The 136,257-nt window shown below is 58.4% G+C and overlaps 5 protein-coding genes across 5 annotated transcripts; 4 read left to right on the top strand and 1 right to left on the bottom strand.

The window, feature by feature from the left end:
* Window positions 1-29,138: 29,138 nt before the first annotated feature.
* Window positions 29,139-52,958, top strand: ABLIM3 (actin binding LIM protein family member 3). Its single transcript, XM_009955611.2, has 22 exons — window positions 29,139-29,331; window positions 31,887-32,070; window positions 32,492-32,604; window positions 34,970-35,096; window positions 35,209-35,302; window positions 40,400-40,487; window positions 41,876-41,934; window positions 42,495-42,566; window positions 42,978-43,133; window positions 44,240-44,269; window positions 44,853-44,982; window positions 45,872-45,970; window positions 47,404-47,454; window positions 48,781-48,915; window positions 49,162-49,226; window positions 49,559-49,706; window positions 50,402-50,431; window positions 50,880-50,938; window positions 51,439-51,499; window positions 51,740-51,747; window positions 52,314-52,394; window positions 52,845-52,958. The coding sequence occupies exons 1-22, from the start codon at window positions 29,139-29,141 to the stop codon at window positions 52,956-52,958; spliced, it is 2,097 nt and encodes a 698-aa protein (XP_009953913.1).
* Window positions 52,959-56,323: 3,365 nt separating this feature from the next.
* AFAP1L1 (actin filament associated protein 1 like 1) lies at window positions 56,324-78,903 on the top strand. Its single transcript, XM_086470829.1, has 22 exons — window positions 56,324-56,339; window positions 56,522-56,533; window positions 69,157-69,232; window positions 69,453-69,505; window positions 70,430-70,558; window positions 71,129-71,212; window positions 71,579-71,676; window positions 71,834-71,945; window positions 72,312-72,410; window positions 73,100-73,311; window positions 73,644-73,823; window positions 74,535-74,621; window positions 74,925-75,018; window positions 75,164-75,316; window positions 75,774-75,985; window positions 76,410-76,555; window positions 76,953-77,031; window positions 77,165-77,282; window positions 77,496-77,660; window positions 77,912-78,090; window positions 78,356-78,484; window positions 78,880-78,903. The coding sequence occupies exons 1-22, from the start codon at window positions 56,324-56,326 to the stop codon at window positions 78,901-78,903; spliced, it is 2,457 nt and encodes an 818-aa protein (XP_086326955.1).
* Window positions 78,904-81,298: 2,395 nt separating this feature from the next.
* On the top strand, window positions 81,299-94,157 carry GRPEL2 (GrpE like 2, mitochondrial). The gene is made up of 4 exons (XM_086470810.1): window positions 81,299-81,354; window positions 86,741-86,906; window positions 87,726-87,807; window positions 89,907-94,157. The coding sequence occupies exons 1-4, from the start codon at window positions 81,299-81,301 to the stop codon at window positions 90,260-90,262; spliced, it is 660 nt and encodes a 219-aa protein (XP_086326936.1). The 3' UTR covers window positions 90,263-94,157.
* Window positions 94,158-96,731: 2,574 nt separating this feature from the next.
* Window positions 96,732-99,833, top strand: PCYOX1L (prenylcysteine oxidase 1 like). The gene is made up of 6 exons (XM_086471018.1): window positions 96,732-96,822; window positions 97,151-97,357; window positions 97,860-98,034; window positions 98,123-98,334; window positions 98,431-98,571; window positions 99,173-99,833. The coding sequence occupies exons 1-6, from the start codon at window positions 96,732-96,734 to the stop codon at window positions 99,829-99,831; spliced, it is 1,485 nt and encodes a 494-aa protein (XP_086327144.1). The 3' UTR covers window positions 99,832-99,833.
* A 1,263-nt stretch (window positions 99,834-101,096) lies between these two features.
* IL17B (interleukin 17B) lies at window positions 101,097-102,871 on the bottom strand. Its single transcript, XM_009959670.1, has 3 exons — window positions 102,851-102,871; window positions 101,583-101,869; window positions 101,097-101,355 (listed from the first exon to the last, which is right to left on the bottom strand). The coding sequence occupies exons 1-3, from the start codon at window positions 102,869-102,871 to the stop codon at window positions 101,097-101,099; spliced, it is 567 nt and encodes a 188-aa protein (XP_009957972.1).
* Between the last annotated feature and the right edge of the window lie 33,386 nt (window positions 102,872-136,257).

The following is a 136,257-nucleotide window of genomic DNA, read 5'->3' as shown; positions in this document are numbered from 1 at the left end:
GCAGGGAAGGAAAAAACATTTGGAAATATTGCTTTAAATATAGAGGAAAAGGCCTTTGATCTTGGGTGTGAACTCATATCCTGAGGCTGCAAAGCACACCAGGTGGCCCTGTAGGTGCAAGGGTTGTGCTGGCTGGGAAGGTGGCCTCTCCTCCTGGGCTTTTACCAGGTGTGCAGCAAGCATTTGGAGGGCAGTGTTGATATTTACATTAGCTGTGCTATTTATGCCTCCCACTCTGGTTAGCACTGCTAATTGGTTGCAAATGGATTCATACATTCGTAAATAGGTCTATCAGTGCTGCTCTGCATTTCTGTTGAAGTTGAATCCTGTAGTACAAACCCTTGCCCAAGAGAATATCCCTTAAAATCGCCCCCTGAAATCTCTTCTGTTCTGCACTCAAGCTCTCTTTTGGAAACTGGCCTGGTGCAGGGAGTTTAATGTGACCAATGCTGTGTTTGTGCTCATTAGAAGGCAAAGGGCTGAAGCTGTCAACTGCCCCAGGGGATTTAAGACTCCCTGAAATGAGTGTGAGTAACCTTCTGCTGCTTTGAAGGTAGCCATCAGGTTTGGGTGCTGCAGATCCATGCAGTGAGTACAGTCTGTGAATAGGAGTCACCCTGGTGGGACCCATGGGAGGTGGCATCATATCGTCTCTTTTGGTCCAGCTCTGTTGAGGTGGGAGTGGGGCTGTTGGAAGTCTTGGCACTGGAGCAAGTTGTCCCTTGTTAAAGGCCACCCTGGTCTCAGCAAAGACATGCACAACTCTGTGGGAGGTGAAACCCTGGTGAACTTCTGGGTTGAACCAGGTTTGGCAGGCTCTGGATTAGTGTTGCAATGGGTAATTGAAACTGGTTCACAGATTTTCCAGACTCCCTTCTACCTCCAACAAGCACCCTGAAGAGAGAGACCAGAATCTGTCCCAATGGCAAATTAATTCAGGGTTGGGGGAACTGGCACCATCTATCCCTGTCCTCTTTCCTCTGAGCAGCAGCCAGCCTGTCAGAGTATGGAGAGCTCTTGCAGAGGGTTTGGTATGTGAAGTGGAAAGTTTCCTTAGACCATCCCAACCCCTGGCAACTCTCTAATTCCTGCTTGGAGGCTCCCCTAGTCTCAGAAAGCTGGGGAAGGAGACTCGAGGAAAGACTGGCTGGCTAAGCATTTGGGTGGGAAGGCTTCATGACAGATACTGATGAATGCAGCATGTTTGCTTGGTTATTTTTGTCTTTCCTAAATCATGCTCCCTGTTACATGGTGATCCACTAAGCATAATTACCCAGTAATCTCTAGGCACATGTGGTTACAAGGTGTTTACCAGCAAACTCTATTAAGTCCCTGTGTAATTAAAGGGGAATCACATGGTGTTGCACATCTCCTGGAGCTCCAGCTCTGCTCTGTACAGCTCATCGGGCAGGGTGATTCACCAGGTCTCCCCACCCAGTGGGGTAGGACCTGCTGAAGAGGACATGGTGTTTCTCCTTTGTTCAGAAGTGCAGTGAACCCAGAAGGATCAGCCTGTGAAGTGTGATGAGCATTGCTAGTGTATTTCCTGTGAGGAGGCTCCAGTTTTTTGGGGGGGGTGACACCAGGCCTGGGGGGGGTATGGTACAGATGAGCTTTTTCAGTCATAGCAGTTAAGGTTCCCATTTCATCTTTGCAATGCTGGAGGCTGCCACAGGCATGCAGTGAGCTGGGGACCAACCAGCTCCAGCGAGGAAGGACCCAGCAGAGAGATGCTGACTAGAGCAGTGGTGTTGCTGCATAGTCCCTGGGTGCTTGGTGAGACGGGCTCAGGCTCTGCACAAGCCCTCATGCTCCTCACCTCTTCCCCCCCAAGAGCTGCTGGACTGGCTCTTCACATGCAGTGGGGCAGTGAGGAAAGAGGCAAGTCTCTAAGCAAAGCTCTTCCTTCTCTGGTGGGCTAGTGTAGAGGAGGCTTGTAGAAGGAGAGCTTTCAGAGAGGCTGGAGTAGACTCAGAGTTCAAGGTATGGGTGCAGGTGGGGCAGAGGAGAAAAGTAGGGATATGGATGCAAGACAGTCTTGCAAGAAATGAAAAGCTACCTTTCTGGTATGTGCTTTCCAAACCCAGCCATGAACATTACCTAGTGTCCATGCTTCTCCAAGGAGGGCTCTAGCACTGTGTTTTCCAGAATTTGGGCACCAAGGGGAACTCCAGGCTCTCCACCCACATCTTGGTCCTCTTAATTAGCACCTAAGCCTGACAGCCACAACCAACCAGATACAAATTGTCCCCTCTGTTATCCTGGGCAGCCTAGCAAAGGGACAATCATCCGTTGCATTTATTCTGGTGCCAGAAAATTCAGAGCCCAGGCAGCTTCTCTCTGTCCTCAGGCTGGTGGGTGGACTCTGCTCTCACCAAGCTTCGTTCAGGCTCTCCTGCAAACCCTCTTTCTTGGCAGCTTGCCCTTTGAAGAGCAGAGCCATGGAAAGTGGCCCTGCAGGCCAATGAAGTGCATGCTATAAAGTCAATTGAAGCAATTGAATTATTTCAAGGGCCTACCATGCTATTATAAAATAAATACCAAGTTTTCTAATGACAAAGTGACAATCGGTTTAGATGGATGATTGTATTTGTGATGCCAGCAGGCCGGACTAATGTCAGACTGTCCTGTTACCAGCAGGGAGTCAGTGTGGTGCTGCCTTCGGTCTCTGCAAAACTGTGAAGGAGTGAAGGCAAACCCACCGAGTTTCTGCCAGACCCTGCAGTCCTGTCGTGAAGGTGCCGTAATGAAGTGGTTGGAACATCTAATTAGATATTTTTAGACTAAATACATCAGTGCCTCTCAGTTGTGAGCACTGCAGTATCTCCAGAAAGCATCCTGGGCGTAGATTGGTGATGGCAAGGACTCGGGTGGAGAGTGATGGGGGAAGGAGAGAGATGAAAGGGGACTAGGAGTGACCACAGTAGCCACAGGGAAAGCAGAGCCCAAGTCCAGGTGTTTCGGGCCCAGGAAGTCTGCTTGTGAGCAGTTCAGGGCAAGCGTGGCAGGGTGACTGGCCGCCTGCAGCAGGGAAGGTGGTTCTGGAGGATACCACCAAGGCTGTCCCAAGTCCTCCTGCGCCCAGCATCTCTGCCTCTTGAGGTGTAGGCTCAGTGCATCACTGGTAAAGTGGAAGAGCTTGAGTGCGCTGATGCACAGCCCTGATGAGCATGCCTTGGTTTCTAGAAAAGGGCTGTCTGAAGCTTAACAGGACTGAACTGATCTAGCGTGGCAGCAAACTCAGGTGCACAGTTCCCATTTATTTGATGGTGGCTCAGGTTTTTGTTAGGCCATAGCTTATACATGCATTTTTCAGTTTGGGTAGTCTTCTGAATGCTTTATCAGTATCAAGCCCTGGCCTGGGAATTGATGTGCCTTCTCCACTGCCTGGGGCATAGATCTGAAATAAAAAAGAGCTGGTACTATGGTTTCCTTAATGCAGCCTGTCTGACCTTCCTTTCTTCTTACCCTTTCTACCCTGGCAAGGTCCTCTGAGCCTAAAACTTAACGTTTTTCTGTTCATGGACATTTTACTCCACTTCTACTTTGAATAATCATGTTTCTGAGACTTTTCCTAGACAACTGGGAAGGTCCTTGGGGGAGAAGGTTTCTCTAAGGAACAGGACCACATAAGAGGGGAGCATGTGGTTGAGCGTTTAAAGCCATCCTGTTGGCTTCTGTGTTCTTTCTTGGCAACAAGTGGCACGTTTTGGAGAGCACTACACTGCTGTGGGGCAAGAAAGGCTTTGCTGGTGCAATGCCAGTCCCAGAGCCCTTCCTCAGCCCAACTTGAGTCTGTTGCAATCTGAATTTAAGTTTCAGGGTTTGACCTGGTCTCACAGTAGTGAATTAAATGTCTGTTTCTCCGATATATGCAGCCAGGCTGCAGTCTGCTGCTGGAGGAGACAAGCATAGCGTAGACCAGGACTCCCCCACAAACATGCTTGTAGCATCTGACTGGTGAAAGAAAGCATGTTGCAAGGCCCTCTGTCCTTCCCAGCATTGGTTTTGTACTAGCTGGCTCTTGCTGCTTTTCTCCTGGCGTCCACCCCCCTGCCAGCCCTGGGGACCCCTTTGCACAGAGGCATCCTGGGGAGGACTGCCCAGCCCAGGGGTGCTTGCTGGCAAAGGGAAGCTATTTTTAAAGCAGCTGGGGGACCGGGTGGGTTGTTCCCTGGCTCAGCAGCACTTGCTGGGACATGTCAGGCGCTGTGGTGGGGATCTCCCAGTCGCAGCTGCTCCCCAGCCTGGATTCTCAGTGGAGGCAGGGAGGGTCCCAGTTGAGTGGCTGGCCCAGGGCAGCTGTGCTTCACCCTCTGGTCAAGGACTTTTCCCTGCTAAAAGCTTTAGAAGAGGAGGAGGAGGGAAAGAAGCTGTGAAACCCATTTCTGTTGCCTGTCAGGAGCTGCAGCCCAACCAAGCCCCAGAGCTGTGTGGGAGGGGCAACTGCCTCCCCCCAGCAGTCCCTCTCCAAAAGAAGGGGCTTCCTTGTCTTGGCCGTGAGGCAGGGCTGGATCAGGGCTTGTTTGTCAGCTGCTGCCGCCGTGTCTCCTGCTGCCCTGGATCACTGCATGCTCTTCCCAGGTGAAATAGCCTCTGGTTGGCTTGGCCACAGCAGTGCCTGGCTGGGGTGGCGAGCGGCGCTCTCAGGCTGGCGTGGCTGCAAGGTCTGCGTCAGCCAGGATGCCCGTGTGTGACTACACAAGCAAACAGGTCTCTAGGCTGCCAGGAAGGACCTACAGCAGATCCCCGTGGTTTGTGCTAGCCCTGTGAGCTGGACATCAATGGTCAGGTGCTGAGTACAGCAAAGGCACAGAAAGGCTCTCCTTGCCTGGCCCAAAGAAAGGGGGGCTGGGGCAAGCAGAGGTCCCAGAGCCCCTCTGGAGGTGGTGCAGACCCCGCTTGCCCTCAGCACCCAGCTCAAATGCAGCCCATGTAGGGCAGCTGCCTGTGCTGGGCCAGGCGAGCCAGGTCCAGGCAGCGCTGGGCAGGCAGTGTGCTGTGCAGCTCGGCGCCGGCTTCTCCTGCCATCTGAGCAGGCAGCTCTGCTCCGGATTTTCCCTCTCTCTGCTTGTATGCAGCAGTCCTCAGAGTGTGATAGAGTACAGGCTTCCCCAGCTCTCCTCTGCGCTCAGATCACGGCACAAGGCTGGTCCCTACAAAACCGCTCCCTCCCTCCGCCTTGGCAGCCCTGTGCCGGGGCCGTGGGGTATCCTTCCCCATCGCCCTGCTTCGCCCCCCTCCTTGGCACCTTCTGCATCATCTCCTGGTCCTCAGAGGATGAAGAAGGTGGAGCAAGGTAAGATGAGCTCCCTCTAACTTCCTACATGCTATAAATAGCTGCGTCACCCAAGCATCATCTGAGAGTGATGTGACCAAGTTCGGGCTCCTGGAGACCTTCTGCCTCCCTCGCAGGCACACCCAACACTTGGTCAAAAGGGCTCCCGCGGGTCCTGCCGGTGACACGGAGCGTGTCATCACATTAGCGCGCCGCGGGACACCTCTCAGGTTATGCACAGCTTAATCCCATCTGGCAGCCGCCGAGGCTGGCGTCCTGCGGCTGGGTCAGCATGCCCGCACCTCGCCGGCAGCAGCAGCCAGACAGCTTGCACCGGGGAGCCTTCCCCCTGCAGTAAAGGCTTAGCAAGCTGCCTTCGGCTCTTGCCAGGCTGTGCTGGGGTGCAGGTGGCATGGATGGGCCAGGGCAAGGGGGTGTCTTTTGTATGTGCGTCAGGTCTCTGGCCAGACTTTTGGGAGGGAAGGGGAAGGCAGCTCTTCTGTAGGGAATAAACAGATCAGGGAGAGAAAAGCAGTTTTTGTGGTTCCTGGTGCGGTGTCTATGTGGTCCCTGAATGCTTCTTCACTCCTTCCGTCCAGGCTGGGCTGGAGGTTGGAGTTGATCAGGAAAACCTTGGTCCTCCCTATCCAGGCTGTTGCCAGAGATTCAGTTCTTTGGGCAGGCTGTGCTTTTGGAGGGAGTCTTACTGGCAGCACCAACATACCCCACCACATCTTGACTGTCAACCAGCATGGGAATCAAGCAGTGTAGCAGCTCACATATGCATGGGTATATAGGGAGAAGCACAGCCATTTTCTCAGCCAGGAAGCCCTCCTTCATCTGGTAGCAGATGCTAAGGCATGAAGCTGGATGATCCCCAGCTCAGAACCTTTTATTCAGTGAGCGAAACCATCCCTTCTTACACCTACAGATGCTACTTGAGAGGGCTTGCATTGTTGCCCCACCATCTGGCCCAGCTTCCCTACTGGGAGAGGAGTGGGTTGGACCCAGTCCTTCCCCTCTGGAACAGGAGGTGCCTGGCAGTGCTGCCCTGGGTGATCTGGCCAGGGAGAGCTGAGGGACTGAGCGTGGATGTTCTCCCTTCCCCTGCTTTTGAAAAAAGAATAGTCACTGCCTGCATGGTGAGTTATGTGGTGATGATGGCTCGTGATGGGTTACATATAAAATCCCTCGCATCCCTGAGGGTGCTACCAGTTGAAAGCTTTTATGGCATTTTAAAAATAGCCACAGAGGGGGAGAGAATGAGAAGATGGATAGGTAGGTGGATCCCTAATAAGGAGAGAAGAGGAAACAGCTAGAGAGGGAATGGAAAGACTTTAGTGAACGGCATGTGAGTGATTACTGAGGAAGGGGGTGGTGTGGTCATACTGAGCTGTGGAGCGGTATGCCCAGTGGGAATGGGAAACCCTATAAAAAGCCTGGCTGTGAGATATGTTCCTTGCACGTGCTGGGGAGAGAGATGGGGTGATCATCAACTTGGGCTGTGTCTCCTGTGGGTGCTCAGTGTGTTCTACAAGTAGCCATTAAAAATAATCTGTGACTCTTGGATGCCTGGTCTGGCTGCTGCTGCTGCTCTTTCATGATTCCCAGAACAGCTCCAGGCTCATCTGTGCTCCCTTTCTGCCTCAAGGCTTAGGCTGACAGTCTTGCCTGGGAGCTGATGGATGAGGTTGGCCCTGGCCCTGGCTTTCCCCAAGGTAGCCTTTCCCACCTGGGCTGTGCTCCAAGAAAGAGGCTGAGAGCTGCCTCTCTGCTCTGTCTTCTGGCTTTCTGCTGCCTGACAGCTTGCAGCACCCGGAGGCAAGATCTGGTGGTGGTGGGTCTGTGGCTGTGGCTGCATGAGGGTGCAGTTCCCCAGCACCTGGCTGGAGCAGTGGTCCCAGAGCTGCTGGCAGGAGGTCCCTTCAGTGGGACAGCACTGCTCTGCCTTGTGTCACTGCCAGCACAGCATCTCCTCAGTCCCGGGAAGCAGCTTCAGGCCCTTCCCTGTGCTTGTGGCAGTTCTCCCCATCACTCAGGGAAGATTACACAGGGTGTCTCCAAGAAATGCTAATTGCTTTGGCTTGTGCTTGGTACAGCAGAGCCACTGGGCACTGAGAGCTCTTAGTCAGCTTAGAGATCTGCCAGATCCTTCCTCTCCTTCCCCTCAAGAGCCAGTGGAGGTCTGCTGTGGCTGCTGCTGATCCCCACATCCCTGGGCCCCAGCTGAGCTGCAGGCTTGCACCCGAGCTGGCCCAGGCCCATGGTCCCAAACACCTGGTGGCACAAGGCATGGTGCACTCTCACTGGGACATCGTAGCCTCGGGGTGAAACACCCCAAGCTCAGCCTCTGGCCCGCACAGCATGGGGTCAGATGCATCCCTCATGCTGGAGGAAGGGTGGCTGGAGAGACAACAGGAGTTTCCCATCCTGGGGGATGAGGATGGAGCTCGTGCTGCAGCAGAAGCAGTCGGTACTGCTCTGCCATCTGTCCTTCCGGACCCCTCAGCTGCTGCTGCCCACCCCTGCTCTGCCACTGGCAATTAAAGCTCTGTGAAGCCATGCTCATTTGGTGCAGGCTGCTGAGAAGCATTCCTTGGCTTTGCCCCTGCTCGAACTGCAGGGGAAAAAACGCTGCTAACAAGACTCCTCTGTCAAACTTGCCAGCCTGTCACATCCAGGCCATCTCCCTCTTGCTTGCTTTCTTGTCCTTTTTTTTTTTTTTAATTTCCTCATCAGCTAGGCAAATACCCAGGGAAGCGGAGGCTGGTGATGGGTTAGCCCTGCCTGGCTCCAGCTTGGGGAATGGCGAAGCCAGAGAGTGTGTGCTGCCCAGTCCTTGCCTTGGCCTCTTGCAAAGGGTTGCTCCTCATCTGTGCTCTGATCTCGCTGTGTTTCTCAAGCCCACAGCGTTTTTTTAATGCTGTAACATGGGAGCTGAAGTCCAAGCCCAGCCATCCTCTGTAGGTGCTGAGGTCTCTACCCTACCTCCTTTGCCAAACTCTGGGGCAGCCCCTAGCCTGGGGAGGGTGAAGAGGTACTTACTGCCCTGGCTGGCTCCTGCTGACTGAGGAGCTTCTCACCTGGTCTGAGAACTTCTGGAGGAGCAGCAGGTGGTTTTAAGCCAGCAGCACAGTCCTTGCTGGTGAGTGCCTGTTGCCCTCCCCAAGGCAGGGGGTACTCCCAGTCCCTGCTCCCACCTTGCCTGCCCTTTGCTGGGCTGCTGTGAGAGCGTCCTGCAGGCGTGTGGCAGAGCAAAGGCTTGTCAAGCGAGGTCATCTGTGGCTGCCCCAGCCCTCGCTCCCCGCTTGGCTGCTCAGGTGGCGTAAAGAGTCCAGTTTGGGAAATAATTCTGCCCCTTGGCAGGCAGTTTTTGGCTCATTTAAGCCAAAAGTGTGCACAACAAAGCACATGTTCATTTTCCCCTGTTGAAAAGGGACTTGTTCCCTGGAAAGTTGCCAGCTCTGCTGGGCCTGTTGATTGCCTGTTAATTGTCACTAATGAGGAGCTGGGAGATGTGGCTTCCAGAGGCTGTTGGGGACAGGCTGTCGCTTCAGCTTGGGAGGGACATCTCAGCAGGGAAGGGGGCTGTGACCTAGGCACAGGCAAGTTGAGCTGCATGAATGGGTTTTTTACTGGAGAATGCCCCAATTCCTGTGCCTGTGGCACGGGGTGGCAGTGCTTAGCCCTGACTCTGGAACGGAGAGTGTGGAGGGTTAAGCGGATCTCTGGTGCTTACTGTACACAGATGGATTTATTTACATATATATAGCAGGGAGGTGGGATGGGGAGGGCTAAACCCACCCTGTCCGGGAGGGAGGGTTAAATCTCTGTGGCTGGCCCAAGTCAGGAGCACAGGGCTGCTGGGCAGCAGGACCAGGGCTTGGCAGTTCGCCTCCAGCCTGATGGTTGAAGGCTGGTTTTTTTTCCCCCAGCCCTGATGAAAGACACCAAAGGCTTTTAGCAGGAGACAGCCATGTCTGCCTGCCTGCTGCTTCCCGCGCTGGCAGCCCCCCCTCCTTTTGAAGTCAGATTTCTGGGCGTATGCAGGAGCCAAGGAGAGCACAAGTGTGGGAAGGAGGAGGGGAGAAGATTACGTCTGTGCTGAAACCCCTCGTACACTCATGGGAGTTCATTGTTCTAGATGTGCCTCATCCTGCTGCGTCCGACACTGACCCCAGCCCAGTTTGTCCTTGCCCAGCAGCGAGCCCTGCTTGGTGCCTCTTGGCCCCCTTGCTGGGCTGCCCCATGTCCTACCAGCGGAGGCTCAGGATGTGGCTGGTGGGGATATTAAGCCCTGTTATAGAGTGCTATGTGAGCACTGGTGCAGAGGTGTGTTTTTTACCTGCGGAGACAGCCCCAAGCCACAGTGGGGACGGGTGCTCCTCTCCCACAGCAGCAGCTTTCCAGGTACCCATCAGCTGCTGCCCTGCTCCAACTGCTCTTGTAGCATCTGTGTAGTGACTTCAGTGGTTTCTCTCATCTTCTCTTTGCTAAAATGGCTGAGCTGTTTCACCCAGTGCTTTTTTTTTTTTTTTGCCATGAGTTTTCTGGTTTTCTCCTGTTCCCACCAGGCATTCATGTACAGCTAGCCCCACTGACCAACTCCTGCTCCCCAGGTACCTCTCTTGTCCCCGCAATGGGTGGGCTGAGGCACCACCCCAGCACTCGCTATCTGCCTGCAAGAGGCTGTTTTTGTGTTTACTGTTCAGCTATCGTGAGGGCGGCTCAGCAGAGGGGGAGCTTCCCTTTGGGGTTTGTTATTTCATTAGAATAAACAGCCAAGTTGGATGTTATTTTCCATTCCAACTGAGAGAGGTTGTAGTTGCTGCTTTTTGACCCAAACCCTGATGTCTGTTTTTTAATTCTCTCACTTTAATGAAGTGGGATGCAGAAGCGAGAGAGGAGCATTCTTTGGCAGTGGATGCAGCTCGTGTTCTTGCAGTACAAGGGCTTGTGTGAATGTATTTGTGGTTGTATCTCTGCCTCCTACGCTGCCCTTGGGTTGGGGGTTCAGGTGAGCCCCAAGCCATGTGACAAAACATGCTCTGTCCCCCACTGCTTCCAGGCTCCTTTCGCAGCCAGTCATAGAGATGGCCAGCCATGGGGTGGGATTGGGACTGGCTGTTGCTCTGAAGGGCCCTGTGCTCCATGTGAGGGTCTTGGTACTGTGGCCTCCAAAATGCCTTCTTGGAAGCTCAGGGGCTGCAGGCAGCCCTGCTCTGCTTAGGATGTAGCAGGACAGAGAGCTCGCACAGCTGGGCTGGGGAATAGGCCTGGACCCCAAAACTGGGGTGCCACGGGGAGCGGGAGTGTGGGCAGCCCACGTGCTACATGTGATGTGCTGTGACCCAAAAGCTAGGCCAATCCATCTGTGCTAGTGGAAGGAGGAAGGTGCTGAATAACCTGGCCCCAGACACCTATCTATCCATCACCTTAGGGGTCTCTTCAGTTTGGGGTTTGAGAGCCACCTCAGGGTGTGGGAAGGGCTCCTTGCAGCCTCCTCTCTAGCAGGGTGCTGCCTGCCTGCGCTGCAGTGGGATGTCCTCTGGTGCAGCCTCAGGCTGCCAGCCTGGGAACTGGCAGGGGGAACATGCTGTGTCCTGGAGGGACCCTTTGCTGGGACAGTCGCAGTGGGGCTGACACAGCGTCTCAGTGGTGCACTCGGTGTACACCCTGGGTCGCCTTGCTGAAGGTCGTCCCAAGGTGAGAAGCCTAAAGGTGGCCCTCTTCCTCTTCCACACCACCTGTGCTTTCCCACCCTATTGCTCCCTCGTGCCCCAGCCTTTGCTCCATGACTTTAGACTGTTTCTCTTTCCTTTTTTTTTTTTTTTTTTTTTGCTCACCCACCCACCCTTTCTTCTCTTTCCTTTTTCTCTGTTTCTCTCCTGTCAGCTTTGTTCGCCCAGGCTGTGTACCGGGGTTGCCATGGTGACTGCCAGAGCATCTCTGCATCCTGGAGCAGTGGTCCTGTGCTTGCTCAGGCCCTGGGCAGCGTGGTAGGGCATTGTCCTACCCCTCAGAGGGGCCAGCTGCCACCTCCTCCCAGGGATGGGGCTCCCTGGGGACATCCCTGTGACACGTCCTGGTGTCTGGGGAGAGGACAGGTCAGGCGCGGGGCGGCCATCACCAGCTCAGAATGGGGCTGTGCAGCATCTTGTGCTGGGGGAGGAACTGGCAGGGCTGGCTGCATGGCACAGCTTTATTCACTTACTGCTGCCAGAATTGTTAATCTTCAATAAATATTTTTAATGAGCGAGCACTACTTAAGGAAAATAGAGGAACTGCTGCAGCGCAGGCAATCCCTCTAGGTTTAATGAGGGACCAGCACCTGCCAGCAGAGAGGAGTATAAAACTGTATAAATACGGAGCTGTACCCTATTGCAGGACACGTGTACCTTCCCTAGTGCTCTTGGGAATACCCTTCCTTTTCCCATCCTAGGAGACTTCTCTTGATAGCATCACCTGTTGCCTTGCAAGTGACTGCGGTGATGTGACCTGGCCTTGGCCAGGCTCAGGGCCCTGGGGTGCAAACCTCCCCATGTCTTTGGGCAAAGTGTCATCTGGATCCTAGATCCAGCCTTTGCCTGTGATATGTGGAGGACTAAGGCGGGTGGCAGGGACTTGGATGCATCCCATAGCCATGGTCTGCTGTTGGAGGACACAAGTGGAGCTGTGGTTTGGAGGCAGAGTGTGGTTTGTGGCCTTATGATGCTGATTTGCAGACAACAATATATCTTTCCAGTATTTGTCAGAGCTTCTGTGCCCCTTTCATGAGATAATTAGGATGACATGTTATTAGCTGATTACTGGGGAAACATATATTTACTGAGGATTTATTCTGGAAACAACATTAATCTCCTGTATAATTGCTAAACCCCCATAAATAATCTGATTTTGATAACCAACTTCTATTGCAACCCCCCCATAAATCTCAATTAAATACATATTTAATTCACATAAAGTTGCCAAATTTGCTTGTACATTTCTGTCCTGCTGTTTGCCTCAGGCAGATGTTTTGTGTATGTGCAAGCTCAAGTCTGTTTATCAGGCAGCCTGAAACCAGGCTGTGGTTTGCCAAGGCGGAGCAGTTAGAGTAACAGCAACACTCTCCCGGGGTCCCACATGGAGAACCCAGCCATGTTCCAGCTTCTTACTGCCAGAGCCGCTCAAACACAAGTGCTTCACAAACTACTGTGCGTGGCCCTTCCTCAGCCATTGTCTTTGTGCTGGGGGTTGCAGCGAGGGCAGCGGGAGCAGCCATAGGAGACTGGAGAACCCGGGGCTTGCCCAAGGCGCACGGGCGTGGGTGCGCTCGGGGAGGGGCAGGGAGGAGACACGCAGTTGCCAAAACCCATGTAGAGGCTTTCAACAGCGCTAGCCTGGCATGGAGACTGAGGTCTTGTTGGGCTCGGTTGAGTCCTTGGGCCAGCTGCAGTGGTGTTTCAAGCCTTAGTGCTGGTGGGTGGGTCAGAGGGGGAAATAGCAGAGGTGTGCTGCAGTGAGGAGGTGGCTGGCCCTGGACTAGCAGGATGTGGTGCTGCCAGCTTCCTTTGGAGCTGGAGGGAGATTCCAGACATCAGCTGGGCTCTGTTTCTTGTCAGGGCCATGCAGATTTGTTTTATCTTCTTGTTTTTGCAAATAGTACACAGCTAGCTGCAGTGGTGCGCACCCCAATGAGGGAGGAGAGGGCTGGGCTGCTTGTGGCAGAGCTCCGGAGGTGCTGATGACATGGGTCTGTGCTGGGGAACCTGACAGGAGCGTGGCAAACCTCCCGCTGCCTTTCATGGTGTGGGGTTTTGGCCCTTCACCTGTGCTGCCTGGGTGCTGGCCCCTGCAGCTGCAGTGGCTGATGCATTTTGGAGTGTAGCCTCCCCATCCCTGCTGCCTGTGCCAGGAGTGATAGCTTGGGCTGTGATGATCTTGGTGATGGGGACTGCACTGAGGGAGCCATAAAAGAAACAATGAAGCTGTTCAAATTACTGGGAAGGTGTCTACTAAGATCTCCTCCTGAGTCTGGCTGGAGCCCAGGCTGCTAATTGTGGTGGTAGGGGAAATACACAAACATACAGATGGCAAGAAGAACAAAAACGGCTGTCTTTTTAATATTGAAAGCTCGGGATTTTTGCTGACTGAAACTAACACATGGCAGGAGCTAAATGCTAACAGCTTTGGGTGAGACCGGAGCACCTCGCCATCCTGTGCAGGAGCTCTTGGAGCCCTTGCAGAGCCCAGAGGGGGATCTGCTTCTCCCGGGGCAGCAGCATGGACCCGGGCCTGTAGCAGCTACTGGTGGAGAAGTGGGGAGGCCAGGCTGTGATGGTGGCTGACCACACGCCCCTGTGTGAGTGCACCTCTGTGAGTGCTAGGAGGCGGCCACGGGCAGGGCTTGCAGCTGCAGGCTGCTGCCAAGAGCCCCACACTAGGCTCTGCGCCGGGGTGGCCTGTGACTGCTCCAGCCTCATCTGTCCCGGGGAATCCTTAGTGAATCCTTGGATTGCAGGGAGGGAGTTTCCTCCCCCTGTGAACCTACCTTTCACCTCTGCCAAGTGGGTTGGGGCAGTGGTTGGAAGAGATGCCTCAGACGCTGCCATCAGGCACTTGTCACTGCTGTTGGCCAGTCCCTCATCACCGTGCTCAGGGGTGCTGCTGGTAGGGGAGCCTCCCCTCTGGGGTATCTTTCTGTTGACCCTTGCAGCACCAAGGGGCTGTGCTTTTCATAGCTTGTAAAAGATGCTCTGTCCCACGGGATTTTATCCTAACCACAGGCACGAAGGATGGGACGTCAGGCAGCAAGGGGGTGATGACATGGTGTTTTCTAGTACCATCCTGAGGAGCCTGTGGGTCAGCACGCCTGTGTGATGCCTTGCGCCATCCTGCAGTGCTTGCAGTGCCTGAAACCTGTTGGTGGCCATGGGGCTCTCCCTGGCATGGTGCTGTCCCCCACTGCACCCCACCGCCTGCACAGCCCTGGTGCCTGCTGTGCTCCCCTCTCTGCCACCCATATGTATGGCCAGGTGTCTCAAATAAGCTCCTTGAGGGGTGGGTACAATCTTTTTATGACCACTTAAAGGCTCCATTTGCTACATTTAACAGAATTAGAGAGGGGATCAGAGAAGATTAAGCAAAGCAGTAAACACTCTGTGGGGCATGGCCCTTGGCTGCAAGGACCCTGCTGGGGCCAGGAGGGCTGGAGCTCTCCTGAGCCCTTCTCTGAAAGAAGGTTTGCACAGATTTTGTGGCATGGTCTGTATTAACTTCCTGCAGGTGTATGTTTTGTCTATTCTGACCCCACAGTTTGCAGGCAGCTTGATGGTTCAGCGGTGCTCCATGAGGATGTGGTAGTGCCCTTCACACTGCAGCCCTGGGCTGTGCTGCCCCCCTCCCAGGAGCACAGCTGATGAGATCCCAGTTGTTTTAGAAAGCACCTTCCCAGGATATAAGAGTGGATAGATGAATTTGGAGCCTGCCAGGGAAGCTTCTGATGGTGTTTTGCCACCAGCCCTGAGCCGTAATTCATCCCCTGGAATGGGACTGTCTGGGGGGTGGCTGGTCTTGAACCTCCTGTCCCTCTGAGCACACGCTGATGGCATTGAGATTGCTCTGTAACATATACCCTTTCCATGCATCCTATTTATGGGGAGATTGTCCCCTCTGTGACGCCAGGGCTCGCTTTGCCAGCTGTCACCTCCAGTCCAAATTCCCATTTCATTGCATTAATATCTATACAGTGTCTCTAGATAGAGATTTGATTTCAGTTCCCTCCCTGGAGTAGAAGTAGTTAAAAATAGCAAATCCAACACCCCTCATTCCCTGGCTATGACGCAGTCTCCCAGGTTGGAGTTACAATGCCAGCGTGAATATGGTTTAAAATAAAGCAAGTGAGTCTACTGCACTCTGCAGAATAGAAGAACAAGCTCCAGCCTGGAGAAATGATGTGGAAGAGTCTCTGGTCTTCTAACTTGTGGCTGCAAAAGGCAAGAATTCCTCTTCCTTGCAGTGCTTGTATTGGTCAGATAAATGATGCTGTGCACAGAGCGATTAGTGGAGTAACACAGACGATATTCAGCCCATCAGGGAATCAAACGATCGCAGAAGAAACCAGGAAGAAATCAGCTCAGCGCATTATGGTTTGGGGCTGTCTTTCTAGAGCATCACGTGCAGACCACCTTGCCAAGTATTGGCTGGATGCTAAACTGAATGATCAGGGCAGAGAGGTGCTGGACTCATCAGCACTGTGGTCCCTCTGAAATAGCGGGGTGTGGACGCCCAGGCTAACTGGGTGGATGCTCTCCCAGAAGCGGGTACAAAACCATGTAAGCAACAGTCTGCTGCAAGGTGGCAGGTTGCCAACCTGGCTCTGTCTCATCTAATGGGGCTGTTTCTCTGATCTGGTAGAGAAAATCCTAAATCTTCACATTTTTCACTTTCAGACACTGCCCTAGTTTAAAAATGCTGGCTCCTGGCTTGCTTTGTAATATTTTAAATATAGCATCCTTTATGTTTTTGATGTATGCACCATATGTTTTGAAAACTGCAACAAAATCCATTGGGCTTGTGGGTGGAGGTTAAAGGGAAAAAGCATTTCCATACGGGAAGCCGCAAATACAAAACACAGCAGCAAACAGAAAATCCCTCCATGCATCAGCCAGAAATAAGCTCCTTTCTGTCCTGGCTGTCTCCAGCATGTTTGTGTGCGTGCGAGGAACCAGCCTGAATGTTTCCATTGTGTCAGCTCCTGTCCTGGACACCCTGGCACTGACTCCACAGCCCCCTCCAAGGCCCAGTGGGAGATGCCACCGTGTCGGAGACCATCTGACAGCTCCTTTGCCCTTTCCCTTCCTCAGAAAGCCCCTTTGCTGCTTTGTTTTTTGTTTTGTGGGGTTTTTTTTTGTTTTTCAGCTGGGACAGATCCCTCCTGCTAAAGCTCACCCAGGCTGCTGCATCTCTGGTTGGTGGCGGTGAGTGGGTTTTGGCAGCACAGGGGACAGCCCCCCTGGGCTCCCTGCACTCCCACGCAGCACAGTCTGCCTCCCAGCATTAAACACAGACTCTATTTAGCAGGAAATTTGGCCTCAGCAAAATGATGAGCTAATGGTTTTCATCTTTTGGCCAGGACCTCAAGTTCAGTCTCTTCTACCATCCACATCTAGCACTCTTTGACTCTAGGACCCAAGAATGTCCTCTCACATGGACACACTCAAACCTGTCCAGCCCAGTTAAAGCGGAAAATAGCATCCTGTGGGCTGGAGCTGGGTCCCACCCCCAGCCAAAGCGTGCTCCTCCTGTGTTCTCGCTGTCTGAGGCTGCTGGGTGAGCTGTTGGGCTGGCTGTAGCTCACCCACTTGTCACGCCTCATGAATAAAATCTGGGGGAGGAGATGGGCTCTGGCTGGAACCTGGCTGCCTCCCTTGAGACCACCCTGTCATGTCCCCTCCCCAGCCAGCCTCACCCCAGGTGAGTGGGGAGAGGCTGGGGTGGCCGAGGCAGCAGTGGGGCTGGTGGGACCCATGTGGCCATTGTGTGGCCCAAAACTCCTGCTTTAGGTGGCAGCTCTAGTTTGGCCTTGCACTTGGAGAATGGGTGGGATGCAGTGGCCGTAGGCACTGAGGGAGGGGGATATCACAGGATGGTCACAGTGGAGGAGGGGACAGGAGGAAGGCATTCATGTTTGCTCTTGCTCTGCACCATCCCCTTGCACTGGAGATTCAGAGCTGGGACTGGGTGTCACCCCATGGGGCATGCATGCCCTGGGGACAGCAGGGTCCAGCAGCAGGACAAGGGGAGGCTGCTACCAAGGATTTGGCTGTATGCTGCAGCATGGTTTCCTCCAGAGACTGTGGCCTCAGGTGGTCCTTCTGCACCTGGGATTCACAGAGGGCCACCAAGAGCAGCCATGTGTCTCCGTGACCGCTTGAGTGGGTTTGGGCTCACCCAGATCCCTGTCCCAGGGTATTCCCCAGCCCTGCTTTGGGACCCAGGCAGAGCTCAAGCCATGGATGTGCGATGTGTCTGTGTGCAGGATGCACTCATCTGCCTCACGCCCCCTCGCTCATACACAATTTATTTGTATCTATAGCAGCTTGGGCAAGATTTTATTAAGCTGAACCAGATGTAAGCATGAAATCCCATCTTCAGCCTCTCAGCAGGGATCCCTCCTCGCCTGCCTCAAATAAACCTTTCCCCAGCCCGAAATGCTGATCTCGGAGTGCTGCACATCTGCGGGGCAGGCAGTGGCCGGTGGAAATGGCGGCAAACGCCGGCCGCGGGAGCGGCTGCAGCACCAGCGTGGTGCCCTGACTGTACGGGGCAGGCAGGGGATGGCTCTGGCCGTGTGTCAGGGCTGCGACGCTGCGGAGATGTGTGTGTGGGGGCTAGAGGGCAGGAGCATGTTTGCCGGCTCTTGCTGTGTCCCTGGCCAGTGGTGGTGGTTCGGTTTGTGCGTAAAAGGGTGGGTTTTGTGCAGCACTGTAGGAGCCCGGTCTCGCCTCTCTGGGCAGGTGCTGTGAGGGCTCTGGACCCAGATGGCTGTGACCCTCCGGTACAGGGATGCACAGCACAAGGCTGGGGGCTCGTGGCAGCTTCTTGCTGGCTCCTGCATCTCTGCATCACCCTGGGTTTTGCTCCTGCTGCTTATTGCTTCATCAGACCTCCTAAACTGTGTCTGACCCTCTGAATTGAGAGGCAATCCCTCAAGAGGGACCTGTTCTGGCTTTCTGGGCCCAGATCCAGCGTCTTAGCAGCCTCCCGAGCGAAGAGCTGATGTGTGTGCATGCAGGCATCTGATCAGGGCGTCTGAGTGTGTGTGTCCCCCGCGGTGGTGGAGCACCTCTGTCACTGTCTGCTGGGGCGAGGGGGAGAGAGAAGAGCTCTGGGCAGTGCATGTGCTCTGGATTCGGCCCCTGGGGACGCCTGTTTGCTGTCTGTATCCTCCATCTCTCCTTCAGCTCGAACACACATGCCTCTCACCCCCTCTCCCCCCTGGCTTCACTGCTCCATTTTTCTTGAAAGCAAAGCAAATCAATAGTTGCCTGTGCTCCTGGGTGGCTCCACACAGGTCCCCAGCCCTACACCAGTGTGTGCCATGCTGCCACGGTGCTCTGCCCGGCTGCTGGCTCTGCACCAGCTCAGCGGTGGTCCCTGCACAGCTTGGGAGGCTCCCAGACCATGGGTGGCACTTGGGCTCCTCACCCCAGCTGTGGGAGCTGCAGGGTGCTTTGAGGTGTCTGAATCGAGGTCTTCTCAGCCCTGCGTATCCTGTGAGGAGTGGCTTGTGGCACTAAAGCCACTAGGCACCCAAGCTGGTGGTTAAAGTGCCTTGTGCAAGGACCTCAGCGTGGCTGCAGGGAGCCCAGCAGAACTGGATCTAGTCTGACTGTGCTGCAGTGGTGCCCTGGGGCCCTGGAGGCTTGCTCGTGGGGCCAGAGCAGCTCTGATCTGCTCCCCTCCACGCATGCTGCACCTGATACCTGTGCAAGCCAGGGTGCTTTCCTGGCCAGGCTGCTTCTGCTGGGGGTGGAGACCTGGCAGAACTGACAGCACAACTCAGAGCTGTCGAGGGATAGAAATACATATCCCACATGCTGGGGGAAGCGTCTCACTTCCCAGCATTGCTGGTCCCAAGTTGCTGGTGGAGACTCCATACCACTGCAGTGGATCTGGATAGCAGTTGGATAACCAAATGCTGGGGAGCTGCCTCAACAAGGAGCAGTCCTGCTTACCCCAAAAGCATGCTTGGGACTGCTGCAGTCCTTGCTGGTGCCCTGCTGAACCTGGGCTCTGGCAGCCAAGAGCCTCGGCCACCTCTGGGCACTGCAGCTGAGGCTGGCCGTGTGGATGGCTGCTACTCCCCAGCTTCACCGTTGTGGCGGCTCCCCACCCACTGGGCTATTTTGGGACTCCTTCCTGAGTTTGACCCCGTGTCAAAGCAGGGTGTGAGCTTCAGGGGCTGTGACTGCCTAATGTCCTCGCAAAGATGTTAAGAGGAAGGAAGAGGGTGACAGAGCACTGGAACAGGCTGCCCAGAGAGGTGGTGGAGTCTCCTGCTCTGGAGATATTCAAAACCCGCCTGGACATGACCCTGTGCGACCTGCTATAGGTGAACCAGCTTTAGGAGGGGGATTGGACTGGATGATATCCAGAGGTCCCTTCCAACCCCTACCATTCTGTGATTCTGTGAAAGTAGCTGCCTGGCTTGCAGAAGTGTGGAGCATTCTTGCTCCTGCCTGGGAATGGGGCAGAGGGGGCTGCTCACAGCTATCCTGCCAGAGCCACCCCAGGACAGGACCCAGCACCAGTCCTCTGGTACCTGGGGACCACCATGCCGTCCCCCCCTATTTATCATAGCTCCCCACTCCGGGCTCACCACAGCTCCTGCCCTGGGCAGCCATGCATTTCAGCCATTATTAATTAAAATGCAATCTATCCTTTCTGTTCCTCTCCCCAAGATGCCAAGAACTGCTAAAATATTCTCAGGGATAATAGGGAGAGGAATTAAATAGTTACTGTGAAATTCAAGCTATGCCTTTTGGAGATTTATTGCTATTCCTAGAGCCTGTGATTCCCCACTGAGTACTACGTCTCCAGCTCAGTAGAAATACCATGCCTGCCTGGGAGACTGGGCACGCCATGTAAGATATACAGGCAGCTGTGGCGCGTTCAGCCTGCATGCAGATATGGTACACCAGGTGCTGGGGGATCCTTTTCCATGAGCCGTCAGACGGGCTGAACTCCTCATCTCTGACCTGCATGGTTATCTGCAGCACTCCCTGTCTGTTCTGGGATGCAGCCCAGGGCCCCGATGGGACTGGCACTCTGGGTGTGATACCGCATGTTAGGATGAAAACAATATTGCTTGTGGAGAGCAGTTCCCAGTGCAAGTGCGGTGCTGGGAGCAGAGGTGGGCAGCAGCCAAGAGGGTTTTGCCTGCAGCTCTTGAGTGCTGTGCCCAGGAGGGTGACTGTGGGAGGAGCAGCCCCTGCGCTGCCCTGCCTGCGAGGAGGGGGCTACTGGACACACAGCCTTCCTTCTCCCACGTTGCCCAGTTCTTCCGTTCCTCCTGCAAAATGCTGCAGAGGGCGGCGTGCACAAGGTGGGGAGCAGCTGGCCCAGTGCAGGGGGGCAGAGCATCTCTCAGACCCTTCTTGGAGAGCGTGACATGGGAGGAACTGCCTGGTGCTGTCTGTTAAGTCATTGCAAAAAACCTCTAAATCCTGGTTGCATCCCCATTGGGGGGCAGCTTGGGCCTCGCATGGGGAGGCAAGCTGCTGCCTTCCCTTGGGGGTCTTGCTTGCACCCAGTTTGGAGGGGTCTGTGGAGCCCAGAGCTCTGCTGGAAGGCGCTTCTGTGATGTCTGCAGACAGGCAAATGTGCTAGCACCAGGCGTCCTGCTGCAATCGCAGTTCAAGGAGATCTTGTTGCCATGACAAGCTGTACAAGCATTATTGGGGAAAAAAAGACCCCAGCAGCGCTTGTTGGAGATGGGAGAAAAGCAGCCAGCGTGGAGGGCTCGTATGTACCACGCAAGCCATGCACTGATGTGGCTGCAAGCACGTGTGTTCAGCCACACACATTAAACTCCTTCTAACGTGTTATTTTCCAGTTTTAACCCCAAGACCTCCTGCCTTGCTCCAGCCTCCTCCCGAGCCCTGTGTCCCCCAGGCTCCCGCGCATGGGGGTGCACAGCCACGCTCCCAGCCCCTCGCCCTCCTCCAGCCCTTGCGCAGCCATCCCGGCAGGGCCCTTGTAGGCCAGGGCAGGTGTTAGTGAAGCTCTCGAGAGATGCCAGCCCCATGCTGGAGCATTTGCCAGGCAGTGGAGGCTCACACCCATCAAGCCCGTGGCTTCTTCATTTATACAGTAGCAGGGGCTGGCGAGTGATTAAAGCGTGGGTCTGTGCTGGGACCAGCGCAGGTTTAACAAAACCCCGGTGCCTCTGAGTCGGCATTGCTGCTGGGTGAGAGCATCAGTAGCAAGGGGCTGCAGCCCAGCGCCGAGCACCCACCCCGTGGCACAGATCAGCATGGGGCTGGGCATGCTGTTTAGCCTGTGGCACAATGCTCGTCCTCCTCCTTTGCCTGGTGAGTGGCAAAAGGACCTCTTTCCCTGGACGATAGCTCTCGCCTCAGTGGTGCTCTGGGTGTGACTGTCGCTGCAACCCTGGGAGTGAGGATGCCACGCACAGGCTTGATCCCTGTGATGCTCCCTGGCTGCTGCCAGGCTGGGTGGTTGGTTGTTGGGACGGAATGATCCCTGGCTGGCCAGCTCCAAACAGCCCAGGTAATGGTTCTCAGGCTGGGGAAGCTTGTGAGCAATACACAAGGCTGCCTGTTGTCATGCTGCTCTGCACCGAGGTCTTCAAATTTCCCTGCAGCTGCAAGAACTAGAAGAGCAACTTTTTGCTCTTTTTCTTGAGAATCTGGAAAAAAATCACAATTGCAGCAGTTGGTGCTTTCAGCAAAGCAGGGACACCCTGGGACCACTTGCCCAGCACACCCCGCTGCCCTGCTGGGGCTGGGGGTGGGTGGTGGTAGAGGGAGTCCTCAGGGGTTACAGGTTTCTGCAGGGGAGGAGGTAAAACCTGCTGCACCCTCAGCCAGCAGTGGGGTCTTTGGGTTTCCCCAGCACGTTACAGCCCTGGCTGGGGAAGTAAACATCCTGCAGGCAGGCACAGGCAGCTGCCGACAGCCGGGTCAGCGTGGGGAGACAATCACCGGCTTCCTCAGTGCTGGCGTTTGGAGAATAATTTCCACGAATGCAGCCAGAAACAGTCTGTTGTGCGAGCAGCACCCTCACTATTCACTGCTCCATCTTTTTTTTGTTTTTTCCTTCTACTCTCTTTCTCCTTCTCTCCTTCCCTCTTTCTTTTTACCCTTCTCCTTTGTCTCCTCCGACCGTGTTTTTGATCTCTCTCTTTTCCAAGCAGTAGCAATGTGGCCCCCCCGCAGACCAGCTCCCACCCCAGCACATGGTCCTGCCATGCCCTTGCTGTTAGCACAAGGCTTTGGCACCCATTTGGGAACCTTCCCACGTCACTGCCCAGCTACAGCGGCTGCCACTACTTGAATCTCTGTGACAGTGACAGTTTTCTGCCTCCTCCAAGTTGCAGCTTGACATGAGCTCTGGGGAAACCCCCCAGCACTGGCTGCTTTGCTTCTCAGCGCAGTGCTGGGAGCTTGGGGAGCAGAGCAGGAGGAGAGGCTGGTTCTGCTCACTCCAGCCCTCTGCACAGGCAGCACTGCTCACAGGGTGCTAAGCACCCTGCTGCCGGCTCTCTGGGCTGTGCCCGCACCCCATCCCCTGTCCTCCTCACCTGCCATCCCACCGAGGCAGGGTGTGAGCCTTTGTGCATCCCGAGGTTCAAATCTGCAGGGAGCCCCAGGACTGGAGGTTAGAGCAGAACCAGGGCACGCGTTTGAGCTTCTTAGGGGGTTGTTGCAGTGGTTTCACCCGGCTGCCAGCCCTCCCAGGAGAGGCAGCGGGTGCGGGGAGGCACAGACAGGCCGGGCAGTGGCACATGGGGAGCAGTGAGGGTGCTGCAGGTTGGGAGCATGGGATGGCACCTCTGCCCTGCGTCCTTGACCTACCTCTGCAAAGAGAGGACTTGCATAGAGCTTAGATGCCGTTATCCTCTGTGATATCCAGCCACGCTCATTCAGGTCCTCCCCACAATACTTGGCTGAAGAGGACTCCCTTCCTGGTGTGATGCCAATACTGGTCCAGCGTCCCCATCCCAGCCCCATCCTGCTACCAGCAGCCACATGCCCTCCCCCGTGCAGGCATCTGCCACTCCAACTCTGCTGGCTGCCATCCCCACAGCTCCCACGTCTTGTTTGTGTCCTCTGTCACGCCAAGGAAGGTGACGTGGTGCGGGAGTGACAGTGGTGGGACCAAGGGGACAGCGTGAGGCAGGTGGAAGCAATAATTGGTCATGATCTAATTAGGGAAGCCTAGGGCACGATTAGGAGCTGTGACACAGTGGAGGGTTTTTAGCTGTAAGCTGCAGATGGCTCTGCCTGCGAGTTGGGAGAGGAGAGGCTGGCGTGGACTTGCTGAGGCTTCATAATCCTGCCTGCACGACACTCCGTGCCGACTAACAGGACTGTTTGCTGATGACTTGGAAATACCTCAGTGCCTGGTCTGCGTGAGGCGGGTGGTCCACATTGCTCCCAGCCCACGCCCCCCACACTGCCCGCCCACCCCGCTCGTGCCTGTTGCGGCCCACTCCTGCGCTGCACGTGTGGGGACAGCAATGGATGCAATGCAAACATTGGGAGAAGCAGCTGGAGCCGCTCCAGGCTCAAACTATCCCATAGCAAATCTGTGGTACCTGCCCTTGGCCTGTGCCTCTATCAGGAGCTCCTGCCTTAGTATAAAAACATAAATATTAAGTCAAGAATCATGTTAAACTTCTGGATTCTACTTAAGGGAAAGCTCAGAAGAGAAAATATTTTGACCAAAAGTAAATATATCTTTTTCTCCTTGATCGAAATGACTTTTATCTGCGGAAGCTCGATGGAAAGCAGTGGCCAGCTGCCTGAGTACCGAGATGGCCATGCAGATGTCAAAGCAGGTGTCAGATTTGCCACCAGAGCTGAGCATCCTGACTCTTGGCTGCTTCCTTTATTTCAGGGGCAATTCAGCTGATCTTTCGACTGGGCCACCAGCACGGCAGGGTGCACATGCCCACATTGTGCCCCTTACCCAGCTATCCACTGCTGACAGCCCCCAGTGCCTTTCCCCACCGTTGCCTTATCAGCAGGGAGCTGGATTGGGCTCACTCCCGCATGCCGGGATCGGAGGCAGCCCCACAGGACGGCCAGCTGCGTCTCTCCCCGTGCCCACCCATGGCACCAGCATCATTTGGCTCCAAGCCTGTCTTTCCCTTCCTCCCCGTGGCATTTCTGTGGCTGTGGCCGAGCTCTTTGGCTGCGGCAGGACAGCAGGCAGGAGCCCTCAGCCCCGCTGCTGATGAGAAACCCATATCCCGCAGCCGCTGGAGCTCCCACCCTTCCTCCCTGGCCTCCCTTGGGGTGCAGCACAGCTCCTGCCCGGAGGGGAAACGCTCCCCCTCGCCCTCAGCTCCCACGGGGCTCAGAGCCGACCAGGTCACCCTGCATCCCTGCCGCAGCAAGAGGATTTGGGGTGCAGGCTCTCGGAGCCCACCTCTTTCTTCCCGCATCCTAGCGGAGGTTTTTTTTTGCACCCCCTCGGTCTCCACCCCCAGCCCAGCACACTGTGTCCCATCACCAGTGCTTCACCCCAGCCTCTCCCTCAGCCTCCAGTGCTTCCAGCAAAATTCCTTTCTGGCCAGTCATTGCCGCCTCTCTGCCTTGACGCCTCCAGCGCCAGCGCTGGCTGGGCCGGGCTTCCTCTTCCTGAGCTGCCCTAGCCACGCTCCCAGCCCCCTCCTCACCTTCACCCAGTGCCGTGGTGTCGGCCCTGCGCTGGGGACACGAGGGCGTGGGGTCTTCCAGCCGAGCTCACCTTGGGCTTCGGATGCCCAGCTCCCCTCACCCTCCCTGGGGCAGCTGCATCCCACATGCACCCTGTGCCATGCTGGTCCCACCACCCCCAGTGGGTTTTTGCAAGAGGGTGATTTACAGCCCCGGTTAGCGTAGGGAGCATGCAGAGGATGACTGCGGTGCATCGCTCACTGCATCCACCCCAACTCAGGTCTCACCCAGGCACACCCCCAGCACCCCCTGGAGCTGGACCCCATGCTGACACCCAAAGCACCCAGCGGGGACATCTCCCCTACGCACATCCAGCTCCCGCTTGCTCACACCTCGCTGCACATGCCAGCGCTCAGCACCGGCAGCACCCCCTGGCACCCACCCACCTCAGCTTCCCACGATGGCACCACCTCTCATTATTTATTAATTAAAGGATGGATGCTTTGCTCTTCCACAGTCCCCTTCACCTGTGGCTCTCTGAGCATTGTGCAAATATTAATTACTGGTAATTAATTAAATCATGCCTCCCCATCCCCCTGTGGAGATGCCGTCTCATAAACATGCCGATAGCAAACACACCATCAGGGCAGGCTCTCCCAGCTGGGCGGGAGCTTCCAATTACCTGTTGCTAATGATGCAAACCCCACTTGCAGCAGTTTCTACCTAATTAACCTTCCTGGAGGGCTCATGGGCTGGGAGAGGGAGATAGGTGGGAAACCAGCAGGATCTGGTCTGATTCCAGTGAGGGATGGTGGATGGATCTTTATAAATGCCCCTGGGTGTGCTGTGCTTTGCATCTTGTGCTCCTGGAAACTTGGTCCTGGTTTGCTCCTGCTGCTGCCATGTGTGGGGATGCCTGGGTAGGAGGTGGGGGGCCCAAGCAGCTGGTGGAGCTTGCTTTGTGTCAGGCTTTCAGCCTCGAACCACCCTGGGGGGTTGTGCCCTGTTATTTGCATTGGTGCTGAGCTGCCATCCCTCTGAGGTAGATGGGGATCCTTTCCTATCAGCCCCTCTCCCCTCCTGAAGGGCTCAAAGTGCTTCAGAGGCAATGTAAGGGTTCAGCATTCCGCCATCCTGCTGCTCCTCAGTGGAGGCTGGGATGCTGGGCAGGAAGAGGACAGGAAGGCAAATAAGGTTGTTGACCCTCCTGAAGCAGATGTAGGTGCTCTGGGAACGAAGGAGGGGGATTGCCTAGGGATGCACAGCAGGAACATGCAGATTGCTTACTGCAGCATGGCTTGGGGATCTCTTGGGCAAGGTCCCCCTGCCCTCCTTGGGGACAAAGTTTCTCTGTGCAGCCTTGTGTGTTGTTTGGGGGCACCGGCTCTCCCCACACCCAGGTTGAGAGCTCCCTTGCTTGTGGATGGCTGCTGCTGTCTGTCCCTAGGACTGCGCAGGGCACCGATCCCTGACCGGAGGTGCCACCTTAATCCGGATCAGTGGGAAATCTGTGGGTGCCCACGCAGCCCCGTGCAGCAGCTCACTGCCTGCCTGTGGCCGCTGTGGCTCCTTGGACTCTGCAGATCAAGCGCCAGCCAGAACATAGGAGCAGCCCCACAGGACCCTGGCCCTGGGCAGCCTTTTGCACTGCGTTGTGGAGCACAAATGCATTAATTGCTGAACGAAGTCAGCTTCATTTCCCACTCTACGAGCAAAAGCACGAGCAAACTGGGGTGAGATTAAGGCATTCCTTGGGCAGCTCCCACCCCCTGACCCTGACTGCTGTATCTTGGCCTGCGAGGCCACTAATGCTACTTACATTATTACTGGATTATTTTGGTGTAATGAGCTTTGCCCTGCTCAGCTGTCCCTCTGCTCAGGGGCGTTGTGATGTGTAATACTTCCTGCGTGAGGCCACGAGGCGGGCAGTTGCCTGCTCAAAAACAAGCAGAGCCCCAGCAAAACAATGCATTAATGTTCGCAGAGCAAAATTCCAGCATGGGCCGGAGGTTAATCACAAATCAGGGAGCTTTTGGCTTAGGGCTGAACAAAGCTGGCAGGCGGGAGGGTGATGGTGTCCTAAGCTGGGTCCTGACCCATCACCATGGGTACAAATAGGAGTGACCATATCTGTTTCATCTCTGCCAGCGGTGTAGCACAGCTATAAGCATCTCTTCCAGCCTCAGCTCCTTTTCCTCTGCCTTCCCTCCCATCAGACCTGCCAGTGCAGGGGCTTGGCGATGTGTTGCTATGGACACCAAGAAGTTTCCCCTAGAGACCAGAAGCCCAGAATAGGTGATGCCTGCGTTTTCTGAAACTGTTTTTTTTTTCCCGTCTCCCTTTTTTATTATTAATGTTTGTTTAAGTGTTGATTAATTCCCAGCCTTTAACCCCACCTCCCTCCTGCTTTTCTCTCCGAGCTTTGTGGCTTGCCGTGGCTGTGTCCCAGGGTTTGGCTTCGGTCTCAGTGAGGGTGCGAGCACTGGATGCGTGGGAGGAAGTTTCAGTGCTGTAACTCTTGCTCTGCTGGAGACCCCTACAGAAGAGATCCCCCATTTATTCCAGCCTTGGGAAATCCTGTTGGAGTCAGACCTGGGTCTCCCCAGGCTGCTGCAGAGTTCATGGGTGCCCACCAGCAGCAGCTACCACAGGAGGTCTTGGACCCCTCTTCCCTGGGCTTGTGCCTCCCTGCAAAGCGTGCCTGTAAAAGCATGGGTATCCCCTGCTGCCTTTACAGGTGTCTGTCATCGTATTTGGGACCTCAAAGTGATTTAGATCTAGACTAGTTGGTATCTCTGCTGGTCTGAACTCCAGGCCTGACTCCCATTTTGTAGCTCCTCTGTTGGCACTGCTGTACCAGAGCATGATCAGGAGGGATGTTCCAGCAGCTCTTGGAAGTTGACATCAAGGCTGGAGCCTAAGCTTTGTAGGGGGCTGGGCAGTACTCATAGGAAAGTACCTCTGCTTTCCTTGCAGCCCTCGGGTCAGACTTGGCAAGGCAGCCAGCCCACAGTAGCTCCATAGCCCCACGGCATGGAGCATCGGTCAGGGAAGGTCAGCCCGTTTTCCCAGTGGTGAGCAGTGCTGCGCATCCATAGAGCGTGTCTCTGGGCACTTGGTGTATGGGATGGGATTTTACTGCGAGACAATCTCAATGTCGTTTTGACCTCTCTTTCTTTGCTTTGGAAGCCCATAATGGGCTGTTTCTGTTCCCCGTCACATGATCTGCCCCATGGTGAACGAGGAGCCTCTTTGATGAGTGATCTCTCTGTCCTGTGCCCCTTCCTCCCTGCTCTGGAGGGAGTTTGAATACCAGGTTTCAATAGGCTGCTTCTCTTATTTCTGGGAATGCAGTTCAGCACTGGGTCAGAAAGTCTCTGGTCCATTGAAATCCTGCCCTTCACTGCTCAAGTTGCCCAAATTGCAACGCCCTCTCTGAAATCCTACAGCAAATAAGTTCTTTGCTGCTTGGCCTCTGCCTACAGCAGTCAGCATGGTGTCAGCCAGCCCGGAGCTCCTGCAAGCAGCCCATGCACTTGCAGGTGGTGCAGGGAAAGCAGGAGCTGCTCTTTAAAATGTTTTCTGTGTGTGTTTGGGGATTGTGCTGAGACAGCAGAAAGCCCCCCTGCTCTGTGCTGTTCCTTCCCTGGAGCATGGGGTAAGGCTGCAGAGCATCAGCCCTTCCAGAGCTGCTGGAGAGGTATGAGGAGCGGAGGTGAGTCCCAGGGCTGTCTGCAGCAGGAGAAAGTCAGCTCTCGCAAAGCCCTCACCTTCCCTGCAGCCCCTGGCTCAGCGCAGACCCACGCGTGCTGCGGTGCCGCTCCGGAAGGAGCAGCGGGGCTGGGATGCTGCTCCTCGCTGAGGAGGTGAGAGTCCCACCAGGGCCAAACACTCAATTGCTGTGATGTTTGAAAGCTCGTTGAAAAATGACTTCTTCATCCAGTTCCTAACCAAACAAGTGGAACCTCCAAACAACAGCTCCTTCCCATGCTGCTGCCAAATCAGTGCTCGCTGGCATGTTTCTGAGCAGGTGAGCAGCAAGCCTGAGGGCTGAGCAGAGCGGAGCCAGTGTAGCTCTGGGTAGCTGGTCCCTGTGTTGTCCTTCTGCACCTGCTTAGGAGATAGGAGAGCACCCAGGGAGCTCTGCGTGGCTCTGGGGCGATGGTGCAGGTGACCTGGTTAGCCATGCAGGGACAGGGAGCAGTGCCCGGGCACTTGCACTGCGCAGCACTTGGGACTGCAGACCTGTGAGCCAAACGTGGGTAGTGGCTCTTTCGTGGGGACAGGGAAATCCCAAATCCAGACAGTTGTGCACCCAGCTCAGAGTCACCAGGCACCAGCACGGTCTCAGCTGCCCTTTGCCCTTAGTAATGGCCTGGTGTCCAGCTGCTGTGTCGCAGTCGCTGGAGGGCTCCTCTGCAGCTGCCCAGCTGAGGTCAGTGCCATGATGCCCGGCTGTGTCCCGAATGCTAACAGACCCTTCCCCTCTCTCGCTTTTCCCTTCCTCCCTTCTGCCAGCAGTTCCCTATCAGCAAAACCCCTACACCCCTGGGAGCAGCTCCACCGTCATCCAGTGCTACCGCTGCGGGGACACCTGCAAGGGCGAGGTGGTGCGTGTCCAGAGCAATCACTTCCACATCCGCTGCTTCACCTGCCAAGGTAGGACGGTGCTGCCCGAAGAGCTGGTGGCCAACTTGCCCCACAGCCCTGGGTGCAGTCTGGAAAGCAAAAGGCCGGGGACAGACCTACCTGGCCCACGGAGATGTGGTCACACGGGCAGGGGTGGCAGCTTCCCGCTGGGGACGGAATGGCACTGGGCTGGCACAGTGCAGGCAATGCCCCTGGGTGATGCCAGAGCTGGCAGGCTGGGAACAGGGATGTCTGAGATCTGGGCACCATCACTGCCCTTGAGCTGCCTGAATGCCAACAGCCTGTGCTGTCCTCGTCCCAAACATACCCACAGCCCATCTGTGATCGAGGGATCCACTGCATCCTTCAGCCCTCTGCCTGCCCCTGAACTCGGGGGAGGAGGAGGAGGAGGTGGTGGTGTTGCCAGCCTGTCTGAGAGGCAGCGAGGTAGGGGAGATGCCTGGAGCAGCTCCTGATGGGGCTGGGGGTGGGTGACTGATCACTGCCCCCCGTGTGTGGGATGCGACCAAGTTGCTGTGGGATGGCATGTGCTGCAGCTGGGGCTCGGTGGCCCCCAGGGGCTGGCCGAAATAGAGGAGAGGGGTTGCTTGAATCCTCCCCGAGTAGAAGAGGAGAGCTGTGGAGCTGTAAAAGCTAACAGCTCAGAGCTGATGCTGAAGGGCTCCTTATCACGTTTATTAAAGCAGCCACTCTCAACCAGACCAGTGCCTGCTTCTGTAGGTTGTAAAGCATCCCATTACCAGGGCTTTTTAAAGGTCTTTGGTCTTCCAAGCTCCCAGCACCTTGTGCTAAGCAGGACATAAATCCCCATCCCCTTGGCCATGGTTTGCTGCTCCTCCCTGGGGAACAGAGGGTTTGGCTGGAGGGGACTCTTCCCTGGGCTGTCACCACCCCTACAGCAGCCTTGTCCCCCATGGCGTGGGCAGCCCCGCTTCTCTGGGAGGGGGTGTGGGCCCCAGGTTGCCCTCGGGGCTGACCTACACGTGCGGGGGCACCGTGGTGAGCCCCCTGCCCCTTCCCAGCTCGGATGTGCGGGATGGAGCAGGAGCTGCGCATCCAGACAAAGAGCTCAGACAGCCGCCGGCTTCAAAGGGTCCAGGAGCCGGCGGGGAGAGCTTGGCAGTGCTCGCTGCCTGATTTCCAAGTGAAAGGGAATAAATAATGAGAGGAAATCCTCCTGTCTCACCTCCCCTCACCGCTTTTACCCCCTGCCACCTCCGGCTGGCTGCTGCCGGCACCCATGCCAGCCCCACCGCTTGTCCCTGATGAGTCCCCCGGAGCCTGGCATGGTTGGTGCAGCCCCTGGGCATGTGCTATGGGTTCCACAGCAAACAGGGCCCAGACCTGCCTCGTTTTTTCTTGCTTCTGCTTCATGATGCTGTCCCAGAGCTGGTGGCCTGTCCCTTGTTGCTGACAAGTAAGGTCTGGCAGGCTGTTTGGGAGAGCAGTGGGTGCTGGCCCTGTACCCCCTGGCTGTCTACCCCCAGCTCCAGGGAGCAGCTTTGCCAGGGGATGCTCTGCGGGAGAGGAGCTGCATCTCTGCCCCTGTGGGCCCTGCAGCCAGCAGGTCCAGCTGTGCCCTGGGGAGGGTGGCAGCTGTGCGGGCTGGCCCATGGGTGCAGGTGAGGTGTGCAAGGACAGGACAGGGGGAGGCTTGGGGGTGAAGGGTAAAGCAGAGACCAAGATGGGCTGTGCCAGTGGGTGCTCAGTTGCTCTGTAGTTCCACCCTCCACCCCGTCACCTTGCAGGACAGGTGATGGGCATCATGCAAAGGTCTCAAGACCTGTTCCCTGTGTCCCTCCTGCAGTGCCTTCCACGGTCTGGTGCTCTCAAGGTCTCTCTGTGGATGGACAAGACGTAGGAGGGAAATGTCACTAAGGGCCGGGGGTTGCAACATCTCCCTGGATTATGCTGATGGGCTGTGCACCACCCACGGTTCCCACAACAGGGAAGGAAGCAGGGTTGGGCTGGACACCTATGGAAAAACAAGCAGTGAGAGCACAAACCCCAGTGTGTCCCAGGACCTGTTCCCATTACAGCACAGCTTCATGTCCAGGCCAGGGAGAAGACCATGACCCACGGCATGGAGAAGACCTCTCCTCAGTTGTCCCTAGGGCATGCCCAACTCCTTGCCAGTCCTGTTGTCAGCTTCCTGACATCACAAGAGAGTGAAATGGAGGGTCTGAGCCCCATCCAGGTGCCATGGGTCCAGGACAGGATGCCACGGGCCTTCCTGGGCTGTCTGTGCATGGTGAATGGGGGCTGCAGGGTTCCCTTCCCGATGCTGGGGTTTCCTCTGGGAGTGCCCAGCCTTGGCTGTCTGGGCAGCACCATCCTGCGCCCTGCCACAGCCCAACACTGACACCTTGTGGTGCTGGGCGAAGGCCCCAGCGCCTCTAGGGGGAAGGGAAACCCTCTGAGATACCTGCAGAAAGCTGTGTCTTCAGGGGTGCCCTGGGACCACTGCTGGAGAGGCAGTAGAGGTGGGCTCAGAGATCCTGGCCGAGCCCTGGGGCTGGACCTGCCCGCTGTCCCCATGATGGGTGTGTGTCCTCCCCCTGCAGTGTGCGGCTGCGACCTGGCCCAGTCGGGCTTCTTCTTTAAGAACCAGGAGTACATCTGCACCCATGACTACCAGCAGCTCTACGGGACCCGCTGTGACAGCTGTGGGGACTTCATCACTGGAGAGGTCATCTCTGCCCTGGGGAGGACCTACCACCCCAAGTGCTTCGTCTGCAGCACCTGCAGGTGAGCTGAAGCCATCACCAAGGGTGCGTGAGCCCCCTGCAGAAACCCAGTGCAGCCCTTAGCTGTGCACCAGGGAGAGGGCTGTTTGTTAGCTGGCAGCCCCTTGTCCCCCACTCAGCACCACAGCTGGCACGTCCTCTGGGTTATTTTAGTGGAAACCCTTGGGAGGCAACAAAAATGGCTCCGACCCTTCCCTTTGCAGCCTGGAGACCTGCCTTAATTCCTACCTTGGTCCTCCTGCCCCAGCACATGTGCACACTTGCCGCCTCCCCTTGTAGCCCTTGCCTGGAGCCCCCCTACTCCCTGGCACTGGGGCGTCCCTGGTCCTGCTGGCCCCTGGGCAAGGAGCTCACAGGCAGCCCCAAGCACTGCCTGGAGGGGAGTGAGCATCTCACGCCTCCCCGCCTCTTCTTGGCCACAGGAAGCCGTTCCCCATCGGAGACAAGGTCACGTTCAGTGGGAAGGACTGCGTCTGCCAAAACTGCTCCCACTCTCTCATCAGCACTAAACCCATCAAGATCCACGGGCCCAGCCGTAAGTTGTCTGCTCTCGTGTTACATGGTGGCTGCGAGGAGAAGGACCACAAGCCCCTGGACTGTGCTGGTGTGGGTGGTGACAGGACAGGCTTTGGGGCCAATGTGCCGTGCTGCACGGAGCCACAGACATTCACAGAGGTTTCAGAGGAGGAACAGAGTAGTCCTGCGGCTCCACCCGGGATTGCAGGTCACCACTGGTTTCGGAAACTCCCTTGGCCTGTTTGTGACCTGGGCAGGTGCCACCACCTCAGAGGGTGTTGTCTGGGGCAGCGGGGAGGTTTTGGAGCCAGGTTTGCTCTGAGGCAATGCCCAGATGTTGCTTTGTGTCCAGCTGCACCAAGGTCTGTGTCCAAGTGCCAGCCCTGGGACTGCTCGCCCGGCTTTCCCCACGTTGGCGTTGCTCACTGCCTCTGCAAGCATTGAAAGACCTCTTATACTCATCCCATTCATTGATAAACCCAAGCTAAAACTCGGCAAGAGCAGTGGGCAGGCTCTTTTGGGTGGATTTGGCCTTGCTTTTGACCTCAGGTTGTTCTTTGGGATACTCTCCCCTCATGTCATGCTTTGCCCCTCCCAGTTTTCCGTGGTGCTGGGTCTGCCCCAGGCCACCGTGGAGCATCCTGTGGGTGCTGTGCTTGGGGGCTGGTAGAGCATCCCTGCAGCATGGAGCTGCTGCACACAGGGCTCGCTTCAGCCCGTGTCCGGAGCGAGGGAAACTGCAGCGTTAACATGTGGTCCGTGCTTCGCTGTCTCCCGTGTGCCCCATGTTTGCTGCTGTCAGGTCCCAGGGGAGCTGTCTCAGCGCAGTGCGTGGGCAGGTGGCAGAAGGCAGGGAGCCAAGAGCTGTGCCACACTGTGGTGCCCAAACCCTGCCACGTCAGCAGGATGACCCCTTGATGCTTGTGGCTCAGCAAGCCTTGGAGCATCAGGGCCGTGGTGTCACCCGTGGTCCTTGTCACCTGTTTGGGTTGAGTTACAAATTGATGCTGATGGGTCCCTGGGAGCCTACCCAAGCTGCCTCCCCCCAGCTCTCACCATGACCTCGATAGAGTTTGAGGATGTGGTGGGATTCTGATGAGCCCCAGACACAGGGCAGGGCTTCCCCCCCTCTTCCTCCATCGGCACCCCGAGTGCTGTCTCCTGTAGCAGGGCCAGGGCAGTGGGCAGAGGAAGGGCAGCCGCCCTCTGCCTCTCGCCTGCCTTCCTCTCCCTTCCCGTCCCTTTCCTCCAGCGCTCCTCCCCGGCCTGCAGCGTGGGGTTACCGGAGGGCACCATGCTTTATTCATAAGCAGCTGCAGGCAGCAGCCACATGTAGCCTGCTGCCTGCTTGTGCCCCTTGGCGCCCAAGTGGCCCTGGCAGTGCCGCCCTGAAGGGCTGGCAGGGGAGGTGTGCCTGCTGGAGCCCATGCTGGTGCAGTCCGCAGGGAGGACATCCCTAGAAGAAGGATGCTGAGCCTCTTCCTGCAGCCTCAGCCCTGCGAGCAACTCAAAAACCAGCAGGACCTGTGTGAGAGAGGGAACAGATCCTGGCTTAGCCAAGCTGGCCAGCCTGCTTTTTGCCAGGGGTCAAAAATCCTCCTCCCTTGGCCTTGTCCAGCGGACAGGGACTTGGTGCAGAGCTGCCTGGGGACGGGCTATGAAGAACAGCCTGCCGGCGCCGTGCTGCTGCTGGAGCTGGAGGGGGGCGGCAGGGAGGGGGTTAAGGAGAAACCCCATCCGGGCAAACCTGCCGTCCGGGGGGAGGAGAGGACAAGGAGGGATCAAGGTCGGGGTCCGAAGCCCATGTGCTTCCTGCTCCCAGCCTTGACGGGAGCCAGGGGAAGGAAGGGAGTCTCGTCAGTCCTGCGGCGGGGCCGGACGCGGCTGCCGGAGAACGCGGCCCTTCCTCTGCCGCCCCCACGGCCCGGCTCCTCCCGCCCCGCGGGGGGGACCCCGGGGACCCGGCAGCCCCCGCACTCGCCTCGGCCCGAGGTGGCCGCCCGGCAGGGAGAGCCGAGGTGGCTGGGTGCCAGCGGAGCCTCGGAGGGCCCCGCTCCGGGGGCGTTCCTGCTGGCTGCTTTGCTGGGAGCGAGCAGAGGTGGCACATTGCCGAAGAGAAGTGGTTGCCCGTAAAGAAGTGATCCTCGAGAGGCTGCCCGTGGGGTGGTCTCGGGAGTAAGGTGCTTGTAACAGCAGCATCCCCTAGGAAAGGGGGTTTTCTGGGGTGGGGCTTTCCTCTGGGTGCGAGGGGTGTGCCGGGTTAAACGGCCGGGGTGCCCCGGCATGGGCCAGCAGATGGGGGTGTTCCTGCCGTGCTGCCGAGCCCCCTGCCGGGAGGTGCAGCGGCCCCACACCCCTCCACACACACGCTTCTGTCCCCCCAGACTGCGCAGGCTGCAAGGAGGAGATCAAGCAAGGCCAGTCCCTCCTGGCCCTGGAGAAGCAGTGGCACGTCAGCTGCTTCAAGTGCCAAACGTGCGGGATCATCCTCACCGGCGAGTACATCAGCAAGTGAGTGCCACCGTCCTGACAGCGGGCTTGGCCCCCCAGGCTGGGGCTGCAGCGAGGGGGTGCCCAGTCTGGCTCACCCTCCGCTCACCCCCTTCTCCTCCCTCTCCCAAAGGGATGGCATCCCGTACTGTGAGTCTGACTACCATGCCCAGTTTGGCATCAAGTGCGAGACCTGTGACCGGTACATCAGCGGCAGGGTCCTGGAGGTGAGTCCTGGGGCCATGGCCACCCCATCCCAGTCTGTAATAGGCACCATGTGCATGTAATAGGACCCAGAGGTGCATGCCTTGGGGAGGTGTGGGCGTTTCACCATCCTGTACCCTTGTCATGCTACACTTGGTCTCTCAGGGCCATGGCTCTTCCTGTGGCAGGTGTGTGGACAGTCTGACCACCTTCTCTGAAGGATGGGAGTGGGGAAAGGAGCACCACGATGCTGCAGACCTCTGGAGAGGTAGCTTGGGCACTGGAGTTCCAGAAGCAGCCAGAGGACATGGTGGCCTGGATGTGCTGGGACATGTCCAGACCCCAAGATGTGGGGACACTAGCCTTAACCAGCTGCTACCATGCCCAGCTCTGGAGTGTCCCCACCACGCTCACCCCAGCCTGCCTTCTGAGCACATCCCTGTGCGGGCAGCCTGCCTGTTGCCTTGGAAACATCCAGCACAGCTGCCCGCTGTAGAGCCCCGGACGAGAGGCTGCAGCATCCTGCCCACGGGAAGCTGTCCCCATGGCAGACCCCTTTCCAGGGCAGCAACCAGAGTGGAAAGTCCTCTTCCCTGGGTCAAATCCAGAGAGGGTTTTGCTCATCATGTTGCTGGCCAGCAGGAACTGCTTTGGCAGAGCCACCGAGGGATGCAGGGATCCCAGGGGGATCCCACCGCAAGGCACGGGTGCAGGTGGCTGTGGAGCATATTTTGGGTGATGGTGGAGCTGCACAGCCCGCAAGGGGAGCGGGGGTTGCTGTTGGGAAGGGACAGAGAGGTCCATCAGGGCCCGTCCTTACTGTCAGCCAGGCGGTCACATCTTGCCTGTGGTCCCTGTTCCTGGAGGTGAGGTGTCCTGTCATGCTTTCTGTTTCTACCCCAATGTTTGCAGGAAAAAAAAAAAAAAAAGCAAGCCAGAAAATCCAGTCTGAAGGTAAACTGAAGGCTCAGGAGGCATAGAGAAAGATGTCAGAATAAAGCCTGTTGTGATTTTTAGACCCCGCTGGTGATACTCGGGAGCTGGGCTTTGGTGGTGTAGAGAGACAGCAATGCTGAAAGTGTACTCAGTCACTCCTGCGACCTTCCTTTCGGCATGGCTGAACATGAAGGAAGTGCTCCTGGGGTGGCATTGGCACCCACATCTCTGCCATCCCCAGACAGCAGCAATACGAAGCTGTATCCCAAAATCAGAGGTACTGTGGCTCCACAGGTGCCATGGGCTGGAGTGGCAGTGGCCATGTAGGTCTCCAGCCTGCTGAGAGCTGTTCCAGGACATCTCCAGCCTGTTTCACTCAGCCTGCCGAGAAGAGGTCACCCCCTCTGGTCCTGCTGGCTGGGCTGGCCTGAGAGCACCCAGCCTGGCCAGGAAACCTTTCCTGGAGCTGGAGCCAGGTGCTAGGAGCCCTCCAGCGTCTTCCTCCTCTCCAGAGAGCTGCCTCTGCCTGAAAGGCTTTCTGCTGACCCCAGGCTTCAGTGGCAGCAGTCCCAGCACTGGCTGCTATGCTGAGCACGAGCAGTTGATCAGCAAATGTCTGAACGGAGAAGGGCGAAGCCACAGGCTCCCCTGACATCAAGTCCCTGCTGCTGCTCCCCTGGGCAATCCAGTCCCTCCCTGATAACCCTGTGCCAGGGCAGAGCATCCTCAGCCACCCCAGCAGGGCAAGTAAGCTGGGTGTTGCATGGTATGGGATGTTATTCAGTGTGTGAGGGTGGGTGAGAGGAGCCAGAGGGGACCTGAGACCCCTGCCCTGGGCTCAGAGGCCATACTGCCAGCCTGGCTGGCACCGTCGGGCACTGCTGCCTCTGAGCCACTTGTTGCACTGCTCTCAGCGTTTTCCTTGCGTGATGCCGCCACAGCGGAGTCAGGACGAGCATACGATGTTCCTGCTGCTGCGTGTCAGAGGGGATGGGCAGAGAGCAGCTCTGCAGGGCAGGGTGTGGGAGGGGTAGCGGCAGCCCGCCTGCGAGCTGCAGATGGCCCTGGGCAGTGAGGAGGAGACAGCCCTCCTTGCTCTCCCTCACCTCCGTCTCCCCTGGCTCTTCTGGCAGTAGCTCTAGTTGTCTCCACCTCCCCATGTGCCCTCCATCCTCAACTCCCGGCATTGTCTCTTCCTGGCTGGAGGGCCCAGCCAGCTCTGCCCACCCATGCCGGGCCATGGGAAGAAGCTGGCTGAATCCCACGAGGTGCTCCAGGCAGCAGCCACCTTGCATTAGCACCTTGCCTGCCGCACCCACGCCCGAGCGTGGGACCCCTCCCAGCCCGTGGAGTCCCATTGCACAAGAAGTAACGTGCCTTGGTGCCAGGGTCCTTGCGGGCAGAGCCACCTCCTCGCAGTGCTGTCATGAGCCGAGAGGAGTGTAGGGTTTGGGTGCTGGAGGGCTGTGCCAGGCGAGCACCATGGAACCTGAGGGCACCCCTCGCCTCCCTCCAGCCAGGGCTGAGCGTGTGCTCCCCACTTTCCCTGGGTACATGCCTGCTCGCAGTATTGAATGACCTGTAAAACCAGAGGCTTTAATTGTCTTCTCCAGCAGAGCATGAAATGGAAAGGGCGCCTTTAAATAATTTTAGGCCTTAAGAAGCCTTCTCGTGCTATACCGGCAGCCTCCAGGCTTTCCCAACCACTCCAAGCTGCGCAGCCAGGCTTGGATGATTAATGAGTCTTTAAGGGACCCCAAGTGATAAGGAGCATGTCTCTTCCCTTGCAGCCTCTACCAGCCTTTTATGAGCTGTAATGTTAACCAATATGAAAAGAACAAGGTTTGTGCATGGTTTGGAGAGCTGCTGCCTGAGGAGGAGTGGTGGGTGTTGAGATGTTGGGTGGGTTTTGAAGAAGTTCTGTGTTGAAATCTAAGTTGGGACTGGGCTGGTACATACCACTGGGGTTGCAGCCAGCCTCCCTCCACGTCCACACCCGATTTGCAAAGCATTCCCTTTTGGCACGGTCTGACCTGTGACAGCAGCCCATATGGTCTAGTTAGGAAAAGTTTTATATATATATATGGGGGGTTTTTTTCTTGCTGTCAGTGCACCAAGCCTTTAGAGGTACTAAGAGGGTCCAAACCCATCCCAGATTCAGAGAGGGGCTGGGGAAGGCAGCACATCAGGCACGAGGGCGCCGTGTCCCCTGCGTTAGCTGTCTGTAGCCAGCTGGCAGTACAAGCGATGGGAACCGCAGGCCTGAAGTGCATAGGAGCTGGGCTGGAGCTGGGTTATTTTTCATCTCTTTTCCCTGTGTTTACGGCTGTCTCCTCAAAGCAGTGCAGCTCAGCGTGCCTGCCGGGGGTGCCCAGTGCTGGCTGGTGGGTGCCTGCTGCAGAGGGGTGCTGGCACGGTGCTGAGGCAGGCAGCTGCCCGGGCAGGGCTTTGTGCGCAGGAGCTTGGGCAGAGCAGGAGGAACTGGCCGTGCTTAGGGAGCCTCTGCCTTGGCGGGGCGATGGGTCGCCTCCCTGGAGCAATGAGCATGAGACACTCAAATGAGCCCGTTGGCACAAGGTCAGCGACACCAGGGGCTCCAGATGAGAGTTTTAGGAGTAAAATTGGCTTAGGATCTGCCTAGCCTGGAACCAGCCACTGTGTTTGCTCGGGCTGGCGAACCATTCTGTGCAAGCCCCAGCTGTGGGGTGCTGTGACTGGGCCAGGGCTCAGGGCAGCTGCTTGCTGGGGCTGCTCTGGGGGCCTCTTCCATCCCACCAGAGAGCCTGGAGGACTGGGGCCTTCCTTGCTGCTCCTCTGCGTTGATGGTGGGTCTGTCTCTGCAGCCCTCCCACTGGTGACTCTCCTGCCATGTTATCAAACTTTTGGGTGTGAACTGGTGATGTTTGGGCTGTGGGCTCACTCGAGCCAGCCCGGGAGCACATTGTGCCGCTGCCAAGCTGGTACAGGGAGGTGCTTGGGGCACAGGGCTGTCCCCTCCCTGGATTGGGGTGCACTGCAATGAAAGGAAGAGGCGACCAAACTCTCCCACTCATCTCCCCTGCCTGCCTTAAAACTTTCCACTCATTTTTGGCATAACCTGGAGGGGAAAAGCCACTAGCTGCCCTCTGCACCCTGAGAACATTGAATGCGGGGTTGATTTTTGTGGACAATCAGCTGGCAGGTTCTGAGTTATCCACACAGCAAATTTTCCCATTGATACTCCCTGTTTCAAACTGGCTCCAGCTCCCTCTGTCATAACCCCCTTCTTTGTCAGTGAGAGCCTCGTTTTCCCTTTTCGTCTTCCCCTTAAATTATCCTTCCTCTTCTCTTGGATTATGGGAGTAAAATGTACTTTGGGGTTGAGCTCTAACAGTGCAGCCCAGATTCCTCCTGCCCTGAGCCAGCTCCTGCCTCCTAGCTCTCAGCCCAGAAAACGAGCCTATAATTGAAATGCTAGCAGACACTTTGAGTGGAAACAAGCTACCAATTAAAGCTATTATCCCTGTCAAAGAGCAAAGGGAGCAGTCCAGCTCCTGCTCAGCTCGGTAATGGCATGCTGCTAACACAGAAGATTGGTCATGGCTTCACGGAATGAGAAAAATTTCTTTAGGGAGAGGAAGAGGAGCTGGCAATGGTTGCCAAGGAGGGTCTGACAGCAAGAGGAAACCTGTGCTTTGCGAAGTTTATCTTTGGGGCCCTTCTTCTCCCGTTGCTGCTTCCCTGCTGACATCCTGGGCCAAATTTGCTGTTTCTCTTCAAAGCTGTAGAGGGAAAGAGCCGGTGCAAAGCATGGCTGCTTGGCTGAGTGTTACTGCAGAGAGTCTCAGTTATTTGGAAATAACTGAGTGCAAGGACAATTTATTAGGGATGAAGTTTATAGGGGTACCTTCCTTGGGGTTTGGGATCTCCTGGCTCTGCTTTCCTGTGTGTTGCACAGTTTGAGAGCAGAAGGTTCCTGGTCTGACCGTAGTCCAGCAGGTCAGAAGCATTAGTGATGAGGTGGTCTCTGTTTTTTTTCTGTGTGTTGAGGCAGTCTCTGAGGCTGCCCTGGGCAGTTTTGCCCCATTCACCTTGTCATTGCCTGCAGCAGGAAGTGTTGCCAGGGCCACTGGCCCTCAGAGACACAAGCAGGTCACCGTGTCCTGCCTTGCCCAGGGGCCCCTCTTCTCTGCTCACCCTTGCAGGCAGGAGGGAAGCACTACCACCCCACCTGTGCCAGATGTGTCCGCTGCCACCAGATGTTCACAGAAGGAGAAGAGATGTACCTCACAGGTAGGGATCCCGCTGTGGCGAGGAGGGGCTCCCTGCCCCCGTCAGGGCATGGACCAGTGTGGCTGTGCAGAGGTGTGCTGGCTGTGGGGGCGCCGGGGGTTTGGGTTCTTACGGTGCTGAAAGGGTCTCTCTGTGCAGCAGTGTTGGCCAGAGACCCCTTCTCCCCTGCTCCCCAGCCCCTGCACTCTTCCTGGGCCAAGGGACAATCATTTCTCTCCATGACACCTTCCCTGCCACTGAGCTGGAAAAGACTTACTGGCAGGTTTTTGCTCCCTGCGAGTCTCACTGCATGGCTGCGGAGCGCTGCCAGGCATGCCTGGATGTGTCCCTGGCCTGCGCCCAGCAAAGAGGGGCTGGGATGGGTGCAGGGTGCCTGGCTCCCCACTCTCCCCAGCCCCAGGGGAGGGTGGCCCAGGACCCCTTCCCCGCCACTCCCAGCTCCCCCTATCCAGGTTACGCTTTGAGCAGCACTGGAGGCGTAAGGCTTTTGCTTGGCACAGCCGGATGGTTTAGGTTTGGTTTCGTCAGGAGCTCATCCCTGCCTGGAGCTGCCTTAGGGGCTATTTCCAGTACAGAGGGAGGATATTTTTTTCTCTCAGTAACCTGGGCTTGCCTGTCACCCTGAGTCACTAATGATCCCATGCGTGGCAAAGGGGAATTGTGCACTGAGAGAGCCAGAGCGGGAGTCTCAGGAAGGTTCCGTCATGGGAAGCAGGATGGGTGTGCTCAGCATCCATCCCAGGGCACACCTGGGCAAAGCTCGGTGCCTTTGCTGGTTCCAGCCCAGAGGGCATGTGAGGGGCTCTGGTTGCCCCAGGGCTCAGTGTTACCCCGAGTTTAACCAGCAGGAGCTGCCATGCTGAGTGCTAGTTAGGCTGCCCCAAAGACACGCCTGGGTTTGCTGTCACAGTTTCGTAGTGTTGGTCAGTGCATCTCGGTGCGTGGAGGCTGTTTCGTTTCTTAGTACAGACACACAGTTCCCCACGCCTTCCCAATGGGCTGTGCCCGTGGCCCTGCTGTAGTGGAGAAGGCGCCCAGGAAAGCTGGTGCAACCCAGCAGGTGACCCCCCTCTGCATCCTCAGAGCTCCCTCCTGCTCTGCTCCCCACGGAGAGACACCAGTTCCTACCTCCTGCCCCTGCAGGGCTCCCCAGGAGCTGCCCCCCCAGCATGCAAGGGTTGCACTGCTGTGACACTGCCTGCTCAATGCAGCTGCTGCTCGGGAGAGCACTGACACATCCCCCCCACGGGACTGCGGGCTGCAGGTCGGTGCTGGAGGCGGCAGGGACAGGACAGGACTCCCCCATGGCAGGGGGAGCTGGACAATCCCTAGCAGCAGGGGTGAGCTGTGCATGGAGCTGAAACACTTTTCCCTTTGCTGCGTTGCAGGCTCCGAAGTGTGGCACCCCATCTGCAAGCAGGCAGCCAGAGCAGAGAAGAAGCTAAAGGTAGGCAGCAGGGTGAGGGGCATCCCTGAGAGGTGGCACGTCCCAGGTGTTGTTGCCCCTGCTGGAGGTGTCCCTGCTGGAGGTGAACTGTTGTGGCAGTGTCTAAGCTCAGGGTGGCTTCCCAAGACTGGCCCGAGCTCTGTCCTCGCTGCCCGGAGGATGGGGGTGGCCATGGCCAAGGCTGTTAGCAGGGACCTGCCTCCTGGCTGGCACCAGCCCACGCCACAGCCGGAGAGGGGGCACAGCAGTCCCCTCACCAACTCCCTGCACCCCTCGAGCTGTTGCTCCCTGTCTGCGCCCGGCTGGCCACGGGGCAGCTGCCCACTGGGTCTTCTCAGGCCACTCGCCCCGAGAGAGGCCAGGGCGCAAAGCTGGGTGGCAGGGCAGCCTGCAACGGCCGTGGGCACCGGCAGCAAGCGGATGAAAGGGCAGAGGAACTGGAGCTCGAGTGAAATTCAGCTGCAAAACCAATGACTTGCAAGCTGCAGCCAGCGTTGTGCCTGGTCAGAGGTAGCTCCTCGCTGCGCTCTCACCTGTCCTCTGCTTTTCTGCCCCCACAGCACAGAAGGACATCAGAAACCTCCATCTCACCCCCCGGTTCCAGCATCGGCTCCCCGAACCGCGTCATCTGCGTAAGTACAGCTCTGTCCCTTGTCGACACCGAGCAGGACATGTGCTCCAGCCCCAGGGAAGGGATTGGCAGTTCCCAGTGCTGCTCCGCAGTGCGAGGCATCCCCTGGGGACAAGCCCAGCTTCTGGGGACAGCACGGACAAGCTGTGCCCCCTTGCCCCAGTGCCATGTCGTGCCACCAGTGCCATTGGCACAGACCAGGAGCGCTCAGAGGGGCACAGTCCCACCCTCCTTGCTCCTCTGCCCCTTCCCGCTGCTGCCTCTTGGGCATCTCCTCTTACCTCTTCCTGCTGCTGGGGTGATGGTGGGCTCTGTCTGCTCTGTGCTGGCTCCACACTGTGCGCTCCAGCCTCCCCTTCTTTCTCTCCACCTCTTCCTTTCTGTCTCTCTGTCTGTCTCTCCCTCTCCCTAGGCTAAAGTGGATAATGAGATCCTTAATTACAAAGACCTAGCAGCTCTTCCCAAGATTAAAGCCATCTATGAAGTGCAGCGTCCTGACCTCATTTCCTACGAGCCCTATCACAGATACACGTCGGATGAGACGCTGGAGAGATATAGCTATGGGGAGGTACTGAGTCTAGATATGCCCAATGCCGGGCTGCACAGGGAGCAAGGCCCTGATTCGGGGCAATGGGGAAAACTGCGTGTGGGTTCACTCATTCCAGTGGGAATGAGGCAGGAGCAGGGGTAGGACCTCTCCCGGAGCCTCCCCATCACTGGAAAGAGGGTCTGGGCTGGAAGGGAAATCTTGGTGCCACTGCTGTAGAGTAAGAAACAGACCAGTGACCTTATCAGCTGATGGCAGCACCCTGCCCCCACTGTGCCGCAGACCCAGCACGCAGGGACAGACAGCGCTGTGCGGGAGGAGACATCACCCGTGGGAGCGATGTGGCGGGGAGCTCACCCATCACAGCCTGCAGCGGGAGAGGAGGACAGCACGCAGCACATGTGCATCACTCCAGGGTGGAGGGACAGACAGACAGCAGGCTCAGCCCAAAGCCTGGGCCCTGGCAGGCAATCCTCCCGGCCACCCAGCCCCAGCGTGGCATCTCTGGAGCATGGCAGGGCTGCCCCTGCTGGGTGGGGGCTTGGTCAGTGCGTTTTTGCAAGTGTGTGATGAGGTGATGCCCAAGCAGCAGCGTGACACAGGACTGCCCTGCCCTGGTCCCCTGGGCAGGCTGGGGCTGCTGGATGATTTCTGCAAGTCTGTGGAAGAAGAGGGTCTGAGCAGCTCACACAGAGATGGTGGTCCTGGAAGACGACTTCGTAATGGCCAGCAGCAGCATCTCTTAGATCTCCAGTCCCAAGGCTTGTCACAAGTCCCATTTCCTCCAGCCCACCCCGTGCAGGCAGCATGGCCACGGCCTGCCGTGGAGCACTGTGGGGCCAGCAGCCACCTTCCCCAACTTGTAGCCGCTCCACCGAGGTCTCTGAGAAGGGGTACAGGCTTCAGGAGGTGCCATCCTCATGCCAGCTTCCCTCCTGGCCAGGGGCTTCCTGCCACAGTTTGGCTCAAGCTGTGCCACCAGCCACCCTCACTGCCTGGCAGCTGTGATGGGGCTGTCACATGGGGAGAACAAGCCGCTGTGGGACCCCAGTCTGTCACTGCTCCCCTTAACCGTGTGCTGTCTGTCTCTCTCTCTCTCTCCCCCCTTTGCCTCCTGCCACCTCCAGTCCCTGGGGACCCTCTCCCCGTACTCTCAGGTAATGCCCCCAGCGGGCACCAAGGTGGGGGCCGGGGGGGGGTGGTGGTGGTGAATGTCCATCGCCAGCTGCCGCCACAGGTTGTCCCTTTGCCCAGGGACTGCTGGGGCTCTGCTGAACGTCCCCCTGTCTGGATGCTGCCCCGAGGTGTGGGGAGGTGGAGGGAGCTTGTCCAGGAGGGTCCTGTCCTTTGGACCCCGAGGAGAGCAGCGTGCAAGCTCTTCCTGGCAGAGTGGGCCCAGGGTACAGCTTCTGCCCTGTGGAGGGGGACACCAGTAACTGGGAGCAAGCACAGGGGAAGGGGACGATTTCCAGGCAAGGAAGTGAAAGCCTGTGGCCAGACACTGGTCCCAAATCCTGGGCATCGCTGCCTGCACTTTGGCAGCAGGGAAGCAGAGCAGTCTGGGGACCCTCTCCAGCCGCAGAGGACACGCACACTGTCCAGCATGCAACACCACAGAGCTGCCGCCAGCATGGGGACCCCCATCCGTGGGACACCTCCCTGCAGGGCTGCTGAGGCATTGACCCACCTCATCCTGCCAGCTCTAACCCCGCTTCTCTCCACACCTTTCCCTGTCCCCAGGACATCTATGAGAGCTTTGACACGCGGCAGAGGCGAGCCTCCAGCCCTGGCTACATCGACTCCCCCACCTACAGCCGCCAGGGCATGTCCCCCACCATCCCGAGGTCCCCCCACCATTTTTACCGCTCAGGTGAGGATTTGAGCCGCATTCACAGGCTGGGCTAAGCTCACACCTCCAAGTGGAGCAGGGATCACCAAAGTGTCCCTTGCTTCTCCCAGGGGACCTCGGTGGTCCCTCCTCTGGGAAGCAGTCAGGAGGCCTGGGGTGGGTCCATGGAGGGCTGACAGCAACAGGAGCTGTGGAGCAGTGACCAGCTCTGCTGCGTGCATCCTCTGGTTCCCCTGACTCCTGTCTTGTGAGCAGTGAGGAGAGGCCAAGGGGGCTTTGATCTGGTTTAGGCCTGAGCTGAGGCTCATGGAGGTTGGGGTGGGGAGGGAGGTGACCCCCAGGTCCAGTGAAGACCCCTCAGCTGGCTTGGTAGGTCTGGGAGGGGTGTGCACAAGAGTTCTTGTGCCCAGCCAGCTCTGTAAAGCGGGTTCTTACGCACACATGTGTGTGCACACTCTGGAGCGTGTCGGGGGGAAAGCGGAGTGTGTCTGTGCCGTGTCTCCTGTCCTTCGGAGCTGGGGAGGAATGACTGGGAAAATCCAAGGTCAGTAAGTCGGAAGGTTCCGCATTCCCTGCGCTACCACCACGCCGCATGGCCAAGGGCCCGTCACTGTTTGCCTCTGCAGCACGCTCGGCTTCCCTCTCCCCGGCGGTGGGGCAGCCTACTGTCCTGTAACAACACCCGCACACGGGGTTTCCTTTGCATCCTGCCGTCCTCTGGAGATGCGGGAAATCTCCCCCTGCTCCGTCATGTCCCATCCTGGACCACGGCCTGGCGCACATCCCCATCACCCCCACCACCTGGGTTGCCCCTCGCTCTTCTAACACCGCTGCATTTAACACCCATTTTCTTCTGCCTCTTGTTCTCTCTCTCGGTCACTTACGGCTGCTTCTGCTCGGCACCGCGTAGGCACCGAGAGCGGGCGCAGCTCCCCCTACTATAGCCAGTTAGATGTGAGGTCCTCCACTCCAACCTCATACCAAGCGCCCAAGCATTTCCACATCCCAGGTAGGCTCTGGAGCACCCCAGTCCCCGGGGAAGCACCGTGTCTGTGGCATGCCCGCATGTGCCGTCCCCCCTGTGTCGCATGCGTAGCTCCGTCGCCTGCCTAGAGCCAGCTGGCAGCAGGATCTACCCCCGGTAGAGGCCATCCATAAACAGGACCTGCAGCTTGAACCCTTCTCCCTCCCCATCACCACCTGGACGTCCCAGAGCCGCCCGGAGTCTGCTTGATCCTTGCAACGTCCCTCTTCTCCCTCTTCCCTGACCTTCCTCCACCCCCCTGACACAAAGACGAGTCCCCTGCGGAGAGCCTGCCCCCTCCCCTGCCTCCCCCCAAGGATCACGAGCCGAAGCGTGTCTGCCGGAGGCCTTTCCACACCCATCCGCTACAGATGACTATTTTATACTCCCCCTAGGGCCCGCCGCTCCCTCCCCCCAGAGTCTTCTGGGCTTGCCAGATGCCTGCTCCCCTTCTGCAGGGATTGCAGGGGGCCACCAGGTAAGGGCCACCACCCGCTCCCGGCCACACAGAGCCCACGGGGACGGGGACGGAGCGGGCAGAAAGGGAGAGTGGGGAGGGAAGCAGGCAGAGCTGCCTGTCCATCCTTCAGCACGTGCAGGGGGGGCAGAGCCCCAGACCACCCTGCTCAGCTGTAGGCATCTCCCACTGCCCTTGTCCTCCTCCAAAGCGTGGAACGCTCCACAGTGAATAGCTGGTGCCCTGGGACAGCACCATGAGGACACCTGGAGGCTCCCCACCGTGGTCCCCTGCTCCCATCCCATCCCTGCCAGGGTTCGGCCCCACTGCCTGCCCTGCCCTCCCGCTGACGGTCGGTGGTTTATGGATGGCCCCCTCCCTGCTCCGCCAGCTCCGCTGCCTGGCCCCTGCGCGGGGGCTGTAGCTCTCAGCGCCAGGCTCCAGTTTGCTTTCCCTCCCAGCTCGCTCTTTTCTCTCTCTGCTGCGGAAAGAGGCTTTGGCTGATGTTGTTTTGCCCCAGGTAGCTCGCAGGCGGTTCTTCCAGGCCCTGGCACCCCTGAGAAACCGCGCCAGCATGAGCCACGGTGCATTGCTGCCGGCTGGCAGGGGCGGCCGGTGCCTCCTGGCTGCGCCGCTCCCTCCCGGGGCTGGCAGCGCCCGCCGCCCCGCGATGCATGCTGATGCTGGGGTGCTCACTGCATGTCCTCTGTGCGCACCACTGCTCGAGGGCAGCCCTGGGACCGCGCTCCTGCTGCCCGTCCCGGAGCCCACCCAGCCCTGGCCCGGTGCTGTGCTCACGTGGGGCGCGTGGAGCCAGAGGCGGTTGTGTGATGGAAACACGGTGTGGGGGCAGCATCTCCTGCAGGATCTCTGTCCTGTCCGCTCTCAGCACACCCACGCTGACCTCCCTTTCCTCCCTTCGTTCCTCCTTCTTCCATTTCTTTCTTTCTTCTTCCACCAGCTGCTGGCGAGAGTAACATCTACCGGAAACCCCCCATCTATAAGCGACACGGTACGGTCTGCCCGCTGCGCACTGGGCTCTGATCCACTGGGGAAGCAGGACAGGGTACCAGTGCGGGGCTTGGTCTGGCTGGGTCGTGTTTAGGGGCAGGGTGGGAGATGGGAGCAGGCATCAAGGTGAGATGTTGAGGTGCTGGGCTTCAGTGGGCTGATGCTCCTGCTTCCCCTCCGTGCAGCAGAGTGCAGGGTTTAGTGCGAGAAGAAGGCAGCTTTGGACGACGTCCCTGTTGCGAGGGGTGGAGGTGCGGGCTGTCGGTGGCGCTGGGGCCAGGCATAGCTGTGGGAGGGGGAGCGAGGCCATGGAGGGGTGACAGAGGGGGCAAAGGTGACAGTTGCTTGCTGATGCCAGGAGCCAGAGCAGCTTTGGGAAAGGGATGAAGAAGGTAATTTGCAGTTTTATGAGGAGCCCTGGAGAAAAATCACAGCCCGTTGTGGATGGATGCTCCAGGCTGAAACAGGCCTGAGGGGTGGGGAGGAGGCACAGGGGTGTTTGGTGTCTCTCAGCGGGGCTGGCTTGCGTGTCCTTGCTTGCTTCTGCACATAGAGGGACAGCCGCTCGCCCCGAGCCGTAACCGTGTCTCCTCTCTCTTCCCTTCCCACCTGCCCAACTCCCACCGCCCTGCTGCTGGCTGCACCCACTGCTGTAAGTACTGCTGCGAGTCTCCTGGCCTCTGGGGGAAAGGAGCAGGGCTCACCTTGGGTTTCTCACGTGTGCTGCTGAGGCTCAGTACCCAGCCTGAGCAGAGCTCTGTGCGTGGCCGTGCCATGGGGGGCCAAGCCCCTGCCAGAGCTGGAGGTACTGGCGTCACACCTCTGCTCCCTGCTGCTGCACAGCCCGCTGCCACCTTCCCCTCGCAGTAACCCACCGAGAGCCCTTTCCCTGCCAGGACTGAGCCTTCCTCCACCCCTTCCCGCCTGCGTGGTTATAGCCCTCCAGGTGACGGGACACCCTGGGGCACAGGGAGGTTGGTGGCGGTGGTGGTACTGAGGCTGGGGTGAGCACTCTGCAGGAGTGAGAGCTTGTCAGGGTGCTGTGGGCTGTGAGTCACACGGGTCCTTTCCCAGCCACATCAGTGACAGCCCCTCTGCTTGTCACCATCGCCACTGCCGGCCGCTGCACCCTTGTCTCCAGGAGGTTTCAGCCATTTGAAAATGGATTATTCCCAGCTCTGCTCTGTACTGTCCCAGACATTAATTGCTGGCAGCCACAGGGGAGAGGGGAGGGAAGAGAATTTGCCATCATCATAGGGTGGATCTTTGAAAGTCCTGCCAGCAGGACTCGGGGTCCTCGTTACAGCTCTGCCCGCTCCTTTTGCAGACAACCTCCCTGCAGCCACGAAAAGCAAAACCAGCGAAGACATCGCACAGTCATCCAAGTATAGCCCTGCCTACTCCCCGGACCCATACTACCACTCCGAGTCAGAGTACTGGTCCTTCCAAAGCTCCCCCAAAGGTAACAGCCCCCCATTGGGCTGGGGGAAAGGGAAACCCATTGCTGCCCCCAAACCCAGCCATTCCCTGGGAAGGGATCCTCCCTGAATTGGGTCTGGACCCAAAGGTGAGGTTGGACCAAGATACCTGCCAAAGCGACCCCAAAATCCTAGCAGCCCGTAAGACACAGCTGTCCCCATGCAGCTGGGGACTCTCTACCTGACTCCAGCTTTGTCCCCATCTGACCCCCCAATGTGTCTTCTTGCAGCCCCCCGGGCCCGGAGGTTCTCATCGGGAGGTGAGGAGGATGGGTACGACCGGGGCATGCACAAGGTGAGTGATCTGCCAGCCCGCAGCCTGGCAGGGGACAGCTGGCAGCAAGCTGCCCTCATGGCAGCTGGCTTTGGGGAGGAGGCCCAGCCCAGCTCCGGCACTCCAGAAGGGGCCACCACCATCCCTGCAGCCCTCTGCCATCTCTTCCCCTGTTGGCCACCCCCAACACGGAGTCTGAAGGAGGGGGAGCACACTCCCTTGCCAAGGCACCCCCACCCCAGCACCTCATCGCTGGGGGGTGCCGTGCCCTGCCGTGATGTGCCAGCGATCAGGGAGGGCCGGGCAGGGAAAGGAGGGGTGCGAAGGGGCTTTTCCCTCCGCCCCCTCTGCAGATCCAGAGTGGCATCGGCAGGCTGATCCTGAGGGAGGAGATGAAGGCTCGGTCCAACTCCTATGCAGACCCCTGGACACCCCCTCGCAGCTCGGCCAGCAGCAGAGAAGCCCTGCACACGGCTGGCTACGAGGGCTCCCTCAACGGCTGTAAGGACAACCCTGTCCATCTGTCCATCCCACCCAGCAGGGTCCTAGCCCCTGTGGGAAGTTTGATGGGGTGGAGAGGGAAGAACAGGGGACTGGGAAGGGGTGGTGGGAGAGATGCTAGGCACCTTTTTCTCTCTGGAGGGCTCTGTTTGTTCCCTGTGCCCTGGCTGGAATGGGATGTTCCCCAACGGGTGTTTGCAGTCTGTCCAGGCCGCCTGGTGAAGTCCCTCATGTGGTGGTGGAAGGGTCCCTTGGGAATCTCACAGCAGAGCCATGCTGGGGTTGCTCTGACCTCTTTTGGGCTTGCTGTGTGTGTACGTGCTCATTAACGGCACATCTGGGACCTCCTGGCGCCCCAGACCTGCTGACTGGCCCCAGGTTTGCCTTCCTTGCTTGCACTGCTCTCACTGCACAGCACCCAGGGCACCCAGCCCTTCTCCCCTTGGGGCTGCACAGGGGACTGGGGGCACTGGGGAGCCTGGAAGCACAGATGCCCCTGCCCGCTCTGTGTTCTCTTTCCTCATGGTACATCTGCCTTCATGGAGCTGGGGCGTATCAGAGATGCTCAGGGAGCCCCTCGGCCCCGCTGGGCTCCTGGGAGCCCCGAGGAGGACCCGCAGAGCTGGCAGCCGGGCAGCTCTGTGTGGCCTGTGGCACTCAGTCCTCCCTGACACCCGGCTCTGCTCTACTTGCAGCTCCCCGGACACACTACCTGGCTGACAGCGGTGAGTGTGTGAGCCCGCAGCTCTGCAGCTGGTCCCCCACGGCTGTGGGGTCCAGAGCCTGAGCTGGAGGAGACGCTGGGACGAGGGAGGGAAGAAGGGGAGAGAAGAAGGAGCCCTTGAAGGGCTGGGCCGGGGTAGAGCGGAACCAGTGCAGAGCTGAACCAGTGCAGAGCTGGTGGCAGCGCTGGGAAAGGACGAGTCAGAGAAACGGAGAGAAGAGATTGTGTTGCACTGAAGGGTGAGGTGGGAGGGCTGCCATAGGAAAGGGATTTTGGGGAGAGAAATACCAGCACGGGAGGAACCGGAGCTGGAAGGAGAGAGAGATGGGTAAACGTGGAGCTGGGTGGCAACATGGGAGCACAGGGGCAGGGTGGCCCAGCAGGTGCTCTCCCGGGGTGTGGGGCTCACCCTTGTGTTTTCCTTATGCACCTTGGTGGCTTCTTTGCAGATCCCCTCATTTCTAAGTCGGCCTCCCTTCCTGCCTACAGGAGGAATGGGCTGCACAGGGTGAGTGCCTCCTGCCTGCATCCTGCTGCTGCCAAGCATCTCTGCACCCTTCATCATTCTCCCCAGGCTCCTCAAAGCTGGTGCTCCCCTTTCATGACTAGGGTGTCCTGCTTCCCTCTTCTCTGCACCCCTGCTGTCACTGCTGGGCTGTGCCAATCCAAAATGACCCTACTGGGGACCAGAGTGCCCTGTCAAGGCACTCCAGGACAGAGCCTATCCTGCAAGGCACACTTCAGAGGGGTGCTCATGTTGCTTCCCAGCACAAGAGCTTTATACCCTGGGGAAGCGATTGCTGGGGATCAGGAGACCTGGTCCTGCCTCCATGTGACCTGGTCTTGTCACTTCACCTCCTTGTGCCTCAGTTTCCCCACTGCCAGGTGTGGGGAGCGGGTCCTGCTTTGGGCTGGGTGGGTGCATGCCTTCCCGCCTCTGAGGACATGGGAAGTGAGCATCTGGAGGGGACCCCCTCTTACTCTTCCCTCCTTGTATCCCTCCCACAGCCTCCCAGTGCCGAGCTTTTCCACTACGACAGCACGAATGCCGTCAACTGGGGGATGCGAGGTAAGGTGCTGCAGGGCCAGGGAGCAGCGTGGGCAGGGGACCGTGTAGGCACAGAGCCAAATGCCATGGGGCTGCCTACCCCACTGCGGGGAGCTCTGGAAAATGAGATCCAGGCTGAAGGGAGAAGGGGCGAGACAGGCGAGGGTCCCTGCAGCCCTGGGTGTGTGGGGCGGGGGGTATCGTAGCAGCAGAGGGGTCAGCATGGCTCATGTCTCTCTTGTCTTTTCTCTCTCCCCACAGAGTACAAGGTAAGATGCTTCTGCTCCAAGGAGCAGCTGCCAGCCAGAGGTGCGAGTACCACCCAGAGGGAGTCCGAGAGATGTGTCTGTGTGTCCCCAGGCCCTTCAGGAGGAAGTTTTGCCCCCACAACGCCCTGCCTTCATCCCCCTTCATCCCCCACCTAACAGCCTCATCCTGGGACTGTGGGGCTCGGACTAGAGTCCTTCCCCTCCTGCTGGGGTCCCAAGCACTTGGATGAGCAGAAATGCTTCCTGGGTGAGGAACAGAGAAAGGTGATTGTGCTGGTAGTTCCCTACCCACACTTGTGCCTGGGTCACTCCTGGTTTTGCAGGGTGAGCAGGCTATTCCAGAGCCACCAAGGCAATTCAAGGTGGATTAGGGTCACCCTGAAAGCAAGTCCCCTCTCTCTGCTTTGTCACATCCAAGCCCTGAAGGCAGCTGTGCCACCCAAACCCTGTTAAACATGGCAGGAGGAGGCTTTGCCCTGGTGGGCGCCATGGCCTCATTCCCAGGAGTCCCCCAAATGTCCTCTTCTGGCTTGGAGCTACCCCATGGTGTTCCTGTCCCTGTGCAGATATACCCCTACGAGCTGCTCCTGGTGAAGACGCGGGGGAGGAACCAGCTGCCCAAAGATGTGGACAGGACTCGGTTAGAGGTGAGGAGAGCCTTTTCCACTGGGGACAATCTCCTTGAGGCTCAGAGGGACCTGATCCTGCGGGGTGTCTCCTTAGCCCCAGCAGGAAGCACAGGGCTGTGAGGGGCTCGTGGACATATGAGGAGCATCTCCATGGCTCCCCAGGAGTACATATGTGCCAACACGCTGTCACGGTGGTCCTGCTGCTCCGCTGGCTGGGCAGAGCTGTTCCCCACCCTGTAGCACAAGTGCTTTTGGCAGGAGCAGGTGGGAGCCAGGTGCCCCCCGCCTCCCGAGTGAGCACTGCTGGGGGTTGTAGCACCCCATTGCACCCAGCGAGGCAGGGGATGCCATCGGACCCCCTCGCATGCCCGCCCACCCCGCTGCAGCCATACGGCCCATATGGTGGCCATTGGCCCTGGGTGGTGGCCATGGTCCCCAGCCCTGTCCCAGCCTTCCATCTTTCCCCAGCGCCACCTCTCCCAGGAGGAGTTCTACCAGATCTTTGGCATGACCATCGCCGAGTTCGACCGCCTGGCCCTGTGGAAGAGGAACGAGCTGAAGAAGCAGGCCCGGCTGTTTTAAATGCAGTGCACTATAAATATATACATACCTATAAATATATACATAGAAAGATCTCTATATTGCAGCTCTGTATGATTCTCGGTGCTGTACATGGCAGAGGCGCCCTCTGCACCCCTGAGAGTGAATTGGAGTCTCGCAGATCATTTTATGCTCTTTTGTTTCCTTTTCTTTTCGAACCCTGTTTCTGTATCGGTCCTGGAGTTCGCCCAGGGGCTAAAGCCATGGGGGCCCCAAAGCACTTGGTGTCTGTCACTGCTGCACAGTGAGGAGGATTTCCCTGCTGCAGCCAGCGCTGGGGGAGAGGAGGGCTCTGGGATGGCGGGTGGTAAGGGAGTGTTCCATCCCCCTCCGCTCAGCTGGTCTGGGTTTTTACTTATGGGTTGGAAAAGGCCCTGGGTACAATTACAGGAAAGTGGGAGCTCACCATGGGCTCTTTCATGCCCTCCCTACCTTTAACATGGCAATGCACTGGGGGCACCTTCAGCCTCACCTTCAGGATGAGAAATACAGGGGTTGGGGCAGGGGACAAGGAGGAGAAGTGGTGGGGACCCCAAGGGGAGCAGAGCGGAGCCCCGCAGGTCAAGGTGCAAGCCTTAGCCCCGATGTGTCCTGAGCTGTTGGCTTTCCCTGCAAACCACGTATAGCTACAGAGCCAGTTTTTCCTCCCAAAGTGACGGAATGGTGGCTTTCCAGGCCACCCCAAAACCAAGCCCTTCATAAATGAAACAGCCAAAGCCGCCTCCTCCCTTGTGCAGTTTCCTGCTGCTCTTCAGGTTTGTCCAGGGCTGGCAAGGCCCGAGAGCAGACAAGCTGTGATGCCGCCCAGTCCTGGGCCACCGGGCGCTTCCAGAGGTGGTGCGAGCGCCCAGCCCTGCCGCTCTGGGGTCTCAGCACCCATGTGAGCAGTGGTGGGAGCAGTCCTGCCAGGAGCTAGGAGCAAGGCCAGAGCAGGGCAGCTGGGGGCACTGGTCCCACTAACTGCTGGACCTTTTTTGGGGGGGGGGTTTCCTGAATTACCCTGTCACTGACGCCTGAGTTCTGGGTGAAGCTCTCTGCAAGCCTCCAGGAATGAAGACCCTTACCAGGGCCATTCCGCATTCACTCCACTGCCAAATATTGGGATTTTTTTTTTTTGCTTGTTTTTTCTTAAAACTAATAGGGTTATTTCCACACAAACAAATAGAGAATAGGGTTATTTCCACACAAACATGTTTCCTGGTGTCTGCAGTGCTCTGGTTTCCTATTTGCTTGTCTGGCACAATTTTCAGGCATACTGCAGGACTGAGCAGTCCCAAACAGGCCAGCAAGCCACAGGGCACCTCTGCAAGAGCTGGGTCAGTAGGGTTCCTCCGAGGGGACACAGAGGGTCTGACCTTCACTGTGCCACAGGCCAGCTCTGCTTCTGCCTGCTCTGGTTCTCTTCCAAACCCTCCTGTCCCTGTGTCTCCCATCAGATGGATGGAATGCCCTCCCTCCCTGCCATCAGCACCACCACCACTGGGGGCTGAGGCTGTCCAGCTTGTTGCCCAGAAAGCTGTCACTGGCTTTCTGTGTGAGGCAGAAGAAACATGTGGAGCCCCTTGCTGGGGTTTGCCAGGGTGCAGGGTGCTCAGGGCAGGAGATCTTCCACCCCCAGAAGCCCCAGTGCCCAGGAGCTTTATGCTGGCATGGAAGTGTCTGGGGACTGCGCTGGAGATGGCAATGTTGCACTGGTAATTGCTCCCGTCTGCTTTAGTGCAGCAGTAAATGAACCAATTTTATTTATAATGATTTTACTCATATGAACTATAGCTCCCTAAATCAAGCTCAAGCATTTGTGGCTATAAGAAACTTCCATCTCTAGCAGCAGTGATAAAGCCTGGAAAATATTATTATTAATAACACAACAGCAGGAGTCTTTTCATTTTCAAGACATTTTATGAACAGTAACTAACTGTTCTCCACAACTACCTGCATGGCAAAGGTGAGGAAACTGAGGCTCAGGGCTATCTCTCAGAGCCAAGGAAGCCTCTCCAGCCTCTCCAGCCCATACTGTTCAGGGGCAACGGGACCCCCGTGGGACACTCGTGGTCTCCCATGGCCCCGGGTGTGCAGAGAGCGCCCACCTGCACCCAGGGAGGAGCAGTGGGGGCGTCAGCGCCTGTCCTGGAAGCCGTCACTGCCGGAGCCCACGCTCTCCTTTGGCTGCTTTGCAAGTCCCAACCACAAAGCAGCCGGAGCCCGGCAGGCAGCAGCACTGGCGGACCTGGCCTTCAAGTGCCCTGTGCCCCAACCACAGCCCTGGAGGTGACCCCACGTTACGAGAGAAAAATGGGGCTGGATCCAGAAGGGATGGACCAGCAAGCACTGGCCAGGCAGGGAGCAGCGTCTGGGCAGGGGCTGCCTGGGGAGAGTGAGGCAGGGCTGGCTACCGGCTGGGCACGGGGTGGGGGGTGCGAGAGGGGCTGCTGCCTCTGTACCGTCCTGGGCTAAGAGTGCCCCAAATGGGGAAGCCCCCGAGGCCGGTTGTTAATGCACGTCTGATAGTTCAGTTGCTGCTTTCCCAAGTGATAACTGGGTATGTGTGACCGAATCACATCTCTGTCACAGCCTGCTGTCCCCAGAGGAGGGCTCGGCTGCAGTCCTGAGGCCAAGAGAAATTGTCCTGAAGGTGCCAGGAGTCGCTGCCCCTGCTCACGCCCCCCAGAAGTTTCCCAAGCCCAGCTCTCCCCTGAGGTCTTTGTTGGAGAGGGACAGTGATGGTGCCATGAGCACCATGGGCGGGCAGAGGCTGGGCACACGAGGGACACCGGGAGGGTGCAGATATGAAGGGGTCTGGGTGCAGGGGGAGCTGGGAGGGGAGGTGGTAAGGGGGAGCTGTGCTTGCTCACTGGGCTGCGGACCTTTGCCCAAAGTTGCCCAAACCAACGGGCAGGCAGGCAGGAGGCAGGTGGAGATGGCCCACTCTGCACCCCCACCCTTCACGGGGGGGGGGGGGGGGGGGGGGCGGTTCTCCGGGTGCTGGGGTTGCTCAATGCCCGGTGTGGGGCAGCCCCTGGGGGAGACGCACGGGGCGGGGGCGGGGGGGGAGGAACCCCGGGACACCTTCGGGAGGGAGGTGGGTGCTGCAGGGTGCCCATGGTGGGGGTCACCAGCCATGGGGACAAACTTTCCGCCCGCATTGCCGGCGGGGACACCTCCGGGAGGTCTCTCGGTGCCGTGCCGGGCCGGGCCGGTGCTGGGCGCTGCCGTGCACCGAGGGAGGGGCGGGCGTAGCCATTGGTCGCTCCGAACCCGAAACCCGGCCCCGCCGGGCGGCTGCTACCGGTGACACTCGCCCCTCCGCGCCTCCCGGGGCGGCCGGTGCTGCCCGCGGCTCCGGCACCATGGACCGTCTCAGCGGTAAGGGGGGACGGGACGAGACGGGACCGGCACGGGCATCCCCTCTCCCCGTCGTGCCGGGCGTGGGATGGGGGATGCCCTTGGCGGTCCCGTGGGGGCTGGGGGGTCGCGCATCCTTTCCCAAGCGAGCTCACCGGATCGATGTGGGACCCTGCTCTCAGGGTGCCTTTGCCCCCCACCAGCCCTGCGGCAGGGTGAGTTGGGACACAAACTGGTATCGTTTTCCCTTTGCTGGTTAGATGGCTGAAAAGCCAGCGGCTTGTAAGCAAGACTATGGGGGTGTAAGAACTTGTTAGGGGAAATTATGGTTGTAAAAGGGGAGGTGACTGGTGTTTCCAGATGGAGCTGATCGGATCCGGAGAGCTGGGGAAGATGCCGGTGGTCTTGTAAAGCCATGAAGGGCCTGATCCCCACCCTGCTGGGAAGCGGCTGCGTTCCCACATGTGTGCGATTCCCGCCTGCAGCTTGTGGCATAGGGCTCACGTAGCTGTTGGGCTTTGATCTGGGATAGGAATAAACCTGCCAGGGCTTTGGGCCAACTTTGCAGAGAAGGCTCTGGCTTTCTGCTGGGGCTGGCAGGTCCCTGGAGGGAGCACGGGGAGGCTTTCAGGGGGATTGCTGCTTGCTGCTGCTGAACAGTGGCCCGGGGCTGCAGAGAAGGAGCAGGTGGTGACATGGTGTAGCACGGGGGTTCTGGCCCTTGACCAGTCCACAGAGGTGCTACAGAAGCACCAGCCAAAAATGGTAACGGGGGGGGCAGGGGCATTGCTCCAGCTCTGCAGGCTGGGACCACACTGAAGTCACAGGGTTGTTCGGGCAGTGCTGCCTCTGCAGCTCTGGGTCAGCACCAGAAAGACCTGAAGGTCAAGAGTTCCCCTTCCCGATGTAAAAGGATGGGGTGGCGTTTCCGCAGAGTTATGAGGAGTTTGACTCTTGGGCTGCAGCTTTCAGAGCAGTGTCAGTGCCCAGCAGCCCGGGAGGGGACAAGGACGGTGACGGGGACAGCCTTCCCCCACGGCTGCGGCTCAGTCTGCCTGCCAGCCAGCCAGACAGGGTGGCTTTGCCAGCTCTGAAGGAGGTGCTGTTGCAGGAGCGGCAGTGTTGTCAAATGACATGTGGTCCCAGAGCTGTCCTTCAAGGTCCCAGAGGACCTCACTGATGGGGAGAGGGGAGAGTAGAGGGTTTCAGCTTCCCTGTTCTCTTGCGGCGTGAGGTGGTGGGAAGCTGCCCTGTTTGCATCCCAGCCCACCCCAAAAATGAAACCTGGGACCTCACTGTGGGGAAGGGCAGAGGGTGCCTCGCACACTGCGGAAACCATCCTGGAGCATCGTGGAGATGGGCCTGGGCATGGTGCGGCCGCTCTGCCGGCTGTCCCTGCCAGGGGAGAGTCACTCTGCTGTTTTATCCCCCTCGCTGGCACCTGCTCTGCTTTGAGTGCTTGTGATGAATTGCTGTTGGCACCTGGATGGCTCTTTGCTAATGTAAATCTCCTCAGACCTCCTGCTCATCACGCAAAGCCACTGGATCCCTCTGGGGGCTGTGGCTCATGGAGAGAAGGTGTGGGGGTCTCGCCAGGCTCCCTTCCCTAGCACAAGGGGTGCTGGGTCTGGTGGTGGGTAGGAGCTGTGTCCCATTCCCAGCCTCTGCCTGCTCTCTAGCAGCCCCTTTCTTCACCTGGAATTCCACTCAAGCCCTGTGTGTATCCTGACTTGCTCTTGCTGTATGATCTGCCAGCTTCTTCATGGCTTTCCGTGCTCCAGCTGAGCCTGCTGCTTTCCCCAGCAGGCTAGGCAGCACTCAGTGCAGGGCTCAGCTCAACACCAGTGGCTACCTGGGGGAATTGGTGCTGTGGGCTGTTCGTGAAGTTGTTTCAGATTGTGCTGATGGAGAAGTGCATGTGTGCATGATTTGGGAGGTGATCTGTGCCATGAGCCTTTGCTCTATCAGGGCCATGCTCGCACATGGCTTCTCCTCATTAGTGACTCTTCCCTGACCTTTTGTGCCACCAGAATTTAGGTCCTGCACCAAACTTATCTGGGACCTAAATCCAGCAAAGCCAGTGGAGATGTGTCAGGGATAAACTTGGCTCCAGCTCGCCCACAGGAATGGGGAGGCCACAGGGTTGGTGGGAGGGAGCCCGGATCATTCCTGACCTGCCGCCTGCAAGCTGGCAGCAGGAATCCCGTCCACCCCGTGCACGTAGCCCGGTGGAAGGGGGTGCGGAGTGGGTGAGAAACACAGATCAGGCCAGCTGTTAGCGCGCCAGGCGAGTGCCGAGCTCTCCCCCGCATTGCAGCCATTCCTTCCGCTGGAAAGTCAGCTGCCCAGGGCCACCGCCTGTTTGTAGCCGGGAAGCATGTGGGGAAGGGGCCTGAGCCCACCATGGGCTGCCCCAGCCCCACCATGCCAGGCAAAGCGAGGTGGAAGGCGACCCCAGGGATGCTGATGTGGAGCGGAGCAGGGAGGCCCTGGAGTTATTTGCCTCTCTGTATCTTCCGATACCCTTCTGTGTGCACCGCTGCCCTGAACCGGGGGAAATGGGTCTCGCTGTCGGTACTGGATCCCTGTTGAAGCCAGCCTGGCTGCTCTGGAGGGGCACAGACCTGCCTGGCCCTGCACATCATGGGTGCCTGCTGCGGCCAGGGCTGCTGGAGAGGGGAAGGAGTGGGCTGGTGCCCTTACTGACTGTGGGGTAGTGTCCTCCAGTCAGGGACCCTGGGGACTGTCCTATCTGCTTGGGCTGTCTGGAAAACCTGCCTCTTTCCCGCGTTTGCTCTTGACCTGGAAATGCTGTTTTCCGGTGCAAATGTGCTGCGCTGCGAGGCTGACGGCGTGCCCTTTGCTACGGAGCAGCGCTGAGCCCTGCGGGATGTGCCTGAAATCCTCTCGCCTGCAGCCAGCGGGTGGTTCTTATCCCAGCCCAGGAAAACTTTGTTTAAGGTTTTGAAGAAGTTGTCTCGTCTCAAATAGTGCAAAGGCTTTTCAGAGAAGGACAGGGAGTGAAAACTGGGCTTGACTCAAGATTTGCCTGTTGTTCAGTAGCCAAATAACTTGCTGGGGACAGAAGATAACAATTTAGCCGAGTGGAGGCTTGAAGTGGTTTCTGGCATCCTAGACTCATGTCCTAACCTCTTAACCCTTCCCTACACTGGCTATTATCTAGTCAGGCACAGCTCAAGCTCTCTCCTGAGGAACACGCATCTCCTCCTGCACATAAGGAACGTTAAAAGTAATGGCACAACTGTCACTCCTGTAAAATATCTATTAAACATCACTCTTCCAGGGCAGCAGCAGGACAATTGGGTTGGACATCTCCCAAGGAGCTCTGCATTGTCTCTGCCAGCCCTGCCACCTCGAAAACAAGGGGCCAGCATCCCCTGCCAGGGCACCCAAGGGATGAATAGAGCAGGTCCTGCCACCCACAGGGAGGGCACCCATTTTGCCACCAACAGCCTGCCTTTCATCACCCTGCGACACTAAAAGCAGTGGCATCTGGGGAGCTCATGTCCCTCTGCAGACACTGCGCTGATGATCTGCAGCCTCCACAGTGGGGAAGGATGAAAATAACTTCTTTGGCCCTCCCTCCCCCAGGGTCCCCCCACGGCACGGCTGCTGCAGCCCCTTCCCTTTTTGCTCCTGATACGCCTCCCGTCGCATCAAAGGCAGGCTCTTTGGCAGGCAAGGGAAAACACTGACATTTCGTAACAGTTTGGAACGAAAACAGATCTTTGCTGCAAGGGGTTTCCATGATCAAAATGCCTTTTTTTTTTTTTCTTTTTTTTTTCTTTTTTGAAGTGGATTTCGTGTACATGTGATCCTGGAAGTGATAGGAAGGAGCTCTGGGATATGCTGGTATGCCCTGATGGCTGGCAATTAGCAGGGGATGTGTAAAGAGCGGCTTGAAGAATGGCTTTGGCTTTCCTCTGGGTTTTTTTGAACATTAAACCCACCCAAATTGGTGATGGGGGAAGAGCCCCTTTTCGGCTCCTTGTCCAGCTGGTCCCAGTGTCATCTTACGCTTTGGGAAACCAAGGTTGTAAAGGATAGAGCCAGGAATAGAAGTTATGTAGCAACAGGTTTGATAGCTGGCTTTTGAGTCTTGGGGTTAAAAGCAGATACCGTGAACCAGTCCTGGCACTGACGGAGCCATCGGCAATAACCAGAGCAGTTGCACCTTCCCCTGTGCTCAAGCGTCTCAGCTTTCCCACCGGGATAAACTGGCTTTCCTGCCTCTCCACCCCTGCCCCACAGGGGTTAAGCGGGTAGGAAATGCTGCCAGCCGGTGGCCTTGCTGCTGCACCTGATGCTCCCGGCGGAGCTGGGCAAGGGAAGGAAACGGAAGGGCTGTTCTCAGCTGAGAAAATACGCTTATCCTGCCCTCCAAGGGTCCTCCGGGGCAGCACGGCCCTGGCCCCCAAATGCAGAGACCCTCTGCCGGGCCCTGCCTGCCCCGACCCGGGAACATCGCTCTGCTGCAGGGACAGGGCTGACGTGGCCGCTGAGAGGGTCCCAATCCCTCTGCCGGGCAAGGGTCCCATGCCCAGCACAGCTCCTGAGCTCCTGGGCATTGCCAGGCTCGGGGCAGGGATGCTCACACAGGAGGCTGGGTGCTTGTCTCCCTCCCCCCAACTCCGTGGGGATATTTCCCCCACAGGGGGTCTGTGGTTTCTCCTCCCACCACCCCTGAAAAGAGGGGTCCACACTGTACAACATGGCTGAAAGCGCTTGCGAAAGCAGAGCTGGCTGGTGGCTAATCCACCAGCTCCTTCCTGCAAATCCCACACCCTCCCTGCCCACACCCTGCTACGTGAGGGTCCCGTACCCTCCTCTTCTGAGGGTCCAGGCACAACTGCCTCGTGTGACTCTTCCTCCTAGAAAGGTGTGTCAGCCCTGCCGGGCTTGCCGTGTCTCACTCCTGCAGGTCGTGTATTGCATCCGAGAGGTTTTGGATCTTGTCTTCAGGGAAAGGTGATGTAGGGGACAGGGAGAGCGGCCTTTTGGGATGCAGAGAACTTTCCACCTCCACTAGTGGAGCTGAGGTGTCCATTTTGGAGATTTGGGGGCTGGAGGACCCACCCGGCCCTGGGTGGTAACACGGCTGTGCCTACCTGGGCGCCGGGTGGTGGGGAGGGCATGCCCGCAGGAGAGCCGTCATCAGCACTGGGGTGCTGAGTCAGTGGGTTTCCCACCACGGTGCCTGCAATTAGCTGTCATTCCTGCTGTCCTGGAGGCTGAGGTTTGGTGGAGATGAAGGGCTACAGGGAGGTGAGAGCTTCAGGTCCTCTCAGATCCCAGACAGCAGCAGGCAGGAAGGTGAGATCCGGGGAGGCTTCCCCGCATTCTGCCCACCACAGAGGGTGCTCACAGGGGTGGGCAAATGGCTGTGGCACTGGTCCCGGGGCCTCTCCTGGTGCTGGAGGGGGACACAGGCCAACCTGCTGCTCCCTGTGCTGCGGAGTTTGTTTGGAAAAGGCCGACACCAAAATTTTGATTGGCGAAAACACAGTTTATTTTGGGTTCTGACTAATCCTAACATCTCCCCTATGCCTGAAGCTTGTTTTTTATACATTACTCAGCAGGTCTTGCCCCTGCCTGACTATTCCTTTAAAGGGCATCTCAAACCTCTCTCTTTCATTCATTATTTAAATGTGTTCTCCAGCCAGCAGACTCTGGAGAAGGCTGGCCCGGCAGAGCATCCTGCCACACACCTAACTGAGGCTGGCACCGGGTTTCAAAAAGCAGCCTGGAAGTACTGAACCTGATCCATGCCTATTTGCAGAGCTAATTGTGTTGATTGGACTGAGCTGTGGTTGGAAACAACTTGTACCTGGGGTTAGAAGCCTGCTGGGGTTCAGGGGTCCAGGGGCAGATGGAGGAGGCTGCCCGTGCCCTGCCCGGGGGCATGAGCAGGGTCACTGAGCAGTATCTCACCTGGGTGCATTTATTTGCTCAACTTCTTGCTGTGCTCAGCAGTAGAAGAAAGCGATCCAGAAATCACCCTCTCCTCCTCTGGGGTGGGGGCAGCTGCAGCCTCTTTGGGTTAGAAGGATAAAGTTTGCTTTTGGGGAGCTAAAGCAAACCACCACAATCTTCTCCAGGAGGCAGAGAAAGGGCTGTAAAGCCAGCAGCCCCTGGAGAAGTACTCCTGCTGCAGCGTGGGGCACCAGAGGGTCGTTATCTGCCTGGGTCACAGGACATGTTTGTGGGTGATTTAATCAGCCTGTTAATTATTACCTGCACCACTTGTGAAGCTGCTCTGCTTTGGTGTGAGCTGCTGTGAAGAAGGACGTACCCTGCAGCACAAGAAGTGCTGCCAGGGGGGTTTCTTCCAGCAGTGATGCCAGTTTGGAGAGCCTCAGCCCCCCTGATGCGCTGGAGCTCCGTCAAGGGCTCCCTGGGGAGGTGGCACCCCTCCATGCATCACTGCCCAAGGGGACTGGGTTGCCAAGTGGAGCAGGTAGGGTGAGGGTGCTGCAGCCCTGGGGCGGTTGTTGCCACTGAGTGGGAGATTTTCCACCTGCAGCCATGCTCTTGAGTAGGGGCATCGCCAGGAGAGTCTTGACCCAGCTTGGGGCTTCACTGCAGGGCAGCATCGCTCCCTCTGGGCCATGCTGCGAGGGGTGTGCTGCCGGCATGGGGCTGGGTGGGAAGGGAACTGCCATGATCCCTTTGTTCTTTAGTTTTTCCTTTAATCCAGTTACACAGAGAAGAGGCTTGACTGGCCCCACAGCAGTCAGTGATGGTTTCTGCAGTGTGTGATCTCGCAGGGGCACGGACGTGTGTGATAATTTTTGGACTTTGCAGGCTCTGCTGGCCTGTAATTACACTTCTCTCCATTCAGGACTCCTGTTTCCATATGTAAGACTGTGGGGAGGATGTGAAACTGTCTCTCCCCCAGAAAAGAGTGCATTGGGATGGGGATGTTGGGGATCTTGCTCCGGCAGCTGATTCCCTCATGCCCGTACTCTCGGCACTGGCTGGTTGCACCAGGCAGAGCATCAGCCCTGGGCGTGCACCGCAGCTCCCCTTGCTCTTCTCCACTTTTTGGGACGTGGCAAGGACTCTGAGAAACTGCTTTGGCACAGAAGGCCAGCGTGAAGCAGGGGGTGCTTAGGGAGAGCCTGGCTGAGAGCATGGCTCTGCTGCTCTGCCCCAGGTTGGACTTGCTGCTCGGCTGGTCTCTGCTGAGGTGGGCGAGTGGCTGGGAGCAAGGCCATATGATAACGCTTTCTGCAGAGCTATTTATACCAGGGAGACGAGCTGCTGCTGGCAAAGGCGCTGGGCCAGGCGCAGGACCCTTCACACAAGTGCTCCTGAAAGCGGCTGACACGGCCACGCTGCTGGGGCCGTGCTAGGAAAGGAGTCATCCCCCCCGAGCTGCTGCCAGCGCTGGGGTGTGCATCTGGAGCGGATGGGGCCACAGATGAAGGAGGCTCAGCAGGCACAGCCAGGGCAGCTTTCTTGCTATTTAACCTCTCTGGTTGCTCATCTCCCCCTCTCCCAGGGCTGGAATGGGACAGAGGGGCTCTGAGAACCCTGCGGGCTCCTTCATGTAAGGAGAGAAGCCAGTGGGCAACTGTGCCGGGAGGGAGAGCTGGCGGGGGACCTTCTGCCCCTTGAGCAAGCAGGTTTCGTGTTCATCTCCCAGGACTGATTTTCCAAGGTTATCAGCTAAGGGTATTAGTTACTGTAAGGTCTCGACGATGACATCCCCAGGAAATGTGCGTCCTCGCCCTGCCTGCTGCGGCTTGGCTTGGCGGGGTGCAGGGTATGCCGTGGTGCGGTGGCGAGGCAGCAGGAGGTGCCGGGAGTTTGGGGGACAAGTCAAAAAGTTTGAGCACGCCTTGTGCTCTACAATGCTCAGGGACACTGCGGTGCCCAAGCTGGGAGCTGCTGGGGGAGCAGGGACAGCTGCTGGGCTCCTGGGGCTAAGGGGAAGGGTGTTAAGCACAGTGAGGGGTGGGAAGAGGCACCATCCGGGGCAGCTGGAGAGCCGGGAAGGTTGGTGTCTCCCAGCCACGAAAGAGCCAGTCCCAAGCTCTCAGGCTCCTGCTGACATTGTTGGATGTGAGTCAGAGGCACTCCCCCCACCCGCCCCACTCAAGGGGCCCTTGTTTCCAGGGAGGAGATGATTCATGTGCATGGAGTGGCCCCTTAGCAAATCTTCCACTGTTATGGGATGTTGTCAGAGCTCAAGTGTGATCATTAATGGTTGGCTTTTCTCTAAAAACCCTCTGGGCTGGAGGACGCCAAGTTGCTCCTTAGCTGTAGTGACAGCCGTGCTGGGAGGTACTTTCCAGGCTGGTGTTCCTGGTCCTGCCAGCCTGTTGCAGTCATCCCAGTTTGCCCCACACCCAGCTGGTGATGGCTTGCCAGGAAGCTGAACGTGGCTGGCAGGGATGCTCTGCTCACCCCTGCCGCCTCCCTGGGGCTGAGTGCTGCCCTTCTCCTGCCTGCTTGGCAGGGTGCTCCACCTGCCTGCACCGGAGAAGCAGTGGCCGCAGGCAGGGTGCAGGCAGGCAGTGGTCTGTTCTCCTGTCTTCTGCACAAAGGAACAATTCTGGGAGCACCGCGCCACCCCCGCCAAGGCACTTCCTTGACGGCTGTGCGCCTGCCTCCTCCCCGTCGGAAAGAAACCTCCTTGGGAACGGGAACTGCCCCGGGAGCTCAGCAAAGAGCTCAAGAGGCCATGGCCTTCCTCAAGGAGCAGTGGCAGGGGAAAGCTGGCCCCGCCGGGGTGGGAAGCAGCATGCTAGGACTGGAGGGGACCATCAGCACCCGCTTTGGGCATCGCCCCTCTGGTGATGCCCACAGCCCATGCTGGGGCAGGAGGAGGCTGGAGACAGGCAGCAAGGTTTGGAGGCACATCCCAGGTGTTTCTCGCAGGCAGTTTGACATCAACCTGTGGAGATGGCAAAGTGGTTTGTGTGCTGCAAGCAACTTCTCCAGCAGCGCTGCGTCTGTCCCACAGGGCAAGCGACCTCCCTGCAGGGCTCCTCCTGGGGCTGGAGCATCTCTGCCTGTCACTGGGTGCCGGGGTAGCCCCTGGCTGTGCCCCCTTCCCTGGCCCACACCCCACCTATTTATGGCATCCCAGGAGCTGTAAATGTTTGTTTACTGCCGGTGGCGGCTCTAAGCAGCCCGACGCAGGCAGGCAGAGTGTCCCAGGGCCCTGCCCGCGCCAACAGGAAGGATTTTTTATTTTAGCTACAAACAATGGCCGTTACTCCCAGCATCCGATTTCCCCCTGGCCCCCCTCGCCCCCAGCCTTCACCTGGCGCGGGAGGAAGCGTGGCTGGGGCCAGGCGGAGAATGGGAGAGCCGTGGCTGCAGGACAGGGGACCCCGTGCGCCTCCCATTGCAGCAGCCTTGCAGCATTACGGTGCTGTGAAACAGCATCTCCCCTCCCCAGGGCTCTTTCAGGCCGAAGACTGGCTTTGCTTGGGATAACAACTCTATGCACATTGTCTTATCTCTCCCCCTGCAAAAGCTGGGTCTGTACACCAGGAAACTCCTGCTTTGGCTTGGCCGGAGCATCTTCCTCCTCCTCCTCTTCCTCCTCTCTGCAGGTTGCTGGAGCAAGACCTGATTTTTGCTCCTGTGATGGAGCAGAGGCCAAGGAGGGGGAGATGGGCTCTGCAGCTGCAGGCTGCGCCCGGACCCTTATCTCCGCACTGTGGAAGCGAGTCCCTGAGCGGGGGGGAGTGCTTGTGGGGTCTAAAAATAAAGCTGGCTTGGGTGCAGGGTGGAGAGAGGTGGTGGGGTGCTGGAGGGGACTCAGCTCCTCTGCCAGCAGCATGCTTGGCGCTGCTTCTAAGACAGGCTTTAGCAACAGAGGAAATACTGCCCCTTTGTCCTGAACAACAGCAGCATCCTGGTGCTGGTCCCCTGGCTCACCCCGGCTCAACCCATCCCAGCAAAGCTGCCCTGGGTCCTCCCAGCCCATCCAGCCTGAGTTAGTTAATGCTAAAGCCATCTGCTGCCACGGCTCTTGGCCTTCCCAGGCTCAGAGACCTTGCTGACATCTCCCCATCCCACCACAGCAGCGGGACAGGCTGCAAACGTGGAGAGGAGTGAGTTTCTGGGAGGGGAGTGTGGTGTTGCTCCCTGTCCTGGGATGCCTGTGTCCAAAGCCTGAGCCCAGCGAAGCGGTGCAGTCCCACAGGATTTTGGTTGGAAGAGAAGCCCCAGAAGAAAGCAGCAGGTGGGAGCCATTTGTCAGCACCAGAGGCAGGCGCGAGGCCGGAGGTGTCCTGCAAGTGAGCAGTGGTGAGGTGGGTGGGGGACGCAAGGTCCCTTTTCGGCTGCGTCACCTGCTCAGCGCCTGTGGTTGCTCTGATGTTGTGCCGCCTTTCCCCCAGGAGTCCTTTGATGTCCTACTGCCACTTCTGTCCCCTGGCTCCACGGTTTCATGCCGTGGCTGCCAGAGCCCCCCAAGGGCAGGGTTGTGCACCAGCACCAGTGCCCACCCTCGGCACAACACCCCAGTCCCCTGCCCACCGCAGCATGGGTGCAGATGCCGGCTGGTGCGGGGTCTGTGCTTGCTCCCACCCACTATGGCAGAAGCAACGTGCTGGTCCTTGCTCGCCAGGTGACCTTGGGTCAGTCCCATCGGTCCCTGCTGCCCTCCACACAGCAACCCTGGAGCAATCTCCCCTTGCTTCCTGCAGCCACCCCATTAACCTTATTTAGGCTGGAAGCCTAACAACCATAGGAAATTAATTCCTTCCCTTCCTCCGCTCCCCGGGGCAGAGGCTCGGCTCAGCAGGCCGTGCGCCCTCCCGGGATCACAGGCCTCTTTGACTGCCCCCCCTGCCCCCGCCTTGTATTTTGGAGGACGTTGAACAAGGGAGACGGAGGGGACAGCTCAGCTGGGGGAAAACAAAGGCGCCTTCAGTGCTCGCCCCGCGCCGCGCTTCGTGCGCCCCGGCTCAGAGCTGGCGCTTGGGGCGTTGCTGATGAGCTCACCCGCCTGCCATGCTGGGTGACAAACCTCGCTTATCGGACACTCTCGTTTCTTGTGCACAGCGGGGTCTCCTCATCCCCCTCGCCGTGCACGCCGCCTGCTTTGTTACTATTAATAGAAACCCTCTGGCCCTTTTGCCCTCGGCTGGTCTGAAGCCTTGACACAGGAGCTGGTGGCTGCGATGGGAGATGTCCTACAGGCGGCAGGGGATGGGGATGCTGGTGAGCATTGCGGCCTAGGCTTCGAGAAGCTGTGTGCGTGGTCCACATCTCCTCTGTGGGAGCTTATGGCTGGCTGAGAGCCTGCTGAGCTGGGGCGGCAGGAAGATGGGTGTCTCCCTAGATGCTTGCAGGTGCTGGGTGGATGGGCAGGCATCTTGCTTTTTGTCCCATCTGCTTCCTTGTGAGTCCCTTGCCCCACCAAGCCCTGCAGGGGAGGATGTCTCACCTGGCCTGGAGACTGCCACCACATCACTGAGAAGGTGCCTGCTCCCATCCTGCCTGTGCAGCGCTCTGCAAACACCCCAGGGAGGATCTGCCCCTCTCCCCTCCCTTCCTGCCTCTGCAGAGGGGCAAGGAGAGGGCCATGGGAGCCGAGTGCTTACCCTCGCAGGAGGCTCTTGCACAGCTGGAGCAGATCCCCACCCCAGGGGATGCGTGCTGGAGGGCAACAGCGAGCGGATCATCAGCGGGACCTGGTTCCCATGGCTGCCTGTCTGCTGTGGGGCGTTTTTCCAGCTCAAGGAGCAGGAGCCCCACTCCCCCTGTGGTTTCCCTCTCCTTCCCCATGAGCTGGGGGATGCTGCTAGCTCCCCAGGCTTGCTTGCTCCTTCTGGAGCTGCGCTGAGGCTTCTCTCCCTACCTGAGGACTACCTGTCCTGGTTTGGCCTGCCCACAGGAGATGGGCACTGGCAAAGCTGCGCTTGCCAAAAGGGCTGAGGCTGCCATTTAGCTTGGCGCTGGGGAGGGAGGAAGCAGAAGGTCTGTAGAGATAGAAGCCCATCAGACAGGGCGGCAGGAAGAGGCTTGTGAGCCGTATCCTGCCTTGCGTCCTGGGGAGGTGGCAATTTGCGGCCAGGCGCACGCTGTCTCCTTGTCCTAGGGCTCGTTGTAGCCGGGTGCTGATCTGCATCAACCCACTCGTGTTGGGCTCCCCTTCAGCTGAAAACCTTTGAAACAGCAGTTGGTTTTACTGCGCTGTCCCTGCTTTGGGCAGCAGTGACAGCCTGCTTCCTGCTGGTGACTCATTCCGTGCTCTTGCGCTGTGGCTCACAGGGGTGGAAGGTGGGCACCCAAAATCCTGGGTCAAACCTGTAGCAGCCCAGTTTTTGATGGGCGTTGGGCAGAGTGGATGTGGTGTTTGGATAGGGCCCAGTAGAAGCTCGTTAAAGAACATGAGTAACGAGGTTCCCATCAGCTGCAGCAGCACAGCATCCTGCCCTTCCCCTGGGAAATACGCCCCATGCCAGCCCTTTCTGCTGCCCAGCTCTGTTCTGCTCAGGCCACTGCAGAGCCCGGGGGGCAGCAGTGGGAATGGGTACAGCTCGGGCAGGGTGTCCCCGATGCTCCGTGCTGCTGGGGCACACACTCTCCCCTCCTTGCAAACCATCCCCATCAGTCAGCACGTCCAAGCTGCCTCTGTGGTCACCTCTGGCCTCTCCTCCTGTCCCTGGAGACCCAAAGCCAGCTGTACACTGCCCCAGCTGTGCTGTGCTGACTTTTGGTTGCTGCCAAGAGAAGGGATCCTACTCACGCTTGTGCTGGATGAAACAGCAGCGCTTTTTTTTTCCACGCTCTAGCCTCCAGAGCTGCAGGTTTGCTGATGTCCCTGAGCTTGGCCTCTCCAATGCAGGCCGTCCCCTGCAGGCGCTAGACTCTGCAGGACCTACCCTGGATGCCAGTGGATCTGAGCGGGTGCATGATCCTGGGTAAAACGGGCATTTGGCTTTAGATCCAACTCAGGTTTGTCTCATCCTGCTTGGAGGAGATAAGGTACAGGCAGAGACCTGGGATGAAGATGTCAGTGCACGTGCAGAATCACCATGTCAAAGAGAAGACCCAGACTTTTATTTGTTGTGCCTGTAATGGCGATTTGTGGTGAATTATTTTCCTGCTTTTTGCTGGACTCTCCCTGTCTTCCCTGCCTAGTTCTGTCTGCTGGGCTGATGCTATGTTCTGGTGCAGCAGCAGCCCAGGAGCTGGTGAGTACTGGGATCCCACACACTGAAAAGCGGATGAGCGGTGGCTTCTGGTGTGGCTCTGCTTTGCCAAGATTTCAGCTGCTTTAACCCCTTGGCCACCCCTGGGGCTGTGTGTGTTGGAACAAGGCTCAGCTAACACAGAGCTGGGTGGGGAAAGCCCCTCCTGTGCTGCAGTACCTGTCCCCTCACCGAACACCTTTTAGGCTGCCTGTATGGGGCAGGGAACTCTCCTCTGGGGCAGTGACTCCATGCCTGGAGGGAAGAGTGGGGTGGCCTTGGAGCAGCATGGATGAGCTGGGATGATACAGAGGAGGAGTGACAGCAGGGCAGAGGCGCTGCTCTTGGTGAGTGTGGGGAGGAAGACTCTAGCCTGTGTATGGGGACCCTGTGGAGGTGGCATTGGGCTGGGAGGTCACATGTGGTCTGAGCACAGCTGGGGAATATGAATGTCCCCCAGTAGGTGAGGGGTGGGAGGATCTCTCCCCAGTCGGCATTGACAGGTGGCTCTGGAGATGCCATTTGGGTTTCCTTTCCTTCCTTCCTTTTCTCTGCCACCACCCAGCACCCACTGCAGCGTGGGGGCACCAGCAGGAACGATATGCTGTCAGGCAGACAGAGGTGTAGTCTTATCCGCGTGGAAAAATATGTGCACTGAGCCCTTTGATAGCAGTCCAGTAGCCTGCAGAGCTGGTGTTTCCATACACAGGCTCAGCAGGCTGCATCCTGGTGTCTGCGTGCAGGTGGAAGAGCTTGTGCATGGAAGGAGCACGTATGCACTTAGCAAACACCGCCTGAGCTGTGCTGGGCCAGCTGGGAAAGACTCCTGTCCTGGGGTCATCCACACATTCCAGTCCCTTCTGCCTTGTCTTAACCCCAGCACCCTGACACCACCCTGGCTGATGGGCTTTTTCCTGTTCCTCCCAGTGCTGGACCAACTCCTCCCAGAGCTCAGCGTCTTGCTCAAGCTGCTGGACCACGAGTACCTGAGTGCCACCACGCAGGAGAAGAAGCTGGCGGTCTCCACCATCCTGCAGAAGCTGCAGCCACCCGCAGGTCTGTGTCCTGCTCCTGCGGTGCCCGATGGCTGTGCTCAGGGGCAGTGGGTGTCCCCAGCAGCTGCCTTGGAGGGTCCTGGCCAAAACCCCAGCAGGGCAGGGACAAGCTGCCTCTGTGCCCAGCTCTCAGTGCCTGCTCAGCCCCCTCGGGCTGCTTTGCTCCCCGCTCTCCCTTCCCAGCTTCTCCCCGCCCTGGGCGTGGGGGTTGGCGTCAGCCCTGCCGTGGCTGCAGGGGGGCTGCTCCCTGCGGAAACGCCGCTTCACAGAGGTCTTCCTGCCACCGGTTTCTGCTGAGCACAGGGGTTTCCGCGGGAAGGCCAGGAGGGCTGTGCACCTGGGCCTTCCCAGCCTTCCCACCTTCCTGCCCTCCTGCGAGGGGGCAGCAGCAGCATCCCTGGGGGCTCCTCTGCTCCCCGGGGCACCTGCTGCAGAGGATTGCCTCGTGGCACGGTGGGGCGAGCAGGCCTTGGGTCCTCTTGGGTTGGTGTTTGTGGGGAGGAGGGGTGCCGGTGCTCGCCCCGGCCACCCTGCCCACCCCCCGGGCTGAGAGCATCCCCCTCGCTGCCAGGGAAGGACGTGGACTACATGTATGTCAACACGGCGTCCCTCAGCAATGGCACCAGCTTCGTGGAGTCTCTCTTTGAGGAGTTTGGTACGTGCGGCCGACCCAGTGTGATGCCCCGGGGGTCATGGTGGGTGGGTGCAGTGCTGGCCCCGGGGTCCCCACTGACAGCAGGGGCTCTAGGGGTGCCCCAGGGAAGGAGGGTGAAAGCTGTATCCTTGTATCCAGGGTGGGTATCATCACCCCAGCGCTTGTTCCCGCTGCCCCTTAGCAGTTGGGGGCTGGCCATGGGGTTCCATGCACCAGCTGTGTTTACCAGCAATGCCCATCTCCCAGCATCTTCACAGTGAAGGGCCGTGGGGGCTTGCCTTGGGGGTCCCTGGAGCGGGTGGCTGGGGATCAGTAAGCTCTGGGCTTTACTGATCACTTCACCCTTGCTGCTTACCCCCGGGGCAGACTGTGACCTGCGGGACCTCCAGGACATGCAGGAGGAGGAAGGGGACACCAGCGATGGCGTTGGCTTGGAGCTGGCCAGGAGCCAGATGGCAAAAAATGTAAGTCGCTGAACGCCCCCCTGCGAGGTCTGCTCTGCACCCACGCGGGGAGGTGGCAGTGGCCGGGGCTGGCACCCCTTCCTGTCCCTTGCCACCAAGGTAGCTGCTGGGACTCGTGACCCACTCCTCGCTAATGCTGGTGGTGTTTCTGCTGTAGGTTCCTGTGGACCCTGCTCCACCGCTGCCCACCACTCCCCCGCCTGAGGATTACTATGAGGAAGCCCTGCCCCTGGGCCCCGGCAAGGCCCCCGAGTACATCACCTCCCGCAGTGAGTCCTGCAGGAGGGCGGGGGGAGCCCCGCAAGCTGCCCACTGCACCACCACCCCTTCGCCTGCCTGGCAAAGCAGGCAGCCCTTGGTGGGTGTGACGGCTCATCCTGGGGAAGGAAACGTCGCTGCTCCCACCGGCATCACTCCTGTCCTGCTCTCTTCCCATCCTGCTGCACTGTTACTGCAAGGAGTTTTTTTGCTCTAGCTTGACTGGGAACAGAGTGATGGGGAAAGGTTGGAGCCAACGCTGAGTTGCCCTGGGAGGGTGTGCTTTGCTCTGGCCCAGCTTGCAGGCTTGCTGCTCAGAGCGTCCTTGGGGGGTAACCAGGTGTAACAGCCCCAGATGCCCTCTGCTTCCTCCACAGACAGCTCCAGCCCCCCCAACTCCATCGAGGATGGCTATTACGAGGATGCAGACAGCAACTACCCTGTCACCAGGATGAACGGGGAGCAAAAAAACTCCTGTGGGTATCCAGGTGCCCTCGCCAAGGAGGGGAGAGCTTTGGCAAAGTCCAGCCTCGAGATGGGGGCTTGAGTGCTGGGCTGGGTGTCGGTGGGGTTGAGGCTGAAGGACCTCTCACGTGTCGGAGGCAGCAGCAAAGAGCATGGACTGCTGTTTGTCATGCAAGCCAAAGCCCTCGTGCTGTGCAAGGGATGTGCCATGTCTGTCACCAGCATGGGGAAGGGGTGTCCCTGCCTACACAGCTCTCGTGCCCTGCATGAGCTGCCTCTGCCACAGCAGAGGAGGTCCAGGGCAGGGACACCCCTGCAGAGCCCTGCTCCTGCCTGCTCTGCGCGGGAGGTGTGGGGCAATGGGCCAGTATGTGATCCTCTGTTGCAGGCAGAAGGTTTAATCCAGCCTTTCAAAGTTTGAGCCTTGCAAAGAAATAAGCCAGCCCAGGGGTTTGGATAGATGCACCTGGGACTGGCGTTTGGCCCGTAAACGTCCTGCCTGGTTTGGAAGGGAAATGAGATGGCCGGGGTCAAAGCACTGCTGTTTTCGGAGGGTGACACGGAGTCCATCCATCCCGGCACCCAGCCCAGGCTCTGTGCTGGAGCCCGCCAGGCATGGGGAGCCCTGCCAGCGTGGGAGCATGCCCAGCAGGCAGGGCCCCGGGGTGCCATTTGGGGTGACTCGCTTTCTTTCTTCCAGACAATGACTCGGATGCAATGAGCAGCTCTTACGAGTCGTATGACGAGGAGGAGGAGGAGGGGAAGGGCCAGCAACTGACACACCAGTGGCCATCGGAGGAAGCCTCCATGAACCTGGTGAAGGATTGCAGGATTTGTGCTTTCCTGTTGCGCAAGAAGCGCTTTGGACAGTGGGCCAAGCAGCTCACCATCATACGGGACAGCAAACTGCTGGTGAGCCCAGAGCGGGTGGGGACACAAACCCGTTGGTGGGTTAGGAGGGTGGTTGGGTCCAAGCTGAGAAAAAATAGCACTATCCAAGCCAAGACCCTGCCCAAGACTGCTGCTGCCCCGCAGCACATGCAGAGGCTGCCCTCGCTTCTCTTGCAAGCGAACGGAGGGCCCCCCTTTTTTGGGACCCAACAACTGAGGCTGTTGCAGAGACGGAACCAGCTCCGTCTGTGCCACTTGTGAGGATCCTGAGAGGGAACCCAGCACTGCTCAGCACAGCAGTGGGACAGGCAGGTTTTGGCTAAGCTCTGAGCAGTTCTCTTTGATTCCCTTAGTGCTACAAAAGCTCCAAGGACCGGCAGCCACACGTGGAGGTGTCCCTGGGCACCTGCAATGTCATCTATGTCCCCAAAGACGGGCGTCGCAAGAAGCACGAGCTGCGGTTCTCGCTGCCCGGGGCCGAGGCGCTGGTGCTGGCCGTGCAGAGCAAGGAGCAAGCTGAGGAGTGGCTGAAGGTAGCATGGCTACCCCTGCTTTGCCCAGGGACTGCAGACTCTCCTTGGCATCCTTCCTGGCTGAGGCAGGGAGGGGGCTGCTCTGGGAAAGGTCTTGGCCCCCTGGAAGGCCGGCTTTGCTCCTGTCTCTTATCGGCTGTGGGGGGCTGGCTAGTCGCTTCCCAGGGCCTGGGCGTCTCCAGCGCTGATAGCCCCCGCCGGGTGGGGATGTTTGCTCTCCCCCTCCTCTTCCCCGTGGCCCTTTCCTGCCTTTGTTCAGTGGTGGAAGGTGGGGGCCGCGGGTGGGAAAGGAGCCTCTGTCCACACCACAAACGCAGCTGTCACCCCAAATGTGGGAGAACGGGGTTATTTTACATGGCTGGGGCAAGCCACACTGTGCCTGCCTGTAAAACAGGAGTCATGAGGTGTCCTGTGCTGGCAGGATGACTGTGCAGCTTGGCACCCAAGTCCCTCACCTCTGAAATTTCCAAAATCTCTGACAAGATCTGCAAAACTGGTTAGAGTTTTGAAGGGGCCAAAGTGTGTGCAATTCCCCAGGCAAGCCAGGCTTGTGCCCCAAGCAGCGCTCGCTGTCCTGTTCGGCAGAGACCAGGACCTCTCTCCCCATGGTTCAGCCCAGCTCTTGCAGTGAGACAGGAGTGTGCTGAGCCAGGGAAAGTGGCCCTGGCCCTTGGGTCCATTTCGAGTGGCTGCTGGGGGCTGTCTCTGCAGGTGATAAAGGAAGCCAGCAGTCCGGCAGCGGGTGGGATGGAAGCCCCCACCTCCCCGGTGATGCCGTGCAAGATGGACCTGGATAAGGTGATGGTTTCTAACCGCCCTGCCGAGGTGCTGCCTGGGGCTGCTGCAGCCAGGCCTGGGGAACGCGGGGCCAGGGGAGCACCAAGCTCCTGGTGCTGTGCGAGGAGTCCTTCCCATCCTCGCAGCAGCTCTGTGGGGCTTAGGGGGCTCCCCGCCGCTGGGGAAGGGGAACAGAGCTCCCCTGGCACCAAGGGATGTCCCAGCCCTGCGTGGGAGGGATGAAGGGCCAATAGTGGCCTTTGCTGGGGGCTGTGCAGGGGGATGCTGCTGACAGGGTGGGCGCCTGCTCTGCCTCCGCTGCAGCGGCTGTCACAGGAGAAGCACACCTCGGACTCGGACAGTGTGGCAACCGGCGAGATGAGCTCCCCGGCAGCCCGCAGAGAGCCTGGCGAGCATGGTACGGCCCCTGCTCCCAGCCATGCAGGCTGTCCCCCCAGCTAGGGGGGCTGCCTGTGTGCACCACAGCTAGGGAGCATCCTCTCCCAGTGAGGGGGGATGCTGTGACGTGCCAGGGGCACACAGCTACCCTGTCCTCCTTCCAGGGAAAGGCAAAAAGAGCGGCTTGGCAGACCTGAAGGGCTCAATGAGCCGGGCAGCAGGGAAGAAGATCACCAGGATCATCAGCTTCTCCAAGAAGAAGCCTTCCCCCGAGGACACGCAGACCTCTTCCACCGAGGAGGACATCCCCTGCTGCGGTTTGTGTGGGCTGGGGGCAGAGATAGGGCTTGGCTTGAGTGGGGCCAGGAGCAGTGGGGAGCTGGTGTCCTTCCCCCCAGCTTGGCTGTATGGGAGGCAGATGGGTGGTAAGGGGGTGGTGGGATAGAGGCAAGCTCACCAAGCTGCTGGAAGGCTGTGATCCTGCCTCAGGTTACAAAACGGTGCCCAGTCCCAGCTCTGCAAATTCCCATGGTGTGTGGGGAAGCGGTGAGGGGTCACCTGTGTTCCAGAAAACAGGCTGTGTGGCACTGAGCTGGCACCTCACCTGGGCCCAGGGTGTCCCAGCTGGCTTTCTCTGGGGAAACTGAGGCACAGAACGACCAAACAAATAGGGAGCCATGCCATAATCTCTGGGCAGCCATGTCTCATCAAAGCCTGCCCAAGGTCCAGCCAAGCAGATGCTAACACCCTTCCTTCCACCCTGCCACCCCGCAGGCTACCTCAGCGTCCTGGTTAACCAGTGCTGGAAGGAGCGCTGGTGTCGCCTGAAGGGCAACACCCTGTACTTCCACAAGGACCGCACTGACCTGCGGACTCACGTGAACGCCATCGTCCTCCGGGGCTGTGAGGTGGTCCCAGGGCTGGGCCCCAAACACCCCTTTGCCTTCCGCATCCTTCGCAACGGGCAGGAGGTGGCCGCGCTGGAGGTGAGCAGGCGGCGGGGCGGGCAGGGTGTGCCGATCCTGTGAGAAGAAGGTTGCCAAGCTGGGAGAGCATCTCTTGCGATGATCACCACTTGCATGCAAGCAGTGCCTTGTTTTCCTCTCCCCTGCACCTTAAGGAAGCCCAGGGCATCATTTGGGTGAGCCACGGGCACCCGCACAAGTATGTGCAGGCTAGAGGCAGGGAGGAGGCTGGCAGAGCTGAAGCAGGCAGGTTGCAGGGGGTGGCTGGGTGTTTGGGACTTGGAGCTCCTGCTCATGCCTGTGTGCTTTCTCTTGGACCCTCCTAAGTCTTGCACACACGCTTCATGTCAGAGGGCCCTTCTCCACAGCGGGGTGGCAGGAGGTAGGAGTGAGGGCAAGGGGCCAGGAGCCGGGCGTGCACCCCAACCTTTTCTCTCTCCTGCAGGCAAGCTGCTCCGAAGACCTGGGCCGCTGGCTGGGTCTCCTCTTGGTGGAGACGGGCTCGCAGACAGCACCGGAGGCCTTGCACTATGACTACGTGGACGTGGAGACGATTGCCAACATAGTGACGGCCGTGAGGCACTCCTACCTGTAAGGCTGTGCTCCTGCTGTGCCGCGGGCTGGGAAGGGGTTGTGCCAGGGGCAGAGCAGTGGGTTGGGGATGGCAATCCTCAGCCCTGTGTGCCCCCTAGAAAAGGCATGGGCTGGAACACAGTTTGTGCTGTGATCCTGGGGACAGCCAGCATACCAGGGATTGGTGTTTCCCAAGGCAGGGCAGTTTCCCTCAGGCAGGATGGAAAGCAGAAGGTGTTTCATCAACACTGGTGAAGGACTTAAGGGATACACATGGTAGAGTGGGGTAGGGTAGAGTAGAGTGCTCATGAGTGAAGCTGGAAGAGCAACGCAGGAAGCCCACTGAGGTGGAAGGGCACACTGAGGGGCTGGCAAGGATGTCCTGGAAAGGAAGACCCCATCCCTCCTCCTGCAGGTGGGCCAGCTCCTCCCAGGACCACCGGCCAGACTCCTCCCGTGTGGTGTACGATGACGTCCCCTATGAGAAGGTTCAGGTGAGCAAAGTTCCGTGGTTCACCCTGTCCCACCACTGTGGCCGGGCTACAGAAGATGCCTTCGGGAGCCTTGGCCAGGCTGCGAAGGCCCCGCAGGTGTTGCAGCACACTCTCCTTTCCACCACTAACACAGGCCAAAGAGGAGCCGCCGGGGCGGCCATCAGGAGCCCAGGTGAAGCGCCATGCCTCCACCTGCAGTGAGAAGTCACGGCGGGTGGACCCTCAAGTGAAAGTGAAGAGGCACGCGTCGAGTGAGTGGGGACCCTCAGCCGCAAACCTCAGCAGGGGGACCCTGGCCAGTGTGGGAGGATGCTGTTTCCCCAAGGAGGGCTGCAGCCAGGTTGGGGCTGGCTGGCCCTGGCCCGCGGGTGATGAGTTGTGCTGTGCCAGCTCAGCTGGACCGCGGGTGGCATCGGTGCAGATGGGGCTGGAGCCTTCATGACAGGTTCTCCTTGTGCGTGCAGATGCCAACCAGTACAGGTACGGGAAGAATCGGGCTGAGGAGGATGCCAGGCGATTTCTGACAGAGAAGGAGAAGCTGGAGAAGGAGAAAGCATCGATCCGCAGCGAGCTGGTGTTGCTGCGGAAAGAGAAGCGAGAGCTGCGGGAAGCCATGAAGAGCAGCACGGGTAGGTTGGTGCTGTCGGAGTGCTGCAGCTGCCGCTGCCCAAAAGTACAGGGGGAAGACTGCAGAGCTGGGGTGGGATGGGGACAGCGGGCTGGTGGTGGCATTGTTGCCTTGAGCCAGGCTGGCTGCAGCACGCTGCCGGGCTGGCAGCCCCATCTAGCGTCCCCAGCCAGGAGCATGGGTGGCTTCTCCGTCCCCCACGGCCTCGTCCCCCGGCAAAAGGTGCTGAGCTGGGTGCGCTTGTCCAAGCAGGGACAAAGCTGCAGGACCTGGAGCAGCGGGTGGCGGTGCTGGATGAGCAGTGCCGGCAGAAGGAGGAGCGCCGCGTCGACCTGGAGCTCAAGCTGACCGAAGTGAAGGAGCGGCTGAAGCAGTCACTGGCAGGAGGGCCGGCCTTGGGGCTGGCTGTCACCAGCAAGGCTGAGAATGGGGTACGCATCCCTTCTTCCTCACTCTCGTGGCTCCAGCTTTCCCCAGCAATGGTGCTTGGGGTGGTGGGGGGAGCAGCACGTGGGGAAAAAGGGACATCCCTGCTGCTTTGTCCCATTGTGGACAGAGGTGGGGAGCGAAGCATCAATTAGGTTTGGCCACATCAGTTTTAGCCTTGTGACAGTTTGTGCTTTTTTTTTTTCCGTGGCTGTCCTTGCTCCCGGGGTCTCCTAAATCCTCCTCCTTCTTGCTCCCCCTTTTCCACAGGAAACTACAAACAAGCCAAATGGGAGCCCTCCTGAGCCCTTGGTCCCTGTTAACTGTGCAGCCGAACTGAGGAAGAGAAGTCCCTCCATCCTCCCTGCCAACAAGGGAAATGTGCTGCGGAAGGCCAAGGTCCTGCTTCGCTCTCCCTCTCCTCCCTGGCCCCATGGGAAATCTCAGCCTTTGTCCTGTCTCCCTTGCTTGATCATGAAATTTTGGAACCGGGGATGCTCCTTACCCCAAAAGCCAAGGGGTACTGCAAGGGTCCCCTGCAGCCAGGCTGACCCAGCTCAGCGGCACTCGCTGCTGGCATGAACCCAGCTTGCAGGGAGATTTGGGAGGTGCAGAGCTGGGTGGGCAGGGAGCAGAGCATTGCCTCTACGATACCTAGGGCGGCAGTGACCTCAGCCCTTGAAGATGCTGGGGTGGTCCAAAGTCCCCAGTAAGGAGGGATGCCCTTGAAGGGCTCAGTGCTCACTCCTCCAGCGATGTCTCCTCATCCCCTGCTTTTTTTCTTTTCTGCGCAGGAATGGGAAAAGAAGCAGACTTAAGCTGGGCTGCGTGAATGCCCGCTGAGCCCCCGCCGGACACTAGGGCTCATGGAGGAGCTACAAGCCCCCTTTCTCCGAGGCACTGGGAGGGTGCTGGGAACGCATGTGGGGAGAGATGTCTTCCCGTGTCCCACCACTGCAGCACCATCTGCCTCGTGGGCAACACTATAAACCATGGGGAAGGGGGCGGGAGGGGGATTTGGGAGGTGGGTGGGGAAGGGGAGTCCTTTGTGGATCAGGGTCACATACTACTGGGAAACCCATCTCTGGGGGGAACCTCCCACAATGCTGGGAGTTCAACGCAAGATTTGTGTGTGCCCCTGGTGGTGCATAAAGAAGGAGAGGAGAGCAGGGGGGTCGGCAGTGAGCGCTGCCCAGCAGGCGCTCTGATCTATCAGGATCAGTGTGTGCTACCCTGGGGATCCTGGAGGCCAGGCTAACACTTTCCAAAGTGACCATGGACTCATTGGGGTTTTTTGGCCCCCTTGCTGTTGGAGTTCACGAGCTGCTCAGGACCAGACACTCCGGAGACACTGACCGTTTGCCCTGCTCACTGCTCCCAGCTCTGCAGGGTCTCATCTCAGGGTTCCTCATGTCTCGAGCTCACTGTGCCTCAACCAAGTGCCCTTGCCCAATATTTCCTTCTTGTCCTCCAGGCAGGAAGGGTGAGGGCACGCTGGCTTCCCTTGGGAATGAACAAAGCCCAAGTGACAGCATTTGAAAGCAAATTAACAGCAGATACCTTTCAACCTTGCTAAACAGCTTAGAAGCGCTGCAAAGGGCTGAGGCTGGAGGCAGCCCAGCTCTCTCTGCCCTATCTTCACGACACCTTTTGGGGGAGCAGGGAAAGGGACAGGCTTGTCTCCCAGCCAACAGCGCATTCACACTGTTGCTGCTGCAGTCAGACACAGTTTGCCAAAGCATGTGGTCAAAATGGAGTGAAGGGAAGTTTAAAAATTTTTAAAAAATTGCTTTCAAATGAGAGGACTGGAACTGAAAAGAGAAATAGAGGAAGGTCATTTAGCACACATTAGGGAGAAACAAGGGACAGGAATAAAAAAGAAAGGCCCAGGCTTTTGGGCCGGGAACAAGGGAGCAGGCCCATCACCCATACATGCTAATGACTGCTACGATTAACCTTTGGAGCTCGCTCTTTCAAAGGCCTCTTGTTAGTAACCAGGTAAGCAGCTTTTAATAAAAACGCTGGCACTGGCATGCCCCTTCCCCTGGCTGGAGGGAACACGGTGGGTGAACTACTCCTGCTCACAGTGATATGGGCCAGGGTGGGTCTGGGGTGCGCTTGGCATCCCTGTCAGCGGCTGCCGGGGTGGGCATCCGGGGTGAATCTTGTACGCTGGGCTAGTGACTGCAGTTAGCTCAGAGCTGTGAGCTTAGCTGCCTGCTGCCCAGGCTGGAGGGGCTCCCCGGCTCCCAGGGGTGAGATGCAGGAAAGCTCCGTTCCTGATGGTGCTCGTCCACCTCTCAGCAGCAGCTTCCTTGTGCTGGTTGTCACTGCTCCTGTCCCCTCTGAGACCTGGAGGCACAGTGTCCCATTTCACTTTGGAAAAGTCTAAAACCCCTCTCCTCAAAGCATCACTTCTCCCGCTAAAGAAATGAGGAGCTTGTGCCCATAGTGGGGAAAACTGGAACTGGACCACTACAGCCTGTGAAAGCATGTCACAGAATCAGGGAGTGGTTTGGGTTGGAAAGGACTTTAAAGATCACCTAGTTCCAACTCCCCTGCCATGGGCAGGGACACCTTCCACCAGACCAGGTTGCTCCAAGCCCCATCCAGCCTGGCCTTGAGGACTGCCAAGGAGGGGGCAGCCACAGCTGCTCTGGGCAAGCCTCACCATCCTCATGGTAAAGGATTTTGTCCTAGTATCTAACCAAATCTCCCTCTTTCAATTTGAAACGATTACCCCTCGTCCTACCGCTACCCTCCCTAGATAGAATCCCTCCTCATCTTTCCTGTAGGCCCGCCGTGGAGGCACTCCTCAGTTACAAAGCACATTTGGCCAAGGTTTAGTTGTTGGGGGTTTTTTTAATGTTCAGTCACCACGAGGTTTCAATGAATCACCACCACAGTTTCTTCCACCTCGGGCCAGCCTGCCGGCCCAAGCCTTTCTGTGCCTTTATCGCACAAGAGGTAAAACCCGTAACGTTATTAACTACCCCCCTCAAGCCACCACCGGCGGCAGCATCAGCGAATTAACCACCACCCCCGGGCCCGCCATGGCTCCCCGGAGCCCGGCCCCGCCTGAGGCGCTTCCCGCCCAGCCGCACTGCCTGCCGGGACCCGTAGTCCGCGCAGTGCCTTCTGGGAGCTGTAGTTTGGCGGGCGGCGCCGGCGCGTCGCTCCCCTCCGTCAGTCAGTCCCTCTGTCTGCGGGGCGATGGCCGCCCGCTCCCTCCGGCGCTTCGGGACCGTCCTCTCCCTCCGGCGCGGCAGGTACGTGAGGGGAGGGGGCGGTGAGTGCGGGAGCGGAGCTGTGTCGTCCCTCTCCCTCAGCGCTAACGGCCGTGGCGCTGACCCCTCCCCTCCTGTGGCGGGCTCCTGGCGAGACGTGGCAGCGCCCCGGGCCCGGGCCCCGACGCGGCGCCTCGTCGCCGCCGCCGCAGCGGCGGCGGCGGCGACGAGGCGCCGCGTCGGGGCCCGGGCCCGGGGCGCCCGCGGGGGTTTACCCCTCATGAGGGGCGCGCTGCCGGCCTTTAGCTCCTCAGAAGGCCTGGAACAAAAATAGTCGCTCAGTCAGCAAGCTTTTACCTGGAAAAGTGGCGTTTGGAGGAGAAACTCGTTGTCGTTTTTAGGGAGAAGCGTTTCTGTGGTCAGTAAGTGGCGTTGTGAGGTGGTTTCTGCGTGTCGCCCATCTGAAGCATTTGTTCATTAACTGTGTGTTTAATGTGCTCCTCAGGTTTTTCGGCAGCGTTGCAGCACCTGTACTTTCAGCGTGTTTTGGATGGTCGAGGGTCCGTTTAATTGTGTCAATATTTAGAAAAACAGTGTCCAGTCATATTTTTTGGACATTGTGGGATATGGCCTATAAAAGGGAAATCCATAACGGGTGATTTCGTTATTTGAGTGAAATGAGGGCAGGTGAAAAGAAAAAAAAAAAAAAAAAAGTCAAAATGCATGTGAGTTTATCCACGAATTTTTTCTCTGGGGAAAAGGAGAAAAAAAAAAAAAAAGCCAAACCAGAAGACCACTTAAATGCAATAAGATAATTCTGCAGCACATAACAAAAGCATCTGTGTTTTGCCCAGATGAAACAAAAAAAAAAGTCAAAAGACATGTTAGCTTGTTCTAGAGGTTTTTTTTTCACTAGGGAAAGTGAAAAGACCATTTAAATGCAATAAAATAATTCTGCGGCACATAATAGAAGCGACCGCGTTTGGGAGTAAATGTAAAGATGCGTGTCTGAAAGTCCTGCTGTCGTCTGCTCTTACACGTGTGAAAACTGCTTTGCCCCTCTCCCAGTGTGCACCCCGTTGGAAGTGGGTGACTGTGCTGGGAGCCGAGCAGGCTGCCTTCATGGAGGACCGCCAGAACACGCCGTCGGTGCGAAGCTCCTCTTTGTAGGCGAGTCCCCTGCGGCCCTGCCTGTGTCGCGGCCGAGGGGAGCAGCTCTGTGCAGCAAAGTGGTGGGTGGTGGGTCTCGGGGACTTCTCACCCTGGACCTGGAGCCTGCTGCCCAGTTTACGGCCATCCTGCATTAAGCTGCGCGGCACAAACGTGTTCTCCAGTTTCATCGAAGAGGAATCCACATAGTATTAATCTCTGGTATCACTCCCTGATGAAACAGAGCACAGTAATTGGGGTAATTAGGAGATTTCTTTCCAAAGCACGCTCATCAGAGCTAAAACACTAATGCAGATGTTTCTGTGTGTCTCAGCACTTGCGTGCTTTGTCACAGTGATTTGGGAGGAGGAGGGAGTGTTTAAGGAGAGGTGGGGTGGGACCCTTGTGTTCAGGGAACACAACACTCGTTTGGGATGTATTTTGCCTGTGCTTCAGAAAGAGGTGATAACTATTGTTCTGACCACAGAGATCCGTTCTCATCATTTAAATTCTTATCTTTAAGGACAGTTGGCTTAAGCCATATGGCTGCAATCAGCTTCTCTGATACATCTTATCTATTTGGCTTTCTGTGACATCAGTTTGTAAATCTTTTTGTGTCACCAGCTTACTTGTATAATCCCTTCACACCCTCTGGGACTTCCACGTGTCTGTCACTTCAGCATGTGTCAGCTTCCTCCAGTGGGATTTCTGCCTATTTTTAGGGCAGCTGTCATCACGACTGTGTTTAGAAGACGGAGCACAGTGCAGCGGACAGACTGTAAATAGCACTTCCCCTTTTTAGTTTAGTATGTCTTTCATCCTGAAGGAAGAAGTAAATTGAGTGGCGTTTTCGATTCTGCAGATAGTCCTTCTTAAGAATTCCATTTGGAGTCAGTCTGTGGTTCTTGTTTCTTGCCTACAACTTTTAAGGTAGGCTCGTCCGAACAGCACATGATGCCCAGGGCATTTCACTGCGCGGGGGAGTGCTCGGTGACTTGGTTTCACAAGCTGGAGAAAGGAGTCCATGCAGGCAGGTCTCTGCTTCACGTAGGCAGGTTCCCGTAGCTGAGGCACCAGCTCATTCATGCCCTTCTCCTCCTACACACCGAAACACACCCATTCGTGTAGTGTAAATCACTTGCAGAGGGAAATGGCTCACTAGCCTGTGCTGCTTGGATGCAAAAGAGTTAACTCACTTGTATAGCATTTTAAGACACAGGAGTCGAACCTGTGATGCGCCTAGCAAGGCTGCTTTCTCAGCTGCCTTTCAGGTTCTTTGGTTCATCTGTAGTGTGGCTGATTTCCACCCCTGCAGTTCTTTAAATGAAGTGCAAGATGATAAAGGACAAAGCTTGTAGACAAATGCTTACCACAGACACACCCTTTATTTACAGAGAAAGCTTTGCAGTTTAAGGCTTCACAGGTTGATTTTGAAGGCTTGGTGAAGGGGATCCTTCTCTGTCCTCACCTCTGGTTTAGTCTGCTTTCTGTGACTTTGAAAAAGTGCTCTGTTAACCAGCCAACAAAACGAGTGTGACAACCGTGTTAAAAGTCGTTCAAGACGGAGTCTTGTGCCCTAAACAGATCTCTCTGCAGCCATGGATAAAATGTGGGGATTTCTTCTGCGTTAGCATTCCTGCAACCCAGAACCACAGTGGCTGGGCAGCTTGTTGAAGAGAGCCTAGTTACAGCCCCTCGCCCGGTTCTTTAAAGATTAGTGCAAGGAACATACTATTCTAGAGGAAGCATCCGTAGCTGAAGCACTTTCAGACTTGTATTTGGCGTGTAATGTGTTGAAAAGGAGTGGTTTGACATACAGATCGTGTTTTAAATACCCACTTCAGAAAACTGCATATGCAAACGTCTTCAGGTGGGAAAAGGAAGTTTGTCGTTAGTGTTGTGAGATGTTTAGCAACCTTGTATTAAAGATAAAATGCGGAAATCTGGGCTGATAAGCGGGGAGTGGTAGGAGATTCTTGGTGGTCTTTGGGCAGATACAAATCTCTTAAACTGTGCTTTTGGTTGTACAGCTGAGCCAATCTAGGCCCTGGCTGCCACCCAAAGGTCGACACCTCTTCCCCACGTTCTCCCTCCCACATCTCACTAGGCTTCACGTGTTTGTCTTCTCTTTTGTACCGGCACTTGTGCTCATCTGATCTGTCAGCAAACCTATTCAGGGACACAGACAGAAAAGTCTTTTTGTTTTGTAGGGTTAGTTTTCAGCTGGTTTAACTCCCCGAACCTTCATTCTGCACAGCTCCAGTACTGGAATAAGGGGAGCAAACCTGTCCCTTCCAGTTCCTGCTGTAAGCGCAGCTTAGCTGGGTTGGTAAACTGCACTTAGGTCTCATGACCAATTTGATAGACCCAGAAACAAAAGCTGTGCACTTCTGCGACATTGTACCCGAGCAATACAGCCTTGCTGAAAAGGAAGAAAGCTTAATGTTGCAGGCCTGGTCACGTGAGCTCAGCTGTAGCAATTCTGGGGCCTAAATGAGCATCTCTGTGCAGTGTTGGATTGTGCTGTGTGAACACAGACGTTTGGTGCCGGTGCAGTGATTTCTGGGCCATGCTGCATTTCACTTGGTAGGTGTGCACTTAGTATATGCAGAGCCCCTCTATGAAAGGGGATGTTGAAAGCCCTGCTCAGAGGACGAGCCCAGGTGTTAAGCGTGTACTAAAATGTTTCCTGAATGGAGCTGGTTTGGAAGGAAATTGAACTTTCTTCTGCAGACTGTTGTTCCTGGTGTAAGGCATGAGAGGGAAGCGGGCTGAGGCTTTGGCCTCATGCTGGTAGGAATGGGTCCTGACTCTGATGGTGGTGTAGGAGGTGGGGGTGAAAACTCGTGGTGTCGCTCTCGGAGTTACAGCATTGTTACCACAGGTGAACGGCTTTCTGGAAACGAACAGAATGAAAAACAGTTTCTTTATTTTTTTCAAAATCTAGCATGCTGGTTTTGATCATCATCTGACCAAACTGTTTTCAGACACCCTTCTATTATCTAGTTTTTGGGAAACCTGTGAGATTTTTACAGTATAGAATAGGCTGCTAAGCACCTAGGTGGCGTTTATACAGTTCAATCCAATTATCTGACTCTTTGGTTGTTTCATCATTTCATCTGCAAGTTGTGGAGTCAGCCCCTGGGTGAGCTCCACCTGCTGTACCAACACGAACCACTGACAAATGTGCTTTTTAGTGCAAAAGCATACTTGGGGTGAAAAAGTTGTTAGAAATAAGGTAGACTTCAGCACTTGAGGCTTGGGCTTGTTTTGTTCGTGTTTTTTTTTTTTTTTGCCTTTGGGATTCTCATTGCCAGTAGAGATAAAACCCGTTGAAGTGCTTAGAGCTGTTGGAGAATATTAGGGACAATTTTTGGTTGGCCCATTCCGTCCCTTTTCTGAACACAGCTAATGGAGCTGTGAAGGTCCTGGCAGAAGGCTCCAGAATACTTGGGGTGCACACCACTTGGTTGTGTCTCTGACCGTTCTCTTTGATTTCTCAACTGTTCTTTGGACGTGAAAGGCAGGTACAGTCTAGCGATGGCTACTTTGTAGTAAGAACTGATTGGCAAAAGGTTCAAACTCTCCTCCTCTTCGCTCAATAGGAGGAAAACAGAATACACCGAATACTGTGTCTGTCTGCACTCAGGAGAACAAACAGTCAGAGTGTCCGAGAATCGGATCCTCTGTTAGCCAGCAGTCTGAGATGTGTAGGTCTTTCCTTGCTTGTTCAATTGCCTCACAGAAATCCACAGCCATTCTGCTGGTGTAACTTGCCCTTTTGTGGACACTGTACCCTCTTAGGTAGCAGACTAGGCTCTGCCTGCCTATCTTAAGTGCCATGGCTTTGCAGATCTTACTGAATTTTGCTCAGAGCATTTGGGTTTCTTAACTGCAAAGACAGCTTTTTACTACCTGCCTCCTTTTCAAGACTGCCTCGCAAAAATGTTTCTGAAGTTTGTCATTCAGAATTGACCACCTGTGCTGGGAGGTCATCAAAAATGCAAGCCACAACTTGTTTTCCTGTGAAAATCTGACTTTTCAAGGTATGTCAAAGAAGTGGTGTGCAACCTCTGTAATGACATGCGAGTCTAAAATAAAAGAATTTTTAAAACATGTATCTCTCATGTTGCTATGCTAGTTGTCCGTATTTTCTGAAAAGTGCTAAATGATCTAGAATCCTGTGTACCTTTTTTAAGAGAGCCTGCTTTTAGTAATGACACTAAACTAGAATTCTTGTTCACCCTGTTGTTGCTTAACTTTCCTTCTTTGTCACTAGTTTGTATTTCAGGGGGTCCCCCTGTGTTTTCAGCACTGCAGCTCAGCAGAGAAGTACGGGAGACGAGTGTGGCCCAGAAGATCCCGATGAGCCCAAGCATCCCCTTTCTGACTGTGCCTTAGAGCACAAAGCCATCAAATTGGAAGAACAAGTCCGGGATTTAACTGTGAGTATGTTGCCAGTGGCATCATGAAGTCTTTCAGCCCTAGCTTTTTCTGTAAGCCCTGTAACACGCACACAGCGCTGCTGTGCTATGGCAGCTGTGTGAGAGGGTGTACTGTGAAAGTACAGCCTGCCTTCCCCAGAAACGCCATCTGTCAGTAGTACCTCGGAGGAAGACACTGATAGTATGATCCTGGCAGGCAAAGCTGTGTGTTGGAGATGGTCGTGTCAATTCTTTCAGAGAGGGAATGGCGGTAGCTTTGTCCTGATTAGCATCACATACTGTGCCGCCCTGGATCCAGATTGTCTGAGAAGGAAAGTCCTCTTTAATGACAGTGGTGTGGTGGAAATGGTAGCGATCATGTTACAGGGGCTTTGAAGAACAGATGTGACTAAGCAGAGGATTAAATACCACAGCACTGGGCAATTCTGGAGATAGTCGCCCTGAGAATACTACTGTACCAAGCGATAAATCAGCCCTTACAGAGCTGTTGCTGAGACAGCCAACTTGCCTGCTAGAGAAAGGAGTGTCTCAACAGCCACAGTGAGTCATGCAAAAAGCAGCAGCCTCACAATGCAGTGTTCAGTTGAGCTGCGCCCCAATGCTTCTGGCCTTTGCTTGGGTCTTTCGAGGGAGTTGCAGTTTTGCTGATTAATCAGTAGGAGGGGAACTTGTGTTTGCGTGTAATGAAAACACAGGAGCTCAGCACAACCTTCTGACCAGAAGTGAGCGCTTTTTAAAGCGTTTCTGGGGGATTTCCAACTGTCAGGAAGTGGGTTTTACCTCTTTGTTTGATGTCTCCCCTTGCTATTGTGGTTACAGGAGCGATACCGGAAAGCCTTGGCAGATTCTGAGAATGTTCGGAGGAGAACGCAAAAGTTCGTGGAAGATGCCAAGCTCTTTGGTAAGCAGAGTGAGACAGAGCTGTGTTTACTGCGGTGGCCTGCCTGCCTGAGCATAAAACGCTGATCAACAGCTTTTCTCTCCCCCTGTCCTGCCCTTGTTCATTGTAAACTCTGGCATGATGTTTGGCCTGGACTCCTGGTGTTTGGGCTTACTCGCTATTTTTGTCTGCTGTGTCCTGTCAGGTTTAACTCAGTGACTGTTCTGTCATAATTATTTTTTTTTAAATAAAATAGGCCCACTGCAGTTGAGTGTAGCGTAACTGACTTGGCTGAAATTACAGGCTCTGCTATATGCTGAGAATTGGCTTTGGCAGGGTGTATTTCGTATTCCTAGCTGTGTCATCAGGTTGTGGTCTCCTTTACTGTATTAACAGCCTCTTCTCTTCTGCACTAGCTTTTAGGAGGTAGATCCTGCCTGGAACAAAGGTTGTCGATTCCTGTGTCAGATGTTCTTTAAAACTTCTATAAGAAATATTTCAGCATCAGTGAAGTGAGCTGAATTTGTAGCTTTGGCAACAGAGGCAGGTGAAGGGTGAAGAAACTGCTGTTTAATCACTGCGCTCTGTCAGCAGCATCTCTGAGGATGAGAAACTGTTATTCTCCACAGTGCATGAATCTCGGAAGGATTTTTGTTAGTTAGTTCTAGTAGCTTTGAAATTAGGGCTGCTGTATTTTTCTTACTGTTCTACCTGTTATATATATGTACTGTTCTACTGTGTTATAAAATGGCTGTCGAGTTCTGGGATAATCAGCACTGTTGGTTTTGAGAGGGTTTTTTTAACTCTGGTTTTATACATAATATGCTTCAGATTTGAAGAAAAATTAGGTTCTTTGTTAGAAGTTGCTCACGGAGTGAGGCTTGCAGGTCTGTAGAGGATTAAAATAGACTGGTGCAAGAGGAAAACCTGAGAGGAGGTTTTAGCGAGGTGGGTATCGCTCTCTTTTTCCAGGTAACAAGTGATAGGACAAGAGGAAATGGCCTCAGGTTGTGCCAGGGGAGGTTTAGGTTGAATATTAGGAAATACTTCTTCACTGAAAGTGTTGTCAAGTATTGCAACAGGCTGCCCAGGGAAGTGGTTGAGTCACTGTCCCTGGAGGTATTCAGAAGACATGTAGATGTGGCACTTAGGGACACGGTTTAGTGGTGGAGTTGGCAGTGCTAGGCTAATGGTTGGGCTGCATGATCTTAAAGCTCTTTGCCAACCTAAATGATTCTGTGACATGGTTGGTAATTGGTCTGTTTCTGTCTGCTCCTTTTGTTGCTTCTCCTTCATGCTGCTTCGTTTTGTGCATGTTTAAACACGAATGTACAACTATAGACAGCACCTAACCATTGTTTCTCTTTCTGTTTTCCTGAAGTGTCTTTCCAGGAAGTTAGTTATGGGATTTATTTGACTGAGGGAGGCTGGTTTTCCTGAAATTTCTGCAGTGTGTAATACACCACTTCTGGAAATGTATACAATATAAACTCAGTTTTCTAATGAAAAAGACTGCATGATTTTTCATGACCACCCCAAGGGCTATTTTGTCCGGTCCTTCCACAGTGGTTTTAATTTATGAATAAAATTGTGGATGTACTTTCGAATGGTCATGCATTATTTTTACTTCCCCCCATTGTGTTTGTTCCCTGTATGCCTGGGTGTTTGTGTGAGCTGCTTGGCAAAACATTTATGTCTGTGGGACTGCATGAGAGGGTGTGGAACAGTGTCCTAAATGACAAGTCTTAGTTGCAAGAACTTTTTGGAGTGAAATAGAATCACAGAAGAATGTTTTAGGTTGGAAAGGACCTTTAAAGGTCATCTAGTCCAACCTCCCTTTGTCAGGTACACTCTCTATATATGTTGATGTGTATAGATGTACCTTTCCTGCGTATACTTTGATTTGGGGAATCTTTAAGTTACTGCCCATGTAATGGTAAAGATTTGGCTTCAGGATACAGGAGACACCGTCTGCTCTCACTAAAGTAACAGTTCAAATCAATTAGCAGCTTTAGAGGTACTTCCAGACTGCTGTGACCTTGTGTCCCATCATTGGTACTGTAGCTCTGTATGTTCTGTTAACTGCCCTTCATTTACTTCTTCCTTCTTTGTGTCTGTAGGGATCCAGAGTTTCTGCAGGGACCTTGTGGAGGTAGCAGACATCTTGGAGAAGACCGCCGAGAGTGCCGCAGAGGAGACAGAGCCTAGTAATCCAAACCCAACCCTGAAGAAAATCTATGAAGGCCTCTCTCTCATAGAGGCCAAATTGCAAAGTGTTTTTGCCAAGCATGGCCTTCAGAAGATGAACCCTGTTGGTGGCAAATACGATCCATATGACCATGAAATAGTCTGCCATGTACCAGCTGAGGGAATGCAGCCGGGCACAATAGCCCTGGTGACTCAGGATGGCTATAAACTCCACGGTCGCACCATCAGACATGCACTCGTCGGTGTGGCAGTAGAGTCACAGGAATGACATGGGCTTACCCATTGGCATCTGGGACCTACTGAGCTGGGGACCCCTCAGCTCTCAGTCACAACTGCAGCTGCATGTCTTTACTTATTTATTAAGCTGGGTTTGTATTGTATGTTGGCTTCTTTACAACGTGTGCAGTCATTTTGCTATTATTTCTAAGGTACTTGTATATTTAATAATCCTTTTTGGAGTGCGTGTAGTAGTACTAGGGGTCCTGCTATTTGTCAGAAACGTGGCACCGTAGCCCCTTTCTCCATTGCTCATTTCTCCATTAAGACTTGTATGGGGAAGAGGGGAGATGTGGGAGAGAAAGGGAAATTCTCTGAGAGCTAAGGAATCTTGTCGCCCAGTTCCATCTCTGAGACAGAGTCCTGCAGTGGCCTTCAGGAAAGTGACTTCTCTGCCTCAGTTTCCATATCTGTATTAAGGGAATATAATAATACTTACTGACCTACCTCACAGGGATGTGGTGAGGCTTTTTCTTTGCAAAGCACTCAGAAGAGGAAAAGCCCAAAGGGCTGAGTATTATTATCAGGCTGGTTTTGGTGTCTTCCCTTGTCCCCAGACCCCTCAGGTGGGGATGAACGTGATCACTTGAAATGACATTTAGGGGCAGCTTTTTCTTAATGTCACTTCAGGAAAATAATCCTGAATTAATGAAAACCTGTCGTTCTACATTTGAATAATGATGAGGTTCAGAATTCAGTTGTTAGGTCAGACTAACGTGTTAATATTTGTTCTCCAGGTAAAATTTCAGCTTGCCTCCTTGTTCCTAAAGGTAAAACAGGGAGTAGTGGTTCTTGGTGGAGCCAGAAAATGGTTCTCAAATCTCTTTTTCTCCAACCAAAAAGTATATTTTCAAGGAGAGTAATTTCTCTTCCCTGATGGGTATTTGTGCAGCTTTCAAGCGTGATCAGCTACATGCTCTTTGTTGTAGCTGCTGGCAAAATGGAGACATGCCCTTAAGCAGGAAATCTGGGCTGGTTTATTTTCTCAGCTCTCCTGTAATGGTACTCGGATAACACTAACTTCCAGTTCACATTCAGATTCTACTTTTGCGTGGTCATAGTAAATATTAAACCTTTTGGGTTTTGACGCAAGGAGAAAAGTCTTTTCTACTAAAAGTCTCAAGTGCCCTTGAACCAATTTTAGCAGCAGTGACAAGCAAGCAAGAGAAGCAGAAGGCTGAGGAAGTGAAAGCTGACCTCAAGCCGTCCTCTTAGTTGGAGGCAAGTTGTTGTCACAGCATGGCAGATGTATTTCCCAGTGGTCCTTTTGCCTGGGAGTCCCTTTATCTCAGCTGAAAGGATGCAGTCACTGAGTAAGATCAGAATTTAACCCTTACAGAGCAGCACGCTGTATGAGGACAGAAGAGTTACATAAACCAGCCTGTGGTCTGCGCTACACAAAACCAAGGCAGGAATGGTTGTTTTCAGGTTGTTTCTTGCTGATTCGTTAATTCCTGCCTTATTACTTCCTGGAATTGGATCCATGGCCTGACAGTTATTTGAGATCCACTTCCAAAAACTCTTTGCTTACGGTGGATGCCATCACTGGTTTGGAAGAAAGCTTATTCTTCTCCCGTTCCTTTGCAGGCTTCAGTTGCGTAATCCTTTTGTGGCGGACTTCAGGATTACCGCAGCCTTCAATTAGCAGCTATCGACAGTCTTTCATCTGGGGAGACTCTGTGCAGCTAGTTGGTTGTCCTTCCAGAGATTTCAGGAGGATGCACATTTCTAATATGCTCCCTGCGAGCTGCTGTAGTGACAGCTGTGTGGGGGTGACTTGGTAGCGGACACTTTTTGAAGTGCGGTTTTCTGCCTCTGCATAGTTAGGTTTTCGGGCAGGTGCTTGAGGTTTCAACCCCGAAACAGTGCTTTGTGGCAGCATTAGGTCACTTTGGACAAACCTCTGGTTCAGTGCTGTTGTTCTGTCGCGTTGGTGGAAGTTTCGGAGATATACAGGACTTCCTGTTCATTGTTTTGCTGGTCTGCGTGCTGACCGGGTCACCAGATTACACTGTTACTCAAGACAAAGAACCGGTCAAATATGAAACATGGCAATATGAGTCTTGCTGTTGTGCCTCAGGACTGTCTGCAGCCTGTTCGGAGGAAACCGCATCTGCAGCTGGAAGGAGCGTTTGGCTTCTCTGCTGCCTCTTCAGCCCTGGTGTATCAGCTGAGACTTCTTGCAATATGCGGGGAGAGCTGGTTATGGAATCTAACTTTGAATGTGAAACTTTATTTGTAAGGAACTAAACAGAAGCAAAGGCATTTCACCCAACAGGTCGTTTGGCGTGCAGCTTACCTGAGCCGGATTTAAAAGTAGCGTGTGACCAGAAGTGATGGGATCCATGAACTGACCCGTGGAGCCACTTGACCATGAAAGTACACTACAGCTACTTGGTCCGCCTTCGGACTGTTTGCCAAGCCTGCCTGTCTCCTCAGCTAGTACTCACCCATTTTTGCCTTAAAGAAATACCCTAAAATGCACTCCAGACCTTCTGTCTGTACTGAGAGGTTATTGATTCAGCTTTCTGATCTGGGATCTGCTTTCACTGAGGCACGGCTGTGTGGCTAGAGCAGGAATCTGAGGGATCCAGTTCCTGTGCAGTCTTTCTTACTCTCCCAAAGGCCCTGTTCAATTTTGGGCAAGCTCTTTTCCCAGTTCATGCCCAGGGTTTCTTTCAATCTATGAAATTTCTACAGGATCTTATTGGGGTTTTATGATGATTACTGTAAGATGTACCCATTGCATAGAGACTCTCTTACAGAAGTTACCAAAGAGATAAATACTGTAGCTGTTGTTAGTCCTAGTTTGTGCTTCCTTTGAATGGTGAAGTGAAAATGAAATAACCAAACCTGGATTCCATCACGGAATCCAGATTTCCTAGGCAAAATCAGATCCTCTTGCCTTTCAAGCACACTTAATGATCTCTTTTATCCTGGATGAGAGTGCGTCACGGTGGGTTGAATTTCTCCTTTGTAGGTTCTTGCTCCCTTGTCTGCCCTGTTTGTGTAAAGCTTGCACACTCAGCACAGCGGGGCAGAGTCCCTGTCGGTGCGGTTCCGTTGCACTCTGAAGAGTTACACCAGAGAGGAGGCCGAGCCATGAGCTTTTTTCTCTCCAGTCACTTTATTCAATGACTGTTAATGAAACACAGGAGTACGTTAGCAGGGGCGGAATAGCAGAGGAGAGGAAGTGTCACGTACCTCTTGGTCGTTCCCACTCCGTTTGCTGAGCCGTAAACTGAAGAGCTCGAGCTGGGAAGGCGGACAAGTAGATCAGACGTGCCTGGGATGGTGATGCATGGACCTGCACTTCAGCTCTCGGGAGGTTGGCAGCCCCACTGAAGGTGGGTGTTTGCCTTGGTCTGTGACCTTGCTGTACCCCGTCAGTGGGACATATTTGAGTTGAACTCCTGGACAAGTCTCCAGTGCACTGTCTCGTGACCAGGGCAGCATCTTAGCTCTGACCAGGAGCAGTGCAGAATGTGAATGTCGCTTGGTGAACCTTAAATTCTCAGTGCTTCCTCAGCAGAGCTTCTGTTGAGAGCGAGCTGTGATAAATCAATAGCTATTAGCAGTCCTTTAATTTTAAAAAAAAATGTATTTAAGTTTTATATTGTGAATATTGTAGTATTTTTTTATTTTGAATCTTGAGATGTTTTGATATTACTTGCAAAGTCAAATGAACAAAGCGTTGCTAATCTCCAAAAATGTAAGTCCATTTAGTTGGTGGGAAGCCTGTATATATTGTATTTTTTTGTGTTTCTGTGCTCTGTGTTTACCCAAAGGTTCTGGCTGTATGAAAGACAGACTGGAGTGTGGGAGTGGTGCAAGTAATTGACAATGACAGCTGAGTTAGTGGTGGAAAAGGCTGATTTCCTTTAGCTGTCCAGATACTGTCCATTTGCTAATAAAATAAAAAAACCTGCAGTTGCTTCTTTTTCCTTTTTTCCCTGCCCCAAGCTGCTGCTCATTCCAGCTGCCACTCTGACCAGGTGGGACCGCGGACTGAAAGGCTTCTCGCTGCTTCTGATCTGATTGTCTAAAATGAGGGCTATAGTCCATGGTGGTACTTAGACGTTTTATTACAACACTTCAGGTGGACTCCCAGCACCGCACACACGTGTGTGCGTCATCTTTCCTCCCGCAGGTGAGTTGTCGGGGATTTCTGCAGAGGTAAACTGCCCGGGCCTGTCGTTCTCTGGTGCTTCCATGCCTGCCGCTGTGTCTGCTCGTGGACTGTCGCGAAGAGAAACGCTGTCTGCCAGCCTTTGGTGGTGGTTCGTCCTGCAGAGCTCTGCTGGCGGTTGAAATCTTGATAACCTGGTTTTATTTTTGCCATTCTGTTCTCCCGCAGCTTCGCTGTGCTGCATTTTTGCCCGTTTGTGTTTGCTGTGCTGCAGCAGGCGTGCTGCACGGCAGCTCGACTCAGGACGGCTTAAAACACAGCGCGTATCGACGCTTGCGGTATCCGCAGGTGGGTTGTGATTTCAGGGACTTGGAGAAAAGAACAGGCTCTGCGCAGGTGTGATTGTAACAGATCTCATTCTCTCTTCCTGCAGCCTCTGCAAAAATAGCCGGGCCTCCACTCCTGGTTTTGCCTTAATCTCCTAACAGTTGGTGCTGTGTAGGTGGGGCCTCGCTTGCCTTGTCCTCCTGAAGCTCCGAGTGCTCCTGGGCACTTCTCACTAGAAAAAACCTTTGCAAAAGAGGATTTACAGATGGCCTTTGGGGTGACATCTGTAATTCTGTGCTGAATCTGCTAGCAAAGTCCCCTTGTGATCGCAGAGGTTATGTCCCATTATAGGGGCTGCCTAAAAGGTGGGGGCATTGCTCAGTGTTCGCTAACCAGGCTAGACCAGGAATACTGCTGCTTGCTGCTGGGTTGGTGATTTCTGGCTCTGCTGGTTTTTCTCTGCAGCAACAGCGAGAGTTGGGAGTTTAAACTCACAGCAACAGCCATCTGCAGAAAAGCATCGGAGCTTGTGAGCAAGGGGAAGAGCGTTTTGGTGACGGCACAGCATTGCAGAGCACCTGCGAGCAGGGCAGGGTCTGCCATGGAAGGGTGGTGATCGGGAGCGGCACTGACCCAGGCTCCTAGGAGCCTTTGCTGCGTGTACAGCCAGATTTCTTGTCGCCCACAGCCGTGGTGAAATCAGGCCGGTTAAGTAGGAGCTTGTTAAAACCTGAGGCGTGCTGCAAAGATATTTGTGTGCTGGGTTTTAAGCAGCTTTGGGAACGTTGCCTCCCTGTCCTGGTGGGTTGATACCGCCCAATGTAAGGGCTTGGCTGAGCTGAGCAGCAGAAGCTTTTGTCCATGTCCCCCAAAATGTTCACGCCTGACTTTCTGGGTTGTTCATGCTCCCCCATGCAGGAGCTCTGAAGCGGCTTCTGGCTGAGGCAAAGGAGGGGCCCTGTGCTTGTGTTTCTCCCGAGACAAAGTTCAGATGATGGTTCTCAAACTAAATTTTGTCACTTGGTACGGAGCCAGCCCTGGGCTACAGCAGACTCTGGGTCTGTAATTACATGTCCTGCCTGTTCCAGAGTTTTTGCTCAGCCTTTGCTATCCTTTGTAACCTGAGTAGCAGCAGGCTCCCGCGTGGGATCCCCTGGCACAAGCTGCTTGCCGTCGGGCACCTTGCTTTGCTCCGGGCAGAAAGTGCAAGCAAAAGCTTGAAATGCCCTTGCTGATGCGTGGGGCACGCAGGAGCCAGCCCGCTCCCCTCAGCCGGGTGCTGAGCACCGTGTGCTGTCGTCACCTGTGTGCGAACTAAGCACATGGAAAACGTGCTCTGGCAGCGGTTTGGCCCGAGTGCTGCCCTACATGCTTGCAGCAGGAGAGAGGTGGTGCCGCGGGGAGCTCTGGGTTTGGGCCCTTGGTTCACCATAGGGTTGGTTGCGAGGGGGATGCTGCCGGTGGATGTGCAGCCGGTGTGTGAGGAGCAGAGGGCACCGAGGATCCTCGCTGTGGCTGCCCCTGGGGTTGTCCGTGTGCCGCATGAGGCACTTCGGGATGTCGAGGGTCTCCTCTGACCCTCGGTGTCGTTCTCTAAAGATGACTGCTGGCAGATAAGTTACTGCAAGGCCTGCTTCTCTACTGCTGCCGTATCCCCGGTGAGCCCGGCGCTGCCCCTGCACCGCACCCCTGACGCCAGGGAGCGATGCGGGGCCGGCGCACCCCTCCGGCTCTGCGGGGGCAATGCCCGCTCCCCTCCTGGCGCTCGCCCCGCTCGCCCTCGCCTCGCCTCGCCTCGCCGCCAGCAGACGCGCTGGCTCAGTGCTGCCAGCGCCTGGGCAGGCCTGCCTCCGCCCGCCGGGAGCGGGCTGCCAGCCCGGGGCCGAGCGGGGCGGGGCGGCGGCGGCGGCGGGGGGCGCGGGGGGCCGAGCCTGCGGTAAGGGGCGGGCCGGGCCGGGCCGGGGCGGCGCTGCCGGGACCCGCTCTCCGCGCCGCCGTCCGCGCCATGGCCCCGCCGCCCGCCGCGCTGCTCCTGCCGGCCCTCGCCGCCCTCCTGGCCGCGCCCGCCGCCGCCCGCGCCCCGCCGCGCAGCATCGGTAGGAACGGGGGATGGGGAGGGGGGCGTGCGGGGCGGGGAGGGGGCAGCCATCCCGGGTCCCGGCAGCACCCGGCCTTTTCCCTGCCTGCCCGCGGCGGTGGGAGAGGAGAGCTCGGGCACCCCTCCGCGGGGTGGGGGGGGGGAGCGGGTCGCGCTGCCGTGCCTCCCCGCGGCATCCCCGCCCTCGCGTGGGGCGCTCGCCCCTTCCCCCCGCCCCCACCCCGCGGCCGGGGAAGCCGGGAGTCCGGGCGGGGGGCAGCGGCGCCCCCCCGGCGCTCTCGGGGCACGCTGCTGACCCGGCCGCCCTCGGCCCTCTCCGCCGGCAGCCGTGGTGGGCGCCGGGCTGGGCGGCTCGGCCGTCGCCTACTTCCTGCAGCAGCACTTCGGGCCGCAGGTGCAGCTGGACGTGTACGAGCCGGCGGGCGTGGGGGGGCGGCTGGCCACCGTCACCGTCAACAAGCAGCAGTACGAGAGCAGAGGAGCCTCCATCCACGCCCTCAGCCTCCACATGCAGGACTTCGTCAAGATCCTGGGTGAGGGTGGGCACCCCAGCGCTCGTGTGGTCTCGCTGAGGGGGGGGGGGGGGGGGGAGCTGGGGTGCCCCCGGGCTGTGCGCCCTGAGCTGGGGCGGTGGGGAGGGCTCCTTCCATCCGCCTCGGCACCCCAGGCGTGCGGCGACCCCCTTGCTGCACCTGCGCCCCTGCCCTGTTGTGCCCTAAAAGGAGAAAGGGGTGGGTTGGCCTAGCAGAGCACCAGGGCGAGGGGTCCTGGTGGAATTAGTGGGGGGAGTTTGTGAACAAACTCCCACCGCTTTGTCCCAGTAGGCAGCAGCAAGTCCATGGGATGCCCCAACATACACGATCTGGCTGGGGTCCCAGTGCCCTGGGGTCCGACGCTCCCAGATACTCCTCCAAGAGCATCTTTGCCCACATCCCCGCTGCGGCAGTGTTTGGCGCTGGCCTTTCCCAGCAGCCGGCCAGCCCCAGGCAGGCGTACCAGCGCGGCGGGGGGCCGGGGCCCCTCTGCTCTCTGCAGGTCTCAAGCACCGGCGTGAGGTGGCAGGGAAGAGCGCCATATTCAGCGGGGAGCACTTCGTCCTGGAGGAGACCGACTGGTACCTGCTCAACCTCTTCCGGCTCTGGTGGCACTATGGCATCAGCTTCCTGCGCCTGCAGATGTGGGTGGAGGAGGTGATGGAGAAGTTCATGAGGTGGGAGAGCCTGTGGGGCTGGGGGGACACAGGGGGTCTTCCCCAGCATGGGGCATCACCAGGTGCCCTGTGCTCCTGTCCCCTCCAGAATCTACAAATACCAAGCGCACGGCTACGCCTTCTCCAGCCTGGAGGAGCTGCTGCGCTCACTGGGGGGTGATGCGTTCGTCAACATGACACAGCGCTCGGTGGCCGAGTCCTTGCTGGAGGTGGGCGTCACGCAGCGCTTCGTGGACGACGTCATCGCGGCTGTCCTGCGCTCCAGCTACGGGCAGTCGGTGCTGGTGCCTGCCTTCGCAGGTGAAATCGGGGCCCCTCTCCTCCCCGTGTGACTCTCCTTCCCAGCATCCCCTCCATGGGCAGACTGTTGAGCCACCCTCCTCTTCGTCTCCCTAGGAGCCATGTCGCTGGCGGGGGCCCAGGGCAGCACCTGGGCAGTGGAAGGAGGCAACAAGCTGGTGTGTTCGGGTCTGCTGAAGCTGACCAAAGCCAATGTCATCCCAGCCAGGGTGACGGGCATCTCTCTGCACAGCTCGGGTGAGCCTGGGCGTGGGGTCTGCTCTGGGTGCCGCCAGCCTGAGCATGGGTCTGGGCACACCAGGGCAGGATGTTGGTTGGTGATGGCAGTATGGGGGCGCTGGGCCAGAGTGCCTTGGGAGGCTGAAGGGCATCCTGGACCTAGTAAAGCATTTGGGCAAGGGCCCGGGAGTCTGTCCATCTCCTCCCTTCATCTGATCCAGTGGGAGCCCTACAGTACAGACCTCAGCCCTGAGGTTCCCCTCTCTCCCTCCTGAGTTCCCTCAGGTCTTTTCTATGGCATCATCCTTGTTGCAGGCTTGCTCCCCCATCCAGCACAGCGGAAGGGATGGATAGCTGGGGTTTGGTGGGGTAGGCTGTGCTGCCCCAGTCCTCCTTCTCCCACTAGGCTGGGTTTCTCTGGAAGCTTTCTTCCACAAGCTTGATAAAATCTTTCCACTGCCCTAAAGCATTAGAAGCTCATCCTTAACCTCAGATGCTGTGGTCCAGTACTGATGTGTACTGGAAAACCAAGGGATGGAGGCCATGCTAGAAAAAGGGGGACCAGGGCAATACCACCTGGGGCTCAGGACTGCTCCTAACTGTCCACCATCTCTTTCAGAGGGGAGAGCCCTGTACCAGGTGCACTACGAGGGCAGTGAAGGCCAGGGCTCAGCTTTCTACGACATGGTGGTTGTGACGACTCCCCTGCACCCCAGCAGGAGCAACTTCACCTTCGAGAACTTTGAGCCACCCATCGCAGACTTCCCCGGAGCCTTCCAGCCCTCGGTCACCTCTGTGGTACATGGCTACCTCAACTCCTCCTACTTCGGCTTCCCCGACCCCAAGCTCTTCCCCTTCGCCAGCATTCTCACCACCGACACCCCCGACCTCTTCTTCAACGCCATGGACAACATCTGTCCTGTCAACATCTCAGCAGCTTTCCGTCGCAAGCAGCCCCAGGAGGCCGCGGTGTGGCGTGTCCTCTCCCAGCAGCCACTGGACAAGCAGCAGCTGAAGACCCTCTTCAGGTCCTACTACTCGGTGCAGGTGACAGAGTGGCAGGCATATCCCCGCTACGATGCTGCCAAGTCCCTCCCACCCATCGTGCTCCACGAAAACCTCTTCTACCTCAGTGGTGTGGAGTGGGTGGCCAGCTCCATGGAGATGATAGCGGTGGCGGCCAAAAACGTGGCCCTGCTGGCTTACAACCGCTGGCATCAGGACCTGGAGAAAATCGACCAGAAGGACTTGATGCACAAGGTGAAGACTGAGCTGTGATGCCCAGGGGAGAGGGTGGGCCAGGAGCTTCTGTGTGTAGTAGCCTGGGGGAGTATTTATTGCCTTGGGGACACCAGGGGGTTTGGGGCTAGGGGAGAAGGGACAGGCTGTATCCCAGATGCCTTGAGTGCACGTCGCCTTCAGGAATACAGTCCCTGCCCAGTGTTGCTGTCTGTGCCATGTGCCTCAGTTTCCCTGTTCCCCCCACCCCAGGCTCCTAGAAAGGAGTCTGTGCCATTACCTGTGAAAAAGGGTCACTGTGCATCTGGTTTTGGGATGGGCCTCAGGGGGCTTTCAAGGGTGAGACTGACTGGCATCGGCAGCAGATGGGTCCCCCCCAGTGACCTGCCTGCCGCAGCCTCTCCTGCCTTCCTGGCTTTGCCCCCAGGAAACTCGGTGGTTGGGCTGGCCCTGGCTCGGGCAGGAGGTCCCGTGGCCTCTCCCGTGCCATATGTGCGTGGAGCCTAGCCCCGCGCACTGGCCTGACGCCCCGGGGATGGGTGTGCAGGGTGGGCTGCCGCAGGTCCTGGCTTGCAGGGAAGGGTGCCTGCTGCTGGGTGCTCCCTGTTTCCAGGGGCGCTCAGGCTTCCTCGAGCCTGGAGCTCAGCTGCGTTTTGGGGGGCAGAAGAGCCTCGCTGGGAGGAGGCTGGGCAGCACCCACCCCTGGGCACGCAGGGCCAGGGGGGGCAGCATGACGGGCCGAGGCAGGGGGCAGCTCAGACGGGGGCCAGCGATGCGCTTTATTGAAGACCTCAGAAGCTGCCCAAACCACTGTCCGCTTGCCTCGCTCCCTGGGCTGCCTGGCCCAGCGCAGGGCAACTGGTAGGTAGGATGGGGAGGACTGGGTGCTCCCAGAGCTGTTGCACCAATGGAGCCAATGAAGGCAAGCAGGGACTTTGGGGAGGGAGGAGGGGGCAGCCACCTCCCTGCCTCTCCCAGCCCACCCTGCTGAGCACCTCCCTGGAGGTAAGGGGGCTCGGGGCGGTGTCTCACTGCGAGGCTGGCTGCAGGACTGCATAGCTGGGTGACTTGCAGGGGCTGCCCCCGTGCTGGGTGTCCCTGAAGTGGCTGCTTGGGCTGAGGCTGATGGAGTCTGGGAAGGAGAATGTCGGGGAGCTCTTGGAGCTGCTGTCACCTTGCGCAGGGTCTCTCCTCACCCTGATGCTCAGCCGGGTGACCCTCTCCCAGAGGGCTGGACAAGCTCAGGAAGCAAGAGCAAGCTGGTTAGATGCTCACAGGTAGCTGCAGGGGTTAGCTTTGCAACCTCAGAAGATGCAGGTGCAGCCCACAGCGATGGTCTCCATGACCGTCTGGTACTTCTTGTTACACTTCTTCTTCCCGGAGGGCTTGTGCCCCACCTCGCCTGGCACCTGGCAGAGCAGCCGGCGGACGGGCAGCCGACTGTAGATGGGAATGCTGGCCATGGTGCGGTCCTCCTGCATTGTGAAGGGGCTGATGCAGCCAGTGCAGAGGCACTGGGCCTCGGGGATGTCTGCCGGGATCCGTGTTGCGTCGTGGTTTATGCTGGAGGAGAGGGAAAGCAAGATGAGGCTGGAGAGATGAGGAAATGGAGGGTAGTGGGTGCTTGGGGATAGGCAGGGCAATGCCTCCACAGGGTGAAATGGGGTCCTGCCTCTCATTGCACCCCCCAGCAGCCACCACAGCACCATGACGCTGGAGCCATGGCCGCTGTGGCGCTTGCTGGCACGGAGCCACCATATATGTCCCCAGGGTCCCTGCCCCAAGCTCACCTGTAGGCCCAGGGGGACAGGCTTCTCCGGTTGGACCTCCAGAGCCTCAGGTTGACCTGGCACTTGGTGTCGCCTGGCTCGGAGCTGTTCCTCAGCTGGCGCACCATGTCCTGGATGCTGCGCTCGTAGTCTGCCATGGTGGTATAGGGGTCGTCCAGGGCCCAAGCAAGGGTAGGTGCTGCCATGGAGGGCTGAGCCAGGCCCTTTCTCCTGCCCTTTGCTGCCTTGCTTTGGTCCTTTGCTTCGGGGACCAGGACCATGGCAAAGGTGAAGATGCAGAGGAGAAGCTGAGGAGGAAGGAGGATGGTGTGTGGCTGTCTGAGCCACAGGGCTGGTGTAGAAGGGGGGCTCTCCCACCTCACATGGGTCACCGGGTGATGGCAGGACCACATTAACTTTGGGGCGGCATGTGCAACCCGCAAAGAGCAACGCTGGCACGAGGGCTCGACCCGTGGAAGCACGAGGGCAGTTTGCAGAGGTGGTGGACACATGGTCGTGGTGACCCCCTAGCCCAAGCCCCAGCTGATGCATGTGGCTCCAAAGCCCCTTGCCCTGGTTGCAGCTGGCAATTTGCGTAGCCCAAAGTGCCCCTGCCCGCGCTGTGCCTGGTCCCTTCCCTGCCCACCCCAAGGTGGCTGTGTGCTGGGAGGGATGGGTACACCCTCAGCTCAGGCTGTACCTGGGCAGCCTCTGGTTTAAAAAGAGCTTTAGAGATGAGACGGTCAAGAATGGGATCTTTATCCAGAGCCTCCTCTCCCTCCCTCTGTGCTCCGAGGACGGTGAGAGAGAAAAGAAAGATGCTTTTTCCTTTCCTTCTCCCTCCGGCCTCGCAGGGCTGAGCTCCCGTGTGCTGACACCCGGCAGGCTGCCCAGCGGTGAACAAAGTTGCTTTCTGTAGTCCTGCTCCTTGCTATTCGTGTCCCTGCAGCCGGCCGCAGGCAGCCCTGCACCCTGCCCGCCGTCCCACAGCCCTGCCTGCCATCCCACGGCCCTTCCCATCGCTGTGTGGTGCCCCAGGGCAGGGACTGCTCGGCTGGGGTTATTTTCCCCCTCCGATGCCGGACTGCCCGGTCGGACTGTCACAGCTTTGCTGTCTGAGGCGATTGCATCCTTGCTGTGCCAGGCGTGGGAGCGATGGGCCTGGCAGGCTGCAGCGTGCATCTCCAAAACAAACAAACCCAGGTAGCCACCCGTAAACCAGCGTGCAAATAATTCTATTAAAGAAGAAAAACGAGGAGCAAGCCCTGAGCCACCGTGCAGTCACCTACCAGGTTTGGAGCCCGCTCCATCGCCGCGGAGGGGCTGCCGGCCGCCGTCCTGCAGTGTGGCTGCCACCAGCGAGCCAGGGAGCTAAAAAGGGAAAGCCCCAGCCCCCGGCTCTGCTCCACTGGAGGTGTGTCCGGTCCCCGAGGTGCCAGCGAGCCTCGGCGCCGGCAGGGCAGGGGGCCAGTGTGGTCTGGGACTTGGCCACCTGCCGCCTCCCCGGGCACTGGCTCCACCTGCGGCTGTGGCTGTGGATGGTGGCGGGTCCCCTCTGGACCGGGCGGCCCGGAGGGGCTTGCTGGGCAATAACGTGTGCTGGGGAGGGGGTTTGTGTGTTCTGGTGGTACCAGCAGCATGGTCACAGCCCTGTGGGAGCCAGGAGGGGCACGGCTGCTGGGCTGGGGGAGCAGGGAGGACTGGGGGTGGGCTGTGTCCTGCGCTGGCAGCAAGGTGTGCAGGTAGCCTGGGGCTGTGAGGACAGCTGAGGACCCACCACTATCCGTGTACCACCACCAGTTCTGCTATCCCCAGGAGCCACCAGGCCCTTCTGCCCAGTGGCAAGGCGGCAGCACCCATCCCTTCCTGCACCTCTGTCTGTCTGTCCCCAAACCCTTCCCTTCCTGCTGTCCTCAGACTTGTCCCCAGCCCCTGGTAGTGGGGACTGGCTCTGCTCACAGCTGGCCTTGGGGCTGGGCCCCGGAGCTGCGGGGTGGCGGGTGGCAGTGGTGGGGTGCTGCCCTCGCCCATGCCGTGCTGCTCCGGCTTCCTGGGGCCAAGTGCTGGGGTGCACGGTGCTGCGGCGGGGGAAACTGAGGCACGGGGGGTGCCGGCTGTGATGCTCCGTCTCAAGAACAGGGGGGAAGGGGCCTCTCTCGGGAGGGGCTTGGCCTTGGGCGTGGGCCGGGGACTGCAGCAGCCCGGCATTGCGGCCCCCCTGCCCTGGGCTGTCCCTGTCCCTGCGGCCAGGCAGCAGCTGTGCCACACGATGGTGCTGTCCTCCACCCAACCGCACCGCCAGCCCTCCGGCCTTCCCCTCCGCATCCCTCTTCCCCGCCATCCCTCCTCTCTCCATCCCTCCTCTCTCCATCCCTCCTCTCTCCATCCCTCCTCTCTCCATCCCTCCTCTCTCCATCCCTCCTCTCTCCATCCCTCCTCCCCTGCTAACCCCAGCCGGCCGCGGGAGGTGGGGGTGCCCGGTGCGGCTCCCCACGCTCCCCGACGGCAGGGTCTGCCTTGCTCCTTTGGAGGGGCCCTTTACATCCTTAGGGCTCCTGCCCCCAGAGGCCGGGTGGTGCTGGGGCGCTGCTCCACTTCTCTTTGGTGTTCTCTGCCTCCTCTTCCACGCCCCCCCCCCCCCCCCCCCGCCCCGTTCCCTGCCCAGCACTGCCAGCTTTTGTGGCAGCACTAGATGTTGAATTTCCCTCTGCCTCCCAACTCGCTGTACAAACCCAACGGTTTGAAGGCCCTGGTGCTTTGTAAGGTGGTGGGAAATTTCCACCTCCTTTTCCCAGTCCATGAACTGGGCCTCTAGAAAACCGTGCAAATAGGGTAAAACTCACCACACCCCCAGCTCACACTGCCCCTCTCCTCCTCCCAGCCCTGCCATCCCCTGGGGAACACAGCCTGGCTGTTCCCAGCTGCAGGGGAGCCCCAACCCACGTTAACATCCCCAAGGACAGCCCCTGCACAGCATTTTGGGGGCTTTGTTGTCTTGAGTGATGTCTGATGCTCTGCACTGAGCACAGTGTGTCCCTTTTGTCACCTCGGGGACCTGGCAGAGGGGAGTCCAGCCATAGCAGGGGTCCTGCAGCCACCTGCCTTGGCTGCACCGGGCGGTATGCAGCACCCATCCCTCCGCTACCAGCCTTTTCTGGGGTGCTGAGCCAGCCCCTGCCTGCACCCCAGCGATTCACCCCCTATTCCGTGATCCCCCAAGAAGGGCCAGTGAGCAGCCCTGGGCGCCCAGAGGGTGCCGGCTGCCTGTATGTGTCGCGGCCGCCTGCGTTGTGTCAGCGCTCGGCAATGCTGTTTACACATGAGAGAGGCTCAGAGGCATCCGCGCCGGCAGCCAATTACCCAGTTTTGATCTTTTTTGGTGAAAAGAAAACCAGGGCTTTTCAGACATGGCCAAATTTGATAAGCTGGGGGAGGCGGGGGCGGGCGTGGGTGGCTTCTCCCTACTGGCCTCATGCGAAGGAAGGGGCCGGGGTGCACGGGCAGCTGGGCCATGGCCAGCCCCTGCCTCCCGGTTGGGACAGGGTGGCCAGTGGGCTCTGTGTGCCTGTGCCAGCCGTGATGCCGCCCCTGCGGGAGCAAAGTGTGCTGGGGTCAGCCCTGTGGGGGTAGGAAAGGGAGTGGGTGGCTGGGAAGGGCTGGGAACCCCCACGGCTCCTCTGGGAGTGGGTTACCTGGAGGGGAGAGGGGATGTGCTTTTCGGGTTTTGTTGTACATGCTAATCCCTGCTGCATCCCCACCAAGTTGCCTCAGTGCCATGGGAAACTTGGGTGGAAAGCAGAGCCTGGAGAGTGGGAACAGGCCCCCAAGCAGGGCCGGAGGGGCTGTGAAGATAGGTTTTACCTGTCCCGAGTAAACCCAGGTGCATATTTCCTAGGGTAACTATCATGGAACCCACTGCCATGCCCCCAGCTGAGCCTGAGCTCCCAGGATAGAGGGATGCAGGGCAGCCGTGCCGTGCTTGGCGGGAGGGATGTGCTGGCCAGGGAGCATGTGACAGAACATACAACGGGGCTGCAGGTAAGGGAATGGAGGGAATCAAATCACAGTTCCCACACTGGCAGAAAATAGTTTTTTACCTTTTTTCCCAAGCAGGAATGTCCCTGCCAGGGTGGGAGCTGCTGGCGTGGGGTCTGCGGTCCCCTGTACCCACGGCAGGCGATGGGCAGCATGACTACTGGTGCCACGCTGCAGGGCATGGTCACTTCTCCAGGCACAAAGCCTGGATCCTCCACAGGGTTTGTGAGGCCACAGCACACCTGAGCACCCACCCACGCGTGGCCCAGGCGGCTGGGGCAGGCAGGAGGCTCCGGCTTGGCCGTGGCACCTCCTATCTCTGCGTGAGCAACATTTTCCACTCATCAAACGTAAGTGTGCTCTGGTGAGCCAGCCCTGTGCTGCGGCAGGGAGGAGGGCTGGGACTGGGGGCCTCCCACGTCCCCCCAGTGCCCCCCCTGGCAGGTATCACCCAGCCGAGCCGGCAGCGTGGCACTCACGTCCATATTTGCACAAAGGCCCGCTCAGTGCGTGAGCAGCTCCAGTGGCACCCAGGCCAAAAAGGCTTATTTTAAGCTTGCTGGAAAAAGAACATTGTTTGGTGGGAATTAAAAGTCCCCATTCTCAAAAAAGGGCAAAACAAAAAGTGCTTAATTCTGCCGGCTCCTGCCATGGCATAAACACAGAGCCATGGCCCAGCTGCCAAGGGTGGCCAGGAATTCATTGCTGGCATCGAGCAGGGTGGGTGCCCTCCCCTGGGCAGCTGTCATGGGACATGGACCCATCCCCTCCCGTGCCCCCATGATGTGCACTGTCCTCACCCTGGTGAGAAGGGTTTTCCCGTGGGAGGGAAGGGGCATTTATTTCCCATGAGGGTGCTGTGGCCATGGAGCTGCCCTGAGGTGCCGGGATGGCACAGGCAGGAGAGGTGACCACAGTGGCCTTGCAAGTGGCTGGACAAGATTTTTGGCAGCCCGGGGCCTTGCTGTGCCTGGGTTCTGCATCAAAGGACAGTATTATTTATATAGCCTTAATCCGGCTGTGTCGGCGGCTCTTCTGCCTCCTCGGGCAGGGAGCCGGGTGATGCTCTGGGCTGTCTGTAAATCTCGCCGTTTGGCTCACACGCGTGAGATAACAGCCAGGTTTTGGCGTCGGGAGGCAGAGCCGTGCAGGGTTGTCCTTTGGGGCTGGGGGCCACGGGGCCAGCAGCACCCCAGCCTGCCCGCTCCCGGGCAGGAGGCTCAGGGGGGGCCAGCGGCGTCAGGAGAGCGGCTGCAGCAACGCCGGGACGGCAGGGTGGGAGCAAGGGTGCACGTCCAGCACATCCTGCTGCGGCCCCGCCGGCGCATCCATCAGCCGCCCAGCGTTTACAGCACGTCGCTGGTTACACGATCCAGATGCGCAGGTTCCTCCTGTCCCTGCTCCTCTCCTGCCTTTTGTTTTCTTTTGCTTTCTGCTCCTGGAGACAGAGCACCTGATGGAAAAATCCTGCTGTCCCGCTCCCCGTGCTGGAAACACCCGCTTCCTTCCACCCCTGCCCGGCACAGTGCCCGGTGCGGTGCAGCGCTGCCCCAGCGACTCCCTGCTCCTGCTGCCCCGCTTCAGGCTGGACCCGTGGCAAGGGCATGGCATGGTATGGCAGGGAATGGCATGGCATGGCATGGGACAGACCCTTGTCCCAGCAGGACCTCGCTGGTGCACTGCATGGGGCAGCAGGGCAGAGCTGTGGTCTCTTCCAGGCAGGGAGGCTGCAGGGACCACCGAGGCACCACCCAGACGCGGGTCCCATCAGCCTGCCAAACCCAACGGACACCTGGCCCCATGCCCTGCACCCTCCATGTCCCCCATGCTTGCCCTCCTGCCTTCCCCAGCCCTTTGGGCTTCTGGCCTCAGCCTGCACTGGCCGTGCCCCACTGCCCGCCAGCGCAGAGCACGGGCAGGCAGTGCTGGGTTTCCAAATAACTTGCTTTTGCTTCCCCCCGCAGCCTAAGGCAGCCAACACGGTGCTTGGATGCCGACCCCTGAGCGTTTTGGAGGGGTGGCTGCGTTTCGTGCTGGATTGCAAAGGTGAGATGCGGTCCTGCCAGGATGCCCTCTGCATGCCCGCTCCTGGCCGCAGGAAGGGCTGGCCCGCCACCCCCGTGTGGGGCACACAGAGCAGCCTGGAGCCATCCGTGCTGCCCTCCCAGCAGGGACATGGGGCTGGAGAGAGCTCCCAGGGACATGCTTCCAGGGCAGCGATGCCCTCTGGGTCCGTGAGGAGAAAGCCTCTTATTTTAGGGCTTTGGTGGCTTTTGCTTGTGGGCAGGCGTCCAAGTTCCCAGTTTCCCAGGGCAAGGCAGAAGGCGGAGGTGAATGGAAAGCTCGGCGGTGGCACTGACGTCTGCCCCGGCAGGTCATGCTCAAGTCAAACCTCTCCTCCCTGCAGTCCTGGGCATGGGGCCACGGCAGCACATGTGGGAACCCCCGAGAACCTGGGGAGTTGTCACCAGGGGAGAACTGGTGGTTTGACGTCAGGGCAAAAAGTCTCCTGCCCTGGTCCCCATCCCATATTCCTATGTGCTGCTGTTCCATCAGTCCAGGGAGAGAAGGGATTTACAAAGCGGCACAGGCCAGTCCTGAAGGTCACCTTCAGAGCTGCTCCAGCCCAGCTTGCCCATTAATCATGCCGTCCTGCCCCTGCAATGGAGACAGCGCGTGCATGGGGGCGAGGGAGGCAGGGGCTGCCTGCTCTTGGGTGTAATAATATACGGGCTGAGAAACGCCCGCCTGCCCCCCAGCAGCCCGCTCTGGTGCCGGGCAGCAGATGAAAAGGCTGTAAATTCAGTGTGGTTGGATGTCAGCAAGGCTCATGGGAGAGGGGTTTCTCTTACCCCTCCCTAGGCTCTTGGGAAGGTGGAAGCAGTGAGGCAGAGCCTGCCCAGGGGCTCCCTCTCCATCGCTGCCCTGCAGCATCGCCCTGTCTACGGCCAGCAACCGCTGGTCACCTACGGCCTGTCTGGGATGGGAGTGGGACTGTCCCAGCCACCCGGGACCACCTGGGCCCTCACACTCAGCTGAGGGGGCTGGAGGTCAGCAGAGAGTGGGGAAAAAAAAATCACTTTTGTGGAGATACTGAAACTGAATCTGCTGCAAGGAGAGATCGCTGGGCAGCATCTTAGTGAAGGAGTAACAAAAACAAACCCGCGCCAAGGAATCCTGCTTTGCCCCAAATGTTTTTCTTATGGAGTTGTAATAAGACAAGAGTTGTAAAGATAGTAACCTCCTAAACATTACCTTATTAAGGCTTCTCAGAAACCACAGGGCATGACCCCTCTGGGTCATGGAACAAGAGAGCAGCATCCAGCGAACAAACAGAGGCTAACGTTACATTTTTCACTTCATTTAGGAAACCTGGTTTCTAATTATAGGGTTTGTTTAATGGCAGCAGTTAGTTGTGCTTCACTCAAAGACAGCCCACCGAGAGCAGGGGCTGCGTGGCCATGCGGAAGGGAGAGGGGATGGAGGGTGGCGGGGGCTGGGAGACGCCAGCACTGTGCCAGCTCCCAGGGAGGCTGCTGGGCTCCCAGGGCACGGGGTGGGGATGAGCTTGGTACCTGCGAGCATGGGTGCCCAGTACAGCGAGGGGTACAGGGGTCGGACACGGCGTGGGAGGGCTCTGGGCCTAGGGAGGAGCCCCAGCATGTCCTGGGGACATGCTCCATGTGCTGTCCTAGCTCTGTGCCTTGCACCAAAGCTTATCTGCAGGGGAAGGAGGGGGATCCTCCTGCTGGGGGGCGGAAGGGCTGTGTTCTGTGCCATTCCCTTCACACACCCAGGCTAGCCTGGGCTTGGCCCCACATCCCGGTAACTGCAGGCAGACCTGCTGGGAGCTGGCAGCTCCGGGGCCCTGGCAAGATCAAGGCTTGTCCTGCCATGGAGCCACTGGATCTGTGTGTATGTAGGGACTGAAACAAGCAGTTGGTTCCCTGGTCCCCCCCCAGTCTGCTGCCAGCAGCCCCACGGAAGTCCTTCGTATTCCTGGCCAGGTACCTCAACGGTGGCTCTGGCTTCTTCAAGGACACCAGCTGCCTTCTCCCCTGGGTTCAGGCATGCCAGCAGGTTCAGGTACTGCCATTCCAGTCCCTGCTCTCCTGGCAGATGCTGAGCATCCCCCGGGCCTGTGCTGACGGCTACTTTCCCATGCCTTGTCCTCACCCGCACCGGTTAGCACTGGCCCACCAGCCCTGCAATCCCCATTGCAGAATAGGGAGCCGGGCTGAGCACACGCCGGTTCCTCCATTTGCCTCTTTTGTGACGGCCTGGCCACAGTGTTCATTGCTGCAGGGTGACCGGGGTGGAGGGAGGTGGGAGTGTGTGCATGGGAGTACGTGTAGTGGTACAAAAAGCACAGTCCAGTTCCTTGCTTGTCCTTTACTGCAGCTGGCAGGGCAGCAACCTCCCAGGCGGCTCGCCGCCTCCCTCTGCTGAACCCTGTTGCTGGCACAACTCCTCCACACTGGTTTCGCTCCCCACTGTCCCCTCACCACTCGCACCTTGGGGCACCATCCCCAGAGACAGCTGATGTGGCTGGGTGCTCTGCAGCAGCCTGGCCAGCCGTTGCCTCTCCTCCTCACCTCTTTAACACCCAAAAGTGACTTGCCCACGCTCACTCTTTCCAGCAGTGGGTGTTTCTCCAGCAGCTGAGCAAAACCAGGCCAGCCGGCTCAGAGCTGGCTTTGCCAGCTTGCTTTCTTTCACCTCCCCGAGGTGAGCTGCATGACTCTGAGCACCCATCTCCCTGCCAGCCGTAGGCACCAGAGCTTCATTTCTAGCCCTGACCCTCCAGAGATGCCTGCAGCCATCCAGAGCTGTGTCGGGCTGGTGGCCACTTGGTTTGTAGGGGTGGGGGGCTAGTGGGGGGATGCTGGTGGCTGGCCATGGCCTCAGCATGAGAGGGATGTCCCAGCGTGCTGCAGGGTCGTTCAGCTCCTGTAGCAGAGGCTTCAGTGCTGAGGTGGAGTGGAAGTCTGGGGTGAGCAGGAGGGATACCAAGCACTCCACGCTGTCGTTGTACAAAGCCTGGCATGATGGCAGAGGGGCCCTGGTCCTGGCTTTGGGCTGTCACCAGCTCCCAGGCTCAGGGGTCCAGGGATGGTAGGACCCCTCTCCTTAACTGGCTCCTCCGGGTTGTGCTGCTAGTGGAAGTCCTGCCCCACCAGACTCTTACTCCACGTTTGTCCCCACCGAGGCTAGGGCAGTGCATGCACATCCCCAGGCACCAGGAGATCTCAGCAGCCACCGCTGCTGCTGTGCATGTGCATGGCTCAGGATCAAGCTCCTTCCCACAAGCCAGGGTACCTCTCAGGTCATGAGACCCTAGAGGCCAGCCCTTTGCTCCCCCCAGGGAGGAACACCACCTTGGAAAACCCAGAGGAGAAGCTGTTGGTGCCCGCCCCCCCCCTTGCTCCCTGGCTCTTCCTCAGTTATGACTTGCTGCAGAGGACCCCGCAGTGGATGCTCCTGCTCTGCCTGGTGCCTGCTTCCTCCTCCTTCAGAGCCGCGCTCTGCTGCTGGCTTCACTGCCGGGGGGAGCCCAGCACAGCCCTGCAAACAACTGTGCCACCCGGAGGGGCTCAGGGCAGGGCAGCAGCGCCTGGAGCAGAGGCAACCCCCTTCCTTGCCGTGCTGGGGCTGATGGCCACTGCAGGAGGATGAAGGCGCTTCGGTGCCGAGTATTTCTCTCCGAAGCTGCCAACTGGCTGCTCATTAACGGCGCCCCAGTGCCGGCTGGAGGCCATACATGGACTCATGGTCCACGCAGGGCCGGGAGGGGCCAGGGCCAACGCAGCCCCGCGGCGAGGAGCTCCCATACCAGCTCCCTGTGCTGCTAAAACCCAGGGAAAGGCGCCACGCGCATCCAGCCCTGCAGCCCTGGCCTCGCCACCGCTGTCCCATGGGGTTCCTGGTCCCACGGGCACTCAGGGATCTCGCCCTACACACACAGGGCAGCCCGAGGAGAGCCCTGTGTCCGCCGAAATGCCTTTTTTTCCCAGGCCAGATGGAGCTTTTCAAAGTAATGGGAATCACGAGCCACCTCCAGCCGGGCCAGGGAGCATCTCCGCTTCCTTCCCCCGGCCGGTGGGACAGATGCCAGCGCCGCCCCGGCTCCCAGGCCCCGCGGCCAGCCTGCCCCGCCAGACCCCCGCCCCACCGGTGGCGGGATGCAGGTCCCCCCCATGCGCGGTCCCGGGGCCGGGAGGAAGTCAGTTATTGCAAACAACTTTCTCCCGGCGGGATGGCCTGGGTTCCCAGGCGCGTCGCTGGCAGCCGGCACAGCCCTGGCCGTCCTCCTCCCCCCGCTCCCCCCAGCCCTCCTTCCCTCGCTCCCCCTCTCCAACTTAATGACTTCCACATGGGCCTCTGGCATCCCGAGTCAAGCCTCCCAGCATTGTCTGAAATCTCCAAATTTAGAAGAAATATGAAAATTGTCAAGCAGCCCTTCCTTAGGGGGTAAAAGCAACACTCGGCTGCGCGGCGGCGGGTCGCGGCGGCGGGGCCACGTGACGGCACCCCAGCCAATGGGTCCCCTCGGCGCCCCTGACAGCAGTGCCCGTCGGCAGCCTGGCCTCCTCCTGCAGCTCATATAAGGTAAAAACAAAAAGGTTTTCCAGCTTCTGATCAGCCTGGAAGGAGTTTTTCACCGAGGGGTCCCATGCCAGCCGCTTAAAAAACCCCGGCTGGCAGCACCGGGGTCCCAGTGGCGAGTTATAATGTGCCAGGAGGAGGTGGCAGGCACGTGCCCACGTCCCCACGGTGCCCTGCCGCAGGTGTGTGGCGACAGGTAGGTGCCCGCGGATGGAGGGAGCAGGCGGGCGCGAGGGTGGGCGCGCTGGGTGTGTGGGGTGGCGGTGGCGGTGGCGGGGGGTGGTTGGTGCTGAGCGTCCCCAGCAGCGTGGATGCTCCTGCTCTGCCCGGTGCCTGCCGCAGGCGTGGGCAGGCACGAGGCAGGGGAAGGCATGGCTCCTCCAGCATCCCCCTCTGCCAGCCGCAGGACGCTCAGCCGGCTGCGGGGAGGTGGGCAGGGGTGGTCCTGCCCCAGATGCGTGGACACGGTGCCTGAGGAGGGAGGGAGGCGAGTGGAGCACAGCCATGGGGTGCCGGCAAGGATATCTGTTGGGCATGGAGCTGGCAAGGAGTGGCCGGAGCTGCCTCAGTGCCAGGCAGTCCTGAGCAAAGGGGTTCCCCAAAAATCTGTCCCTGCAGCTCCGTTCTGGCCCTGGGAGAGGGGTTTCGTGGGGTTCACCCAGCTTTTTGGAGGTGAGGAAGGGCCCTCCCTGGTCTGGGGAAGGAATTGCTTTCTGCTCTGTGTACGTGTAGGATGGAAAAACTGGGAAGCCGGAGGCAAGCTCGGGCAGGCTCCCCGTGCAGCAGGGCCATGGGCTGCTCGCTCAGCTCCTCTGGCCGGCCATGCTGCTGCCACTTTGTGGGGAAAACAGGCTGGGGAGGGGATGGGGATGGGTCTCAGCACCGGAGGCTTGCAGGGTGCTGAAACCACCCTACCCAGCGCATTCGCATCAACTGAGAGCATCCTGTGGCTCGCAGCTCTTGGGACCCTGATGCCAGGCCAGCCTGTGCCGCTGCCTCCCTCTGCCCCGCTGCCACAGCCGCTAGCCGGCACTGCTGGTGTGCTCTCAGCCACCAGCGTTTCCCTGGCTCCGTCACTCACTGGGTGAATGGTTGCCACATCCTCATCCCCCTGGAGCTGCAGCGGTGGCTGCCGAGCATGGTCAGCCTGAGGGAGCCAGCAGCTGAGCCCCAGCCTGGCCACGGGGCCAGTGGGGAGGGCATGAGGGGCACAGTAAGCAATGGCAGGGCTGCCGGCCCCATACGGCGTGAAGGGATGGACGCAGCTTGTTCCTAGACAGCCGTGAGCTTGGGCCTTGCAAAGGCTCCCCGAGGCTTTCCGGGTTGTGCCACCTCCCTGCCCGCCCCTCGCAGGATGCGGCGCTGCCTTTGCCTAGGTTATGGCTGGCTCCATGCCGTCTTTCTGCTCGCAGGGCACCAGCAGTGGCTGTCCCCTCCCAGCAGGTCACCTGGGGACGCTGCACCCAAAGGGCATATGGCGGTAACCTGCCATGTCCCCCTGCCTCCCTCCTCTGCAGGGCAGCTCCCACCACCACAGGGACAACCACCAGCTGTCACTCGGGTCCAGCACAAGGACAGTGGGTCCAGCCAGGGCGCAATGCCATCCCTGGGGGTGCAAGCTCCTGTATGGGCTATGTGTCCCTCTGCAGAGAGACGGTGACAGTAACCTCAGGGCAGCCGTTGCCACCATGGTCTCAGTCTGTCCCCATCCCTCTGTGCTTCAAGGGCTTCCCCCTGCCACTGGCTGCTCCCGGGGCAGTTGCAGCATCTCAGCCCTGAGGTGCTGCACGTGGGGACAGGGAGCCACTGGTGCGACATGGCCTGCGTCTCTGTCCCAGCAGTGGTGTCCATGGCACGCGGCTATCCTGCCTGCACCTGCCCTGGCTCCCTGGTCACCTCACATTGGCGAGGGTCCCCTGCTGAAGGGCAATGCCATTGCCTCCCTGCTGCCGGCCGACAGGAGAGGAGTTAATTTCCAACAAACACAGGCAGACACCTCCGCCAAAGATTTCCCAAGCAGTTATCAGCAGGAATTCGGGGAAAGCTGTGTCTAGACAGGCTGCAGCTCTGGGTGGCTGTTGGATAGAGTGGCATTTCCCTCCACGCTTGTCAAGAGGCAGTCTGGAGATGATTAAGAGCTTTTTTTTTTTTTCTTTTCTTGGTCTCCTTTTCTCTCCAAGAACCAGCCTTGTTCCTGATCAGGTTTTTCCAAGGCTTGTTCCTTCGCACCCCCAGTGAAACTTGCCTTTCCTCATCCCTGGCATCCCACTGCTCCTCTTCTCCTGAGAGGCTGAGCCGGGGACAGCCAGTGCCTGGGGCCCGGTAGTGCAGCTTGCCACGGCTCCTGGTGATCGGGGCCATGATGAGCCACACCGTTAGCCCATGGCATGCTTTGCCTCCTGGCAGGGGAGGGCTCCTGCCAGCAGCAGGCAGGTGTGTGGGCACTGCACTCAGCCAGTCACCGCCGTGCCTTGGCGAAGGTGACAGGCAGTGGCGTGGCACAGACAACTGCAGGCAGGAGCACAGGCAGTGCAGGGTGCTGAGCGCCGGGCTGGGGACCCCAGCACGCTCCCCAGGGCAGCACGGGTGCCTTAACCTGTGCGGGGCAGAAGCAGCAAAGCTTGACTTCATGAGCAAGCCAGAGCCAAGCAGCAAACGATGAGGCAAGAGGCTGGAAATCTGAGCTCTGGAGCCATTTCACCATCCTTTGACCTTGGCCGGGAGCACACAGAGGAAGAAAGCAGAGCAGATCCTGCGCTGGGGGAGGCTCCAGCCAGGGGGGATAAAGCCCAACACACATCCTGTGGCTGCAGGCCAGCGGGTGCTGGGGGAGCACTCGCCACTCCTGAACCCCGAACCCCTTTGCCTGCCCAGGACCATGCACATTCACAGGGCTCATCTCAGCCCTGCCTCCATGCCCAGCTCCGGCCTCCTGCCCTGGTGGTGGGGCTGTGCTCCCTGCCCTGCTCTGGGGATGTCCCGGGGAGCGGGGGCAGTGTCTGCCCGCTGACAGCACCCACCAGCCCGGCTCAGGGAGGGCACAGGGCATTAGGGCCTCCTCCTCCTCCCCTACCAGCCACCAAGGTGGTCACTAGTCATGAGGTACCAGTGCTCCCCCAGCCTCTTGGGCTCAGGACAGGGACAGCAGGTGTGGGGCCAGGCTCATCTGGCATGGTCGTGGAGACAAAGGGCAGAGGCTAGAGTCAGACCCCATGCTGAGCCAGGGACATGGTTACCTGGGGGGGAACTGGACTTTTCTGTCCTGCACATCAGTGTTACCAGCCTGGGCAGGAGAGGGCCAGGTGGGTGCCCTGGGCTGCCCCAGGGATAAACAGGGACCCTTCCCGGCACTGACAGCCAAATCCCCGCTGCACATGCAGCCTGTGCAGCGAGCAGAGCTGAGCATGGAGCTGATGTGGCCATGCATTGCCGTGCCAGCGCCGTCCTGGGGCAGGGAGAAGCAGCAGCAGTGGCTGGGCCGTGGCTGCTGCAAGCGAGCATCTTCCTGCTGCTGGGTGGAGGTGAGGGGTGAAGCTGCTTTGTGCTGGTGGACAAGCTGGGGACAGTCTTGCTGCCCATGGGGATGGGGAAGGGGGCTTCTCGAGGTCCAGCAAGCCCCTGGGTCCAGCCCTGTGCCCGTATTAGGTGCACACTGTATGCAGCGGTCAGCTAGGCAGGTGAACAGACACGTGCGCGGTCGGGCTGAGCAAGAGGCAGCCAGTCTGCCCAGGCTCTGCTTGGTGTGAGACATCAAAGTAGGAGCTCCTGAGCCTCAACACCTTCCCTGTCCCGCTGTCGCTGAAGCAGGGAAGCACAGTGCCGTGCGGCGTCGGAGCCGCAGGAGATGGTCAGCATGGCTGGAGGTGGTGTGCTGGGGGGGCTGCCCAGGGCATGGCCAGTCCTGCAGGGCGCTGTCCTGCTCCGGGCAGCAGGCACTGCCGACTGCCCTGGCAGCCTGACCCCCGGGAATCTAGAGGCTGTGTTGGGATAGGGGGTGCGGCAGCTCTGTTAAGCCCCTTCACCGGTGGCTGCAGAGAGGTGGGATGTGCTGGCAATGCTGGAGGCTTCCCACCGCGGGGTGGCAGGGTCTGTGGGTGCCAGCCAGAGGGAGTGCATCTCCCCTGCTGGGCAGGGCTATCCCTGTCATGGTGGGCAACACAGGGCTGGGAAGTGGACTACACTGCCTCTCCCAGGGCTGAGCTCTGCCAGGAGGTGGACAAGCAGCTTCCCTTGGACAAGCTGGGCCTGGGGACACGGCTGTGGGACCCACCATGCCGTGCGTGGGGCAGGTGCTCTGTGGTGGCCAGCAGGTCACCCTGGTGCTCGCTGCAGGACTGACTCACTGGTCACTGTACATAGGGAGATATCACTCTCCCAGCTTGGCCTTCTTACCTGAGATCCCTCATCACAGATTTTTTTCCCCCCTCCTTTTTCAATTTCATTTTTCTTATTCCCCGCCTCCAGCCCCCACGAGCCCCGCTGCACCTGAGCAGAGGAGCTGCACCGCTCACCCCACCCCAGCCCTGCCAGAGGGTCTGCCGGCACAGGGGAGCCTGGCTCCACGGGCACTGTGGAGAAACGGCACCTGAGTATCAGTCCTGCTGTAACTTTTTTGCTTGATCTTTTTCCACATCTTATCTCCTGCTTTGTGGGAGCTCAATCCATTTAGGGCATTTTTGTTTAGTATCTTTTACTGCTCAGCTGGGCAGGCAGCAAGCAGGGCTGGGAAAGCTGGGGCCTGCGGGGGAAGTGATTTACTAACTGGGCTCCTCTCATGTCCAGACGATGCTGCACACACATCCCCACTCCCCCTCTCCCTTGCTGGAGCACAGATAAGATGATAAAGCCCGGATAAGCAGCCAAGAGCACTGGCAGCTTAATGAGCTCCAGCCACACCATGGCTGTGCCTCCACGAGAGGAGAAGCATCCTCGCTGCTCCCTGCCCGCTCTGGCTCCAGGCTCTTGGTTGGCCTTGTGTGAGTTCCTGCACGCCCGCCCTGCCGAGGAGCATCCCCTGTGCCAGCTCCTCCGGCCAGCTCTGGCTGGGAGCCATGCAAGAGCTGGGTGAGGAGCAGAGCCCAGGGAGTAAGGAGGATGCTGGAGCAGCCACCCCGCACCGCTTGGGAACAGTGTCCACGGGGACCTCTCCCCATGGTGCTCTGGGTTCCCACCAGCCCTTCCCAGCAAGGGCTGGAGGCCGGTGACGTGACGGCCTGTCCCCACTGGGACTTCACCCCTGCACCACTTCCTCCGGACCAGGAATGTGACGTGTAAACAGAGTGGGAGGGCTGGTGCCGGCACCCGCTCCCACGCTCCGTGTGCCCCGGGCCAGCACTGGGGACACCAGGGCGTCAGCCCTTGCTGGTGGGCTCCCCGTGCCCCCAGAACACCTTCCAGCAGTGGGCTGGGGAGGGGGCCCAGGGCTGCGCTGCCCTGTGGAGGGGGAGGCAGCTCTGGGAGGAGGAAACCAGCTAAGGATGGGGAGATGGTGGTCAGTGGGTTGGGGGCAGCGGGGAGGAGCTGAGGCCGTGGGAAAGGCAATGACCGGGCTGCTGTGTGCCTTGGCTCTTCCTTAGATGTGTTTCTTCCAGCCATGAATCTCCTTCCTGCTGCTCCTGCTGCTCTGGAGGCTCTTTCTCACCCCCAAGCCAGGCTCTAGTGTTGCTGGAGGGTTTCAGCCCCTCGCCGCAGCGGCTGGCACCGGCAGCTTTGCAGGAACCAGTGGGTTCTGCACAGTGGCACAGGACTGGGCACAGCGGTGGCCAGGCAGGGATGGTGAGGTCGGTCCCCTGCCCCCAGGGGTGACAAACAGGGAAATGTCAGCTTGCATTTGCAGCCTGGAGGTGGCAGAGGCCTCGTCTGTCCTTGGGCTCCCTCCCGCCATCCCCACTGTGCCACCACCCTGCGCCTCAAGTAGGATGCGGAGGAGCCCGGCTCTCCACAGAGACACCAAATTAGGCGATTTCTCCCTCACTTTGGCACCAGGAGAGTGGCCGCCTGCCCAGGAGGAAGGAGCACAAACCAGATGCGCTCTCCCCTCTGCACCCATCCCCTGCTCTCAGCCCCCCAAACCTGCTCCTTTGTTCTTGGCTTTATAATTTATCCCAGCAAAACCCAGCGAGAAAGAGCAGCATCCCCCTGGGCCCCCTTGGCTCGCCCCCAGCATGGGAGATGGGGGCCGCTCAGTCTCCAAATCTGCCTTTTTGACCATAAAAGGGCAGGCACGCCGCAGCCCCGGCAGGAGGATGGGAAAGGGAAGGCAGAGCTATTTATAGCTGAGCATCAGGACCTCAGCCTGAACTCGGGTTAATCAGCCTGCGACCAGATTAGGATCTCCCTTGGCCCCTCCATTTTCTCATAAACCATTGATTTAATACCAGCGCTGGCGAGGGAGGGAGGGAAGGAGGGAGAGAGGAGGCACCTCTCCTCCATGAAGGCCAACGCGGTCCATGGGGAACCGGGTGGAGATGCTGGGAGAGCTGTTAGGCCCTGGTGGGAAGAAGCGTTGGAGCTGTCCTGCCAGCAGCTTGTGCTGCAATGCGACAGTGAGCAGCATCTCCATGCGATTGCTGCCTGCGAGGGACACCCAACGAGCAGCAGAATCTGCCCTGGGGTCAGTCCCTTAAATTTCTATAGAGTTGAGTGAGCCCTTCCAGCAAAAGCACATTCCCCTCCATTGTCCCAGCCATCGCCACCCAGGCAGGGGCGTCTGGGGGATCCTTGGCCAGGATTTACCTTGCCTGGTGTCACCCGGCAATGAGTCCCTCAGCCAGTGGGAGGTGGCATCAGAGCTGCTTGGGTAGCTGATGACCAGAGCTGGATCAAAGCTCGTCTAGGGCAGGGATGGAGCCCCAACAGCTGGTGGAGATCAGGATTTTGGGGGCCAGGAGGAGGGGAAAGGGCAGCAGCATGGGTCTGAGCATTGCCCAGTGCCTTCTGCCCTCCCCCACAGAGCGAAGCAGCCTGGAGCTGCTCGCGGCAGAGCCCTCCTGGCCGGGGGGTTCAGGCTTCCCTCAAAAGCCCAGGTCTGGCCTTGCGGGGCTGGGGAATTTCAAGGAGGAAACAAATCCCAACTGCTATTAAAAAAGAACATTTCCTGCAGCGGCAGCCTGCCTGGAGAGGGGAAAGGGCGCTGTGTTGTAACCGCGGGGAGGGCCGAGCTCTGACTCAGCCCAGCGCCGCCGGGGAGGCAGCTGGCGCCCACCGAGCGCTCGCCTGCTTGCTCCCGTCCTCCCAGCACCAACCGGCGGCGGCAGGGCGGGCGAGAAGGGGCAGCGGCTCGACAGAGGTGAAGGCTGGAGGTGAGCAGCGGGTAGGAGCAAGGGCAATGACAGGCAGTGCTGGTGTGACCAAGGAAGGAGCCAGGGGACTGTCCTGGGCATGCATGCTGTGCCTTGGGTAACCTCCGGAGAGCCTCGGCCAGGGGATGCAGTGGTGGTTGGTGGTCCCCCCAGGGCTGGCAGAGCCGTAAGTCCAGCCATTTGTTATTCTGATTTCTTCTTCTGAAGCCACTTGGCATATTCACACCCACATGAACAATGGGATGAGCAACCTGGGGTTCTCCTCCTGGCAGGCGCTGCCTGGGGGACACTGGTGTCCCCCAACACAGAGGTCCCCCAGCAGCAACAGGAGTGCTGGGGAGCAGAGGGTGGTAGCTGCATGGCATGCTGGTGGCAGACTCCTTTCCTCAGGAAACTAGGACAAAACCGAGAGTGGAGACAAGGTGGAAAGGGCAGGCCCTGCAGCGCTGGCTTTTTTGCCCCATCTTGGGGATATGTGATGGGGACATTGGAGGGACGATGAAGGCACCTCCCTCCCTCCCCAAGATCTTCCCTCAGGCAGCAGCGGGCAAGCCCCAACAGATGTTTTGCCTCCAACCCGGCGGGATGTGCAGCCCGGCACATTCCTGCAGCCTTTCTCGGCGTTTCTTCCCCTGCCACCACCTCCCCAGGGACGGTGGCTGAGGTCTGCTGGCCCCACACCGCGGGGGCAGAGAAGGATCTGTCCCGTCTTTTCCCACCAAGGCTGGGATGGTGGCAGGGAGAGGACAGGGGCCATCCACAGGCCCCACTGCAGGGCTCCCCATGAGCCTGGGGACCTGCCAGCCACCACCAGGAGACGGTAACATGCCCCATGGCCCTGGGCTTCGGGCACACATGGCTTCAAGCAACCAAAGGGAGGCCTTTGAGTAGCTATCATAGGGTTTCTTGTGTGCCCAGAGCTGTTGGCATTGCTGTCCTCAGTCCCGTGGGGTGCTGGGCACCCAAGGGGGCCCCATAGCAGCTGCCCAGGAAGGGACCCGAGAGCCTGCGGCTCAACACCAGCCCACACTCAGCTCTGTACCACCACGCTGACTGCCATCCTCTGTGTCTTACAGACTTGTCAGCTGTGGGAGTCCCTGGGGACACTGAAGGCACGTGAGGACTGTACAGCCCCAGAAACATGGCCAGCGGCAAGAGACGGGCAGAGCCAGCTTGCCAGCATGCTGCCAGCGCAGGCACCACCGCCTGCTCTTGCCCTGGGCACAGGCAGCCGGACGCTGCAGGCAAACCTCCCCCGGTTCCCCGCTGCCCAGCCGTGCGAAGGGTGGCCGGCTGCCGGGGCGCACTGCCCTGCTGCACATCACCCCTTGCTGAAAGCACGGCGGCCCCTTCCTGGGGGTGTGGAGGGGGCCGGGGCACTGCCCAACGGGGCCAGCAGCGGGGCAGAGGCTCTGCAAAGGCTTAGGGTGGTAGGAGGGTGCCTGCAGCACCTCCCCTTGCTCTGGGTCCCTGTGGCTGTTCTCACACTTGGCCAGAGCTGAGGGCTGGTTTGGCCATGGCTGGTATGGAGATAACCCTGTGCTGGCCAAGGCTGCTCCCAAACCTCGTTCCCGACTGATGGGTGCCGCAAACTTGGGGAACCACGGGGCTCTTTTCCCCACGCTTTCCTACCAAGAACCAGCGGCAGCAGATGGGGGAGCCCAGCACATTGCAACAGGGTGGTTTTTGCCCCAGTTCCCAGCTGGGTGCACCCGGCCGGGGGAGGGGGGGGGCCGGTGCCGGATGCAGGGGCTCATGCCGGAGATGCGCCATCTGCTTCTTGTCAGGCTGTTGGGAGCGCCACGGCTGCCGGGGCCCGGCAGCAAGACACGGTTGTGATAGATGGTCTGTTTATCACATTTGAGCTCTGCTCAGGATGTTAGTGTTCGCCTGCAAAAGATATTTTTGGGCTCAACAAGGTCTCTCCACCCTCCTTCTCCTCCTACGTGTGTCCCCCCTCAGATCCTCACCCTTGGTCCAGATGGGCTGAAGCCTGTTTGGACCCAAGGGGGAAGGTCCAGGGGGCATCCCTCCCACAGATCCTGGTCCTTGCCCATGGGGAGGGCTGGGCTCAGCCCTGCTGCCCTGGGAATGGATCAAGCCGATGTCTGATCTTGGGAAGCTGAGGTGCTGCCCAGCTGTGGGCTCTCCTCTGATGGGGACTGGGACAGGGACAAGGGTGTGGAGGGACGGCAGGAGCTTTCACATGCTCCTTATCCCCTGGGACAGGGAAGGGGCAGATGAGCCGTGCGATACCCGCAGCCTCCCCCCATCCGGGGGTGTCCTGGCCCTGCTGAGTGTCAGCCATGGGCCCTGGGGGGTCTCCCATCACCTTCACCCTCTCACCCAGCTCCACTCTGGCTCTCAGGGATCGGGGGGGGGTGGGGGGGTGTACATGGATTTGGAGGCAGAACTGCCACCATGTGTCCCTGCCCCTGCTCGTCCCTACAGAGCTGGGGCCAGGCTGAGCTACCAACTCCAGGTCTGTCCTGCCATCGTGTTGGAGCTGGGCATTAGGAACATGGGCACATGGCTCTGGAGGGGGGGGAGACCTCTTTGCCTGCACTCAGCTAGGCAGGCAAACACGCAGCCTTGCTGTGGAACAACCCACAGATGCACGCCAGCCGCAGTGAGGGTGACCACAGGCTCCTCCATGTCTCCCAGCCCAAGGTGCAGTGCTGCATCTCTGGTCAATTGGGAGTCTGAGATGAAGCACTGTAGCTCGGGAAGGGAGGAACTGCACACCCTGGGGACCTCCAGGACCCCCCCACCTGCTGGGATGAATGACGCAAGGAGAGCTAACAGCCTGCTCTGGGAAAGGGCTCACCCCAAAGCTCCAGATCCCTGCAGAGGGCAAGGGGGGAGAGGAGGGTGGGGAGGCTTCTCTTTGCAGCAGCGGGACCCCCATGTCTGCTTGGGACCGCCAGCCCCGCACTGGGCACCAGGAGGAGGGGTCACACAGAAATGTGGGAGCCCTGTGTGGTGGGGGAACAGCAGGGATGCGCAGCAGCACCCCCCCATCAGCCACACATGGAGCCGGGCCTGCAGCAAGAACACGTGGGGCTGGCAGAGAGCCTGGGTCGCCGTGCCCTCAGGGTCCAGTTTTCCCAGGAATCCCTTAGGCGCTACGTTGGGGATTCCTGGAAATACTGTTCTTGGGGCCACGGCTCCGCAGCTGGAGATAGCCCATCCCACGGGGAGCCACAGCCTGCGGAAGAGCTGGTGACTGAGGTACGGGGCCACCTGGGGGGCTGCTTGCAGGACGGGGAGCCCCCTGGCTACCGCAAACATGGGGAGGTGGGCAACCCAGCCCAGTCTGCCCCACGCCGGGGAGGGGGTGACAGATGTCCCCATGGGTCACTGCTCACCGCAAGAGGATGCGGCTGGTGGGCAGATGGCCTTGCACACCACCCCTGCCCTGCACATGCCACCCGGACACCCTGGGGTCAATAAAGGTCTCGACACTCGAGTGACTCTGTCCTGGCCGGTCCTTCGGGGCTGGGAGCAGGGTGGGAGCCTACGGTCTGGTGCCAGCACAGTTCGGGGCAGAAAGGAGGGATAAGAGCCGCTTGTGGAGCATAGCGCGGGGGGGCGGGGGGGGCCGCTGCTCGCCTCCTCCTGCGCTGCTATTCCCCCCACCCAAAAAAAAAAAAAAACAATAAACCCAAAAACCGCCCCCCCAGCTCCCGGCCCTGCCGTGCCCCTGCGAACGGAACCGATGCGCCGCCCCCGTCCCTGCAGCCGCCGGGCGGTGTGAGCGTCCCGGGCAGCGGCTGCCTCGGCCGGCAGCTGGGACCCCTCCCTGCACCCCGGGCCGCCCGGGTCCACCCCGCACTAATGACACCCCTGCCACCACCGGAACCCCCGGCTTGCCGACCTGAGCCGACCCCCCCCCCCCCCCCCCCCCGGCCCGGCAGCAGCGGGCGCCGTGAGGCTCTGCCCTGCGGACCGCTGCCTGCACGGCGACCCTGCCTGCTGCCTGCCTGCTGCCTGCTGCTGCTGCTGCCTGCACGGGGGCAGGGGCGGGCAGGCGCAGGGCGGAGGCGGAAGGAGCCCGGTGGAGCGGGCAGGCGCAGGCAGCGCGGCCGGGCAGGCAGGCCAGCGCGGCCGGGCAGGCAGGCCAGCGCGGCCGGCAGGTGGCAGTGCTGCCCGCCCTGCCCACTCCTGCCTACGGTGCCAGCCCCGCCCAGCCCCGCCCCCCTGCCAGCCCTGGAGGGGGGCAGCACCCGGCAGCACCCCACCCCACCCCCCCCACCCCCCCCCGGACACCCTCACCCCACGCAGCAGCAGAACCGTCCCCATGTCACCGGAGCGGCAGCCAGTGCGCCCCTCTTTCCCCACGCACCGCTGTCCCCGTGTCCCCTCTCCAGCTCATGCCCTGCCTGCCCCGATGCCGGCCTTGGGTGCGGGAGAGTCAAAGCCTGTCCCAGGTGGGCGCCCTGCTTTTGCCCCCGCTCCAGCTGCCGTTCGCGGCTGAGCACTGGGTGAGCCCCCCCCCCCCCCCCCCGCCAGCTGTAAGGGCAGTGCGGGGCGAGGGGCAGCACCGGGCGCCAGCAGACACCGGGGGGGGGGGGGCGGGGTGGGCTCCGTCCCTTGACCAGGAGAGGCAAGAGGCCCTAATCCTCCAGCCACCCCCAACCCAACCACAGCCAGACCCATCCACCCGCAAGGTGCACAGACGCGCACATCAGGGACAGGTCCCCGGGGACAGCCGTGTGCTGCCCACAGAGCCACCACGCCGTGGCCGTGGCACGGCACACTCCGCACATCACGCAGCCCTGTTCCCATCCGACCCGGTCCCGGCTCCCCAGCCTGCGCCGAAGGCCAAACCACCCCCGCACCCGTCCCGCTGACTCAGCGGGGCGCAGCCGGCAGCACCCAGCCCACCCCGGTGGGGCTCGCCGCTGACGCAGGGCCGCACGTCACCCACGCTCCCCGTGTCCAGCATCTCCCCATGGGCACCCTCCCATGCGCGCCCATGTCCCCTCCTCACGGCTGGCTGGGAAAAGCTGGGTGAACCGAACCCCCGCCCTGCCGGGACCCGGGGGCTGGCAGCCACTTTGGGGAGCTGGAAGGGGCACCGGGCTGCTGCTGTTTGGTTTCCTGAGACTCTCAGTGGGGTTTGGGGTGCCTGGGATGGGCAGGTGGATGGGACAGGGCTAGGAGGGTGAGGAGACCCCATCCAGATGGGCCACTCCAAAACCTAGACGGGGAAAGGGCAGGGATGGGGAAAGTCCTTCCCATCCTGCACAAGGAGAAAAAGTGGAAATCACAAAACCTCTCTGGAAACAAGCCAAAACCCAAACCAAATCTCCCCCCGTGACAGCACTGTTGGTTTGCTATGGCTCCAGCCGCTCTATTGCAAGCCTTTCCAAGCAGTTTGTTTTGATTTTGGCTCTTGAGGGGGGTTACACGACATGCTGGTGCAGGATGGAAAGCCATGTCTCTCTCACACACACCCAAATTAAAAAAATACAGCACTTAGTTCAGGAAATGCCAACTCAGGGAGCTTTCATTGTTTCCTTCTTTCTTTTTCACCCTTTTTTTTCAGCCAGAAAATTTATCAAGGCTGACCCTGTCCCTGAGAGAGTTTCAGTTTGGACAATATTGGCAATTTCTGGCCAAAAAAAGCCCTTTAATGGAAGAATTTCTGACCTGTCCCCAACCCACCTGTGAACCAGCTGCAGGGAAGCACCAGTCTCCTCCTTATCACTGAAGCAGGGCTGGGGTTTGGCTCCCTGCCTCCCACTACCAGCTTCCAGCCAGGTGGTTGCAGAGCCCACCTGGACAGCAGCACCAGTGCCAGCAGCTGCAGGGGGAGAGCAGAGACCCCACACTCCACAAATGTCCCCCTTTGGACTCACCGGGTGCCAACCCCAGCCCCATGCACATGGGTTACCAGCAGCTCCAGGCACAAAGCCTGGAGCTGACCCATCTACCTGATAGGGAAACTGAGGCACACATCTCCTGTCTGTCTCTTGCCTCAAGACCAACACAGCCAAGGCTTTGCTACCCACCCCAGGATGGCCAGGGTGAGGGTGGCTGGGGTGAGGATGGCCAGGTCGGATGGGAGCAAAGCCTTGTCCCTCCATGAGGCTCAGCCAGGGCCTCCGGGCAGTGCTGGGGTTTGCAGAGCGAGCGCAGGGCAGTGCCAGAGCCCAGGGCTGGGCTGGGCTGGGCAGCCCTACTGCTCTGTGCCAAGAACAGCAAGGGGAGTCACACTGCCCTGGGCAAGATGCCACTCTGGATCAGTCAGAGGCGTTGCACGCTCCCTGCCTCAGTTTCCCCACTGGTGAGATGCCGTTGGCACAGAATGGCAGGGGAGCGCTCAGACACTCAGCACAGCTCAGCCTCCACTGGCTCAGCACTACCACCAGCCGGGACCAGCCCGCCCCGTGCCGCTGGCTGTCGCGGCGAGGCCTGCCAAGCCGGGAAGGGTGTTGCCCTGAGTCAGGCGGCACAGCCAGCACCACCTGGGAGCAGCACCCGCCGGCACAGCCCTGTGCCCGGGGAAAGGAGGAGGGAGCCGGGACACGGCAGCAACGGCAGAGCAGGGCTGCTTCCCTTGGGCTCGCACGCAGACATTCTCGTTCCTCCCTTATTCCTGGCAGGACGAGCCCCCCATGTTCCCCGCTCTCTGGAAAGCACCCAGGAGGGGAGGCCGAGCTGCTGCACTCCCTTTTTTGGGCAGCTGTTCCCCCTCTGAGAGTCCTGCACAGTTATTGTCTTTACAGAAACTCAGCGGCCATAAATCCTCCTCCACCCACAGGGACTGCCTGCTTGTGCTTCCCTGCCTCCTCTCTCCTCCCAGAGCTGTGTGTGGTGTGCCACATCCCTCCAAAAAAATCTTGGGGTCTCTTACTGCCTAGCTAGAGAAGAGGCACCGTTTTGGAAGCCAAACCCCAGTGCCTGCAGCCATCCCTGACCCAGTGCAAGGAGGCTCATCCCCACGGGTGCCCAGGATGGAGGTGGGCTGGAGGGTGCTATGAGTGTCCCATTAGGCCACTGAGCTGGGGCAGGGCAGGGGCCAGTCACCCGCACTCCTAGAGGCCATCGGGGTGATGAGCCCTTACATGCTGTGGTGGCAAAAGAAACGCATTGGGGAAGCAGCAAAACCTCACCCTGCCCTGCCGAGGTGCAGTGCCAGCCCCACGGCAGCCACACTCCCCCCATGACCCACCAGCCACCGTGGGAACCACAGCCGAGTACCTCAGCGCTTCCCTAACGGGCAGCAGCAATCGGCTTAAAACTAATCCCCGTGTCCTGCGCTGGCCTCGGGCGCAGGGCCCCCGTGGGGGCCGGGTGATGCCACCCGCTGCCAAGGCCTGAAAGGAACCTGGGTGATTTTAAGCAAGGGGGTGGTGGGTGGTGGTGTGGCAGCTCTTAGATGGCCGCTGGCATCCGCGTGCCTGCACCCCATCGGCTCTCACCGGCACTCACAGCAGGGCAACCCACTGCCCTTCTCCAAGCTCCCACGGGCTGGCACGGTGTGAACGTGCCCGGGTGCCGGCCCGGAGCGCCCAGCACGCTCAGCATGGCGGCCCTCGCAGCACTGCACCACCGTGCTTCAGCGCTCGGCCCCAAGGTGGGTCGGAGCACCTCGTCTTATCGCCTGCCGAGGGCAAGACACCCCTCAGCTGGGCAAAGGCTCGACGGATTAGGGCTTTTTTGCAAATGCAGATTTCCGAAGAGCTCAGCAGGGCTGGGAGAGGAGGTGAGGGTTCGTGCACAGGCGCACACACATGCACACACACACACGCATACACACCCAGTGAGAGGCAGATGAGCAGCAGAGCCCATCTGCAACCCCGGGGCCTCCCCATGCACCCCTGGCCCTGCCTGCTCTGCACGCCCCCCCCTGCCACACACCCGCCACCCCCCTGGCTCCAGAGAGCGGCTCCCCAGCTCCCCGGAGCTATGCTGGAAACGCCGGGATGTGGGCTTGGGCAGCTCCATCCAGGCAGGATTGTGTCCTTCAGATCCTGGGGGGCTCACAGCACCCCAGGGCCCCCGGCTCAGGAGCTGAGCCTGCAAACCCAGCCCTGCCAGCGCTGAGCCGCTCTCGCTGCTGCAGCGGGACGGGATTAGCGTGTGCGTGGGAGGCTGCAGGGGGAGGGGGGCAGGCACGGCCCCCCCGGGAGTCCAGGCGTGCAGGAGTCACGGACGGACGGACGGACGGACGGACGGGTGTGTGCAAGCGTGGGGGCGGCTGCCAGCCCCTGCGCAGCGCTGGGGAACGCGGGTGCCTGTGCCCGCCGAAAGGCTCAGCTCGCCGGGCACCCGCCCCGGCTCCCAGCCCGGGCTCGCAGCCACCCACCCTGCTGAGTCAGCACCCAGCAAGGCCGTGTCGGCAGCCAGCCCTCGCCCGGCGCGCCTGAGCCCTGCGGGGCCAAACCCGGCAGGGCAGGAGCGCCCCGGCCCCGTCCTGGCTGAGCAAAGCGCGGGCAGGCAGGCAGGCAGGCAGGCGAGCAGGCAGGGCGCTGCCAGCCCCCGCCCTGCCAGCCCAGCGCACCCCCGCTCAGCACGGCGGGGCCGGCAGGAGGGGTCTCAGCGGAAGCCCCCCGCAGCACAGCCCCGCCGTCGCCCCGAGCCGTGCCCAGCCCGTGCCCGCGGCAGGAGGCGCAGCCCCGCACGCTCCCCGCCCCCGCCCGAAAGCCCCTCCGTCAGCAGCTCCCGGGCCTCCCTGCCCCGGCGAGCAGGCCCGGCAGCTCCAAACCTGCTCGGCACGGCACGGCACGGCACAGCACCCGGGCAGGGCCGGCTCGCCCTGTCCCGCTTGCCCCTGGCAGCCTGGGAAAGCGAAACGCACCCAAGGGAGGTACGAGGCGGCACAAGGCGATCGCCAACAGGGCAGTTTCCCACCGCCTTTCTCTCCTCCCCGAGTCCCCTTGGGGCCTGGGCTGAGGACTGGCTTTGATCCTCCTCTGGCTGGCCCTGCCCTGAGAGCAGAGACCGGGCACAACTCGCTGCACCGCCTCAGCCCCAGAGGGCAGGCGGGCAGCAGCTGCCGGCACCGCTCCCCTTGTCACGATCGCCCACGGGCTGTTGTCAACCGATATTGATCCAAGGCGCACACCTCAACCTCGGCGCCACGGGCCAGGCTCCTGTCTTGCTCTGGGGAAGCGGCCCACGCCCTTCCACTGGGTCCCGAGGCTGCATTAACCCCTACCCCGGGGCTAGGGATCAGCTCCTGCGCAGGAGAAAACAACTCGAGGCTGCTTCGGCTGTCCCAGACCATCCAGGAGCTCCCAGACCAGCCATAATCAGGGTGTTGGGGCCCCTGACCATGGCTCACCCTGCTCCAGCAGACCCCTCCCAGGGCAGCAAAAGGTCCCACAGCTGCAAGACGGCTGTGGCTGTGCTCCCAGCTGGACTTGGGTCCACGGAGCTGGGAACCAGGCGCTGCAGCTGGCTCCCTCCATCCACCCTCGTTTGCATGGAAACGAGCAAGGAAAGCTAAACACACACACGCACAGAGGCTGGGAGACAGAGCCTGTGCAGGGCAGGAGCAGGCAGCTGCCGGGAGGGCCCCGGGGGCTGCCCAGCTTGTGGTGCCCAGCTGCCCCAGGATCCCCTTACAGCTGGGGCACCAGCAGGGTCTGCACAGCACAGCGACAACGCGCTACGAGGGAGGGGAAGAGCAAAGCTCACACCATCCCCTCTGCCCAGCACTGAGCCCTTGCTGGGGTCTGCACCCCCACTGTCACCAGCCCCAGCACCTGGCCTGGCACCGAGTCCCCATGCTGAGCAGTTTTCAAGGGCAGAAAAACACACAGCATTCGTTTACCCGTCTGCCGTGGAGGTACACAACCCCATCCCACCAGACCAGGACTCCTCCCTCCCTCATAACAGCCACAACCCAGACTCCTGCTTTTACTACCCTCTTCCTGCAAATGAGCAAGGGTCAGGCTTCTGCATGGCTGTGGGGAGTGAGTCAGCCCCAACCTGCCCTCCCTGGCTTCACACAGCAGCGACCAAAGTCCTGGAGCTGGAGAATCCAGCCCGAGCTGCAGCAGCCACCAAGAATTTCATCACTCAGCCTTGCCCCAGGTCTCGCAGCTCCTGAAGTGGGTCTGTCCAGCCTAGGAGGACTAAGAAAAACAGAGCAACTTTGTACTTGCCCTCAATTAACAAGTGACCTATTTAGAAGAAAATCTGGGCTAAGTGGGATGAAGGAACTGGAGCTGGCTGCTTAGGGGTGGCATGGCACAAAAAAGGCTGAGCCTGGGAGCTCCAGATTCGTAAGGGACAGAGAAGCCAGTTCAGGGCATTTTTTTAAAATGTCCTAGAAGTTTTTATAGCTGAGGAAGAGAAACACAGCCTTAAAACAACCTCACACTATACCGTCCTTCCTGAGCCCAGCAGCAAGCGGGGGGCATCCCCTGCCACCAGCCAGGGCTCAGCCAGCCCCAGTGCCTCAAAGGCAGGTCGAGGGACCAGGAGAGGCGCAGGGGGGATGAATGAGCAGGGGCAGCCCCTTCAGCAGTGGTAGGGAGGCTCTCAGCACCTCTCCTGCCAGGGGCCATGGTGCTGCTCACAGCTGGGAGGTGGGAGCAGGGGACAGCAGATGTTCGCCAGTGGGTGGAAGAGCCAGAGTACGTGTTCGCCTGATGAAATCCTGCCGACAGCTGGAGCGGTGTTTCAACTCGATGGCAGCTTTGAAAGGTAGGCGTTGGTCCTACCCAGCAAGCCTGTTAAAAGGAGAAGTGCTTATCTAATAGGACGTGCGAGTCAGATGCATATCTGTCCTTCTAGAGATGGTGCTGCCCTGAGCTGCCAGCCTCCCCTCCTGCTCCGGAGCCTGGGAAAGCCAACTGCCCCAAACCAACCCCAGCAGGAGCAGACACTGCACCTGGGGGCCTCTCTGCAGGAAGGAGACTGGGTGGCAGCTCACACATTTTAAGCCAAAGCACTTCCCACGCTCTGCTCAGCTTTCCATCAGCAACACCTCCACACTCCAGCTATCCGGCAAAGCCAGACGAGACGTTAGGGATTTACCACGCTTCTGACGGGAGCTGAAGCAACGAGCGGCTTATTCTCTCCCCATCTGAAAGAAAAGTGGTGTTACTTCTTGAGCTGGACTGTGGGGACACAGGAACTGGGTGGGTTTGAGGGAGCAGCCAGACTGAGAGCTGTGTTACCCAGCAGATATAAAGTGGTCTTTTTCAATAGTTCATTTTGAACCCACATGTAAAGCACCACCGACATTTGCCTATGCTGCAAATGGCAGCAGCAGGTTAGCCAAGCAGGCAGAGACACGGCTGATCTGGCAGACCTAGAGAGGAGGCAAGCCCTGACCTGGCTCTGCCGTGCTCTGCCCGTGCTGTCAGACCACCCGTGTCTCCTTCAGGGGCCCTTGCAGTGGAGCTGTTAAAACACTTCAGCCAGCCTCCAGCACCATTGCCAGCCTGGCACCTCCAAACCCCCCTATGCACTCAAAGCACTACAGAAAACGTTTTTCTTGGGGGGAAAAAAAGATCAGGCAGGTGCCCCAGCAGCTGTCCTGCTTGGGGCACAGCTCCATGTGTTGTCACAGCCCTGGCAGCCAGGCACAAGGATGATCTTAAGGCTTTAGCTGCTTTGCGTTCACCTAAGATCATCTGTGGGGGGTTTAGCAGAATCAGGGCTTTTCCCAAAGAGGCTGCTGGCGCGCAGCTGCAGGTCCAAGGACATCCGCAGCTTTCCCGTCCCCCCTGGGCATGCTGACATGCAGGCCGGGAGCAGACAGAGCTGCCGCAGCAGTTTCAGTACCATCTCCGCAGCAGCTGCCCCCCTGGCACCAGGGTGAGGACCCAGCTGGGGCAGAGGGGAGCAGGGGGCAGAGGGGACCAAACTCAGGGCTGGGCCAGCACTTTCAAACCTACTCCTGAGCAGACGTGCAGGTCTCCAGACCAGGGCAACACCCTCAAGATGCCAGCAGTGAGCTCCAGGGCAGTTGGAGAGCTGTCAAGAGAGCTGACATGGAGCTGCTTCAGCCTTGAGCTCCCAGGATGTTGGCAGAGAGGCCGAGATCAGGACTTGAGCCCCAGGTCTCGATTACTGCAGTGAGAATAAAAGCAGCCATAGATCCACACAGGCAGCTGCCCTGCCCTTCTAGAAATGGAATTTGGGCACAAGCACTTCTTTCCCGGAAAGTGTTCCTGGCGGTTTGGGATTCCTTCCCATCCCTCAAAGCTCCCCTCGCAACACTGATCCCGAGTACCCCACATTCCCACAGGACCACGGCTCAGCCATGTTAATGAACATCAGCAGCTGGCAAGCTATTTAGAGTTGCAGGATTGCTCCCAGCACCGCTTTCCTCTCCCATTACCTGCCAGAGGCACAGCCTACCAGCACCAGAGGCAACAGCCCCACTGCAGCCCTGCACACGCTAGAACATCACAGGCTTGCCACCATGCTCCACACAAGCCACCATGTCATACCTGGGGAGAGCCAGGCATGCAATAGGTTTGTCTGTGCCCCACTTGCCCCGGTATCTTGTATTTAAACTTCTTAGAGGTTACAGGGAAGCTGCTGCGAACTGTGTGTTTGATAGGCACGGTGGCCCGAAGGGATGCTGCAGCTCTGCGACCCTGCGTTGGGCTGACCAGCCCCAGGGAGGCTCAGCACACAGCCGCTCCGGCAGCGGAGCTCCCTTGGGCAGCCAAACCGAATGCTGGGGTAAGAAGCCACCTCCCTTGGCCAACAGCCCCCTGGGCTTGTGCAAGGAGCCCTGGGGAGGGTCACCCTGTGTGACCCCAAGCATGAGGCCGTTTGCCCTTCAAGCTGGGTCCCTGACTGCCACCCTGGGGCTCTGCCGGACACAGCTGTGCCCCAGTTCCAGGAAGGGGGGTGCAGGGCTGCAGGACCCCCGCCACTGCCTTTGCTGTGTTTCCCAGTCACCCAGCAACCCCGCCGAGGAGAGCAGCACCCACTGAGCCCCTGGGAACAGCAAGGCAGGGGAGAAGGTGGGAGGCCAGCAAGCAGGCGGTGGCAGGCTTTCCCTCGCTGGTGGAGAGGGCAGCACCTGAATGGGGACTGGGCAACTCCCCTGGGACTTCCCGAGGGGGAGGACGCGCCAGAGCATTCTAGGGAAGAGGAGCAGGCAGCTGCCTGCACGATCTTGGCACTGGGACACAGCTTGTGTTAGAACAACTGCTTCCTCCCCGTGCTCCCCGCCCTGTGAAGGGCCATAAATACATCTAAACACACCCTGCGTGCGCGTCCCACAGACGCCCAGGTGTCCCTTGTCACCCATGTTCAACTGCTTCCTTGGAAAAGCCAGCCCAGGAAGAGCTGCCCGGCCACAGCTGAACCAGTCTGTCCAGTGCTGTGATTCCACCTCTCCTTGGCCATCGAAGGGATCCTGCCCATGCAGCTACCCCTGCCTGCAGCTGGGGTTTTGGGAGACACAGGACAGGAGTGGGAGCAGCAGGCTGACAAACCCTGACAGTCTTTCACTAGGGAAGGCTGAGCACAGCACAGATCCGACCCTGCGAGCTGTTTGCCTGTTGGGAAGTAAAAACAAGCCACTTCCAATCAGCATCAAGTTCCCAAGCCCGTGTTTTGCCTCCTGGGAAGGCACTGCCAGACCCTGGCAGAGCCGGCTGGTTGCCGGCACGCGAGCCAGCCCCGGCTGGCAGCAGGCTGAGCTCAGCTCCATGCCCAGCTCGCATCCCACCTGCGCTGCCCCACGGCTGGGAGCCCCCCGCCAGCGGGTATGGGGAAGGTCAAGAGGTGCAATGTAAGAAGCTGCCAGTGAGAGGGAGAAAGGTCACTGAGCAGTGACTTACGCCCATAATCAGTTTATGGGATTTGTTAACAGCTCCAGGCTAGCTGGCCGGGAACTTGCTATGACTGCGTCAGCTCAGCTTTAGCACAGCAGCACCTTCCCACGCCGGGGGTGCAACGCAAACAGCGTTTATTGATGCTCCTCAGTTACCCAGACACAAGGAGCACAGCAGGGCCATTGTAGCATGAGCCCATCTCATAAAAGCCATCAATTAATGGGCTTCCTGGGCAGCCCAAGGGAAGAATGGCCACAGCTGGGTTCCTCGCCTTTCCTCCCCCAGAAGAAAGGCGTCTCGGGAAGGAAGGCAAGCACTTCCAGGACGCGAGTCAGCAGGAATTTCTGGCCATACCTGCTCTTCGAAGTGCCATTCAGCAGGAGTTACCCGAGGGGCGACTGGCATAAGGCAGGTGCCAGCCCGGAAGAACAGGAACACACGCTCCACCACGCAAGCACTCCTGATGCTGTTTGCAGGCTTCACCCCACCAGGTGACCCTGACCCAGGCACGCCTGTTGCAAACAGCCCTGGCCCAACACCAACTGCTGCCACAGCGGCAGCCACCGTGGAGGAACAGCTCAGCACAAGTCAGAGCCGTGCTGGAGGGAAGCCTTCGGCACACAGGAACGTATCTATTTGCTGCCCAAGTGATTTTTCTCAGCTCAAAGGACTTGCACCAGTTTCTAGCTTTACCCCTCTGCTCTCCTCCCCCACTGCCTGACTGTACCTGCCTGTACGCCAGGGCAGGCAAATGCTCCCTTGCTCCTCTCTGCCTGACCTGGGCAAAGCCTTACCTACACCCACCAGAGCAGCCCAGCCAGCTTTGTCCAGCAATGAGAAACTACTTTTGAACACCGGAGACAGCTGCAAGCCCAAGCTGGTGCTGGGGTCAGCACCGTACCTGCTTGGGGTCAGCAGGATTTGTGAAACATCAGTCCTTGCAGTTGTACAGAGACGGGCTCGAGGATCTCTAACGTCGCCCAGGCTGCCGAGAAGCGGGGTCACCAGTTGGTGTACAAAACCCACCAGAGAAGCGTGTGCAGCAAGGGCGAGCCAGCCAGCCATCAGGGTACGCTACACCGAGACGCCCAGCCTTAAACCCTGGGGGTCCTCAGTAAACACACCCAATGGTCTCATTCGGAAAAGTCCCATTGCGCTGCTGTGGCATGGGTACGTGCCACAGCAGCAAACGAGGGACTCGTCCAAGGTAGGATGAAGGGAAAGGGAAGATTTGTTCATTGTGCCTGTGGACCACGAGGTCCCATGAAGCACAGCTGAGTCATGCCAGTACCACTGCCCCACCTCTGCCAGTTACCTGAATTGTGCTGAGTCAAGCACCTGCCCTCTGTATTTACAGGGCTGTAAAGGATAAGGCCCAGATTTATCATCACACACAGGGGCTTTGACTGCAACAAGGAAAGCTCAAAAGCCAGTGTACTCTGTACGACAGCATGCACACTGCTTCAAGGTCTTCCGATGATCTCAAGTTGCTTTCATTCAAAAAAAAAAAAAATGTTCAAAGTCCATCACCTGCAAAGTAGCTCAAGGCTCATTATGACTTCAAGGGTGGTGGAGCGCAGGGAGCGGCACGAGGAGCCAGGAGCCTGCTCTTTGGGACGCACCAGTGCACGCAGCAGCTCTAGGAGAGCTTCTCTTCCAGCTATGCATACTGCTGCTATCCTTCAAACACGGAAAGAAATGAAGTTAAGAGTAGCTGTGTTTACAAAAAACAATCTGCATTATCATCAGGAACAAAAGGCTCCTGGGGAGGGAAAACAAAGGAGTTAGGACTGACTGCACTCAGGTACTTCCAGAAGTAGCCCCTGCTATGAAAATGCCAAGCTGTTCTCTGGAAAAAGTAGCCATATACCCTTCACTGTTTTTTTTATGGACAACAACACCTGGAAACCTAATCACTTGAGCCTGGTGTGAGAATACTCCCTAGCTTCTCCTCATTTCCAGCTACCTGAATTCAGCACTAGCAAAAGTCACATCTAAGAACATCTCACATGATGCAAAAAGTCAAGTTAGTGTCTTAATAAGATTTCGCACCTTCAGTACAGAGGTTGGCACTGTGGTTCCTTTAAAAACAGGGAACAGAGTCCTGTGTTTTGGACACAGCCTTCCCTTATCACACCACCCTTCCTTCATGGCTAAGGGCAACGCAGTCCTGGGTCTGTTTTGGAAAGCTTCGTTAATGCAGCTGAGAACGATGAGCGTCCTTGTGCCTTAGCACAGCAGTCGGTCTCCCTGCTTTGTGCCCAGACCTGGTAACCCCCCTCCCCCCTTCAGCCCAGGAAAACCAGGATTCCAGAGCCATTTCCACATTAGAACACACCAGGAACGCAGTCCTGCCACTCGGGCCCTATTAGGAGGGTGAGCACTTCCTCTGTGTCATCCCTCGCCTCATGTTTCCAGAGGCATTAGTGCTCGGAGCAGACGGCTCTTCCTCCCAGCCCACTTCTCCTTTTCATCTGGAGCCTGCCGTGCTCATGAACCTGGGATTACGACACCAAGCCGATATGAAATCATGATGATTTCACTGCAATTAAGTAAAGAGCAGATGGGGCTGATGGAGCTGGCTAAGCAACAAATCAGCTAAATTGGAGAACGCTGTCAAGAGAAATTAAAGCCTGATGCAGAAAGCCAGCTTGGGATCACGGAATTCCAGCCGGAAGGGACTGCAAGGAGGCATCTAGCCCAACCTCCTGCCCAAAGCAGCACAGCTACGACGTGGGTACCTTCCCCTCCGCGGCAGTCCGTGCTGGGAACAGCACAGCACACCGAGCACACATAAGTTCCTGCAAGTTGTAAGCGACACACCTGGAAAAGCCAACTGAGCCAACAGGCAGAGCAACACGAGAGCAGAGCAAGTCAACACATAAGCTTGAAAAAATAACCCCCATACAGGCAGAATTCAATAGAAATCAGCAAAAAAGTTTAGGATGGCACACACTGGACAGGCTTGACACACCCACCAGAAACACC

The sequence above is a fragment of the Leptosomus discolor genome, chromosome 10 (genome assembly GCF_034619465.1).
Source record: "Leptosomus discolor isolate bLepDis1 chromosome 10, bLepDis1.hap2, whole genome shotgun sequence".
Lineage (NCBI taxonomy): Eukaryota > Metazoa > Chordata > Aves > Leptosomiformes > Leptosomidae > Leptosomus > Leptosomus discolor.
Note: the sequence above shows the minus strand (reverse complement) of the source record. Positions and strands in the feature narration are given on the sequence as shown.

Bases quoted from the DNA above. Each gene is read 5' to 3' on its own strand.
- AFAP1L1 (XM_086470829.1), top strand. The intron at 70,559-71,128 runs GTCTGTGTCCTG...CCTCGCTGCCAG, and splicing joins GAAGCTGCAGCCACCCGCAG to GGAAGGACGTGGACTACATG. The intron at 71,213-71,578 runs GTACGTGCGGCC...CCCCCGGGGCAG, and splicing joins GTCTCTCTTTGAGGAGTTTG to ACTGTGACCTGCGGGACCTC.
- ABLIM3 (XM_009955611.2), top strand. From the start codon at position 29,139: ATGCTAACAGACCCTTCCCCTCTCTCGCTTTTCCCTTCCTCCCTTCTG. The intron at 49,227-49,558 runs GTGAGTGATCTG...CCCCCTCTGCAG, and splicing joins ACGACCGGGGCATGCACAAG to ATCCAGAGTGGCATCGGCAG. The intron at 50,432-50,879 runs GTGAGTGTGTGA...GCTTCTTTGCAG, and splicing joins ACACTACCTGGCTGACAGCG to ATCCCCTCATTTCTAAGTCG.
- GRPEL2 (XM_086470810.1), top strand. From the start codon at position 81,299: ATGGCCGCCCGCTCCCTCCGGCGCTTCGGGACCGTCCTCTCCCTCCGG. The intron at 81,355-86,740 runs GTACGTGAGGGG...CTTTGTCACTAG, and splicing joins CTCTCCCTCCGGCGCGGCAG to TTTGTATTTCAGGGGGTCCC. The intron at 86,907-87,725 runs GTGAGTATGTTG...TTGTGGTTACAG, and splicing joins AACAAGTCCGGGATTTAACT to GAGCGATACCGGAAAGCCTT.
- PCYOX1L (XM_086471018.1), top strand. From the start codon at position 96,732: ATGGCCCCGCCGCCCGCCGCGCTGCTCCTGCCGGCCCTCGCCGCCCTC. The intron at 98,035-98,122 runs GTGGGAGAGCCT...TGTCCCCTCCAG, and splicing joins GTGATGGAGAAGTTCATGAG to AATCTACAAATACCAAGCGC. The intron at 98,572-99,172 runs GTGAGCCTGGGC...CATCTCTTTCAG, and splicing joins CATCTCTCTGCACAGCTCGG to AGGGGAGAGCCCTGTACCAG.
- IL17B (XM_009959670.1), bottom strand. From the start codon at position 102,871: ATGGAGCGGGCTCCAAACCTG. The intron at 101,870-102,850 runs GTAGGTGACTGC...CTTCCTCCTCAG, and splicing joins TGGAGCGGGCTCCAAACCTG to CTTCTCCTCTGCATCTTCAC. The intron at 101,356-101,582 runs GTGAGCTTGGGG...CCTCTCCTCCAG, and splicing joins CTGTCCCCCTGGGCCTACAG to CATAAACCACGACGCAACAC.